The sequence below is a fragment of the Oreochromis aureus genome, linkage group 12, assembly GCF_013358895.1.
Source record: "Oreochromis aureus strain Israel breed Guangdong linkage group 12, ZZ_aureus, whole genome shotgun sequence".
NCBI classification, from domain to species: domain Eukaryota; kingdom Metazoa; phylum Chordata; class Actinopteri; order Cichliformes; family Cichlidae; genus Oreochromis; species Oreochromis aureus.
In genome coordinates this window covers 22,711,108-22,854,364 of record NC_052953.1, presented here as the reverse complement: position 1 = coordinate 22,854,364, position 143,257 = coordinate 22,711,108, and the positions used below count along the sequence as shown (strand labels likewise).

At 40.3% G+C, this 143,257-nt stretch overlaps 7 protein-coding genes and 1 long non-coding RNA gene across 18 annotated transcripts; 4 read left to right on the top strand and 4 right to left on the bottom strand.

Annotated features, from left to right (window-relative positions):
- Positions 1 to 8,624: 8,624 nt before the first annotated feature.
- LOC116317443 (aquaporin-3-like) lies at positions 8,625 to 14,208 on the bottom strand. 2 transcript variants are annotated; one of them, XM_039620374.1, is made up of 7 exons: positions 14,070 to 14,208; positions 13,357 to 13,489; positions 10,185 to 10,311; positions 9,909 to 10,046; positions 9,630 to 9,745; positions 9,320 to 9,537; positions 8,625 to 9,227 (listed from the first exon to the last, which is right to left on the bottom strand). In XM_039620374.1, the coding sequence occupies exons 2-7, from the start codon at positions 13,462 to 13,464 to the stop codon at positions 9,017 to 9,019; spliced, it is 918 nt and encodes a 305-aa protein (XP_039476308.1). In that variant the 5' UTR covers positions 13,465 to 13,489; positions 14,070 to 14,208; the 3' UTR covers positions 8,625 to 9,016. The 2 variants fall into 2 exon arrangements, with proteins under 2 accessions (XP_039476308.1, XP_031592074.2); XM_031736214.2 differs by lacking the exon at positions 14,070 to 14,208 and having other exon boundaries at positions 13,357 to 13,554.
- A 3,944-nt stretch (positions 14,209 to 18,152) lies between these two features.
- Positions 18,153 to 34,175, bottom strand: nol6 (nucleolar protein 6 (RNA-associated)). The gene is made up of 26 exons (XM_031736194.2): positions 34,035 to 34,175; positions 33,610 to 33,825; positions 33,361 to 33,477; positions 33,093 to 33,272; positions 32,836 to 33,004; positions 32,549 to 32,683; positions 31,986 to 32,149; positions 31,153 to 31,273; positions 30,986 to 31,044; positions 30,759 to 30,860; positions 30,551 to 30,666; positions 30,176 to 30,353; positions 29,946 to 30,068; positions 28,972 to 29,120; positions 25,012 to 25,087; positions 24,289 to 24,429; positions 24,009 to 24,126; positions 23,645 to 23,799; positions 22,070 to 22,233; positions 21,804 to 21,956; positions 21,610 to 21,707; positions 21,321 to 21,445; positions 19,567 to 19,656; positions 19,275 to 19,475; positions 18,667 to 18,768; positions 18,153 to 18,480 (listed from the first exon to the last, which is right to left on the bottom strand). Exons 1-26 carry the CDS (start codon positions 34,071 to 34,073, stop codon positions 18,331 to 18,333), a joined length of 3,441 nt encoding a protein of 1,146 aa, XP_031592054.2. The 5' UTR covers positions 34,074 to 34,175; the 3' UTR covers positions 18,153 to 18,330.
- Positions 25,096 to 27,677, top strand: LOC116317435 (zinc finger BED domain-containing protein 4-like). Its single transcript, XM_031736195.2, has 2 exons — positions 25,096 to 26,838; positions 26,940 to 27,677. Exons 1-2 carry the CDS (start codon positions 25,267 to 25,269, stop codon positions 27,486 to 27,488), a joined length of 2,121 nt encoding a protein of 706 aa, XP_031592055.2. The 5' UTR covers positions 25,096 to 25,266; the 3' UTR covers positions 27,489 to 27,677.
- Positions 34,176 to 35,888: 1,713 nt separating the features above from the next.
- On the bottom strand, positions 35,889 to 38,990 carry LOC116317425 (uncharacterized protein C2orf81 homolog). 3 transcript variants are annotated; one of them, XM_031736185.2, is made up of 4 exons: positions 38,887 to 38,990; positions 37,580 to 37,832; positions 37,215 to 37,415; positions 35,889 to 36,014 (listed from the first exon to the last, which is right to left on the bottom strand). In XM_031736185.2, exons 2-4 carry the CDS (start codon positions 37,817 to 37,819, stop codon positions 35,952 to 35,954), a joined length of 504 nt encoding a protein of 167 aa, XP_031592045.1. In that variant the 5' UTR covers positions 37,820 to 37,832; positions 38,887 to 38,990; the 3' UTR covers positions 35,889 to 35,951. The 3 variants fall into 3 exon arrangements, with proteins under 3 accessions (XP_031592045.1, XP_031592046.1, XP_039477221.1); XM_031736186.2 differs by having other exon boundaries at positions 35,897 to 37,108; XM_039621287.1 differs by having other exon boundaries at positions 35,897 to 37,105.
- On the top strand, positions 38,934 to 44,973 carry wdr54 (WD repeat domain 54). 4 transcript variants are annotated; one of them, XM_031736184.2, is made up of 10 exons: positions 38,934 to 38,992; positions 39,309 to 39,592; positions 40,102 to 40,164; positions 40,924 to 40,990; positions 41,422 to 41,478; positions 41,595 to 41,722; positions 41,893 to 41,993; positions 42,777 to 42,939; positions 43,142 to 43,216; positions 43,391 to 44,973. In XM_031736184.2, exons 2-10 carry the CDS (start codon positions 39,368 to 39,370, stop codon positions 43,520 to 43,522), a joined length of 1,011 nt encoding a protein of 336 aa, XP_031592044.1. In that variant the 5' UTR covers positions 38,934 to 38,992; positions 39,309 to 39,367; the 3' UTR covers positions 43,523 to 44,973. The 4 variants fall into 4 exon arrangements, with proteins under 4 accessions (XP_031592044.1, XP_039477218.1, XP_039477220.1 ...); XM_039621284.1 differs by lacking the exon at positions 38,934 to 38,992 and adding an exon at positions 38,993 to 39,078; XM_039621286.1 differs by lacking the exon at positions 38,934 to 38,992 and adding an exon at positions 39,085 to 39,228.
- Positions 44,974 to 61,064: 16,091 nt separating this feature from the next.
- rhobtb4 (Rho related BTB domain containing 4) lies at positions 61,065 to 99,969 on the top strand. Of its 5 annotated transcripts, none has more exons than XM_031736192.2 (12): positions 61,065 to 61,211; positions 61,856 to 62,000; positions 82,141 to 82,342; positions 82,603 to 82,706; positions 86,149 to 86,334; positions 86,720 to 87,539; positions 87,716 to 87,935; positions 88,922 to 89,040; positions 93,163 to 93,313; positions 93,602 to 93,690; positions 93,841 to 93,946; positions 94,461 to 94,639. In XM_031736192.2, exons 3-12 carry the CDS (start codon positions 82,151 to 82,153, stop codon positions 94,637 to 94,639), a joined length of 2,166 nt encoding a protein of 721 aa, XP_031592052.1. In that variant the 5' UTR covers positions 61,065 to 61,211; positions 61,856 to 62,000; positions 82,141 to 82,150. The 5 variants fall into 5 exon arrangements, with proteins under 5 accessions (XP_031592052.1, XP_039476689.1, XP_039476686.1 ...); XM_039620755.1 differs by having other exon boundaries at positions 61,094 to 61,237; XM_039620752.1 differs by lacking the exons at positions 61,065 to 61,211; positions 61,856 to 62,000 and adding an exon at positions 61,538 to 61,803.
- Positions 89,050 to 112,509, bottom strand: LOC120443062. The gene is made up of 3 exons (XR_005615110.1): positions 110,145 to 112,509; positions 103,731 to 103,796; positions 89,050 to 90,213 (listed from the first exon to the last, which is right to left on the bottom strand). It is a non-coding gene; the product is annotated as an uncharacterized LOC120443062 (long non-coding RNA).
- si:dkey-40c11.2 (drebrin-like protein A) lies at positions 109,407 to 143,037 on the top strand. The gene is made up of 16 exons (XM_031736193.2): positions 109,407 to 109,787; positions 127,530 to 127,585; positions 127,755 to 127,867; positions 128,979 to 129,053; positions 135,127 to 135,270; positions 136,637 to 136,714; positions 136,854 to 137,005; positions 137,184 to 137,238; positions 138,310 to 138,384; positions 138,563 to 138,671; positions 138,854 to 139,390; positions 139,770 to 140,192; positions 140,315 to 140,413; positions 140,515 to 140,648; positions 141,256 to 141,307; positions 141,423 to 143,037. Exons 1-16 carry the CDS (start codon positions 109,696 to 109,698, stop codon positions 141,557 to 141,559), a joined length of 2,331 nt encoding a protein of 776 aa, XP_031592053.1. The 5' UTR covers positions 109,407 to 109,695; the 3' UTR covers positions 141,560 to 143,037.
- The last annotated feature ends 220 nt before the right edge of the window (positions 143,038 to 143,257 follow it).

Genomic DNA, 143,257 nt, shown 5'->3' with positions numbered 1-143,257 from the left:
ATTTGAATCAGCTGTGTTGGCCAGCATTTTAATACCGTCCACACCAGTTCACCAGTTCAGCTTACACCTGTCTATGATTAGAAAATAGGAGACGATTAGAAGGAAGGAACAGAAACAGCTATAAAGAAATGTTCACATGTGGCTTCTTCTTTGAATGACAGACCTTTAACCTGAATTTGTGGATGGCAAACTGTGTGATTTCTGCAATTGATCCTAAACCCATGTAGTGATTATCGTGACAACACCATGCCTGTTTTTGAGGCAATACAATCTGAGGGATGGAAGATCATGTATTGATTTAGATTTCTCATATTTTTGGTAACTTTTGATATTATTTACAGTAGATAATAAACTTGTCAGAATCTAATATTTTCTAATTGAATAGTAAAATGTCTCATTTAATATAAATGTAAACATTTTAAACATAAATGATAGGTTTGTAGCATAAACCTATTCGCTGGAACGTTCAGGACAATTTGCTACACAGCAAAAACAAGACACAAGTAGGCAAAGTTCCTTGTAGTACTCATGCATGAGGGAGACCTGCCTGGAGCCAAGTGTCGTTCCACCCACTTGACCTCCGTCAGACTCTCAGCCAGGTTCCCCATAGCACTCCTTTTATTGTGGTTACATGAATATGCATAGGTTCATTAACATATGACCTCTTATATAGGTATACATGTGAACGAAGAATACCGTGTGTGTGTGTGTATCTGTGTATCCGTGTGTGGGGGTCAAACTGTGACCCCAGGAAGACTCCCCAGAGCCGTCCATCTAAACGAAAGGCACTTAGCCTAAAACAGATATAGATACGTTTATCCTACCATAAAACAATAAGACAAGGTACGACCTCTCTCATGCTCCCAGAGTGTGGGTGTGAAAACCAGAACACTCTGGAATGCACACAATGCCGTTGCAGACTATTAAGGATCAAACCTCCTATCACTACACAATCGATTATACACCTCTAAGCATATATGGTTAAATATTTCTTAATACAAATGACAATAATAAAATATAAACCCAACAATAAATTTGCTTTCTGTGTTTTATTGTGACTAATTCATGGTTGTATGATATTTGTGAATCCTTGCATTTTATTTTTATTTGCATTTTACACATCATCCCAACATTTTTTGCAGATTTAAAACTGGATATTCCAAACACATAGACAAACTACACACACACATTATTCACTTTGATACTAATTGTGATTTACAGGCAAAACACAAGGCTTCAAATATTTTAAGATTACACACTGAAATACTACTGAGTTTTAAATGTGCTTTGTGCTGCATTTTAGGTATCAGAGTTATTGCATTTTCCATAGCCTTTAAATGTTCTGTTGTTGATGATCGTGAGGAGAAATAAATCACTGAATCACAGGTTAGCCTTGGCCAAAGTATTGAAATACTGTAACCTCTGGAGGTTTAGGGTATATAGCATTTATCACACATGGCCTGCACATGGTACCAACATGTTCCATACTATGCATAGCAAAACAGACCATAAGTGTCTGTTCATGTGTGAAAACATTTTTATTGCTCAAACATATAGTGCAAGTTCTTTGAACTTACCAGGGCAATTCATATAGTGTTCTTTCTTTGTTTACTTCTTCTTTGCTTTAATCCATACTGACAAACATTATGATATTAGGTTAAAACATCTGTGCATTTGTCAATGTCTCTGATATCTGTATCTCATCTTTCCTGTGAAAAAATGTTGTCTAGCTGGTAAGTCTAGCCAGCTGCAAATGCTTTGATAAAACTCCGGCATGAGTAAGTAGTGTGGCCTAAAGGATATAATGGGGATTCAATAGGTACATTCGGTACCAAACCATGTAATAATGAATGAATATACTTGGTATGTGAAATGTTATATTGAAAGTATTATATTGTTTTAGCATGAAAACATTCTGTTTTGGGTAGAAGGGTTCCTTCTTTAACTCGAGCTTTCACTGGCTCTAGATGTAATACTAAAAGCTTATGTGTCTCACCTCTATGATTACTCCAAAATTTCTTGTAAGGTGGAGGAGCTGCTAGAACAAGCAGCATTTTTATGGCCAGTAAAAGCAGGGTTTTTATTCATGGACAAATAAACATGATCTTTTGCTTGGATTCATTTGGTGACGCTGAAGATGTATAAAACTTTTTATACTTGATTTTAATCCACTGCTAAGAATTGCGGCAACTAGAAAACCTCAAGAGCACCTATTCAAATCTAAGGGACAGTAACATTTAATGTTTAAATGTTTTCATTTTTAAGTTTCAGAGCTATGATGTCCAGCTATCATTTTAAGAAGAAAGGGCAGCATTGAGCGCGCACTCAGTGTTATAATAATAAAATTGCAATGTTTATTTTGCCAGTGTTTCCTAGATCACTAGATTAATGATTTTCTGCTGGATTAATCTCATCTTTTTGCCACAGTTTTAGACTTTACTTTTACTTTGTTTATGTTGTATATACACTACCAGTCAAAGGTTTTAGAACACCCCAATTTTTCCAGTTTTTTTGATTGAAAATTCTGCAGATTAATGTCTCTAATGAAAGCATACTACAAATAAGCAATTGGAGTTAAAAAAGAAATCGCTGAATCAATTTATAGACCAAAATGTATTCTAAACTTTTGACAGATCAAAGTAGTCACCTTTGGCAGATATAACAGCTGAACACACCCGTGGCTTTCGTTCTACAATAGAAATCAAATATTCTTCAGAAAGTTCTTCCGACATGTGTTGCAGAAGTTCCCATAAACGTGTGGGTTGCTTTGCTTTCACTCTTCTGTCCATTTCATCCTAAACCAGCTCGATGGGGTTTAAGTCTGGAGACTGTGCTAGACACTCCATCTTTTCAAACTTAGCATCTTGTTCTCTTTTCCTGAGGTAATTCTGGCTTAGCTTGGACTTTGGGTCATTATCTTGCTTTAGGATGAACCTCTGACTAAGTAGGCGCATACCAGAGAGTATTGCATGGCAATGCAGAATGCTGCAGTAGCCGTTTTGGTTCAGGGTGCCTCTGACTCTGTACAAGTCAACGACCCTGAATCCAGCAAAACAGCCCCAAACCATCACACTTCCTCCTCCATGTTTGACATTTGATGCCACACACAGTGGAATCATCCTTTCGCCTACTCAAAGATCCTGCGTGATGAACTGAAGATTTCAAATTTTGATTAATCATTCCATAATACCGTCTTCCAGTCTTCAGTATAGTGGTGTTTAATGGCCCAGGCAAGCCTATTTGTCTTATTCTGACGTCTTATCAATGGCTTTCTTGCTTCAACTCGTCCTGTCAAACCTGCAACTTAAAGTCTTCTCTTCACAGTTGAAACTGAGACTTGCTTACTATGACCACTGTTAAACTGTGCTTGAAGGTGTTGCCCTGTGAGCCACCTATCACGCAAGCTGTTAACTCTCAGAAACTTGTCCTCTGATTCAGTTGTGGCTTTTTATTATCAGTTGTGGCTTCCTGTCAGAGTTTGGACCAGTTTCTGAGTACCTTTGATGGTGAAGGAAATTGTACTGACACCTTGAATTTGGCAATTTCTCTTTAGGAAAGACCTACATTTTTAAGTGTTGATGGTGTGTCTCGCTTCCATTGTTACTTGCCTCTTTCCTGCAATACAATACTGTTCACCTGATGCTCACAGGGGTATGGTACCACAGTCTGTTCCAACACTGCTTTTGTGCAGACAAGAGGGGGTTGTAAGTAATCCAGAAAAGTTGGAACACCTGTAGGAATTAGTAGCGCCAGCTTTCAAGGCTCAATCAACCATTGCTGCAGAACAGCTTTAAATTGTTAACCCATTTTGTGTTCCCTGTAAAAGGTCTTTTGTATAGTTTGGACAATTTTTCACTTTTGGGTAACGTTACCTTTTTTTAGCCTCTGGAAGTTCACCACTTCCTTTTGTACCATTTCAAGCTATTCACTGGACTTAAACAAGTTGAATTGTAATAAATAACTGGAAAAGTTGGGGCCTGTAGTGTACATTTTTATCACCATTTTATCAAAGTCTCTGGTGTAGATTGCACTCATAGGGATTAGTTTGTGTTGAAGAAGAGTCATGTGATGCATGAAAGGCACCTTATGAGCACAAAGAGTGTCTGAAACGGAAAAAGCAACATAAGAAAGTTGATAACGGCTGTTGTCATAATAGTTATTTCCAACTGTGAAGCCAGCTAATGCAGAACCCCCCCCCCCCCAAAAAAAACAGGCCGACTCAAAAAAATTCAGATGTTAACATTTGTCATCAAGACAGAAAAAAGAAAAAGGTACAAACCTATCCATTTGAAAATATAGGCTGTTTTCAGGAAGGAAAAACTCCCTTTTAACAGGAAGAAACCTCCGGCAGAACCAGGCTCAGGGAGGGGCGGCCATCTGCCACGACTGGTTGGGGTGAGAGATTAATAACAAGTATCATTCAATGCAGAGAAGTCTGCTAAGACATAGTGAGTGAGAAAGGTGACTGAAAAAGAAAATTCAATGCACCACGGGCATCCCCCAGCAGCCTACACCTATTGCAGCATAACTAAGGGAGGATTCAGGGTCACCTGATCCAGCCCCAACTAAAGAGCGAAGTGCTCTAATGGGGTGATGTGGTACTATAAGGTCATTAAGATAAGATGGGGCATGATTATTTAAGACCTTGTACAGTGTTATTGCAAAAGTATGAGCACCCTTGATAATTTTCATGATTTTCCTTCATAAATCATTGGTTGTTTGGATCAGCAATTTCATTTAAATATATCATATAGCAGATGAACACAATGATATTTGAGAAGGGAAACGATTTGACAGGTTTGATGGTTTCCGAGCATGGACAGCCTGCTTTAAGTCACACCATAGATTTTCAATAATATTCAGGTCTGGGGACTGAGATGGCCATTCCAGAACATTGTACTTGTTCCTCTGCATGAATGCCTTAGTAGATTTTGAGCAGTGCTTAGGGTCATTGTCTCGTTGAAATATCCAGCCCTGGCACAACTTCAACTTTGTCACTGATTCTTGAACATTGTTCTCAAGAATCTGCTGATATTGACTGGAATCCATGCGACCCTCAACTTTAACAAGATTCCCAGTACCTGCACTGGCCACACAGCCCCACAGCATGATGGAACCGCCACCACATTTTACTGTGGGCAGCAAGTGTTTCTCTTGGAATGCTGTGTTCTGTTTCCACCATGCGTATGGCCTCGTGTTATGCCCAAATAACTCAGTTTTAGTTTCATCAGTCCACAGCACCTTATTCCAAAATGAAGCTGGCTTGTGCAAATGTGCTTAATCATACCTCAAGCGACTGTGTTTGTGGCATGTGTGCAGAAAAGGCTTCTTCTGCATTACTCTGCCATACAGCATCTCCTTGTGCAAAGCAATGGCCTGGTAAATGGCCTGTATTTGTATAGTGCTTTACTAGTCCCTAAGGATCCCAAAGCGCTTTACATATCCAGTCATCCACCCATTCACACACTGGTGATGGCAAGCTACATTGTAGCCACAGCCACCCTGGGGCGCACTGACAGAGGTGAGGCTGCCGGACACTGGCGCCACTGGGCCCTCTGACCACCACCAGTAGGCAACGGGTGAAGTGTCTTGCCCAAGGACACAACGACCGAGACTGTCCAAGCTGGGGCTCGAACCGGCAACCTTCTGATTACAAGGCGAGCTCCCAACTCTTGAGCCACGATCGCCCAAAAGTGCGCTGAATAGTTTAACAATGCACAGTGACACCATCTGCAGGAAGATGATATTGCAGGTCTTTGGAGCTAGTGTGTGGTTTGACTATGACTGTTCTCACCATCCTTCGCCTCTGCTTATCTAAGATTTTCCTTGACCTGTCACTTCCGGCCTTAGCTAGAACTGTCCCTGCGGTCTTCCATTTCCTCACTATTTTCCTCACAGTGGAAACTGACAGCTGAAATCTCCGAGATAGCTTTTTGTATACTTCCCCTAAACCATGATGTTGAATAATCTTTGTTTTCAGGTCATTTGAGAGTTGTTTTAAGGCTCCCATGTAGCCACTCTCGAGAGAAGATGCAAAGAGGAGAAAAACTTGCAATTGGCCACCCTAAATACCCTTTCTCATGACTGGATTTACCTGTGTATGTAGGTCAAGGGTCAATGAGCTTACCAAACAAATTTTATGTTTCAATAATCAGTGCTAAAGGTATTCAAAACAATAAAACAACAAGGCTGCCCAAATTTATGCACCTGCCTAATTTAGTTTAAGTAAATTTTGCACACTTTCTGTAAATCCTATAAACTTCATTTCACTTCTCAAATATCATTGTGTTTGTCTGCTATATGATATATTTAAATGCAATTGCCTATCCAAACAGTCAATGATTTATGAAGGAAAAACATGTAAATTATCAGGGGTGCCCAAACTTTTGCATATCACTGTATGTGGGGAGCAGGATTTTGAATTCAATTCTGGATTTAACAGGGAGCCAATGAAGGGAAGCCAATATCAGAGAAATATTCTCTCTCTTTCTAGTCAGTGTCAGTACTCTTGCTGCATTTTGAATTAAATGAAGGCTTTTCAGGGAGTTTTTAGGACATGCTGATAATAATGAATTACAGTAGTCCAACCTAGAAGTAATAAATGCATAAACCAGTTTTTCAGCATCACACTGAGACAGGATATTTCTAACTCTAGAGATATTGCATAAATAGAAGAAAGCTGTCCTACATATTTGTTTAATATGTGCATTGAAGGACATGTCTTGGTCAAAAATGACTCCAAGGTTCCTCACAGCATTACTGGAGGCCAAGGTAATGCCATCCAGAGTATGAATCTGGTTAGATACCATATTTTGTAAGATTTTCAGGGCCGAGTACAATAACCTCAGTTTTATCTGAATTAAAAAGCAGAAAATCAGAGTTCATCCAGGTCTCTATGTCTCTAAGACATTCCTGCAGTTCAACTAATTGGTGTGTGTTATCTGGCTTCATCGTAAGATAAAGTTGGGTGTAAACTGCATAGCAGTGAAAATGTATGCTATGCCTTCTAATGATATTGCCTAAGGGAAGCATGTATAATATAAACAGAACTGGTCCTAGCACTGAACCCTGTGGAACTCCATAATTAACCTTAGTGTTTGAAGAGAGAAAATACAATCCTAAAGGCAGAAAAAGCACAAACAAGCACAAATTCTGCTGCTTGAGCAGCAACTGAGTTCGATTCCCTAATCCGGGTCTTAAATATTTTAATGTATATGGGTTGTGTGTCTGAGGTGGGGTTCATTTTGAATTGTTTTTATTTTATCAAGCATTATTTAACTTTTGTAGTTTTTGTTAACGAACGGTTGTTAGGTAAATTGTGAAAGGATTTTGTTAAGTTTAATGTATAATTTATCCTTTTTTGTGTATAACCCTGCTGATTTCATCCCTTTTGCATCCAGGCTGAGAGCTGAAGGTGGTGGAGGGTTTCCCAGCTGACTGTTATTACGTGCTGTGTGTGTGGTTGGTGCCAGATTCTCTTCGCAATTGAGTGCATGCTCACAAGTGTCTGGGGTGACCTATTTATCTTTTTTATTTGTTGAAATCGTCTCTCCGTCAAGTTGACCATCCTCAGTCCTGAACACCAACCCCCATTCCCGTTATGGTTGAATGTGTAGAGTTTTAAAAAAGTTCTCTTTGAGTAACGAATTTTAACTTTGAATTGTGAAATCACATCTCCTGCCTCATGTTAGTGGAACAAACCTGTGTACCTTACTGGTGTTTGTACTTATTTCTTTGGGTGAAATTCCAAAGGTGGCGTTGTTGGCAACTTTTGGTAGCCCTAGCTATAGTGAAAACAGTGAGTTTGTAGGGCAGTGCACTGAATTACTCTTTTATACCTTGCTCCCACACTTGTTCATTATTGTAAGATATATATTTAGTTTGTCAGTAGGGGATAGGTGCAATCTAGCCTGTCTGAGAAGTGAACCTTTATGTGTCATTTAAAGAAGACTTCAGCTTATTTTTATGACAATGTTTTGTACTTTTTATCTCATGTAATCATAGTATAGTCACTTTCAGAAATGAGAAGCACTTCTGACAAACAGGAAAAAGGAATATCAGGAGAGTAACATGAACCACAAAAAGGAGAACTTTACTGCAATCATTCAAAAGCATTTCCCCTCAACCTACATACAAAATTTAAAGAGTTACTGTCCAGTCTGGCGCCTAGTAAAGGACCAAAAAGATATTAAAAAAAACCAAAACCCACCCATCAATAGACACTGATGAACGCAGGCAATATGTTTCTATAAAATAAGACTTTTTTCACACTAGTTTCAAGCATGGAAATGGAATTTAATATCTTTAAATAACATTTATTTAGAAAATTTGGTCAAAAATGAAACACGTGTGGATATAAGAAAAAAGCAGATTTAGCTGCTTCAAGATTGTCTTTGTAAAGGGTAGAAAAATTATAGCCCTATAACCCTCGCCACAATCTCTCTACCCAAGATAACAGAGTCAGCAGTTTGCACAGGTATGATAATGTCACTGAGTGGCGCCTACATTAAGTGAAATGTACTATTTTCATTATATAGACAAGATAGCTAGACAAATGTTTAAACATGCTTATGTTTGATTGTTTTAAAATCCCATTGAAATGGGCTGAGAAAAGCACAGAACAGGATTTTTAAAAATATTTTAATCTAACTAAGTATATACAGAATATAAAGTATGTAAAACTCAATAAAAAGATTATCTAAAATTAAACTGGTGTAAAGCATACAATACTGTTAAGTCTGGTGTTGTAGATACTAAAATCTGAAAGTTCATGTCATAAAAGAATTAATGTAATTCTTTGCTTCTGAAATCGTATTTCAATTCACACACAGTCAGTTCTCTAAACTGTGACACATAAACATGCGACTGTACAGAAGGTAACTTGATATCTATCTGGGGAGAAGTCCCAACAGACACAATTGTTTGAGAACAATAGTTGTCTCAGGAAGTAAGTGATGGTGGGATAGTATGTATTTACAAGTGCATGTGTTTTTTTAAGTGACATTTCTCTAACGGACTAACACTCATTTCTTTCTTTCACAGCCTCTCTGGAGTTGTCTTTGGAAGTCACATTGGTGAGTCGGACAGTCTCCTGCTCTGTGCTCTCTTTTCTGTCACGTACTTCCCCTTCCATGTGGAAACCAACCATCAGCTGGTAGATCATTACACCAATGAGGGTACCAAGGAATGGAGCAAAAACAGGGACCAGGAACCAGCCTGGGCTAGCCCTGAACAGAGACAGAATAAGAGTTAGTAAGTGTTAGTAGGGATCACTGTAAAGGTAATATGAAGGAAAAGTAGTTAAAATCTGTCCACTTACGTGAAAACCTCACTCCCCCAACCAGCTATAGCGGTGAAAAGACGTGGTCCGAGGTCTCTGGCAGGATTGACTGCATAGCCAGAATTAAAGCCCATAGACAATCCAATGACCAGAACCACAAATCCCACAGTGAAGGCCTCCAGCCCTTGAGGGATGGGGTTGTTGTAAGGATCCACAATGGCCAGAATGCAAACTATCAGTGCTGCTGTGCCAATAATCTGTGTAGGAAAGGGAAATGTAAAAGGGAATCCCATCTATATTCTGTTCTTAAAATTTGTATATAAAACCAGTTTGCATTTCAAAAGACTACCTGATCAAAGAAACCATTGACAAGGGTGAGATGGGTTCCAGGATAAGTAGCAAAGATGCCAGCTGTGGCGTCAGGTCCAGTCACATTAAAACTTCCAGGATGGTCCCACAGGGCATCTAATGGGATCCAAATGATAAGATGGTTCATGTGTTTTTTTTTTAATTACTACTGTTGTTGCTGCTTAAATAATAAGATACGATAATTATATATATATTATATATTTATCTAATAATTATATAATAAGATAATTCTGACTCATCACTAGAAGTCTTCACTTACCATAGTACATGCCAAAAATAATAGCAGCACCAAAAAAAGCACCAATTGTCTGAAAGAGGAAGTACATGGGAAACTTTCTCCAGCGCTCTCTTCCAAGCAGACACAAGGCAAAAGTTACTGCTGGGTTGAGATGGCCGCCTGCAAATGCAAATGTTGACATTATGTCAGTGTGTGCAGTCCATAATCACACAAAATCACAGCCTTGCCTAAAGTAAAACAAAAAAAGCTCTAAATACATGTTACATAACATAAACATCAATAAATCAGTTTGCTTACCTGATATTTGGCCACAGACCAAGATGCCTAACGTAGCAGCAAAGCCGAAGGCAAAGTTGACAGTAAGGAACATACCATGAGAACCACCGCTCAACACCAACTGGGCCACAGAACCACAGCCAAACATCTGGAGAGAGAGTAGATTCAAGTTCAATTGGGTCCCAATAAATGAATCCACTAGTTTTTGGTTGTTTCTCTTGTAGAACAGTTAATATAATGAAAAATTCAACGTGTGTTTTTGTTTAAATGGGTCTATTTAAATTTGACTAAATGTTTTCTGTTCGTTTGTTGCATTGACTTTTGTTTGAAAGGAAGAAATCCTTTCCAATTGCTCTGAGAAATGCATTCTGCATATCAAGACTTTACAAAGTTTTGTGTACCACATCAACCATACTCAGCATCTCACAATATAAATATTGTACATTAGAGGCCCTGTTAGTCAATCAAGGTCAGATTAAAGAATGTGATCATTATTTGTGAGACCTGTAAAACAAAAACCCACTGAATGAGACCTGTTCTGAATTAAATCCATTGTTTTAATAAGGGCAGGCACGAGTAGACTACACCACATGTACAGAAAGGTCAGTATGTTGACCTTGATCGGAGGGGAACTGTCATTATTCCCAAGTGATTTATCTAAGAAGGGGGAAAAACAAGTCCTAATCCACTTGAAAAGAGGAAAAAGATGGTTTGGGAACGTTTTTCTTTATCAACAGCACCAGGGTGAGGTGTTCCGGGTATGTCCCACCGGGAGGAGGCCCGGGGGCAGACCAAGGACACGCTGGAGAGATTATATCCCTTGGCTGGCCTGGGAACGCCTTGATGTTCCCCTGGATAAGTTGGACGAGGTGGCTGGGGAGAGGGAGGTCTTGCCCCTCTGCTTAGGCTGGTGCCCCTTGCGACCTGGCCCCAGATAAGCGGAAGAAGATGGATGGATGACTGGATGGATAGATGGATGGAACAGCACCAAACAGCATCTGTCAAACTGTGTGTTCAGAGTACCTCGTGATTATATTTGTGCATATATCCATGAGTGTTCTTTGGATGTGCTTGTAAGTGTAGTATGTAAGCATCCATGCTTAGGCTTCTGTGCTCTAAGCCCCCTGAAGAGGATTCTTTTCACTGAGATCAGATGACATAGATGTTGAGGTTAGTCTGAGGGAACCGCCTTTAGAGGGACTGGCGCCTGAGGAGTGCTCATTATCACTGTGCTCAGTGTAAACTCTCCTCCTACGATGAGACCAGCCGTGCTGGAAAAATAGGATATAGCTGGGTCTTATGCTAGAATTGTGCTTAGCTGTTTTATTTTTAGGAGTGTGAACAAAGTCTTTTTGATACTTCTTAATGTCATAGGCACTGGATTACAAATGATCAGCCATTAGCTTGTGAGTGCCCATTTCCTGATTTAGATCGCATTCCACCAGAAAGGTCTCATTTAAATCTGATACTAAATTTGGACACAGGGAGAGCTACTTCCAGCTTGCATAAGCACTTCTATAAGTGCTCATATTCAGTGATTCTGTGCTCTTTTCACAAATTACAGTTACTTCATATGTTTCTGTCATAATGCAGCTTAACTGCAACCCAGCAACAAACATTCAAGTTGCTGATTCAGCATTTCATACATCTATAGTGCCAAATTTTAACACAGTCAGGGAGCTTATAAAAGAACTGCAGAGCAGTCAGCCAACTGAAACAGACACTTAGGATTTGTTTGGGAGTAAGAGGCCTGAAACTGGTCTCTGTGGGATCTTTTTAAAATCAGGATGAAGAGCCTTAGAGGAATTCCAACAGCTACTCTCCAGATGAAAGCACACTGCTTTTGAAGTGGAAAATGGATTCCACCTTCACATGGGTTTAGCACACCAGTTGCAGTGGCAACCAAAGACACAATCTGCTGCTGATGCTGCTGCTGCTAAATGGCTTCCAAGGTCAAAGCCAGTTTAGACTCAGTGAAGAGGCATTTAAGCACACTAAGTTACTCAGTCAGTTCATGACATATTTTAAATGCCTTTGACTAGAACTAATTTTTTCCATATGCAATGGTCAAGTTGTGAGCAAATCTACCATGAATTTCAGACAATATTAAAACACGCACAGCTGCACACACCCGGTGAGCCTGAGTTCATCTGGAGACAGTGAATATCACAAACAAAAATTAAGAAGAAAGAGGACAGACTTTTTACGCAAGACATTATTGCGTAAGAAAAATGTGGCACCTATTATTCTGCCACTGAACGTGTCCTGATGAATAACTTCACCACACCTTTGTGTCCTATCAGCAGTCACACCAAGAGTTACACCATAACAGGTCAAATATTTCTATTCTCCCGTAATGATTTAACATAGATCAATCCAAAGTGCTCAAAAGAAATGTAGATCATATTTATGTACATACAAGGGATATTTTAATCAGGGGTAGCCTGCTTTTGTGAGTTTATTATCAGGTTATTATCTGGTTTACAGATCACATTATGCTGCAAGATTAAACATGTTTAGTCATTAAAAGAATACGCTGCCTGCTAGGCTTTATCTTTTACTAGAATTTAAATTATTAACTGTAAAATCAATTTTATTCTTGGCATCATTTCAAAATAAACAACTTTTAATGGTATAGTCTGGAGTCTATATTTCTACAGCATATCTATATATTTCAGTTAGCAAGCAAAAGTTGTCCACCTCACAGTTATTGTTTCGATGCCTATTTGAACCTTTATGTTTGAGACAATGAAAGATAAAATTCTATTTTGTCTTTGGTCAGCCTCTGTCCTTAATACTGATTCTGAAAACAAAAACAACAATAACAAATGTGCTGTGCCTCATACTGAATTATCATCATTACTTTGCATGTATTAACTTCCATGTTCATGTGCACATATATAACTCCTTTTTATGTGAAGAAAGGGTGAGGTTGTGCCTCTAGGATCCTACACACACACACACACACACACACACACACACACACACACACACACACACACACACACACACACACACACACACACATATATGTATATAACAGATGAGCAGGGGTCATTCATAATCAGAAAGCATTATTTAAAGGATGAATATTGTTTTAATGTTGTGTTGAGATTATACATGAATTCCATGCATACACGCACAGACACAGGTGCACACATTCTTGCGCTTCCACACACAAGCATGCACTTACCACAAGGATGAGAGTGCCAAGACACTCTGCCAGGGCTTGACGAAGCAGCAGGTTGCGGATCTGGAAGAAGCGGGACAGTTTATCCAGATAATGCTTTTGCCAGCCCATGTCTTCTTGTCACAGGTTGAAGAGACTGTGAGAAATGACACAAACACACACACAGAGTTGGTAGAATTTCCTGAGTGCCTGTGAAGCTGAGAGGACTGAGTTCCTCTTTTATAGCCAACGGCCTTGGATGGCCATTCTGAGCTTGGACCCACCCCTCTATAGCCCGCCTCTGTGCTAGCTTGGTTTTGTTACTGACCTGTTCACTCCCTCACCACCTGTCACGCACAAACACCCATACACACACACACACACTCTGTACACCTTTTTTTTTCTTCCTTAGGACATTTTTGCATTGTAAGGTAAATACTTTTATATGATACTTGTCAACACTTTACCCGCCTTTACAACCAAAAATAGTCTAACCAAATAAAATGTAGTTATATATTTAAACTTAAATGTATGTTTAAGTTTACTGATGATGTTTGTTCTCTGTCCCTCTGAATTGTGATTAGAAGTACTCACTGTATGAAAAATAAGATATAATCATATATTTACTAATACACAGGTATCTTGGGTTTTTCATTTGATTTAAAAAAGCAAATGTTGGAAAGAATTCCTATTTCCACTCATTGGGAAACAACAAGTGGAAGCAAATCCAAACTTACCTGGTTGCCACAAGAGCCATATAGCATATAGAATGCTATATACTGAAGCGAGATCGATCAACTGCAGATCAGACAACAAACGACGGAGGCTCCAGAAAAGTGCAATCAAACGATGAGTTTATTGACAACAGAGAACAATCATCAGCATATGGCTTATTTGCTCTGATAAAAATACACTGGGTTCTGGTTTTATAGCATAGAGGATCACGCCCCCACATACACGTCAATACAGGTCAAAAATACATTGTTTACAGACAAGGGTACATCTTGTACATCTCTAATAACTATAAACAGACATATAACTCCTCTTTTTGATAACACCTTCCTTTTAAGGTAATAACTTCAAGCTTCAGGGCCTCTAAGGGCTAATAATTGACCCTCGTCCTCAATCTTTAAGTAGACTGAATTGGCGCAGGTCTCAAATAAGAAGCAGAAGACACTTGGGCCTTCACTCAGGCCTGCTACTAGATTTATGTGTATTGTAAGCATGCATGCAATTAACCTGCTATGTTCTCATCTTCCCTCAACATGTATCACCTGGACACTCTCACCAGTGAAGCTTAAAACCCTCTTGGATAGAACATCAACTCTAAACAAGCACAGATATGCAATGTGTATAAAATGATCATAACTACACCTGTAAATAGAAAGGTCAATGTGATGACAAACATATTCAATGCAATATGAACCCTGTAAACAATATTACTGTTAAAATAATACTCTAAAACATGTTATTAATACATTCAACATAAGGCAGATTATATGATAGCAATAAAAGAATCTCTGAATCCCAACAATACATATATACATATATATATCTATCTATATATATATATGGATATATATATACATCTTGACAAATGAATCTCCATTATTTTCAAAGCAGTGTATTCTGAACCCTAGAGTTCCAGAGTTATCGGAGCACACACACAAATACACACACATGTGTAATTCATGCTGTTTGCCACCAGTACTGGATCATTCCCAGCTAATCACACACGTCTTCTCTTCTTCTCTTTCTGTCACCTTATTTTGTCTGACCTTTTCTTATGTTCCTCTTCTGAAACTTCATCACCATACATTATGTCTCCTTTGTCTGGCTAGAAATGTGAGAACATGTGCTCTGCAAGGCCTCACCTATGCTGGTGTCAACAGGAATCTGGATCCCATTCTAAAATACTCCTGTTTTTGTCTGTGTGTGTTGTTGATATTGCCAGTTTGTGCATGACAGTGGAGTCCATCAGCTGGAATTTACCAACTGGAATTTACCCAAGGACTGCTAAACAAATGTGCATATGTTTATAGACACATAAGACTGCTTATTTAAAATGTCAACTGCAGAAAACTTTTTCTCCATAATTTATATATTCATGGGGTGTTATTGTGTAAAAGGCAATCTGAGTCATTGCCAGCCAGACATGTCAACTCGAACATGGTTAAGTCACGTTGTGTAACATTCTACAAGGAACCTCTTTTTTGACTAGGAGCAGGCGTTCCCTGAGGAGATTACTGAGGAGAATGCTTCCTAAACCAACTTTGGGGAAAGCAGGATTCTAAAATGGTAGAATTTGATGTAAATTTATATGAAGGGAAATTGAAGATTAGTGTGAAATTTCTCATTACATTGATATTGACTGGTATTATTTCTTCTTGTTCTTGTATGTCCCCCTTTTCCACCTGCGTTTTCTATGCACATCCACATTGTTTTCTCAAAAACTGTTAATTTTGCTAAGAATGAAATGTTATTTGGAGGCTTAAAGAACATCATTTTTGTATGTATTCAGTTTTTCAGCTCAAACACAATTTTGAAAGACAGTGGAGCTGCATTTTTCAGCCATGTGGTTTTATCCAACTTTTCCTGGAAGAGTTTGGCTCAGAAACTGGACAGTTAGTGCGAAAGTGAAAAAAATGGGGATACCCACAAGAATTTAAGTCTATTTTTTGACGTCCTTACAATTAAAACTGTAGTATGATGAGCAGGAGAAAAGGCACAGAAGCTACCAAGAAATACATAGCCTTTGTCACTGTTTATAGGCCCACCAAAAAAAAATAAGTCGCAGACTTTGGCTGAAAAGGTAGCTCCATGTACCTTTGGACTCTATTGTATGCATTTTTTCATGCTGTTCATACTACTCAATTCATCTGACTTCAAAACACTTAAAATATTTTCAAAGTCTTCTGTCTTCACTTTTCTAAAGCCTGAAAACAAGTGCCCAGAGTGAGTGCAGGTGTGGCAAAAATATGTTGCCTACCCCAGCTTCACTATTTCAAACTTTTTAACAATTTACTAAAAAAACATCTACGCTGATATTATTGAAGTTTTTGATCTATGGCCCTGTGTTCAACATGTGTGCCAGATGTGTCTCGTGTAGGAGTGGCAATACTGTAGTTGTTTTAGAACCAGAATGCAGTAATATACAGGTTTCCTGTGTTAAAAATACAATGACAGCATCACTATACATTATTCACCTGCTTTGATCAAAACCCAATGGCAGATGTATGAATTTTTGAGAATACATAAAGCAAATAAATACATGGATTTTGTTCATAAAATCTTCATTTATACAGTACTGTGAGAACGTCTTCAGCCACTCGTTTCTTTATACTTTTCTGGGAAAATGGGAAATAGGTGTAGTGACTTACTGAAAAGCATGGGAATACAGCATATGAGGTATGAACAGATTTTCAACAATTCTAATATGTTTGAAAGCCAGTATTTTGTGTGGCCACCTTTATTCTTCAACATCTGAACTCTCTTTGGCAAGCTTTCTTGTCATTTCTTCAAGTAGTCTTCAGGCTTCTTGAAGGATAACCTTTTCTTCAGATGTTAACTGTCTTTATGCTATGTTCTCTGTCATGATCCCACAGTGCTTTAATAATCCAGTAATCTGAGCTCTGGGGAAGCCAGTTAATAGCTGATGGTGTTCCACTACATGTTCTTCTGTCTACGTTTGTTTTTACTGCACTGGCAGTGGTGTTTGGGATCATTGCCATGCCAAAAAAACAAAAAACAAAAGAAGCCATTGCCAGTAACAGACTTTTAGATGGCATTGTATGGTGGATCAAAACCTGAAAGCAATTTTCATGTTTACAACTCCACTGAAGTCATGAGATCAAAGCCAACTTTGTGGATAATTAGTTTATTAATGCTCATTGAACCAGTTCAACCTTTAAGATTAAGCGTCTCTCAAGAAAATCATGGATGTAAATGGGCAGCATTAAACGAGTAAGGAGAAACAAGCTGACAGAGGAAACTGGCACAAGCACGGGGAAGACATGCAAACTGCACCCAAAAGGAATTTTGAACCTTTTTTGCCACAGGGCAATTGTGTTAAACACTAAGCTTCTGTGCTTACAGTTGTTCTTTTGTTTTAGTAGGGAAATCAAGTTTGACCAAGATATATTACAAGAATTTAGCTTCTGCTGCCTTTTTGCTGTCCTGCTTGTACAAATGTTAAAAGTTGTGACTCCAAGCCATGTTTAGTTTTTCTTATAATGAGCAACAAAGGTGACAACTTAAAAAGAAATAGAAAAATTAAAAGCAAAACATTCACAAGTTCCATTGCTCTTCTTGGTAATCATAGCCTTTTTCTTTGTCTAAAATAAAACACAAACAGTATCTTTGCATCAGCAGCACTGATGAAATAGATCCCGTTTGCAGAGTTTTGAATGTCTACCAACAGTTTTAGGTTACTAAAATGGTTACTCATACAGTACTTACACATAATTGCTGCATATGGTTACATATGCTTTCAGTCATAGATAACTGCATTCTCTGTTCATCACTTAGTCAATTAAATAAGAGGAAAAAGTTTTAAAGTTCCATTAAAATGATTAAAATGTCCCCTCGTGTGGAAGGAAGGAAATCCTCATGAGAAACTTGAGTACATATAAATCTAATTATATCTAATAAAAAACTATGATAAATGACTCAAAAGTTTTATCATAAAGGTTTCTGAATAACTATTTTTTAAATAAATGACTTTAAAGCTAAATGTCATTGTTTTGCAGATGTGCAAGTGTTATATACCCATAGATGTATAAAAATCAAGACAATTAAATGAAATTAAGAGGCAAATAAACTGAAATACAAACAGCATGTATGCATTTATTGGACATGAAACAAACACAGATGGATGAGAGCCAGAAGTGTTAACGCATATGGTTAACAAGAAGCTCAAAATTCATTCATGTTTTCACCGTTTTATTATTTTGTAATGGAATTGAACTGGGGGGGGGAGTATGTTTATTTGTGCTGCGTCTAAAATGACCATTTTTCAGTCCTGGCTTCCACTGACTTGACCAAGCCCTTCCCCATAATTCGGAAGTCCTCCAGTATTGCTTCAACATTGGGAACAGTCTTAGTTTCATCTCCAGTGACCTCCACGCTGCGAGCAGACACCTGTGACGTCTGATGTTTTGTAAAAAACAGAATAACAAAGAAAAAGGAAACATGAGGAAAAGGTGATTAGTGTGAAGGTGTGAAAATGAACAGAATGAAGGAGAATGACTATTACAAAAGCAAGTTTTCCACACCCCAAAAAAGTTGGTTTTTTCCTACCTTCATGTTTTTAAATGGAAGTCACTTTGCAATTACCTTAAAGGGGGTTGGGATGAATGCCTTTGGCTTCCATAAAACTGTGATTACTGTTCCACCACATGGATCACAGAAGAAAAGGGCCAAGTCTCCAAATGCCTCCTGGAAATAAAAAAAAAATAAAACTATATTATGCAAGTCAACTGACACTTATTTGTGAAGCTCAAAGCAAAACCTATTAGAAAACTATCGGGTATATTCCCCCCAAAAACAAACAAACAAACAAAACAAAAACAAACCCAAAACCCACTTCAGTTTGACAAGCTTACTCTAGTAAGTCCAAATCAGCTTGGACTGACTGACTTGATGCTTTTGTTATAACTCACTCTGTCAAAACAGGACTGTGATAGACATGTAAATGATGGGATATAGAGGAAGAACAGGAATTAGTATGAATGTTGTGCAGTTTGGATTTCACTGCCTTATAGTATAAGAACAGCTGAGTTTCTCGGATTTTCTCTTGTCTGCGATTTAATTTTTTATTATCTGGAAGCGGCTCTGTTGCATCACATGTCAGCTTTCAAGCATAATATCTGCTTCACTCTTTTTTTGAAAAGTCTGTCAAAAACACATTTTCAGCATTTGAAATGTTGAAAGACATTGCTAACTCTTAGCTCTCCCAGGTAGAGGGACACAGGGTTATAGTCGATGACTGGAAGGGGCCCTCCAGGCTGAGCCGCACTGCCAGACATCACGCCCCTGCTGAAGGTGATGGCCGGAGGATCTACTGCCTGGTCCAGCAAGGGGACCTGCTTTGGGTTCAGGTGAATCACAACATCGTAAGCTTCCAGAGGAGGACGCAAAATCACCTACACAAATACAAAGAACGCATGAAAACACTTAAATAGCAAAAATCTGCATTTATATAGTGGATAAATCATGAAGGCAGTATTCACCCACCCTGACATCCTGCTTCTGGCTGCCATCTATCAGCTGATGTTCCAGCACTTTAAGACTCTCTGCAGCCACCATTATCACACGCTGCAGCATCTGAACACACATTCAAAAGTGGCTTTGAACATTTTGAACTATTAGCACCAAAAACACTGTCTCGGTTTTCAAACTAACAGTCAGCACTGGAATATATGTTACCCATATCTTGTAAAATAATTTTATCTGGGGACCTAATTTCATATGGTAACTGCATAACAACTGGAAAGCTGCAGTGAAAACACCATTTTCTGTATGGTTTCTAATTTTGCCAAACTGTTGAAAAACAAACAAACAACAAAAACAAACAAACAACAACTTTAAATTCACCCCTTAAATCTGCTTTGAACTTCCACCACATTTTTAATCAAAGTTAGTCGATTACAACAATAGGGCATCCAATTTCAAACCATGTTAATTGAGAACATCATTCAACCTGACAGCTCTTTCTAGCCCAGATATGAATTGTTTCAACCTCTATGACATTTTTGAAGTCATGGTCATGGAAGTCTTTATTGGAAAACACTGTCATTAGAAATAAACTTAATATTCAATCTGTTAATGGACTACTTTCATAGTGTGCTCCCTGGTGGTTATTCACAGGAACTGCAACAACTACAAACAAACAAAAAAAAAAGACTCATTACCAAACTCGTCTCTACAAAACTGTGCGTACTAATTCGACAATGACCCCCTCAGGCTTCACATCCCGAGGATCCACAGGAGGTAAACTGGAATCAATGTCAACATTTATGATTAATTCCACAGTGACGTCTCTATCAGGACGTCACAGCACAAATTTCCTGTTCTCCAAGAACTATAAAGGAGGATGCTGGGAGAGGCTGGTCCTTAAAGTTGTTGTTTCTAACAGGAGCAAGGTAGCCAAGCACAGGAAACCTATCTGGGTCAGCTGCACACTATGGGAGGCTCATGTGCGTGTCTTTTCTGTACGATACTGTGTGCCACAGGACTACTTTACGGCTGCGGTCATGTCCAAACAGAGGAATATAAAACTACATATTTTACCTATTTCACTACCAAAGAGGATGGCAACAAAAAGCAGCTGGTGAGCTACACCTGATGGTTTTAGGCTGATATAATTAATGATGTAAACATCGTTCTCAGATTTATTTACTTCAATAATCCTGTTTATCATTTGACCCTTTGAATTTTTTTATGTGCTGTTTCAGATCAATGATTTACACGAGGTTTTGGAAAGACTTCAGAACCATCCGTTTCCAGTTCTAAGAAAAAAGCATGGCTATCTCCCTGTGGTATGCAAGGCAAAAACTAACACCAGCTGGAATTTCTAAAACTGATCTAGTCAGTCTGTTTAGAGCAATTCATCATCTTTTATATAGGTACTGAATCACTCTCTCAATTTAATATGATTCCTGTCTTTTCAGTGTGATCCAGGAGAGCAGTGTGCACTAAGGAAAGGCTCCCGGATTGGAAAACTATGTGACTGTTCTTTGCCAAGAACATGCAACTCTTTTCTACACCGCTGTTTATGATTCTCTGCATCTGCAAGAAACTTTTTAAACACTGTAAAAGCAAAAGGAGGGGAAAAAAAACTTCTGATGTATTTTAAGCTATAGTACAGTCTTCAGTGTTGTTTTCTTACATGTTTACTGACCAAAGGTAATATTTAATCATTTAAAATTCAGCGCTGAGAGCTGATCTATTAAATGTTTTGTTATTTGTGTACTTGTGTGTCCACTGACCTGAATGCTAGGTGAGCGTTTGGTCCACATAGACAGTTTTTTGTCTTTAGGCGTAGCTATAAACATGACAGGCAGGGACTCCCGGGTGGCCATGAAGCCATTCTTGATCTCTGTGTAGTCCACAGCTACACGTGACAGAGAGGCGAACAACAAGTCAAGATTTGGCGTTGAAACAGCAAAGCATATGGGCGGATGTAGAAGTATGTTGGGTGAGTAAAAAGAAAGAGGTCAAGGGGGATTTGTTTGTGTCACACACACGGAAAAGGAGTGTGTGTGAGAGAGCACTTGCCCGTGAGCTGGTTGTTGAGGTTGACAATCAGCGGATTGTTCCTCCAGTCAAAGGAGGAGAGCAGATGAAGGAAGCGAAGGAAGGCCACCTGTGGGGAACTGAGGAAGGTGGAGAAATTCACTCACATGACCCATAACAAACAGAGGAAAACGTGTTTCCTACACAAAAAAAAAAAAAGCAAAAGTGGTGGCTACCTGGGAGCAGTAAAGGGAGCGGGCTGCAGGAAAAGCGACGCCACCAGCAGGTCTGCTGTGTCCTCTGTAATGTCGTCGCTGAACAGCTGAGCACTGAGCCAGCGTTTGAGCAGGCGACACGCTGCGCCAAAACATGGGTGTTGCTGCTGGAGCCTTCAAATAAAAAGACAAAATGTACCAGACTGAAGAAAATGAAAAGACACAACTAAAAACATAAGTCTGCGTTGTCACACAGGAACTACTTTGTATCACTTTTGAACTTTTACCCATGTAATGTGCTAGTAAGCAGAGGCTTGTGAATGGTCGCCATCTCCAGAGCCTGGGCCTCATCGTTGTCTCTTACAACCAGCAGCCCCTCTGCAGTCAAGCTCTCCCGGAGCACCTGAGGTTCACGGTGATATGCCACCTGGATTCGGAACACCAGGCCATCCTAGGGGCAAAGGGAAACACGTGCTGCTTTAGCCAAAGGTTTCTACCTGTAGAATGGGACTTTTTACCCCTTACTCCCACCAAGTGCGAGCTCTTTAATTAAACTGATGAACTTTTCTCCATTTCTTTAAAAGCGTCTTACAGAAGTGCACTGAGAGAACATGCTATGATTTGATACAATATAAATTATACCAAATTGAAAGGGCAGCTTAAGAAAAGGAGTATTGTTCCCTGCAATCAAACATTACCAAAAAAAAAAAAAAAAATATTCGAACAACTTATACACTACTAAGTGACCTACTGTCAAATGTACTTAAGGAACTTAAGGAAACACCAGCAAACAGAAAAAATGCTATAAAAGGCACACAAAACACAACTGAAGTGTTTTGGGGGAGACAATAACATGATGGAACAGCTGCGGAAGCTACAGTATCTATAGTATTATGTAAATAATGTGATTACCTACCTAACCATACTTACAGAGGTTCTCTGTCTTTTGTTAAAATAAGAGAATATAAACTTAATATTTTTTGGTCTGTTTTTTTTTTCCCCTAGTTGCTCTAAGAATAAACTGGTTGCACTAAAAGAGAGTGGCTCAGTAACCCTTCTTTCAGTTATAAACTAGAAAAATTTGCATTTCCTGCGAAAATGCTGTGTGGATGCCTTAACGCTGAAGCTGTCTGCTGAAAATAGCAAAAAAACATGAAAAGTTGCAAAAAATTGTATGGCGGTGAAGAAACTGAAAACTGACAATTCTGCTAAAATGAGCAGAAGCTGCTGAGCTTTGTGCTGAGAAGAGGTGAAAAAGCTGAAAAATTTGCAGAAAAGAGATGAATCAGCAGAATTTCTGCTGAAAGGAGTTTTTTTTCTGAAAACAGCAGAAAAAACTGAAAATTTTGCTGAAAGGGGGTGAAGCTGCTTAAATCTGTGTTGAAAAGAGTTAAAAAAGTTTAACTGTGAACTGAAAAAAAATTGTTGCCATAAGTGGGATTTGAACCCGGGCCTCCCAGTCTGAGAACGGCTGCTTATCTCACTGAGCTAAAACACAGCTCAAACCGGCAAGGGAAACTAGTGACCCCACTGACAATGTGGCAGAAATGGGCAAAAAATATTGCATAAAAAATTCAATATCTCAAAAAGTATAGAAGTTATGAGCACCAAAGTCGTAGTAGGAAAGAGCAGAAAGAGCAGAATTTTTTAAGATTTGAATGGAGAAAATAGCACAAAAACTGAGGGAGTAGTTAAGCGCCGAAAAACGTACGGAAGCAACCAGAATAATAAAGTATAATAAAGAATAAAGAGAAACAGGAACTCAATAGTGTGGATGCCTTTGAGGGCATCCACACAATTATATATATCAAGTTAAATTTCACAGAAAAGCCAGCTAAAGGTACACATAATCAAAAACATACCTTCCAGACATCCAGGTGGGTAGGACAGGGCCTGCATGTATAGTTATGGTGCTTTCTGAGTAACTCCCCGAGTTGGATGTGAAAGGCAGCTCGGATATGCTGGATCGCGAGGCGGTCATGAGGCCATTTCCCACTCCCTTCCATGTGACAGATTACTGCAAGAATAAGGCAACCAATGCATTGGTGTATGACTCTGCATTGCTACATGTCTGTAGTACCCAAGAAAATGAAGATTAAGGTTTTAGTTTGAGTGAAAGTTTATACATATACACCATGAACAGCAGCCAGAGTGGAAATTACTACACACCTAGGTGCAGTTTTTTCAAAGATCCTTTAGAAATGTTCTGATGAATGAGCCACTGACCTGTAATAGGAGTGATATAGACAGGACATGGTTTGCCTTCCTTCGGCACCAGTGATCTGGAAGTTTTCTCTCTGTCAAAAAAGGAATACTCCAGTTTCAGTGGCCGTGGGGGAAAGACCTGCAAGGCACAGTTGAAACGTTAGTACAAATTCACACTTTAATATAAAACACATCAATATTTGAACAAGAGCTCACAGGCTTGGAGTGGGATCAAGGTGCCATTTTAAAGTATGCATTTTTTAACAACTACCAGTTTTCTGGTAAGAGCAAGGGGTTTTACCTGTGTGTATCTGAGTGCAGGGTGCGCTCCTTGCACAGCAGTGATGGTGAGAGGCAGACCTTCCAGCCTCCATAGTTTTCTGCTCAGGTCATCATAGGACTGAACCACCACTAAGCTCTCCTCCTCTCCAGTGCCAGACACCTGAAGAGCATAATGTGTATTAATATTGAACAAAGACATTCAGAGGCAGATGTACTGATGAAAAACATCACTGATGCCCTCTCCTGGTGGTTTTCAGCATTAGACTTTATTTTTAACACAAAAAATTATTTAATTGTTAAGATAATTTAGCTACAAGTACAGAATTTGTTACTAAAGTATACAAAAGTTAAATAATAAAAGAAAGTTGAGCTTTGACAGATAAATAATTATCCGAAAAAAATGCCGGTGGGATGTGTTTTTACACGTGGTTGTAATGGTTATATGTATTTATATAATAAATCCGAACAGCTGCAGAATGGTCTTGCCATTTTAAGTTTATATAATTAATATATAATATATAAATAAATCATATTTAGACCATTACAGCTGTTTTTTTTTTTATATTTTAGGTATAACAAGACATAATACTATTATTATTGTCAAACAAACTACTCATACTTTCTAGATGGATCTGTATTGACCCAAACCATACTGTTAGGGGAAAAATATGAACGGTATGCCAGAGTTTGTCTTGAAATTTCCATCATACGTGGCTAAAATAATTCAATAATAACGGTTTACCTCACTTCCCGTTTTAATGACGTCATCCACCATCGCCCCGACATACCGCACACAGGATTCGGGGATGTCTGCGTGCCTACGGGATGACACACACGTTCTCTGTTTTTTTTTTTTTTTAACTTGAACCTTCAGTGAAATTGTACACACAATTGCCTCACCGCCATGTTTTTCTAGGGCACATGCCGAAGTGAAACAGGTCACAGACTGTTTACATTCCCCCAAACCCCGTCTTTTTAACCCCCCCGATAGCAGTCAATGCTAACATTTGCTAGCCTGCCAAGGCTTGGAACACCTGAAGTAAGCATGAAGCGCACAGGCAGGAGGCGCAGCTCCGTGTGGGACTGCTTTGAACAAACGGGGAACTTCGTCCGCTGCATGAAATGCAACGCGACGCTGAAATACTGCGGCGGAGCCACGACCTCCATGATGAACCACATGAGCAGGCACCATTCATCCGCGACGCCGATGGACGAAGACGAGAAACCCGTGATCTGCACCGTTCAGTGCATCGAGGAGGAGAACGCTCCCAACAACTCGGAAATCACGCAGGTTGCAGTCATGTCACCCAACATAAACATCACCCCTGCTGAGCGGGACTCCAGCGAGAGGAAACGCCTGAAGCGGAGCTCCGTTTGGGATATCTTCATCAAAGTGGACGACGAGGTTCACTGCACGATGTGCGGCACGAAGCTCAAATACAGGAGCAGCACCACCAGCATGATGTACCACATCAAAAACAAGCACCAGGACGCAGCACCCAACGACGGTGTGTCGCTGGCAACACATGCGGAGGTGACTGAGCTCATCTCCAGAATGATAGAGAAGGACATGCTCCCCATCAGCATGGTTAGTGGCGATGGTTTTCGCGAGCTGCTTGCATACACTGTGCACAGTTATAAAATGCCATCTGTTGGTGATGTTACACGCATTATTGAAGGCCATTTCCATGAGAAGGTTGAAGAGCTTATGGTGCAGCTGGGTAGAGTGGAGAAAGTGGCTCTCACTGCAGACTTCTGGACAGGTCTCACCTTTCAGAGGTACATGACCGTGTCCTGTTCATTTATAACAGAAGACTGGCAGGGGAGGTCAGCTGTGCTGCAGACGCACAAAGTTTCAGCAGGCAGCCAGACGCACAAAGTTTCAGCAGGCAGCCACTCCAGTGCAGACACTGTTACAGACAGCGTGCTCAGCACCGTGCAGGCATGGGCTATCGCCGGTAAAGTGACCTCATGTGTTCATAACGACACGCAGAACAGCTTATCAGTCCAAGCATGTACCCGTGCCACCTGGGACTACACGACTTGCTTTGCCACAACGCTGCAGCGAGCAGTCAGCGATGGACTGAGTGAAGATTTACTCCGCATCGTTGTTGCTGCCGGGAAACTAGTTAAGCACTTTAATTGCAACTTGCTCGCGAATGAGGCCTTGGAACAGAAGCAAGTTCAGATGTGCCTGCCGCAACACAAGCTCATCCAGTCGAGCAAAGACAGATGGGACACCATCTGCGACATGTTTGAACGTTTGCTTGAACAACGGTGGGCGATTAAAGCCGTCCTCTCCGACCGTACCGTCACCAGCAGGCAGGAAGCTCAGACCCTTGAGATTGAAGATGACTGCTGGCAGATCATTGAGAACTTCACGCCTGTGCTGGCGACGCTTAAATGGGCTACAACAGTCATATCTGCAGAGACGGAGGTGTCCATTTCTAATATCTACCCGATCACCTTCAGCCTGGTTCAGACTCATCTCGTGCCAAAAGAGAATGACGTCGAACAAGTCTCAGAGTTTAAGCTCAAAGTTCAGCAGTCACTTAGAAATCACATGGAGGTAGGCACCGGTTTTGACTGAAACGTATTAACACGGATAAAGATAAATAATCTGCATTCCCTTTACATATATTTATGCCATTTTATTTTTACTTATTGCAGGTTGACTCTAATGACCTGGCTTCAAAGCCGGCTCTTATCGCCTCCATGTTGGACCCCCGCCACAAACATCTGAGCTTCCTTACACCAACGGGGAGATTGGCTGCAAAGGTTAAGTTGCATGAACTAGTTTCAAAATTGGATGCAGTAACTGCTACTGCAGGTGCAAAGGATGAGCAGCAGGAGACTTTGGTCACCCCGGATATTAGCCAGGCGGCTGTGCCCTCGCAAATCAGAAGTGACACCAAAAACACTATGGTGCTGCTCCTTGGCGACAACTACAGTTCCTCCTATGCCACCGACTCTGAGGCTCAGGTTGATTACTACTTAAGAGACATTGCTCCCTCGTTAGACATTAACCCTCTCGACTGGTGGAGGGTAAATGGACCAAGATTCCCCAAACTGGCAACTCTGGCGAGACACTATTTGTGTGTACCAGGTGTATCGCTGCCGTCTTTATTGTCAGAAGCAGGACAGACGTTTGCGACAATGCGCAGAAGACTGAGCCCAGAGCATGTTGACATGATGATCTTTGTAAACAGAAATGCATAACCTGCATGACCTTAGATGTTGAAGATGCTGGTGCCCTATACCAACAAGAGAATAAGGCTAAGTTCACCCTGCAGGCGAAAGCGCATCAAATCCGATTTTTTTGACCCTATGCGACCCATATCCGATCATGGTATGGCAGTGTGAACGGCACAAATCCGATATTTTCAAATTCGATCTGGGTCACTTTCGTATGTGGTACTGAATCTGATACATATCCGATGTTTTAGAAAGCGACTGCTGTTTGAACGGTCATGTCGCATTAAATCCGTCTTTTACGTCACTGACACAAGACAGACGCCAATTATCAGCGCCGGAGAAGACATCGCGAACGCTTCCTGGCCATCCAGTGTAGATGTCAGTTAAACTGTGGGGAAGACAACGTTGGAGAAATGTGAACATTTTATTTGTACTGTATAATCTGCAGATTCTGACAGAAATCTGCAGCTATCCTTTGAAGCACCGCTCCTCTAAAACAGCAATAAGGATAATTATTAGGTTATTTACATTATTATGTAAATAACAAAATAACTTAAAGCAAAAATTGGGAAACGTAAAGTCCGAAGTCTTTATATTAAGGGCCATCAGTCAAACAATACTGTTTGCTCTGGGTCTAAACAGAGCGCTGTGTGTGTGATCTCTTTTTTATGCATGCAGGCCGCTTTTGAGCGTTCACACTAAAAGCACGTTTGCTGTCGCATTTTATTTGTAGTGTGAACAAGCAGACAAAAAAATCGGATTTGATCAAAAAATCGGAATTGAGCATTAAGACCTGCAGTGTGAACGTAGCCTAAGGTTACTGAAAGGTAACAGAAGAAGCAAGAAGTCAAGAAAATAGGAAGATGTTGGCGTGTTGTATGTGCTTGTGTTCAACAGTGGTATAAGTCAAAACTTGTTTCAGACACTAAAACTTGGAAGTCATTGCCTTTGAGTTTTTAACAAAGTTTGCCTGCAGCGAAGTAACGACAACTGTTACTTCGCTGCAGGCAAAAATTTTACGACATATTCCAAGTAGTTCTCAAAATTAAAATCAATCAGTTTGTTTTGTCACCTTGCTCGACTTCATACTGGCACTTCAGGCCTGAAACAGCTTGCAGTGAACCAGTAGTAGTAGTAGTAGTATAGTCATAACAAATTCTTGAAACTCAGCTTCAACTGTCAGAACAAGTATCTAGAGGAGAGTCCTCTACAATCATGCTGAAGTCTTTAATGTGCCATATTCACCTTAACATAGGCATTATGTTCTGTGAATGGCAACGGATAACTGTTTTTATTCAATATCGAATAGACTAACTTCACGATTAAGGACGGGAAGAAAAAACAGAAGGCCTCTTTCTTTCTTTCACCTTGGTGTTTGTAAGCATTACAGCTTACTGAATATTTCTATCATTGTTATAGTTGGAAAAGATCACCACACTACACTGTATTAACAGTATTGTCAGTTCGTTAGTCTCTCAACTAGGCTCTGCTGAGATAAAATACATACAGCTGCAGCAAGTGTGTGATGATCTGTTTGGGAACCAGACGCTTTTGGCAAATGCTCTCTCCGTGCCACAGCACAGCCTCGGTGATGTCACCATCCTGGAAGCGACGCAGCTCAGAGCGAGGACCCCACAGCTGACGAAATTCAGCCGCCTAGCACAGGAACATTATTGATTTTTAATTTTTTTTAAATCACAAGCATGATTAAAAACAAACCCACAAAAAACAGAAAATATAAGCACAATTTCCATACCAACAACAGGATCTCTTTTTATGTTAAAAAGAAAAGCTGGTTAAAAAGTGCAAAATCCAGCCATAGTTAGGCCCATGTGTCCACTTTAAGCTGCTTCCTTGTCACAAGGGGGTTGACACAATGGGTCACTCTACATGTTTTGAGTTGGTAGAGTTTTACAAGGATGCCCTTCCCATCTCCGGTGACCTTGCACTTGGTCAAGCGAGTGTGTGAACCACTACACTATGAAGCCACTAGTAATACAGAATCATGCCCTTAAGTGCTATATTTGTCTGCAGCAGTATAATATTCTTCAAGATGTTTACAAACACACTTTAAGTAAAAATACATTTCTTACACCTAGAAAACCATTCTCAAACTGAACTGTGGCTCTGGAGTTAAAGTGAATCATCCACTAACCAGTCGGTGGTTTGATTCTCTGGTTCTCCAGGTTGTAAGTTAAAGCCCCATTGGGCAACATACCCCAAATAACCCCATGTTTATCCATAACTCTGTATATATGCACAGTATACAGTGCTTTATGATTAGGTGAATCTGGTTTGTAGTGCAAGAAGTCTATATACAGTGGTCCCTCGTTTATTGCGGGAGTTACGCAATAAACGAGTTACATTCTAAAAATAACCCACGATAGGTGAAACCTTGTGTCACCTTGTGTCTTCAACTCCAATGGCTAAATCAAGAAATAAAACCCTATGCATGCAATAAATAAAGGCAGGTGAGGTTACCTTGGGGCTGTCTGCTGGTGGGCCTCGGTCTAGGACAGTGGATGACAGCTCTGCCCTTAAGAGCAAACCAAAAGATAGCGGAGGCTGAGCTTTGTGCTTTGGGGCTTCGCTCTCCACAGACCACTGAAATAAAACCAAAATAAAGTCAGTCAGAGACGATTCTTTCTGCACATTGGTAACTTAGATAATATGAAATAAAGCAGCAAATCCTGAATGCAAGTCTTTTTCACCTTAGGGTCAGGAGAGAGGGAGTGGGTAAGGAGGTGAATCCTTTGGGACAATCCTTGCTGGAGAAGAGACAGAATAAAAGGCAGTGCAGTGTGGATGTAATCCCCACTGTGGTCCATCAGCTCACTGAGAAGATTCAGTTTCTTACAGCTGGACTGAAGCTTCACCAGCTCACACAACCTAAGGGGAAAATGAAACAGAAGAGCTGAGAGGATGAAGAGCAAAATGATCTCTACTCTGAAAGTAAAAGTCCTCCATGTGTAGATTTTTTTTTTTAAATTTATTAACCATGTTTCCTAAATAAAAGGTGCAGAACCCAACTGTCTACCTAGTATGCAAGGTTAACTAAATATGTGCATTTGTTTATAGAAACATACTGGAACACATGGTCACTTGTCCTTATCATGGGTTTGGGTGTCATGAGGAGGCACTGGAACCCATCCACTGTAGGGTTGTCCCAGAACTGCATTGACAAAGACGCCTCATGCTGCAGCTGAGGAACCAAAGTGAAGAAAGTTCAGAAACAGTTGCTTAAAAATCACGAGTGGAAAAAAAAAATATTCAAACACACCACTGTTCAGTTACCTGTTTGTATGTACAAGCAGTGATGTCAGCACACATGTTAAGGTGTCCCGAAGGGTCAACAAAGACAACCTGGAAAGCATCGTGGAACTCTGAAATGGATGGCTACAGAGTAAAGATAAGGGAAGGGAGGGGCGGGGTGGGGTTGAATAATAGTTCTGGAGTAAATAAAAGTGTGAATAAAGTACATGCACACATTTAGTGTTTTAAATTTGAGTTTGATAACTCACAGCTGTAGAGTCAGGATCTTTGGCCAGGCTGATTCCATTCACTGTCAGATCTGTAGATGCTGAAGGAGAAGGTGCAAGGCATTCAAAACAGAGATAAGCAAGTTACCTTTCAATTACCAAAATTTAGAAAAAGGACACAGGAGGACATCCATTAAAAATAAAATTACCCAAGAAGTTCAAGGCGTTTCGAAGAAGCTGATATGCCGTCATGCTGTTACTGATTCTATGAGTGATCAGTAGATACGCCAGCAGCATTGAAGCTAGGAAGCCATTAAAACAACCAGTGCCCTATAAGACATTGAGAACAATAAAGATATAAGGTAAGAAAATAAATACACCTTAAAGTAGGAAGTTTTTTAGCTTTAGCTTTAAATCAGAGTTTTCAGTGTTGTGAAAATGGCTGTCTCTCTACCTGGCTAGATTTTAATGGTGACCTGTGCTAAAACCATGATGTGGATCAGGCAAGGATCAGAATTTCAGTTTAAAACTATCTGGAAAGTTACAGCACTTCCAACAATATGTGTTGAATTATTAGTGGAGCACATCTGCATTTAATCATTGAAGTTTTTAATCGATGATGCAGAATATGTATAAATGTTTTCATGTTTGACTCTAATCTGCTTCCAAAACTTACACTGCTGGAACCTCAGCTACTAGAATACAGATCAGAGAATTCATCAGCTGTATTTGTAGGCCATTTATCACAAAGAATAATTATTTAATCAATAAAATAAATTGATCTGGAGATAAACGAAATTGATTTCCAAATCTCCTTTATTAGGCTACGAGAACTTTTAATGTTTAAATAAATCAAAAGTTTCAGCATTTCAATTTGATCCATTCAAGAATAAAGTTGATTATAACCATTGTTATAACCATTATCTCTGACTGGGGTTTTCGGCTTTGTCAAGCCATATAATGCAAAGTGCTATGCTGAACTTTGCAGTACACTTCTCTGAACTCTATGCAACAAGTGTGAGAACCAACGAGAGCTTCCTACCTGATCAAGCTCTCTTTGACGAAGCCAGACTTTAAGTAAAGCCACACCATCAGTAAAAGCTGAGCACTGAGAGCTGACAGCAGAGAGGAACTGGAGGTGAGCCCTCGGCAATAAATCTCCCAGAACAGAGCTGTTGTAATGTGGAGTCGGAGGTTCAGAGCTCTCTGTGACAAAATAAGTAATACAAAAAAAAAGATTTTTAAATTAAGGAGTTGCTGACTAATAACATGGTTATAAATATACAATACAATGAAAACAATCTGTTGAAAATCCAGACACACTTTGTTCAAAGACTCAAGCTGCATCAGAAGGTCAAAAAAAATAACAACTTTGAGATCTCCTTTGCATGCTCTTGATGTTCCTGCTTTGCTTCTAATTCCATCAGAAATATCCAGGTCTTTTTTAAGCCTGTTTAATGTTTTTCTAGTTCATGACAGGCTACTTCTACTTCTGTAGTTGGAGGGTTAGTATTTAACTAAATTTAACATACAACTGTAAAATCATTGTCTGAGACAGTTTACTGGAGGGGATTTAAACACTGGGACGAACAATAACAATCTTACCAGACTGGGACGTCTGCAGACCAGTGTACCACTCTGTCCTGATGTTATTCCTCTGGGGATGGAAACGGCTAGGCTTGAAGAACCCGGGAGCCGGACAGGCATGAACACGGAGGGTGAAGCTGGAAGAGTCTTTACCTGGAATACAAAATGCTTTTTATCTCAAAGTCACAACCAGAAAAAAAAAAAATCCTTTTAAAACAGATGATAGAATCCATACAATGTAAACGTAATGTCATAGAATAATGTTTAAAATGTATACAATAAGAATTTAATTAAAACTTGAATACCTGGAGGGGTCAGCAGCAGAACGGGTCGAAGTCGATTCCCATGGAGACAGGAATACTGCATGGTCCCGATGTCAGAAGAGGAAGCGAGATGCTGGGCCAGGCCTGCCAGGTAGAGAGCCCTTTTCCTCGGATACCTCTGGTTCAGGACATCTTTTGGATGGAGGACATCCTAACAACAGATGAGCAGAGTAAAGGCTATGGAAACACTGCATACCATTGATGTTTTGTAGAATACAAAAGCAGTTACGATGACTTACATTTGGAATTGTGACAGCCAGGTCCACCATGACATTTGGTTTGGTGCAGGTACCCAAGGGGTAGCTCCCAATCAGATCAATGGAAGAAGGAGGTGCCATGTGGAACTTCCCCTTTGTTGTTTTTGGCACCAAGAGAAATGGGACCTTTACTGCACCAGACAGCCAGGACAGGTCACTTACCTGAGACAAAAATCATGTTTGAATTTGTGTGGAGTTGACCATCCATTGCCAATCACAAAGCTTTGGTTACAACTAAAGCACAACATACCTCAACTTCTGGTGAGTCTGGCACAGTCTGGATTAACTTGGTGACTGTCTGAATGAATGAATCTATTTGGCGTTTCCTGCGTTCACTCAGTGCAACTTCTTTCAACAGCTCCTCCATCTATTATTGATAACAGATCACTATCAGTTTGTGTGGTCAGTGGTTACATACGACAACAGGGTTAAGAGATATGATCACACTCCTTTTTTATCATTATCTTTTATGGTTATGTCACTAAGTCTGGCGTCTCACCTGCATTTTGAGCAGACTGCAGTGAAACAGGCTTTCTGCCTCTTTCAGTTGGTTGAGCTCCTCTGCTGTAGGAGGTCGGTACAGATCATTTCGAGATAGCTTCACCGGGTGATAGACAACCTCCTCCCCTGCGTGATCAGCTTTGCTTCTTTTTGCTTTAACTGGAGCCTCATTTTCCTCGTCCTCCTCTTGTCGAGAGGAATCTGAGGGAATCATCTGTAAACAACAAATTATACATGTTGCACTGTAATACGAGTTACCAATATTCCCCCCGCACAAAATGTATGAAACAGATAAGTTCGCTAAGCGATTCCAGTGCGACGTAAATAGCAAACTGTAGGCATGCGAGCAGCACTCGTGCATCAGTGTTCTGCTCTTTTCTGAGCGATCGGGAAGCCAAACTTTACTACATTTTCAAGTCTTACCTCTGCTGGTTCCTCTGGAACGGACTGCTTCTTCTTCATTTCTAAACTGTTTTCGACGAGATAATATTTCAGTTATTTAGGAACGTTTCATCAACAACGCTTTCCCTTCATTCCGCTTTCACATGTGCCAAGGGTTAGTGAAACATGCTACCCAACAAAATATTTCCCTGATTGGGTTAGAAAAGGTGAGGGAGCTCGATGATTGGCTCGCTTCTCTCTCTGGGCGGGGCCAATCGTCTTTACCAAGATAGGTTGCACAAACAATCTTCTGATTGGTGCTCCGGAGCCGCTCATGCGCAGACACATGCCTATAATAATTTCGACACAGGTTAAATAAATAAATGAATAAATAAATAACCCACTTTTGATATGGTAATATTTATCTGCTTTAAATTTCTGTTAATATTTTTTTGTCAAATTAATACAAATGTACAGAAAACGCAGATCCGCTTTTTATAAGCAATTAATTGCTAAATATAGTAGATACAATTCTGTTATTTTGCCTCCAGGGAAGAACACAGTTATACAAACACCTATCAGCATAATGTGCAATACATTCAACAGCCCCACAAACTACAGCCTCTAAAGGATCATGGAGCTATTACATCTTCCAAATGGTGAAAAACGGAACATTATAACATTTATAAATGTATGTGAGAGTTTAATAAACAGCTTTTCACTCATTTTAAGTCCAGTCTTTGTACCTGAACATTTTCATAGGAACATTTCTTTGCTTGGTAAACTGCTTAACAATGGCCTCACATTCAAGCATAAAAATGCACCTAACTCACAGAAGGAACCAGAGTCTTATCTACACAAATACAACATAGGAAATAACTAATGTTGTTACAAGTGCTCTGTCACAAAAACACATACACTGTTCTCATTTCTTTAGCAGAATTAATGAAAAATGCTATAAATCAGACAATTTGAATGGCATAAAATAGTATTTTTGCCCCAGCGAAGGGACTCCCAAAGAGTTATTAAACTTGGTACATCTCAATATGGTGTGCATGTAAGCTTAAAAATTTGAGGGAAAAAGGACAAATGGTGGACAAAAGAAGAAGAGGCTTAAAAATCCATCTACAGCATATGAACAGTGTCTAAAAGTCTTGACTTTAGGAAATGAGAAAAAATCCAGCAAAGAACTGATACAGGAACAGAAAAATCCCCCTGGCTCTTCAACTGATCCTTCTACTGTTTACTGCAGCCCCATCAGAAATGGTTTCAATTAGGGATGGCTGTCAAGAAGTCACGCTACTATCCACTACCATCCACCACCATCCACCATACAGTACCATCTGGAAGGCGGATGGTTGGCATCGGCTTCATTTTTCAGCTTGGCAATGATCCTAAACACACTGCCAATGCAGTAAAGGCATACTTCTGCCTCCCCAGAGCCCAGACCTTAACATTATTGAATGTGTCGGATCATCTTGAAAAAACAAAAGGCAGCCAGCATTCAAAGAAGAGCTCTGAATGTCTTGCAATAAGCCTGGTGAAGTATTGCTGAAGACTACTTAAAGAAATTACAAGAGTCTAACATTTGAGAGAGATCAGGTGATATGTAAAGTATATTTTACGAGATACATAAATAATAAGGTCTCAGTGTTTATTTTTGCACACAGTATAAAAAGACTCCAATGCATATAATGTATTACGAATAAAACTTTCAGGTGCAATGTCGTTCCTGGGACAACTCACCTTTATCATGTGTTATTTTATATAGCAACATTTTTTTAGATTATAAATACTGTATTTAATTTCTGTATATTAAATGCAGAGTAGCTCAAATCACATGGTGGGAAACTGGAATGAGTTAAAAAAAAAAAAGACAGACTTGTACAATTATCATAGTTTTTTCAAATTTATTGTGTTAATGTATGGCTCAACCACAGACATTGCTACGTCTTCTAATCAGCTGTCACAGCTCTTGGGCTGAAGCAGTGGGGTGACCCGAGGTGATGGACCTCCTGCAACCTGATCAACAGAAAACAGCAGCACAGGCGCATCTGTCATGGTTTGAGGCAAACCACATGGAGATAGAAGAGTGGACCCAAACGCAGACAATGGAGATGAATGTGGATGGTAACAGAAGACGAGCCTTAATTTAGGGCTGAACAGATGTTAAAAATAAACGGCAAGGACAACTAGAAAAGAACAAACAAAACCTATACTGGCAAAGCTAACCTGAAACATAACTAGAAAACCTGAGACGGAAGCAATGACACACAGGAGAGGACGCAGGAGTAACACAGACGATCCAACAAGGAGCAAAAGAGAACACACAGGGAAACAAGGAAACAAACGGGGGGAGACACAGCTGAACCTAATTAAACATGCCGAGGCAAGGGGAGCCAAACTAGACACACCGACATAGCACACGAGAATATCAGCGTAAAACAGGAAATATGGCACGTACGTACAGTTATAGACTCAGAGACACGAGCTTAACGTTACAACATAACTGACACCTTACAGCGGGAACATAGAGACAGGGAGACTAGACATGAGATGTGGGACTGGGACAGGCACAGAGAAAACATGAGGACAGAGACTGAACACAGAACAGTGACTGTCAAAATAAAACAGGAAGCACAGGACAGGTACAGAGACATGGACTTGATACTGAACAGAGGGAACACGAAGTACAGGGACAAGAGTGACATGAGACACGACTGACTAGGGAACAAGAGAATAAACACGAGGACAGAACAAAACCTACACTAAACATGAGGGGCACAGGAACCAAAACCTAAGAACTCGAAATCACAAACCAAGAACAACTGGAGAGCCAGAAATACAAAACATAAACCAAAACATTGGTCATCATAAACCATGATGTAATCAAAGATCAATAATTATAATACAAAAATCAAAACACCGAGTCTCCGATCCAGGACCGTGATAGCATCGCTCTCTATCGGCTTTAAACTGGTAGACTGGGAAGGCTGGTTAATCTGGACTTGTTTCTTTTTTAACTCGCTTTGAGAAGCTTTTTATTTGGACCTCAGCATTCATTGCTGGCTGACTCGTGCCTCTCTCTGTGCTGGAACCTGGTCAATGTCAGCCTTCTGTTACAAAGGAATAGAGCGATATAGATGTAGTGTAGATGTGAATACAAATAACTTAATGGTGGCATTTGAATAGAAGACAAATGGAAGAGACTGATAAGAGTACCTCCTGTGCAGCAAGATGTTGTTGATGGATAAGAACAGGCACACATCCTTGAGCCCAGGCATCGGAAATTGGTGGCACAGGCTCAGAATCTTCTGTTCTTGATCTTTCGCCTGGTCCTTCTGCCTCATCTAGGCACAAGATTTGGTGCTCTACAATCTGTGTGAGGTACCTCTTGGCCCAAGATGCGGAGAAAGTTGGTAGCTTATTGCCAAAGACAGACAATATCACAGATGTGAAATGCAATATATATTATTTATGGATAAAAGCAAGAGAAAGTATTTGGTTAATGACTGTAGGTATTATAACGGTAATATTGAACTGACTGTAAAAGAAAAAAGCAACAAAAAGCTGATAAGCAGTTTTACCTGGCTCTCAGTATACACATCAAGACATCCTTTCATGACCTTCCTCAGCAGCTCATCTAAGATTTCCCCCACTGCCTCATCTGCATCCTCCTGAAGCAACATATCTGTCCACTGGGTCCGGGTCAAGCGACCTGGGATTATATCTTCCCCTTTCTGCTCTTGTGCTGCAGGTGAGATCACCTGTACAGATGACCTACATCTGCGCTTGTCAGTTTGAAGCTTGGTTGCAGAGCGTGGCATTTTTGCTCAGAGGCTGGTGTGAAATATAAACTACAAAAAGTTAAATCATGGAAAACTAAAAAAAAAAACTGGCATTATCACAAACCAAAATTCTATGTAATGATGAAGATCTTGGTGTGCTCAGTTGGTTAAAGAAATAATCAAGAAACAGTACTGAAGCCTTTTGATTGACCTTTTGACCTTGTGATTTGGTGACAATGTAGACATTTAAAGGTTGCAATAAGGGAAAGTCATACTTTTAGGGTTTTAGGAGGAGCAGAGGAGGTAGTAAATGTATGGGCATTATTTTGTGTTTTTATCCATACAGTACAAAGCATTTTAGATAATGTCATGCCAGATAGCTGTCATTTTTCAAGCTATTTATTTTATTCTTTGGTCAATAAAAAAGTTTATTTTATTTTTATCTATTTTATGGTCGTGTAAAGGTCAGTATGCTGGCAGTTGCAGTCAGGGCATTCAAAAGCTCGGTTAGTGCATCAATCAGCAAGTTTGTGGCTTTAATTCCGTTAGATGATCAAATCGCAAAATAACGGGCCCAAAAGTCACAATTCTACGTTAACAGACACCACTTTACGTGATCCCCACACAGGAGGCAAGAATACAAACAATGACCTGTATATTTAAAAAACAAACAAAACAAAAACATTTTAATATGGTTTTGTCCTGCTGCGAATGTCATTTTTACACAGGCAGCCAACTGGCTACTATTGCTAGTTAAATTCGGTGCGCAGAACAGTTATCTTTTTTATTTTTACTCCTGTTATTATCTTAATAATAATGAGTAGTTTGCACATAGAGTATGCGTTTTTAAGCACTCTACACAGTTTCAAATATTAACCCTAAAATCACTGTTATCAAAACAAATGCTTCGTTATCCGGATACACGTTACAGCCATACACGAAGCACACAAACAGAGGAGATAGGGACATAGACCTTTACTTTAAGGTAGCTAATTACACTGCAAGTAAAAGCGCTACATTTATATATATCGTTATATCCCAACACAATCGGTGTTAGGCTTCTTTTTAATAAACAATGTTCTCATGCCAAAACTTGGAAACTTTACCTTTATCCTCAGATTAGTACTATTCACAGTTGCCCCGCAACCAAGCACGCATAGCTGACGTAGTACGTAGAGTTACGTCGTCTCTATGGCTGCAGAGGACGCATAGGTAATCCTGTTGCTAGCAAAAGCCAGAGAAGCCCGTCGTTTACATTAACTTAATTTGGAATAATCGATTGAGGCAACAGCTATGAGGGAGGGAAAACATTTTTAAAACTTTGTGTTACTTATGTCCAATATATAAGGCTGTCCGGTTGTATTTATTATCGCGCTAAGATACTTAGCTTGCTGCTAATGTTAAGTGGTTAGCGTTGCATTTGCTATGAATTAACGGCAGGCTAGTGGGTAGGGAATGTTTTTGAAGAGATTACTTGTTATTTAATTATGGTATCTTTATTTTCTGTCTTTCTTCTTTTTTTTTTTAGTCCGCCATCAGATTAGATTACACATTGTTCGGTCAATTGTGCCCTACAAAGAAGACCAAATGTATCACAAAGAAAAGAGTATCCAGATAAAAAACAGCGCATCAGCGTTGTACAACAACCTCAGCGTGCTGCGCATCGCACCGAGGCGCCTCACCCACTTCACCGTGGTCCATGCTAACATGGTCAACATGGTCAGCGCGTCCTGGGACGGTCTAAACTACACCCACCGTCAGCTGCAGTCCAAGGAGCCCAATGTTGCTACAAGCACTTCGCTTATCATGCAGGTTAGGTCACGGTGCAACTTCTTTTGCTCCCCATTTTACCTTATTATACTCACTGAGAACAGCTAAAAGATCAGTGATGACTTCAGTAAAACGTACAGTAGTATTCTTTCTAAATGTACACGAAATGAATGCACTTGGTATACGGTGGCGAGTCCAAGGCAAAATAATCTCCCTTCAACAAAATTGCATTTATTTCCAGTATATTATTTGACACAACAAACTTAAAAGTCCTACAAAACGAATGTTAAAGCATTACTTTAGAAATGTTGGAAGCATCCTTAATTTGGTATATATATAACAACTTCTTTTCAGACATCTACTTTTTCCCTCAATGTGTAAAAATGGCTTAACACTTTTCTTCAGTTACATTACATCACATATATTACAATGTGGAATGCATATATAAATAATACAGTACATATATAGTCCTGTGACGTGGAATGCAGAGCTACAAAAATAACACTCAAAAAACAATTAAGCTTAAAAATAATACATTTTTTTTGTAACAGGCTGCATTTTGTGTGCTCCCCTCTCGTGATCTGCTTGTGGTGACGTCTCAAAAGGGCATCCAGGTAGGTGTTGTTATTTTCTCAGTTTTGATGTCAATAGCAGGACTTGTATGAGGATAGTAACACAGTGGTGAGGTGTGCAGCAGGACTGACAGATGGGTTCAAGGTGTGGGTGGGATCGTCACAGAGCCCTTTCTTGTTTGCAATGGTGATGGACAGGTTGACAGAGGAGATGAGGGTGCACGAGTGTGTGAAGGCGTGTGTCAGAGGTGATTTGTAACAGAATAGCAAGGGTTAAAGGGAAACTTTACAAGATGGTACTGAGACCTGCTAAGATGCATGATTTGAAAGACAGGAGGCAGAGCTGGCAGCTATAGAATTGAAGGTGATTGAATTTTTGCTGGGCATGATAAGACGGAACAGTATTAGAAATGAGTACATCAGAGGGACAGCTCAGGTCAAGCAGTTTGGAGATGAAGTTAGAGAGACGAGGCTGATATGGTTTGGACATGTGGAAAAGGATGTTAAACATGGAGCTGCCAGTGAAGAAAGACATGCATGTCCCTACTGATAACCCTCTACATGTAGGGAGAAAGTAAGATGGAGGCAGATGATCTGCTGTGGTGACCACTAACAGAAAGGGAGGCACTGTTATGTCTTTTAATTTTATACTTATAGTGGCTATAATTACACATTATGAGACAGTAGTATTACATTAATTTAAATTTAATCTGTCATAGATTACCACAAGCAATAAATACTGTTTTGTAGCTTTTTACTTATCTTATAATTCGTTTTTACTGTGTGTATGTATTCCTTTAGATGTATGAATCTGATGGCTCCATCATGGTGTACTGGCATGCACTGGATACTCCAGAAACACCTACAGGTAAGTATGCAACATTTAGTTGTAACTATTCTACTACACATGTAGGGACTCACTAATAGAGTGTGAAACCATTGAAATAGTGTGCAGTATGTTGAGATATAATGAGTTACAGTGAATCACTTGTTCCTGAAGATGATTAAGTTCAATTCATCCATCCCCATAATATCAACATCAGTGGGATGTCTTCATTATTTAGTGATTTTTTTTTTTAAGATTTACACCAGTATTATGACATCACTATGGCAATAAAAACATTTTCAGATTTTCTTATGCTTGCTGATAAATACTGTTATTTGTGTTTGATCACTGCAAATTTGTATTCAACTTCATAAATTTCATACTTATCACATATTTGCGTGTGACACAGAAAATTATTAACCCTGAGTTATTTATTAGATTTGGTGCACTCACAGACCTAATTTCTGTCCCAGCACAGGCAGTGTTTGCCCGAGGGATAGCAGCAGTCTACGAGAATTATATATGTGTGGGTAAGTGCTGGGTGGAATTTTTGTCTTTTCAGTTTTTGTGTAGTCCAAAGACCACAGGTCTACAGTCTGCTTGTCCCAATCTCATTCAGTCTACTTGTCCCTTTCTCATTCTATAGGAGTTTCATCTGGTGCAATTTTAGTATTTGATGTCCCCAGTAAAGGAAGTAATATTACCTTGTCTGAAGTCCTGGAGGAGCACAAAGAATCCATCACTGACATGGCCTCAGAGTGTTCTGGCAGCCAGGTAAGGCGCATATGTGTGTTTTGCAGTCTGTTTGTCACAGTCTTTGTTCGTACATGACAGTGTACGCTTTTTGCATGAATCATAGATTAAATGAATAAATACCTTATGTAATAATTTTAACAACTATGATCGTTCTAAGAATTACAATATCCTTTTCTCTGTTCCTTTAGGAGTGCATAGCTAATCTTGTCACTGCAGATGATGGGGGAAACCTATGTGTGTGGAAGTCTGGGGAGGAGTTTCAGCTGCTCAACAAGATCCCTGGTTTTGAGTAAGTTCACAAAGTAATTTTCTACAGTGTTGTGCAAAAGTCTTGAGCCACCCCTTTCTTCATATCTTGCTTCGAAGGACCCATGGGTCTTGAACAGTAGTTCTCTGGGTTTTCTGAAGGTATTTTGTTTGGACACTGGCTGCTTTTCAGTCATTTTCAGTTCAGTCCTTGTACCCGACCATTTTCAGAAGAATATTTTTTGTTTACTAAGCCACTGAACACTGACCTATTAATTATTCAAGCATGAAATTCTACCTAACCATTGTTGTGTTTAATAATAGACAACTGAGCTTAGAAGAATTTTTTAAATGGTATCTTTAGCCTCTACTAGGAGCCTGTTGCAAAAATATGTAGTTCGTTCCCATTTCTTTAGTTGATTCAATGAAAAATGCTAAAGATAACACAGTTTGACAGAAATAAAATTATATTTATCAACAAGATGCTTCTCAAAGAGCTGTTACTGGAAAACCTGGGATATTTTGGCATGGTTTGCAGTGGTTCCTTAAAAACACAGAGGATACAGGACAAGTGGAAGAGAAAATAAGAAGTGGCATAAAAATCAATTTTACAGCAGATTAATGCTATCTTAAAGTCATATCATTAAGAAATAGGGAAAAAAATCCAGCAGAGACTTGACTCAGGACTTGAAAAATGCTGTCTGTTCTGACCGAAGGCATTTTTTACACTGACTTATTTATGTGTTTTATTTCCTGTCATTCTCTAATCTAATCTAAATATGGTTTCTGTTGGTTCCCTGATGGCATTGGTCCTCAATGTTCTCAGTATGAGCTGCTCATCTGTCAAGCTGTGGAAGGGCACAGTGGTGGCAGGTTACGGCACAGGCCAGATTCGACTCTACGAGGCAGTTACAGGAATTTTGCATGCTGAGATCAACGCTCATGCTCGCTGGATATACTCAGTAGACATTGCTCCTTTTTCTGGATTGGTGAGTTGTATCAAACAGGTGTATAATAATGCCTTTTTTAATTTAGCTTTTTCACAGCTGGAAGTAACAGATTCATCTTTGTCAGTTAGACATTAATAAGTGAAAATTTGAAGTATATTTACATTTAAACATATTTTTAGTAGTAATATTAATAGTTTACCTCAAATCACCTGAAGGATGACCATCTCCTTCTCTACGCTAGCTTTTATCTGCTGCTGAGGACTCTCTTGTCAGAGTATGGCACATGACTATCACCCCAGAGACCAACAGTGTGGAGGTAAGTGGTCTCAAGACAGACTACAGAGCACATTTCCTGAATACATTTAAAAAAGAGGGACAGTCCATTGCAGTCTCCCCCAGTCATCCTACACACCAGGATGACTGACACAAGATCACTTATGTCTTACTCTCACACAGAACCTGACTGTGTGTTTTTCTCATTTCCTCTTAGGTTGTGCATTTGCATAACGAGTGTGTGACAGATACACAAATCTGTGGCGCCAAGTTCTGCGATGGCGATGGCTATGCCTTTGCAGTGACAGGCTATGATCTGAGTGAGATTATCCGCTACATCCAGTCATAGGACTCTAACTTCATTGAGGCTAAGTGTATTAATTGTTTTTTTTGGTATATTGAACAGTTTTTTTGGAGGTATTTTGGTATTTGTTTGTGCGTCTGCAGGCCTGTATCCACAAAAAGCTGGTAAACTGTGTAAAATGTAATTTTTTTGTAATTGTTTCAGTAAGTAGTAGTTATTTGAAAAATAGCACAAAGACACAATATCAACTGTTGAAACTTTAAAAAATGATATACATTTTTTAAAAGCATATATGCTGATTTTAAATCTGGTGTAAGCAGAAAATTTCAGAAATGTTGTAACAGGGCAAATAAACGATTGCAAAAGCTTTGTAAAGACGAAAGTCATATTTAAAATAAATCCCAGAAATGCCCGGGACCTTCTCTGAGTTTCAACTAATTTAAGATTAACTGAGGTGAAGCGTAAATCTTTTATTTTGAGTCAAAACACTATATCCGCCTAGCTAAGGAGGAAAAGAACCGTCCTGCCTGTTATCAGCACAGACTTCAAAAATCAGCATCTGTAATAGTGTCAGAGTGCAGTAGTGCACACAGCATTGCTCTTTACATTTTTTTTCTTTGGGCTACATTTTCACTTATTTTCAGTGCGGTCCTTGTTGCTGACAATTTCCAGGGGAATGTTTTTTCTGTTAAGCCGCTTAACACTGACCTGTAAATCATTCAAGCATGAAAAAGCCCTTAACTGGTGTTGTGTCAACAACACAACAAGCTATTTTAAACAGTATTTTTAGCCCTGTAGCATGGTGGAGTGGTGGTTAGCACTGTTGCCTCACAGCAAGGTTGAATTCCGCCATCTGCCTCGGGCCTTTTTGTGTGGAGTTTACTCTCTCTGTGTCAGTGTGGGTTCTCTGCAGGTGCTGTGGCTTCCTTCCACAATCCAAAGACATGCATCCAAATATTGACTTTCAAGCTCTTCAGAACTGTACAGACTTTGTGTTTGTCTTACATACTGTATTCGTACTTATATTTGTAGATGTTTCAGTGTATCACTCAACCTATTTCCTATTTTCTCAACATAATATAAATAAATAATCAATAGTTAATTACTTACAATGCAGTAAGGTAAGTGCTGAATTGTTGAACAGTTCCCCTGTTACACAAGAGAAGGAAAATAATTTGATTGAATGCTGTGAAAAAAAAGGGATTCGTAACAGTGGTAAACTCCTCTCCCAGTGTTTTATAATTAGCTTTGGGTTTTTGTTTTTCAATTCAGTGTTTGGTTTAAATCATTAGTAAATAATACAATTCAGGTTTTAAGTATTTAACAAATATTTATAACTTTTAGAAAGGTTTGGTACAATGGTTTTAAAATAGTTGTACAGGAAACTATTGTGAATGTGTTTGAAGAAGAAATTTACGTGACTGTATCTTTAAAACATTATTCTTTTCAGGCATAATGTGTAAAATAACTACGCCAGTAAATACTTTGTAAAGAAAGTTGTGCTTGACTTTTTATTTTGTAATTCCAAAATGCAACAGGAGATGGGGCTGTGGGCTAATATTTTTAGGAAGAGGCTGCAGGGCATAGTTAATTAGAGAGCAGTATGGAGTTGGGTTGGGTTTTATTTTAGTTTCTTCAGGGTTATTGACAGTCAGTCCCTTACAAAAAGGCCAAATTATGATTGGATACTGTGTGCAGACTGCTGGACGCAGGCATTTTATATTACTAAGTATACATGCACATATTACAGATGGAGGTCAGCCTTTTTATTAAAGTGGCTAATTGCTGAGATGGGTTCATATGGAGCTTATCTTTATCCCATGTCTAGTCTAACATCTGTCAGATTTCAGAATGTTAGTTGATCAAAGTTTTTTTTTTTACAGTCTGTTTTGCTAACAGTTTAGAGGACGTATACAATGGATTTTTTACCTTTTTTATTATTATTATTTTTCCTCCACCATTGCGGGACCTGAAGCTGAAGCTGTAGTAGTTTTCAGTCTAGCTGTTTGCTTGTCAGTTGGCAATATTGTGAAAAAAGCACCAGGGCTAATTTCATGGAACCTGGAAAGCTGCAAGTTACCTGGTTAAAATTAGCAAAATCTTACCAGTTGTCCTTGTTAGAGGAGTTAACACACGTTTATATAGGATAAAAGAATCTCTCAGTTTAGTTACGGTTTCATAAAAAAATGCATGAACTTTAATGAAAGCACATACACTCTGTTCTTTATTTTACCCAATGCTGCAGATTTACTCTGCAAATAATGCAAGAAAACCATTACAAAGTACAACAGAGATAAGTTTTCTAGGATTTTCTTTTTTATTGAAATGACCTTAACCGAAAACAAAACTTGCCATTGTCTTGTCCTATACTATTCGTCTTTATGACAGGTCATATGAGCCTCTGTTTTTTCTTTTATTAAGGTTATGTCGGGCAAACAGGTATCATAATTCCACCTTATCATGACAAGATAAGAAGAATCAGGTCAGCGAGGAATCGTGTGCTGTTTGTCAGGCTAGAGCTAAGCATGTATTAAATCCCAGGCTTCTAGGGTGGTGGAGTCTGCTTCTACATTAATGAAGGTTGGTTTACTGATGTCACAGTGTTACAGAAACACTGCAGCCCACACTTGGAAAGTTTTTTCATCAATTGTAAACCGTTTTATTCACCGCGGAAGTTTTCTTCCTTCATGCTGGTCGGAGTTTACATCCCTCCTCAGGCCAACGCGAACAACGCACTGTGCGAGCTGGCTGACCAGATCACCACCCTGGAAAGGAAATTCCCGGATTCCTTTACAATTATCCTTGGGGATTTTAACAGAGCAAACCTCAACCACGAACTCCCTAAATACAGACAGCACATAGACTGCCCCACCAGGGACAACATCATACTGGATCACTGTTACACCACTGTAAAAGATGCCAATCGCTCTGTGCCCCGGGCAGCTTTGGGACATTCTGATCACTGCATGGTCCATCTTATTCCAGTTTATAGGCAAAAACTCAAACGTGCCAAGCCTGTAGTCAAAACTGTGAAGAAGTGGACTAACGCAGCAAAGCAGGAACTGCAGGACTGTTTTGACTGCACTGATTGGACTGTTTTTGAAGCTGCATCTGATAACCTGGATGAGCTCACGGACACTGTGACATCATACATCAGTTTTTGTGAAGACGTGTGTGTGCCAACAAAGACCTTTTGCACATACAACAACAATAAACCATGGTTCACTCCTAAACTCCAACATCTTCGTAAGGCCAAGGAGGACGCCTACAGAAGTGGTGACAGGGCCCTGTACAAGCAGGCCAGGAACACACTGACCAAAGAGATCAAAGCAGCTAAAAGGATCTACTCCCAGAAGCTGGAAGAACGGCTCTCAGCCAACGACCCTGCGTCAGTGTGGAGGGGCCTGCAGGAAATCACCAGCTACAGACGCCCCCCACCCACTGTTGAAGCAAACAAGGACCTGGCCAACGAGCTAAATACATTCTATTGCAGGTTTGAGACGGACAGGCTCCCACGCCTCACCCTCCCCTCCCCAGAGACACTTCTTCAGACAATGACCCCCAACACACCTTCCACTTCTCCCCCCTTCACCCTCCCTCCCCAATCCAGTCTCAACGACCACCCCACCCTCCCAATCCAGACCCAACGACCACCACCACCCTCCCATTTCAGACTCAACGACGACCATCACCCTCTCCAATCCAGACTCAACGACCTCCATCACACCTCTCACCCCCTTCCTCCTACCTGAAACTCAGAATACACACTGAGGATGTGAGCCGACTATTTCAGAAACAGAAGCCCAGGAAAGCCCCCGGACCAGACGGTGTCTCACCCTCCTGCCTCAAGACCTGTGCTGAACAGCTGGCTCCCATCTTTACTCACATCTTCAACAGATCCCTGGAACTGTGTGAAGTTCCCTCCTGCTTCAAACGCTCCACCATCATCCCTGTTCCCAAGAAACCCACCATCACAGGACTGAATGACTACAGACCTGTTGCCTTGACGTCTGTGGTCATGAAATCCTTCAACGACTGGTGTTAGCCCATCTGAAGGACATTACAGGCCACCAGCTGGACCCTCTGCAGTTTGCCTACCGGGCAAACAGGTCGGTGGATGATGCAGTGAATATGGGGCTGCATTACATCCTGCAACACCTCGACCGCCCGGGAACCTATGCCAGGATCCTGTTTGTGGACTTTAGTTCAGCTTTTAACACCATCGTGCCTGAACTTCTCTCTTCCAAACTCTCCCAGCTCAGCGTGTCTCCAGCTACCTGTCAGTGGATCACCAGCTTCCTGACAGACAGAAAGCAACAAGTGAGGCTGGGGGAGATCACCTCTGAAACTCGGTCCCTCAGTATTGGTGCCCCTCAAGGATGTGTCCTCTCACCACTACTGTTCTCCCTCTACACTAATGACTGCACCTCCAAGAACTCAGCTGTAAAACTCCTAAAGTTTGCAGATGACACCACCGTCATTGGCCTCATTCAGGATGGTGATGAGTCTGCATACCGGCAGGAAGTTGAGCGGCTGGTACTCTGGTGCAGTCAGCACAATCTGGAGCTGAACACTCTTAAAACTGTAGAGATGACAGTGGACTTCAGGAGACATCCTCAACTCTGCCCCCCTCACCATATCAGCCAGCCCTGTGTCGACTGTGGAGATCTTCAAGTTCCTGGGTACCACCATCTCCCAGGATCTGAAGTGGGAGACCAACATCAACTCCATCCTCAAAAAGACCCAGCAGAGGATGTACTTCCTGAGACAACTGGGGAAGTACAGTCTTCCACAGGAGCTGCTGATCCAGTTCTACACTGCAGTCATTGAGTCTGTCCTGTGCTCCTCCATCACAGTCTGGTATGGTGCAGCCACTAAACAGGACAGGTGCAGACTGCAGCGGACTGTACGGGCAGCAGAAAGGATCATCGGCGCCCCCCTGCCCTCCATCCAGGATCTGTACCTCTCAAGAACCAGGAAACGGGCAGGGAAAATCATCACAGACCCCTCACACCCTGGACACAGACTTTTTGATCTGCTGCCCTCTGGCAGACGGTACAGAAGCCTGCAGACCAGGACCACCCGACACAGGAACAGTTTCTTTCCCCTCGCCATCTCCCTTCTAAACAGTTGAACTGTCACACTGCTCCCACTGCCAGACTGCAACTGCACCTTATGTACATTCTGTAGTATTCATTCCACCTCATTTCATTTCTGTATTTTATGTATATACGTTTAGATTAGTTATTTATAGTTGGTTTACACAGCTTTGTGTATGTATGTGTATGCATGTGTAATATATATATAGATACGTGTGTGTGTGTGTGTGTGTGTGTGTGTGTGTGTGTGTGTGTGTGTGTGTGTGATTTACATTGCTGTACTCGAGAGCCACCATCTACCGGAACCAAATTCCTTGTATTTGTCTGCACATATACTTGGCCAATAAACACGATTCTGATTCTGATTCTGATTCTGATTCTAATCTTTTCTGGTTTGCAGTCAACACCAGTCACATAACATCAGCTGACAAGACTGTTTTGAACTCACACACATGGCAACTTATGTAACTTAAATTTGGTTGGTGCCAACTTACAGCCATGTCAGTGATCTGGTCGCATCAAAATATGAATCATAAATGTGTGCGACAGTGTCATGAACATGCAGTCTTTATGGGATCAATAACTTCGGGTGTGTAATATTGTGTCATGCTCCCCAGCTGCCTGGAGTGAAGTGGATAACTAAACTGGCAGGAGAGGGATGGTGATGGACTAAACTGTCAATATGAGGTCCCAAATGACATAGATACTGAGATTACATAACTAACTGGAACAGTACACAGAGAGAGACGCCAAGGTTGGTCAGAAGTGACACATGAAAGAAGCAAACAAAAAGGAGAACTGAAGGCCTGTAGGTAGAAAATGAGAATAAGACGTGAAACACGTGAAGACAAACAGCTGCAGTGATATATTCCTTGTTAACTGAGCCAATACTGCTGCTCGGTTCTCCAGCCCTGTACACAGCCGCAGGGCCACTCATGCTGTGTACTGCCACAATACTTGTCAATAGTTGGCTTTTAGGTGTAACACACAGCTGAGCACACAATGTTGGGGAGATAAGACCTCAGCATGAACTATTCTATGATATAAATGTGGATGTATGTTAGTGCATGTGTGTCAAGTAATAACAGTATTGAAGCAATGTTCTCCTACTCATATTCCCTGGTAGACTGTCTGAAATCTTTTATTAATGAGAGTGACAAGACAAAAATAGATTCACCCAGACCTTCAATGAAAGGCCCTGATGTGTCACTTCAATAAAGTCACAGAGGAAATGCTGACGACAATATGAGTATGACTTTTCCCCTCTGAAAAGTAATTGTGGAACAATCACAGCACTGGCCTTTTGTTTCGTTATCTCAGCGTTTAAGCTACGTTTGAGTCTCACATTCCTCTTTCTGTAGCTGAAAAAACGAATAACCAACAAAACAAGTTCGTTCGGTGCTCTGCCCAAACTGTTGACGGTTTCAACCAAACCCAAATGGTATAAAAACCATGCCGCAATACAAGTTCATCCATCAAGGCCGGTTGAGGCGTTACGGATTAGCAGGTGTGGAATCTGTTTGCTTTTTCTTCTTTATTATTGTTGTGGAGAAAAGCTATTTATTCCTTACCAATCCAACCTTGTGGCAGCTGCCTAGGACTGTGTCCCTAAGCCTGCTGGGATAGAGGCTCACCAGGGGGGATGAAGAGCCTAAAGCCCCTCCAGCTTGCTGCCACAGACAGACCAGCTCTCTGACGAAGCAATCAGAAAACCAGCTCCCACAGACAGGCTGCATAAATAGATCTTCCATTTTAAACACACTGAAATAGGAAGGAGGGGCACACCACAAACTGACGGAGCTGTAAAAAAACCCCTGCCAGTGCTGACTGACAGACGTGCAGATAGAGTGTGGCCTTAAGACAGACAAAGCAGAACTAGGTCAAAATATACTTGTAAGTGATTAACAAATAGAATGTGTTGGTTTTTGTACAGTTTTTATATTGTCCATAGATGTCTTGAGGATGCTTAGGTTCTTATCCAAGGAATTGGATCAGTTTTCAAAGCCATAGTAATAAAGCCCTATGTTCAGCTAGAAAAAGACCAAGGAGACACATACCAGATGACCCCTATAAAGCCTTGATCTTAACATTTAGCCAGTTTGGGCAGTAACACTGAGACAAGCCTAAATCCACAAAAGAATTCATCCAAAATGGTGTATTGGGATAGTGATAGTGGTATGGTGGACCTATAGACTTAGATATGAGTGAATATTGTCTGTAAATCATTGTTACACTGATAATGTAGTTTATATGCTTTTTTATTCTGTATGAGATATTTTTCCATTTAAACATTTGTGGCAGGGCATGGCCTGCGGTGCCGTGCTGGGAAGGCGGTCGCACCTGCACAGCATCCGCATGCCATGCGGTCTTAAGTATTGCACTGGGTGCTGTGACTGGGGGTTGTTGTTGATATGTGTGGCTGGCAGCGGCAGAGCTGCAGCCCGTTGTGAGTGTACACCAACCGTGTGTGTAAATAAAGGATGCAAAACATGTTCATGCCGTCGGGTCTGCTGTGGTTATTCACAACATTCAAAAATGGATTGAAGCCAATTGGGAGGAGTATAAACTAGTTACGAACACACATCATCACCTTTCAAATTGATATGGAAAGCTGTCAGCAAACAGCTCCTTATTACCAGCAATTATGGGGCAACATTAATAATAATTTAGAGTCTTGTTTCCATCTTTCTTTTTCCATGCAAATCAACAGTACAAGACATTGCTAGCTGCAACATCAGTTTGTTCTTTTTGCTTAAACAAACTGTCTGCAGTCACTAAAAACACAACTCTGGTCATAATGAGCCGTAAAAGTGAAGATGCTATTCAGGTGTAAATAGTATGTAGCTTTTTGACTTGGAGCCATTCATTTCCACTCTCAGACTCACAAACATAATTCATGCAGGTGTATGTACTGATAAATGTATTAAGCATCATCTAAAACAGTCAAACCTCTCCAGAACTCCAAAGTGTTAAAAAATTACTTACACTCTGACCTATGAATGCTGAAATAAGATTTATTGCAGTCATCTTGTCATTTGGAGCAATTATGGTTGTTTATATTAGGTCATTTATTTCAAATGGACTTTACGTGCTTGATGTGATCGAATGGTTTGCCTAAACATAAATACTTCAAGTACTTCAAAACAGGTGAAACAGACTGAGTAGGAGAAAGGTAGTAGAAAGTAGGGTGTGTAAACTGTAGTAGATGATTATGATAATTGGAATGCAGTCTGACTGGAGACTCCATCCAGTCTGCAAACAAAAATATACCACTGACACAAATGGGTGGATAAAAATTGCAGTAGGATAGATCTGTTCTATTGCTACAAACTAGATTATAGATAAGCCGGGATAACCCATTCACCTCTGTAGCCACAGCTTCTGTGCATCACCAGACTGAGACATCGAAAACTACACCCACACATGTCCAAACCAAGACAAGCCACCTTTCCTGTCTGTGTGGGCCTCTAATTTGGGGAAAATGACTAAACATCCAGTAAAAACTGACTCACTATATCCCAAATGTTCTCTAAAAATCATGAGAAGTTGAGGTTCCATGCATAAAATAAGGACACGGGTACATTAAACTTTGTCATTTTACTCTGTCATTACTTTTGATTTTAGGTTTCCAAACAGTTTTGGTATGTTAATAATATTCTTTGATCCAGTTTCTCTGAACCTACCACACACATACATGGTCAAATCCAAGTAAAACAATTCTCTTATGTTCCTATCTTTTATAATTTACTGCTTGTTGCCCTGTAAATTAAAAGTCATAGAACATTTTAACAAGCGTAGCTCTGTAAAGAAACTTCTTTTGCCACTCACAAGTGACTATGTCCCCGACTGTTTGGTTAACCATTAAACACTAAAATAGACTTTTAAATCTTATGTATGACACAACTGGCCCTGCCTTTCCACAACTTGCAAACTTGCCCGAATGATCTTCCCTCATCTCACTATTTAGCTTATTGAAAAATAGAAATTGAACACATAGTCATGCAAACACTAACCATTTAAGTATAGTCTATTATATAATCACGATTAGTAGGACTGTCCTGACCTCAACACGCAGACACTTTCTCTTTCAAACACGCACACACAAACACACCACTTGCATATCCCCAGTAACGTCAGTTAGATTGCATGGGTAGGCAATGGGACTTAAAAGCATTAGATTAAAGTAAAATAAACATGATCAGACCCTGCCATCTGCACTGGGATGGCATGGTTGCCTAGCAGTGGGCATTGTTTGGCTTGTCTGACGCTGATGTGCTGACGCTGGCGTGTGAGTGCGCGTGTTTATGTGTATGTGTCCATATGTGCAGATAGCACCTTTCAAATGATGATGGATTCCTTTTCCAAACAGTCTCTCAAATAAAGTTAGTCTTGGCTCAGATTTGGCATGCGACCGTTGAGCATACTTTTAATGTGCCTCATACAAGGTTTCGTTATGGCAAATAGTTTGTTGTAAGAATAGCATCAGTGACAGCTGAATTTTTTTTTTCATTTTCTTATCTCTTTTCAATCACACACTTCAAAACAGATTTTATCATAAAGATAAATCATTTGATTGTGAGGTTAAGCTACAATGGTACTGTGATATGCCACACCTTCAAAGCTGGTGAGTTTTAGACCTTTGCTTTATGAAATAAATCAAAATTTGGTCATTTGTAATTCCTAAACACCTCTCACCCTCCTCTCATTACCAGCGTGTGGGTGAGAGAGTTATTGAGTCTCAAAATAGAGTCGCAGCAATAATAACAGCGATATCCTGGCAACCCTTATCATTGTGCTCTGTCAGTGAGGCTGCTAATAGGGTTAATATGAGAGAGATGAATGGACATCTTCAGGGCACAAACTAAATTCAAAACACATACACATTTCCATCAGCTGTCATCATATGTTTGTTCATTATCTCTCTGGATGTATTAGAGCCATGTGTATATTTTATTTGCATTGCTCGTGTTGCAGGGACGCAAATTTGCTTACACAGTCACATTTTTGGGACCCACCTCTTTTATGTAAAACAAAACACAAGTTGGGTTTAGGTTAGGTTTAAGATGAAGGAAGCAATGGTTATACATAAGGAAATGAAAATAGATTGGTATCATGTCATCTGAAGTGGTGGAAAGATGAAACTGTTGGGTGGTGTGTGGGTACTTGGAAGCTAAGGAGGAAGCCCAAAAGTGAAAATGCATCATTCAGTGGTTATGTAGTATGCTAACTGAAAACCTAATAATAAACCAAATCAAAGTAGTTCACCAAAGGGTTCAAAAAGGAGCATTATAGCAGGCCCTTCCTCTCAGCAGCTGTTAGACTTTATAACCATGTGTAAATAATTCATGTGTAAACTAAAAAGATTTAAGTGGTAAAATTCAGATGTTGCTCTTGTGTATGCAAGTGCCAATCAGGCTCTCCTGTTTCGCAGCCCAAACCAGTCAAGGATCATCTGTTTCACTCTTGTGTGAATTTTCTGTGTGAAATGAGTGTCAAATATATTTGGGCAATTCTTTCCTGACAAGTTAAACAAAGCTCAGTCTATCAAAACAGGGTGAGGACATTTAGCGAAACCAATATTGCAACTTTCAAAAGTTCTTTAGACACTGTATCAGCTTCTTCCCCATGGTGAGCTACTTTCTACATCAGGGTTATAGTAAAGTTTCCAGCAATTTGCTGCCATTGGGGTCATATTTTACTGTTGGATACTGTTGGACTATCTAGACCTTTTTCTTTCTTTCTGTCTTGGGGTGTATTGGCTATATGACATACTGACTATATTTACCAAACATATTCCCTTCCTGTTCTCTATGTCAACATAAATGCTGCTGAGCAACAGGTGCATACACATTAAAATCTTACTAGATACAATACAGTACATATCCACATCTTCAATAATTTAAATTCCAACTGTCTGGTTTTATCATGTAACGTGATGTCAGCCTTCATTTTGGTAAACTCATTAGAAACTTGAGCCTCTGTGACTCTAATGTAAAAGACTACTCACTTAAGTGAGTCCCACAATATCATATATCAATCTGCTCACAGTATGTGGGAGAGACCAAGTCTGAGAAACAGACAAATCTTTGGTTTAGAGAGAAATGCTGAGTTCTTGTGCTCTTCTTTACCTGCAGCAATGCCTAAGAAAAAGAAGAAGAAATATCATGACAAAAAAACAGCTGTCATTGTTTATATATGAACTGACCCAAAGTCTGAAAGCTGCCACCGGTTTCATAGATATTCTCTGGAGACTTTAAAAAAGCACTTACAGCAGAGGATATAACTTCTCAGTAACTCGTGTCTTCAGTAATAACCCAGTACCTGTCCCTACTACCAAGCCAGCTTTTTGCCTTCAGGCCAGTACACAGTAAATGATATGTGATTAAACACAAAGTGGCAAATGAAGCGGAAGTACAAACACTGCAATCTGCTCATTTCTCCTGAGAAAACAGTTGTCCCTCAGTGAAAAATGCAGTGACCCACACACCCTTCCATTAAGGTGGTCACCTTCACAGCGCATGCTAAAGAGGAAACAACAGAGAGGACTGTCATGACACCATACTTTCCTGTAATCATACTTTTAATTTAGAGCCATAAGGATAAAACTCACCAAGGTTTTAAAACTTGGTGACTATAAAGCCCTCTGGTAGATTCTCAAACCTCCAGTTCCCTGTTGAGCGTCATAAGTAAACAAATAAATGGAGAGGGAATTAAAGGTTTTTTGTTTTTTTGTTTTTTTTTAAGAAAGAGGTGATAAAACAAAGACAGGAAGAGAAAGAGAAAGAATAAGAGATTGCAGTTTGTCTGTAAAATGCAGCCAATGAATGTCAGGGCAGGGGTAGCTGTGCTCATCCCTGTTTCCATGGTGACCTGAATGTGCTGTCGGTGCAGTGACGCCAGTCTGGAGCATTGCGTTGCATGAGCCACACGTGCCAATGCCCAGCTGACAGCAGCGAGCATACGCCTGTATCTATTCATAGCACCTAAGGGATGCTCTGAAGGGACACAGGGAGCCTGGAGTTCTGGCCAAAGAGGCCAGGTGTCCAAACCTGGATGAATACGGACCCAGACCAAATGCTACCCTTCATCCTTGATGGAGGTGGAGGGATGCTTGGAGAGAATGTGGGAAGAATGCACAGCAGGAGTTATGTCATTGCCTCTTTGATCTTTGTCCTCACTAGCAAAGTGACCTCTGGCCCTTTGGCCATCATAAAGAATTACACAAATCCCAGCTTTTTATTGAGGTTGACATAGGCACAGCATGCATATGCGCATGTCCAAACACAAAATCAAAAAGAGGAAAAGCAAAATATTTACAAACTCGATGGGGTTTGAACCTTATTCAATGTTCAAAGTCACCTTTATTTTCTTTTAAACTGTCTGTTCACATACTGGTCATATACAATCATACTGTGATTACCCACCATATAACAATATGGTGAAACCAAACAAACACACAAACAAACAAACAAACCCTCATCCCCGAAAAATGCGCAACAAGTCCAGTTGTGGATTTCCCTCACTGCCAAATATTCCACAGTCAACTGTTAGGGGTATTATAACAAAGTGGAAGTGATTGGGAACAAAAGTAACTCAGCCATTGGATGCTGCAGTGCATAGTGCACAGAGTTCGCCAACTTTCTCAGTTGCTACAGACGTCCAAACTTCATGTGGCCAAAAGGTTGAATTATATATTTTTTGTAAAAATAGAAAAATATCGAAAATATTGCATATATGCAACTCTGCACCCTCTCCACTGATGTTAAAGCAGACCACTGCTGTCCATGTAAAATATTTGAGAAGCCTTCTACTGAGAAGATATTAAAAATAATCCTATAATCATTTAGAATTTAAGCAGTAAGTCTCCTCTGAAATCCCCTGGATTTAAATATTTTACAAGTAGAAAACAATAATTGCGGCACATAGTCAAACAGTTGTAATTTGCCATCACAACACGTGGTCTAGAATGTGGTATCTTCAGCAAGAGTGCTTGAAACACCAAGTCAGTGCCTCTTTTGTGAGCGATTGTTCAAGCTCAATTGGTATTTCTCTAACACCGCTTTGTCGAGAGATCAAGCAGAAAAAAGCAGAGGCTCTGTGGGAACGAGAAGCCCATTGTGGTCCGTCAGCCTAAAGTTAGCTTTAGGTGTGATGTCTGGTGTCAAAGGCCATTGTGGTTCCTGACATACTACAGTGAAGGCACAGAGCTGCTGAGTGCAAATGATCTGCGTAGGACTTTTTTGTGAGTGTGTAGCTAGTTGTGTATTGGATTGTTTATGCATGTTTTTATGTATTGGAGGTACAACACATAGGCAAAATGTTTTTGTTTGTTGTATATAGCTGACATCGGACTTTCAGACCTCTGGGATCAGCAGTTTCCCCCCTTTAGGAAAGAGACAGAGTGAGAGATGAACCATGCGTATCCCCTATTATGCCCCTATTGTGCCCATGTGGCTGCATAAATAGTGCTATTGCAGAGGCCTCTGGCAATTCAAAAGTGCTGTACAAGACACTTTGAGATAAAGGTTTGGTAGACCCGTCTGCACCATTAGGAAGAGAGGAGAAATTTTGCCAAATCAAAGCAGAGAAGTTGACAGATTCAATACGCATTCATTCAGTACACTTACAGACCTTCAGTGTGGCATGTATTTGTATCTATGGCCATCTTTATTTCCATCTTCAGTCTAGTAGAAAAAGAAAGTGCACCCACTTTCAACCATAAGGGTTTTTGTATCAGGGCATTAACATAAAACTATCTGGACTTTACCAGGTTTTAAAGGTAGGTAAACACAACTGCACACGACAAATTACACTGTGTCTTTATTTATTTAATAAAAACGAAGCCAAAAACTAAATATACAGTACTGCTTAAGAGTGTACACCAATCAGCCATAACATTATGACCACTGATAGATGAGGTGAATAACATTATCTCATTGTACCTCTCTCCTGACCTCCTCTGTACATATTAACAATGATTTTAAACCAGATATTTCAAATTTGGATTCATCTCTTCATAAAACCTGTTGCCATTGATTTTCAGTCCAGTTCTTGTGTAATTGGGCCTATTCCCCTTTTCCCTTTCTTAAGTATGGCTTCTTGGTAGCAAACCTTCCACTGACACTATTTCTGGTGAGGTTTCAGTGAACGCTAGATGGGTCAACTGAAGTGTGTCATGTCTTTGCTGGATTTTTTCCCTGTTTCTTAAGGACATGACTTTCCAACACCGTTCATTTGCTGTAGTTGCTCAAGCCTGTCACTCTTTATGTTGTTCTTCACCAGTCCAGCTTCTGCAAATTTCCCACCATGCCAAAATGTGTCTAGTCTTTGACTAATAGCTCTTTGGGAATCACCTTGTTGGTAAAAAATATTATTTTCTGCCTTTAAAACTGTGTAACATTGGCAAACTATTGAAATGGGTACAAAGTCTGCGTTTTTGTGAAGGGCTGCTAGTAACAAAGAGCTAAAGATACAATTTAAAATAGATTCCCTGTTAAGTTGTCTGTTATGAGTAGACACAACACTGATTCATCCCTTGGGTTAGATGTCTTTTTCTGCTTGAATGATTCATAGGTCAAACATTTCTTTGAAAATGGTCAGCTACAGGGGCTAAAGTGAAAATAAGTGACTGTGTGTATGCGTATTATAGTTCAGAGAAGTTGTAGCGTGTGTGTTTACAGATGTGTGTTGTATGTGTGTGTGCGTGTTGCGTGTGTTATAATTCACAGTAGTGGTTCTTCCCCAGAGTTCTAAGAGTACGGCTACAGCATGATGTGACAACACCCATCTGCACATATGTGAGCATCTGCTGGCCATAGCTTGAGGACGGTTGCTTAGGACTTGCATGCATGCTGAGGTAGGAGCAAGCCTGGGCAAGTTCCTTTCCCTTCACAAGACAATAGCAGCTCAGATGCCTGGCTGAGCAGGAGTTTTAGGGAATCTCTGAGAGACAGGGGCCTCTCACACTCCCTTCGTTGACATTTATGCTTTTGCCAAGAAGAGAATATACAGAGAAAAGACCTCTTTATAGAAATGCTGATGAAAAGTGGTGGTGGAATACTTCTCTGACAGCTCAAATAAACATGTTTATGGTGAAGAATAAAATAAAGTGATCATTTTTTCCTATTGTGTCATATTGTACATTACCTTCCACACAAAAGTATCTTTTTATAAACACGTGTAATATTTTCTAATTTGATTTGATTTGATTTGATGAAAGTGCAAGTAAGAGTTATAAGCTAGAATTGATAGTATTTTATTTTATTTTATTTTATTTTATTTTATTTTATTTTATTTTATTTTACTTTTTGCAGCTGTTCATACTATTATCATTACAACTGTGTGTCCTTTTGACTTTTATTTTTATCCTTTTATGCAGATTGTAATAAAAGCTCCCAATTTTAAGCATTTCACACAACTGTGTTTTAGTGACAGTAAAAATACTGAATCTTAAATCCTGAAGGTTACACAAACTGACTCAAATGACGTGTTGTTTAGCTTATTTAGCCTCATATCTTCATGGTTGTTCAGAGAAGGTGGATTGTTCCTAGAAGACTGTTGGCTCACCTTGTTGCTAAAATAAAAGAAATACAACTAGGTGTGAAAAAAATAAATGAGTTGACTAATGTTGGGAAAAAAATGTGGACCACCTCACACAATACTGCATACTTAGACACTTAACTAAGCTAATTAAAGATACATGTATACATATATATATATATATATATATATATATATATATATATATATATATATATATATATATATATATATATATATATATATATATATATATATATATATATATATATATATATATATATATAGTCTTTAATTTTTGCTTGTGCTAATGATACGATTTATCAATACAAGAAGAATGAAGAGATATTTGGTGCATATGTTTACTGAGGCTTGGGTATTCATTGAGATTATGAGTCTGCTGCCTTTACAACATGTTTGCTTTTAATTGTCATACTTGTCCTTAACTTTTTAACTCTTGCCCCTAATAAATACCCCATACAGTGACAATAATACTAACTCTGTATAACTCTATACAAAACACTAGTAATAAATCAAAAACTACTGAACCTTGTGCTAAAATTAATTCTTCAAATAAAATGTGTATTTGACAGAACCAAGTGCTAAATGGGCAACTGTGTCTGAATAACAAAGTGCACTAATGGCAGCTCATTGACTAGTGATTAATTGTTTCTACTCAGAAAAAACTTCACCCTGTATTTGTGGAACAATGGCTCTGTAGCCAACGTCCTCTTCAAAGAGTGACTACACAAAACCTCACAATAGTGTTTTGCTACACCACAACTTCCACCCAAACTTGGGTGGGTAGTTGAAAGAATAAAAACAAAGGTGTAAACAGTTTCAGCTGAATCCATATTATGAACTGTATGAACTTCCACACACAGACTGGTTTGGGTGGATATGCTGAAGTCAGCTGTCTATCTATCTATCTATCTATCTATCTATCTATCTATCTATCTATCTATCTATCTATCTATCTATCTATCTATCTATCTATCTATCTATCTATCTATCTATCTATCTATCTATCTATCTATCTATCTATCTATCTATCTATCTATCTATCTATTAAAAATATCTATGAAGAAATAAATGAACCAAGTAAATAATCACAATCTGTGATCTATAAATACACAGGTTCAAAATGACAAAAAATGTCAATAAGTGACAAGAGACCATGGGATAAATCCAACCGCAACGCCCATAATGGAAAATATTTTTATAAAGCTGTCAAGGATAATCTATGAGGAGTTAGAAATACATTAAAACTTTGCAAAACTGTGTGTTGTGGTATAAAGTTGAAAGCAACCTTGAACCGTTTAGTGCCCTTCGCTCTATGTTCATGAATCAAACAAAACACCTAACTTTGAACTTGACCTTCATTTTGATCCTGACTACACTCTTGTTAAATTTTGTAACTCTGCATCTTGCACTAATGCAGTGATGTAATTATTGTACACTTGTGTACAATACTCGCGTATTTGTGTCAGATTATAAGTGTTTAAAATGATTTTTTAAATTTATTTTGGTGTTACAATTTTAATTATACTAAAATACAAAAACAGCACTAAGCAAAAGACGTAAACTCACACATCCTATAGTCATTATAAAGACATGAATCAAAGAACCACGATGCTTGTGTTGTGCTGACGTTTTTTCCCCAACCATCACGGTTTACTATGGTAAAACACAAGGTGAGATCTATTTTTCTTTTTAAAATGGCTACAAATTCATTATTCAGCACCTCAGACACAGAGATATAAAAGAATATCATAGCCATTTTTCCATTAAAGAGCACTGTGGTTGTTTTACTACCTCCTCACCCAGCGAGCAGTCTGGTCTGGAGGCTGGCACTCGCTCTGCTTTATGAATGGATGGGTGTGGCGCTTGTGACAAGCAGTGATGCAGTCATCACTGTGCTCGTTGATAAGCGCTGGCGTGCTGTCCATGCAGGATGGTTTGGAGTGAAGCACAACTGGGTTCTGCCACCAACTGGGAGAGACAACGCGGGAAGGAAAGGGGAGGAGAAGAGAGAGAGAGAGACAGCGGCGACAGTCTACTCCCCAGCGAGGACCAAACTTCTGGCGAGGGATTCGGTGAGACGGGGCACTAAAAGATAAAAGTACGGATGCGATAGAACAAAGGCCAAATGCACTTTTATTTAGGGATATGCTGTTTACTTGTAAGCGGATTAAAAATAAATAAAAATGGAACAAATATAAATCAACACAGAAAAGATTAAACGAAACGGGGCTGATACCATGTGGATGAAATGTAAAGTCAATTATTTAAGAAACAAAAAAACAGAGTCGTTCAGCCATGATTCTGCTGTGTAAAAACAGTCAGACAAAAGAAAGTAGGGGCAAGGTTCCCCTCCTCCGTGTGTTCCCTCCTTGTAGGTGTGACAGAAACAACAAAGGGACGTGGAAAAACTCGCATCAGGACCACAGGCTCACAACTACCCAGACAGATCCCAGAGCACAATAGCAGGGGTCTGCAAACAAGAGCATGTCTGCAGCTTTTGCAATATGCAGCAGTCTCCGTGTAATTGCATTCCTCCTGGCGTCTCTCGGCTACAACAGTCGGGAGTATTTTTCTTCTGTCAGCTCTGGCAGATCTTTACAAGAAACGAAACCGATGATTTGAGGAATTTCAAGTGCTGAACCGGAGGAGCAAGTGTTAAAGCATGTGAGTTATGATTAGATGCTCTGAAGTGATCGCATTTGTTTGTGCCTTGCAGTTTAATGGGGAGAAGCGAGAGACGAGCGCTGCCCAGAATAAAACGAATGGAGTAGAGCAGCGGAGAGGTGTGAACTTAAAGTGGACGTCGAAGGGGGGAAATAAAAGAGCCCTGAACTGATTGCAGAAGCGAATGTGTTTCAAAGGTAGGAGATTGCGGGGATTGTTGCACATGCTACGTGTATTGCCATGCCATTTAATCTGTATGCTCGCTACAGAGCAGTTCACAGTGCAAGACCACATGTGGACAGTCAGCAAAGGGTTGCATAACGGTTCAGTTAGTTTGGGCTGTTCAGTGTATTGCGCTTATCGACATATCGCAGGCTGAACTAGAATAGCCTCCGTTTTGAACTTCTCCGAAAGCTTTTTTGGAGGTTACATAAGTTATCTTAGAGGGGTGTACTGGATAAACACTTGCAAACTAATTGAAGTTTTACTTTATGTTTTTATTTGTAGATCTTCCTATAGAAAAAAAACACACATACACATAAAAACATTGATTTGCACAGCACTGATAAAACTTAAAACCTAAAAGGGCAGTTTGGGTTTTTGTTTTTGGCAAGTTCTACCTCACACTCTTCCCACTTTTCTTTTTGTGGTACAAAAGGGAGAAAAAAACTGCACAGATCATCTTGTTTAGCTGTGCTCTACTGTAAATCCCAGTTTCTTCTGCCATACGGTGACGTTCCCTGCAACTGCTAGTTTGCCTAGCTTGGTTAAATACCGAATCAGATGTGCTCACCACCTGCAGAAGTCTGGATACATGAGTCAAGCTTAAAGGAATAGCTGCAGAATGGAGTCACTTAGTGTCTACAGAGCCAAACAGTGGTCGCTACAGTTACTGGCCAAAGCATGGAAAGAAAACTGGTTTCTCTGACAACAGTTGAAACACCCCCCCTTCATCAACCACAATAGAAGCATGGTGAAAATGTGGTGGGTGTGGGGATGGTGTGACAAAAGTTGACATCAGTTCCTCCACTTTTCCCTCGCTGCTCTGTGTTTTTTCTATCAGCTGTGGAATTTGAACCGTTCTTCCTTTTGGGGTGAGGCCCTTCCCTGTGTCTGCCCCTGCTCAGAGGAGTAGGATGTCTCTGTAGATGCTGTGCGTATGTGTATGTGTGTGTGTGTGTGTGTTTAAAGTAAGTGTGTGTGGGTAACTGGGGCTTTCCAGTAGAGTTGCACACCAAACATTCTTGGCTGTCGAATGACCGACTAGCGCGCCAAGTCCACACAGCTGGGAATCGTATAAGAAGAAGTGTCTTTGTGTGAGCTGGGCAATACGACACACATGCACGGTCACATGCGCGCACATGCTCATACACAGAAACAAAACACACAATTAGTCTGCTTTAAGCCTGCACCTTGGCTCAAGAAGAATTTGAATGGTTGTGGTCTGTGAGGTGCATGTGTGTGTGCGGTAGGTGTATTACATGTAACTAGTAATAAAGTGATGCTCATACACACACTGGTGGAATTCAACATAACCCTTCACACACACAGAAGGGAGAAAATATAACAGACTTACAGTCATCCTGCAACAGTGTCTTCTTTTTCCAGCACCACATGATGTTTGTCCTCTTTAGTAAGTTTTGGACAGAGAAAACATGGTGGTGGTGGTGGTGGGATGAAGAGGGAGGGTGGGAGGGCAAAAGAGAATAAGAGAAGGGATTGTGCTGGTGATGCCAATTGTACAGTTTGTTTCTTATTGGCTGCTTCTCTGGTTGTTGTTGTTGTTGTTGTTTTTAAACGGGGTGTCAGTGAGCAAAAAATGTGTATGCAAGAGCAGAACGCAGAGTGAGAACGCTTGGAGAAAGAACATAGGCCTTGTGTGCTGGGAGAAGAGAAGAGAAGCAGATTGTGTCACATTAATATAAGAGAAATTGAGCTGTAGAGGGAAGAAAAAGGAAAGAAGATCGAAGAAGAGGGACACGAAGGGGTTTCGGCTGTGGGGGAAAGAGACAAAGCAGGCTGAGGGAGTGAGAATGAGAGATTATGACAGAGTCCTATTACATATTATTGTAAACATGATAAATCCTGTTCCCCATTTTCTGTTTGAACCAAGAAGCTGGTAAAGAAAGGATTTCATTAGAAGAAATGAAAAGAAAAAATAAAGAAAACACAGATAAGTTAACAACTGGCTCTTCTTCCATCAAGACAATCTGTCCAAAAAACAAACAAAGCACTCCTTTAGAAATGATCTCTTTCCACATGTTGAACATTTGCCTTATGATAATCAGCTGCACCGTGTCCCTAGCACTCGCTGTTTTCTCTGTACTTGCGAGTGTGGCTTGGTGTGATTACTTTACTGATTTAAACTGCTCGTCTTTTGTATGAAAAAAACATCAGTGTCTACGTTATATGATGCATACGGGAAGCAAAACACACCTTTACAAGGCCAGAGAGTCAGTGTGTGAGGGAATATGTTTTAGTGGTGAGAGACTTGGATAAGAAGGCGTTGTATCATCAACAAGGACAGACCAGGGTGGGAGAGGACCACACGATCAAGCGAGAGGAGATAAGAGAGCCAGTTGAATTCAGAGAGGTTGTCTTTGTCCATTTGTGGCTGCTCAGATAGCTCCAGGCTGGAATGAGGCCAGGGGCTGACAGGGGTTGTGTCCAGAGATCTGAGATCGCTGCACTGATAGGGAGGCATATTACACAACATCACTGCTGAAAGAATACGATGAAGGTTTTTGGTTTCAAAGGTTTTATGCTCCAAAGTCGTTTCTTTGTGGTATTTTAACTTTTAGATTTTGGCTTTTCCTGATGTTATATGTGCCTTGGATTTAGCGCCTGTCATGCAGGAAACGCTGCCTGCCACTGCATTGTGTGGCTGCAAAATGACAGATTACCAGAGAGCTGAGGTAGGTTAGGGTCACCTAAAATTATAACTGAAAAGAAACTTCCAACTTCCAACTTCAAAAAAAAATTAAAAAAAATAGTGGACTGATATTTGAAACGGTCTTGAGCTGACAGTGGATCTGACAGTCTGGCATGCAGAGCCACATATAGATTGTTCTGCTTTTACACTCCTTAACCCATGCTATAGTTTCTCCATTTCTCTATTTAATCACATCTCTTGCTTTTTGTAACCTGTTGTCCTGTTTCTATTTTGCTTTGTGGAAACTTGGGTGCGTGTGCGTCTGCATGTGCATCCAGGAAAGGATGGCACGTTATTCTCCAGAGACCAAGTGGCACCATTTGGTGACTTGGCTGTGCTGCGTCTCTATTTATGTTCATGCTTGTGTTGTGATTTTATGTGTCCTGGTCATACGGCTGTATCGCTGCGACAACTACATCCTCTTGTGCAACTCTGCATGAATATGCATGCATATTTTTGTATGTGTGGAAGGCTGTATGCAATTTGACCCCTGGAAATCTTTCTTTAGCATCTGCTCCTCTCATTTGTGGCAGAAAGCCGATCCCTTCTGGTGAACTGGCTCCAGCATCATATGACTGACCAAATGCCGATGATGTTTTGGAGCGCGCGTGTTCTGCAGTACAAGATTACATCGCATATCATAAGAGGTTGCCTTTTGGCTATTGATGTATATGTGTGGAGTTGTGTGGGTGTGGCTGTCTCCTTGCATCGCCTACAGGACACTCTAAGCACCTCCCAGGCCCGAATGGGCCCGCGCAGCTCCATAAATCTGGCTCGTGTTGCTCGCACAGCAGTAATCTCTAGCGTCTTTCATTTTCGTTGCCTGCAAGCCTTGGAACTCTGTCTCCTTATCTTCCTGTTTGTTTTCAGATCTTTCTTTTCCTGCCTGTCTATCCATTCATAACAGCAATTTGGCTTTCATTAATCAAGAATGGGGGAAAAAACCCCAATTAGCACCTACATTGCCAGAAGCTCTCCTTGGGTTACAGAAAGTGACGTAAAAAAGATAGTTTCTCTGAAGTTTCACACACATTTTGCCCATTTTAGCATTGTCCTCAACTCTTTTTTTGTCCCCCCTTGTCTTAAAGGGGACACTTGCAGTGTAAACGTGATTTTTCAGTTATTTCTTTAGTCACTCTAGCAGCTTTCCCATCACAGGGATGCATCCAAAAAATCTTTTAACGCAGTCAAACACAAGACCCACAAATATAGAAACAATGACTCACACAGTGAAGCTTTTAAACTCCAAAACCAACATCTCCAAACCACACTGTATAGACATAAACAGACTGACACATACATACAGTATCCGTCTCATCTAGTAATAGCCGAAGGCAGATTTTCAGAGAGCGGAACACCCAAGGGTGCCGTTCCTGCTAATCCAGGTCAGACCAGCTTCAGTCTTTGGCTGAACCACCCATGAAACCGCAGGATTTTTAATCTGTAATTTTGCCTGTGCAAGCATGCTTGTGCGGTTGGCTCTATTTAAGGTGTTTCCTTGCACGTCTGCTTTGACACGTACGCATTGTTGTACCGCGATCGCCCACCACGTGTCATTTATTCGAGGGCTGCCCAATTTTTTGCTGTTTCAGAATGATGCAGCATGACTGATTGACGCTCTCTTGGCTCTCTGTCTGTCTCTCTTTCTCACACAGTCGAGCACACACACACACACACACACTCCAGAATAAATTAATCAGATATGATAACTGATGGTAGCAAACTCGATGTATGCAGGACTGCAGTGTCTGTGGTTTGTTTCCTCATGAAAATTGGAAATTGACTCATCACATATTATGTGGTGTGGCTAGACATATTAAGCCATGTGCTATTTTTAGTTATCGCAATACAGGGATCTTTTCCTTAATTTAAATCTACTCAGGGGAAAGAACAATAAAACACTGAGTCATGTAGGTTGAGGTCAGACACAGCGGATCACAAAATACAATTTAAGGGTTAGCCAGTAAAATGTGGTTTATCACCTGTGGTCTTCTTAAAGTTTGGAAAATGTTGCACTGACTGGCAATGAAATATTCTCTGTCTTTGTTTCTCTCTCTCTCTGTCCCACTGGAATACATCACCAGAGTTAGCATAAATATTTAATCATTTTATTATCTTCATTCCTGTTTAATGGCCCGTCATACTTAATAGCAATGCACTCAACAACAACAAAGGCCAGGTTATACAAAAACATTGACTTCTTGAGCCTTGTTAAGCTCCATTATGGTTTTCTGGTCAGCTGTCTCTCCGTGCTTCATCTTAACATATATTTGCTTGAAATTACCTGTGCCCACAAGTGGCTGGGATTAGCTGGTGTCATCGATAGTGCAGGATTCAAAAGAGCCTAACCCCATGCCCTCAATCAAATGATTAAAACTTGTGTGGCCGTGCTACAGCTTAGCAAATTAATGACATGTGGTCACAGTGCGTGGTGATAATTGCATGCTGGTTTTATCGTCAGGCCATGGCACAGCGGTGTGGAAATAAATAAAAAGGAACCGCTAGTATAGATTTTTCCATCACTATTTTGGGATGCCCCTGTACACGGTGTATCAGCTTTGTTTGTGCGCGCACATTTGCTGTCTTGTTTAATGACATTCCTGCATTTGGAGATTGCATGATGACCTCCTTTGCGATACAGCCGAGCAGTGTGTGTAGGATACTCCAATTTAGTGCTTTTAGGTGAAAATCATATCTCTTCAGTTGATGATTTTTTATTTTTTGGGAGATTTCAGGCCAGCTGATGGATTACATGTCTCCTGCACTGCCTGAGAAAATGCTTTGACCACTCGGGATTATAAAACCCACTCAAAGGGCTGAACTGAATAACATTAAAAATGCATTGCTATTGAGATAAATGCTTTATCTGTGAGATGCAAGGATTTTACCTAACAACCCGTTTGTTTTTATTTTGTTTTCTCAATTCTAATACAATGCTAGGAACTCTACAGAGCAACTAGATAAAGGATATGCAGGTTATTTGAAGTAAACACAACAAAGGGCCTTCCTGTTATGCCATGGTGCTCTGTAATGTGGCTATCTGACTATTTCTGAGTCTCTCTTAGATTTTTTTTTTTGCTGTTTACACTTATGTTCTTCCCCACCCCTCTGTCTTCTTATCTGTTTCTTTATGTAAGCAAGCGTCTTTTAAATAGAAGCAGATGGATACCGCATTAGCCTGATAGCAATATGGATATTGCAGGAAAAATGGAAGCGAAGATGAAAATGTACATTATATCAAACATCAAAATATTACATTAACACACTCTCTTACAATATTTGACAGGGATCTTTCAGTTTTCAAAAGAGAACACACATAGTTTTATGTTTTTAAAATGTAACAAATTAAATATCACACATAGCAGTTGCCATATTTTCGGTTATAAAAAGAAAACAATGAAAACTCATAATCCAGCCGACACATTCGACCTGTTGTATGGGCTTTCATAGGTAGAATTTCCTTAGCTGTGGTGTTTGCAAGCCAAATAGATTAGGAATCTCTGATACACAGTATTTTGCAGAGTGAGCAGGGTTGATGTACTGACTTTGTGGAGTGTGATCTCGGCGGGGCTACAGTTCTGCTTTTCTGTGCCAGACTGAAGTCCAGAGGTGTTTGTCTTGGCTTCGTTCTCTGTTTGATCAGGCTGTTTTGAGAATACTGACTGACCTGTACTGAGGCCAAATACATCTCTTTCCTCACAACTTTAGCATTTCCTTTGCCTCTGCCCCTTCTCTGTCCTATTGTCTCACAAGTTTAGAACTTTGAAACATTAAATTTAATGTTCATTTTTAAAATATTCTTAAACGTAGCAGTTTGAACAAACAACTTCTTTTTTTTAAAAAAATTTTGTACAACATAAAAAAACAAAACAAAATTTTTTTTTTTCTTTTCATTCATGCAGTTTTCAGGAAGGCTCAGTTTCCCTCTTCTTCCCCTTTTCCTGTTAGCTGTCTGATCTTAATCCCAGTCCAAAGTTTTGTCTTATATATGGTTCAGAGAGGTCACTAATACTTCTAACCTCACCACAGGTAGCAGGGAAAATGTCAAGACCCACTTATAGATTGCATGTATTGCGAAAGAGACTCCATCCTTTGATCTGCTGTAAAGTGCTGGTCAATAACACTCTTAAAAGCCCGGTGCAGTGCACAGCACTCTGCGCAACATAAATATCTGCACTCACACAGCATTTTAGCTGGACGGGTTAAGGCTGAGATAGACTAAATATTTCCCATAAAACTATTACAAAGCACTAAATACTTTCACATCAGATTCCCTTTTGCAATGCATCATTAATTTCTGGTGTTTGGTGGCATTTTCTCTCATTCCTGACAATAGATGTCGCAAATAATGTTGTTACTACAGTGACTATCAATAAGGCAACCATGGTGAAACACTGTTACCTACTCAGTAAACACCAATATTTAGTGCCGCTCCCTTTGATACATGATAAAGAAAGGTTTATCTTGGACTTGTAATTTCACACTAATGTTCAGCAGTTGTTCAGAAAGAAAAAAAAGAATCTCTTTAAGCAAATATGCCAACAGATCACTGAGAAGTGCTACGCCTGCAGCACCATGCCTGTTTAATTGGTGGCGTTTCCTCTTTTATATAGGATATAAAAATGTAATTCTAACAGCCGATCTGCTTACTCTTTCTCTGCCATCACAATATTATTAAAATTAAGTAACAAAGTATCCTATATACAACACTTTCCAAGTAAGCTCATCACTGATCCCTGCTGATGGATTTACTAAAGGGCATACTAAGAGAGTATATCAAAAGGATTATATCAATTTCAAGCTGACAATGAACATTTTCCATGAATTACACGCTAAACTTGTTCAAGGCAGGATGCAGAAAAAAATCAGTCATATCAACCATGGCGTACTAAACGTGGGCCTGTTCTCTATTCTTAAGTGTAGTTTTTAATTTGATAATTATATGAAATGCTAAATGTGTTGCTTTGCTTAAAGCAGAACCAGTCAATCTCCTTCAAGGCTAAAACCTCCTAACACTGGTTTCCTGTGCTAACCTAAATTCTGCCCTCTGCTTCTGAACTTACTCCAGCTCTGGTCCTACTTCCTTCCCAGTCTCCATCCCCATTTCCATATCTGTCTCTGTGTCGTTCCTTAACCTTATTCTCACACCCCATCTTGACATAATTTCCTGCTGTCCTCCTGACCTAAGTACCTAACTCATCTCCACTAGTGTAATACCCTGATACCTGCACAGCCAATGAATCCTTAGAGTCCCAACTGGCTTAGCCATCACTTGTCATGGTAACTGAAGTAACTTTTTTTTTTTTTACTGGAGCATAATATATGCTCCATTTATCATAAATTAGTAAACAGGTCTCTTTATGCATCAACCTGTGCTCAGGTTTTCTGAGAGAGGCCTTAAATAAAAAGCCGCCTGCCCCAGTAAAATTAAAAAACACCCAGGTTGTAGAGATATGTTTAGGTTAGAAATAGGGCTAATTTTTCACCAAACTGAACTATCACTTTAAGAATTCGGACCAACGGCTGAAGAGAGCCTTAATAAGATTAGCCCTGGCACTTGACAGCTACAGCTTAAGAGGCACCTCCGTTGACCTGTGTGTCTCTGTCCAGCAGAGAGTGTGCATGTGTATTTCTTTGAATTCATATATGATCTTAAGATTGCCTTTTCAGAGAATCCGGGAGCACGTTTATCTGTCCGTGCACATACTCCTGTAAAACCTGAATTGATTTTTTGTAAATCTTTATCTATTACTGCATGCACTGGAGCGCAGCAAGGCATGCCTGTGCAACCTCAATCCCCAAAAGTCAGAATGCAGGAAGTACATAACTTCTAGGGCAGACGCACAGTCTGTCTTTATCGCAGAAGATTTGTGCCACTCAAGAATGTACTTTTTAACTCTTCTGCATGTCAAAACTCCATATCCACTTAGGCTATCACTCACTGCTGTTTTGTCTCAGGCTGTGATTTTGGATAAAACAGGCTTACATGCAAGGAATTTAAAACAAGAAAACAATCCAGCAAACACAAAGCCGATGGAATCGCTGGAATTTGCCACTAAAGTGTTTTTTACTTAGAACTGAGTACTGGGTACTTGAGGCTGTGCCAAAGACACTATACCCACAGGGAGACTTGGGTAACTTGACAGGAATATGAGCTGCTGGTGGTTGAGATGGGCTATGGGGTTGTGGTTGGGTGCGCTAGATGCCGCATAGCTCTAACTGGGTCGTTTTGGCACTCCAGGGCTGCTAGTTGAGGACAGTGAGGAATATGCAGCACCGTGTTCTTATTCACTCCAGGCACTTCATTGCGAAAGCCAGGCACCACACTGTGAAACATTTAAGTTGGCATTAATATCATAATCAGAGGTCTGTTTATTCTCAGGCAGACAGCAGGCAGTTAAACAAAGAGACCTTCCCCTCTCTCCCCACAATAAACCCTCAGTGGTGCCGCCCTCCTCCTCTTTCCTTTTCCCAGCCTCTCGCCCTGTCCTAAAGACACTTCACATTCCCAACATATTCCACCATCATGGCCCACCAGCATCAACAGCACAAACTCGACCTGGAAATATATCTGTATTAAAGTCATTGAACATTTATCTGCAGCCAAGCAGTCAGACTCAACAAGCTGACGGCCCACATGTTATGACACTCGGGGAATAATAGCTGCAGACAAGTATGTCAACAGAAAGTTTTACCTCTTATATTGGGTCTGCTGCAGGACTTGAACTTTAGCAATTTAGCAGCTCAAACTCATTAGTCTATATTTATTCCTTCCAGAGACTAAGAGGGGTGGTCTAGTGTGCATGTAAAAGAAAAAAAAAAAACGGTGTCAAAAATGCTAACATGTCTGAATCAAGCAAAACGTTGTGTGTTTGTGTTTTTTAATATAGCTGTTATTTTTTAGTTTTTGTTTTACAAGGCATAAAAGATAAGTAAGTATGTCTCCCTAACACAAAACACCATTTAAGCATTTAATGGTCCATAATATATTCTGACCAATCAATTGTCGCTTTCTTTTAAGGTTTCACTTGTTCAGTCACAAGCAGTGCAGTGACTTGTCTTCATTAGGGTGTAATAAAGCAATGACCACTGGTCCCACACATGTAGTTTTCCAGCTGGCTCATGATAAGGCATATTATTGATAACTTAGCAAGTAAACAGTCCCCTCAGCCTCTCTCCCTCACTTCCTCTTTTGCGCCCTTGCCTGTCTGCCTCATTTTATACTTTGTCTCAGGCCTTATCTAGCGTTAAATGTTTTTCACGTAAACTCACACTGTGCCATTGCCCATCGCCAAATAGGCCGGCTGTTACAAAACACACTCTATTTCATGCCAGGGTGCCGGCTCTGGCAACACTCAGCCACTTCTTCATGCCACTCTGTGTATGTGTGTGTATGTGTGAGAGAGAGAGAGAAAAATGAGACAGAGCTTAACAGTGGGAATAAAAAAAAACTCACATATTTGAATTTATGAGCTTTTTTTTTCAATATTTTCCCACCATCAATCATGTACTGTAGAAACGCCCAGTTTCCCACAAGCTCATTTCACTAACATTCACTTACTCTAGTTTCACCTTTGACCTTTCATTTCTGAATTTTCTTCCCAGAGAAACAAATGCCACATTTTTTTTCCTGTCCCTCACCTCTAAAACAAAATCGTATGACAAAATCATCCCGTCAGACACACAAGCTAATGCTCTCATCCTGTAGATCCACATCATATGGAGCGTAATGTTTGCTGGTGTTTGAGCGTTGATATGTGTGTGTAAGTCAGGGCTGAAGGTAGAATTTAATCTTTGATATCGTTATCAGTTCCAGGGTGATGGTGGACTGTTTGCAAGACCCACTGGAGCTCTGACCTACTTGTGCCAGTGAATAGGCTGCATAGGCTGTTTTTTTGTTAAGAGTGTGTGTGTGTGCACTTAAAGCGAACTCTGTGTGGACACGGGGAGTGTGAGAAGCTGGGTGTTTTGACAGCTTTAGAACAGTTCCAGCACAGTGTTGGGGCAGGGGGTGAGCCGGCCTGTTGGATATATGAGTGTGCGGCGAGGGTGAGAATAGGGTCAGCAAAGGAGTGGACAGGACGGGATGAGATGAGCGCAAGAAAACACTACCAAAAAAACACTCGTTTTGAATTTCTTTATAATGAGTAAATATCTGAAATGAACTGATTTGAAAATGTATCGTTTGTTATCCGTTAGCAGTACATCTGAAGACAAACCTTACCCTTACTTGCAGTTAAAATAAAACAGATATTAGTCTTGAACTTTACAAAGCTTAAACAACATGAATTATATCTAAATAAATGCATGTAAACATGCCAGTCCTTCCTTTGTTAAAACCAGAGGAGCACTAAATATACTGCGGACAAAACTGAGCATTTGTCTAAGCAGCAAGACGCCTCTTTGCCGAAGCAGTCGTGCCAAAAAAGTGATCTCAACCCATTCTCCCAACTTTAATCTCACCAAAGTGAAAAAGCTATGGGAGTAAACTTCCCACACAGTTAATAAAAGAGCCATAAAGCTTGTTTAACAAAACACAGTCCTTTTCATTTTACTGTAGCTGAATGGGGCCAGACATCACCTCAGAGTTGTGCTGTTTAACAGTTCTCTCACAAGTACACCTCTCCAAAATAAAAAAAGGGGAGGGCTCTGCCTCTCCACATTTTCTAAGCCCTCTCTGTGCCAGTGGTGTTGAACCCCTGCTTTCTCCAATGGCATTCCAGCCCATCTTTCATGCTGTTTCATTGTGGCCATGCCAGCCAGGTCAGGGGGCAGTATTTTCTCAGGGCTTCAAGACAGCATTGGAAAAATAGATATAAGACGTACAGTCTGACTATTTGTGCACTGAATTCCTGTTTGATTCCTGTTTGGTGTCTTTGTGTCTGCATGTGTGCACAATGTGCAAAAATTTACATTAATACAAACATTTTAAGTGTGATTGCTGCACTTAGGTCAAATAATACACTGACCTTCTCTTTAAAATGCTTAATTTAACTCAGTATGTTGCGACACCCATGACTACCCTGCGATATGGAATCTGTCTCAAAGATGTAAGCTGCTGCTTCTGAGGTGGCTCTGAGTGACAGCACTGACTTGATGTAGCCATAAGAGCCTGTGCCGCCTTTGTTTTAGAGATTACAGTACCAAACTCTGCCAGTAGATGGCAGACTGGCTTTCAAGGATACTCACATGATCAAATCGGTGACTGTATCCGTATCCTAAGTGTGTGAAATAAGTGAAAGATAAAATGATGCTGAATGTTATAGAAATCCCACATTCACCTTTTATCTTGAGCTATACCCCTGACTACAATGAGTGGCAGATGGACTCATAAAAGCTCCTGCCTTGAAGGCACACCTTCTAAAGGTTAAATTAAATATAAGTTTTGCTTGAAGACAACTGGAGGTATTTTGCCTCTCGGTGACATGGCAGCATTTTACATCTCTGGCAAAGCTCAGCATTCCAGCAATTAATTCTTAGACAGTGAGATCTTGGAAAATATGATAGCAAACGCCATGTATTCTCCTTGGTCCAGTCTGTGAGCTCCTCTTTCATTGGCTTTAGTAGCAGTAGGCTACAGTTGCTACGTGGTAGTTGCTATGCCTGAAAACCCAGAGTAACCTTAGGAGAAAATTTCTCTCCATTGCCCATGAGTAATAACAACACTCTTGCATTATTTACCTGGATAGAGCGTGTTTGCAAGGGTTAAAGGGGAAACATAGTTAAATCACACTGGCATCCAGACAGTTGCGTGGATAACATTAAAAAAATATACCCCGGTCTTCTTTATGATTGATAATTAGATAGTGATTACAGGCAGTGCAGAGGTGGATGCAAGCGCTCTATCAATTAAAGGCAGCACGCTTTGTGGGGCGTTCTGAGTTAATAGGATGAAAAGAGCATAGTTTCTGGGCGGGGATACGATCATATATGCAGGACATGATTGGCCCGCGTGTTCTAATCGCTGAGGAGACCTTAAGTGTTCCTCTTAAGCCTCGAGATTTAGGCTATTATAGTATTACAGTAATTAAGTTAGTGCGTTTAAATAGTGTTTTAAATTGCTCAGCCACTATTGCATGGTGATGTTTATCCAGGAGCTGTTTGACAGTTGTTCTTATTCATAGAAATCACACAGCGCAGTAAAGAGAAAACGCTAATTGCAGAATTTCATATTTTAATCAATAGACAGCTCAAAAGTTCCACTTTTAGTCATCATTGAGGTCTTCCGTATTCTCAAGTCTTCTTCCAAAAATGTCAATAAAAATGGGATATCGAGCTGTGTGTATAAATCCTCAGAACGATGGCGTACAAACGTCTAATTTCCTACGGAACTTGAATGCAGCACAGGAGAAGTTGGAAGACTTGTGTCATGACGCGCAGTCGTGGAGGCGTGCCTCTGATGAAATCAGCCGGGGAAACAACAACAGAAAGGGGGTGGCTCAGATCAGAAGACTCTTTCAGCCAGTTATGATTGCATTTCATCCTCCAAAGTGTCAGTTTGAAGATAACACAGCATTATATTAAGTCTGCAGCAGCGAGCTGGTTCTTGTTGAGTTCTGTGAGGCGCTGGATTAAGGAGGCAGCGACGGGAAGTAGACTAAAGAGGAGGATGTGATAGGGCAGAGGTCCTGTCTGCAGTTATTTGTGTTCATTGGCAAACAACGGGATCGCAGCGATCGCATCTTCGTTCTCCGTGCGTCTTTGTCCGGTTTCAGTGACCGGCTAAACCACCAGCAGAGTGGCATGTGGGTCAATTCCGGAACCGTCGGAAGGTAGGGACCCCTCCTGCAGGAATACTCGGTCACATGCTCTTCTTGCGATTCTGGCTGTGCACAAAGCAATCCGCACAAAGCCCCCAACATCTTTTTTTCCTCCTTCTTTTTTACACTCCAGAGATTCATTAACAGCTGTTTTCTGTTCATAGTGTTTTAATCACCTCTTTCATCTGTGTAACATCATAGTAATTATAACGGAGCCTGTTTTATTTCAAACGTGTTATATTATTATTTCAGAAAGAGATGTTACAATATCACAAGGTGGGGTTATTAAAAAAAGCACCTGCAGACTTCTGTTACTTTTTCTTTTTCCTTTATTGTTTGTTCCTTTGACATTATGATTCTGTGTTGTAGTGAAGCGCTTGGGCTTGGCACATTACACCAGACTTATCAGTGCATCATTTGGCATGTAGGATTGTACCTGCCCCCTTTTTTTATAACATCGTTATGTGAGAGACAGCAGCACGGTGAATATTGACTCATGCCTTTTATCTTTATAGACTCTGATGACAAAACACAAGACTGACTGATTTGTTGAATCGGTCTCTATGAGAAACTATGAATGAGCCAGGTGGTTATGAATGGCTGCGGGGAGATGGAGCACACGAGGTTCTTTCATTGATGACTGTAGTGATCCTACACCGCAGTATTTACAGGGAGAGCGTGCAGATCGAAGCGGGGACAAAAGAAAACGTGCAGCCTGAGAAGATAAATGTGGCCTTGTAGAACCGTAGACCCACATGCACACACACTTATATATTCTTATACATATATATATATATATATATATATATATATATATATATGTACACATATATGTATAGTAATGCTGAGCGTGTGGCCATGACGTCATCTGAGGGACCGTGCTTTGCAGGTAGCTACGTGTTTGATTAAGAACCCTCTCACTCCTACCTGGAAATAAATAAATAATATTCTAGGAGTTTCTTTTTTAACTGACCTCGTTTTCATTTCCAGTCATTAGCAATTAATCATATCTAGTTGCATAAACACTTTGGCATGCACACGATATTGTGCAATCCTTGTCTTTTGGCCAGTATCATTTTTTTTCCTCCTCAAGTGATGTCTAATAATGGTCACTGTGTGACTGTGGCTCAGCCATTTGTGGAAACACCAACTGTATCCGATCTTCTGTTCTGTGCGTGTCTCTACCAGTGTCCTACCAGTCATCCACCCTTAACACACTGAAGATGTGATGTGTTTTTGTTGGCCATTAAGAATTTTGTTCTTAAATCTTATGGCAGTAATGTGGGTAATGAATCAAAGATCAAGGCTGTCGTTATGTATACTCAAATGACTTAACCTATTGTCCTGATTAGGCACTGTGCCCAAACATTTGACTGTGTCAACAGCTTTCAGATAACATTCTGCAGCGCTGATAAACCCACATGGAAGAATAAGCCAGCATTATATGGCAGGCTTGAATGTCCTGATCCCTGTAACAAGCTGTAGTGGGAGATATACAGAGATAAATAGTGCTTGGAATTACGTAGATGCTTTATGGTTTCCTTTTACATGTAACATAGTGCTTTGGTGCGGAAAATATAAAGTATGTTGCATTTTTAAACAAGATTAGTACTGCTGAAGTACTTTCCTCCCACCCTAATTATCTTTGGGTCAATAGAAACTCTTAATATGATTGTGACACGTAAAATGACATGCATTGTAAGTATTTAGTTGAAATGTTTTAGAATTCGAAGATGGCAAAGAGTCCTAAGCATATGACTCATGAGAGCTGGGCTTGGGTCAGTAGCCACAAAAAAGTTTGAGAGCCCCTGCTTTACATCATGTTTTAAACCACAGTTGCATTCCCACAGGAATGGCCTGGACTATTTTCTCCCAGATAAACCTAATCCATCTCTACATCAGTAAAGTTGTAGTAATATCTAGGTCACCAAGTCCTTTGTATCAAAGTCACAGTACTTGCTTTGTCTCACTTACATTGAAAAATCACAATCACATTGTGAGTTTTCTTCCAGAAAAACAAACCAGGTACAAAAAAGACAACGTGTCATGCTTCAGTTTATTTGAAACATAAATGTCAAATGAGCCTGTTAAAGATCAAACAGAAGTATGCAATGATAAGGTAATAGATTTATGCTAATAAGAAGTGTATTTTATCTGTCGTGTTTCGATTCTTAATGCAATTAAAAGTCAAAGCCATCAGATGGCCTTTTAAAGATCAGTGGAAAATGACAATTAAATCACCAGCTCACCCATGTGTTTAATCAGAATAGTCTTAAAAAGAAAATAGTGAGAATGGTCGATGAAGCGTGAGAGACGAGAGAGACGTGAATGACAGACATGCTTGGTGAGACTGTATGTAAAAGTGTCCTGTGTACGGAGTGGATACTCAAAGGTACAAGGTTGTTAACTAGAAATTGGAGGAAAACGAGCAAGGACAGCAAGATAGATGAGAGAGGAAAGAAGTGGTGGGAAGTATAGATGGAGAAGAGTAGAAGGAAGACTGGCAGGGATGAATAGGAGAACTCAGAGACACAAGGGTTGGCCTGTCTGTATTTAAAAAGCTTTACTGCAGCAGAGAGAGAGAGGAGGGAGGCTTTTTCAACTAAGCTGGCGTGCGGCTGGCTCCCAAACACCCTTTAAATCATTAGGCTAGATGCATACATAGCATCGCCTGCCGTGGGTCGTGCATTAATACCAGTATCATCTGCAAAGGGTAAGACAGTACGTGCAGGCATGCATGTGTGTATGCATGACTCTGCTAGTGTGTGAGTGAGTCTAAGGTCTACTGTCAGCCATCCTGGGAGCCTAGCAGAGGCTACAGACCAGGTTATGTAACCAGTCTATGGCAGCTGTGCCTGTGGCTGTCAGTGTCTCAAACACCCACAAAACACACAATTTTAACTCACACACACAAATGCACAAGTGCACACACCTAAAATGCATACACAAGAATGAATGAGTAAGCGTTTTTTTCTTGCAAGAGGGCAAACTTTTGACAAAAAACACTGTTTAAAAAAGGAAGCTTACATGGTTGCGCATGTTTGAATAGTTTCTGCAGACAATTACACACGAGCACTTTGTGTATGCAGCCAAGCCCGTGATAGTGTAAGCCCCATAGCTCTGTGTGAGTGCCCAAGTGTTGACCCATGCATTAAATGGGTGGTTATTGGGGTCACTCTTTTTTCACTTCCTTTTTTTTTTGCATGAGTGGTTGAAGAGAGCAAAGTGACAGCCAGCTTCAACGCTGGCATCGGGGTGAACTCTAGCCCAAAGGAAGAAGAGCCAGATGGGGGGTGGGGTGTAAAGGTTTTGGGATAACCGGTTGCTGCCAGTGAATCACTATAGGTGTTACATAACAGAGAAACTGGGGAGGGGTGCGGGGGGTATATTTGATTAATACTGCTCCTTGACTTACAGCCAAAAAGGTCATAGACTAATAGATCACTGCTAAAAAAAAAAAAAGGAAAGAAAAAAGGGTGGAGGAAAGTGTGACGTTGGGAGAAAAAGTGGGAGGAGACAAGGGATATGGAGAGGACCGGAGAAAGGTTACTAGAAGACAATGAGTGAACTGAAGGATGGAAAAACTGTGAACTGGAGCATTATATTTAGGGAATAAATGCAGAGTGGAAATAAAGTGAGGGAGACTGTCAGCTGGTCCCAAAGTATGCTAGAGAGGGTACAGCTGGAATAAAACAAAAAACCCACACAGACAGAAGGATAAATAGAAGGATTTGGAAATGAGCCAGTGAGTTTGTGTACAGATAAACTAAACAGGACGATGACAAGATGTGTTTATCTTCTTTCATTTCTCCTTTAAGGGCTGTGTGGCCCTAAAGAGAAGCCATACAAAGACACATATACTTTATGCATGAGTTTCCTTGTCTCTTTGGGCATGCATGCAGGCTTGCACACACGCACGCGTGCACGCCCTGACTAAATCCATGACATTCCAGAATTAACTAGAAGGGTCATGTTTGTGTGTTGAGTGGGCATTTGAGTCCCTGTCACAGTGTTTCTATCAATGTGCTGATGCCTACGCAATATCAATATGTCCTTAAAAGTGTCAGAAAAACATGCACACGTTGCGAAAAAATAAAACAGTGACTCATTGTCTCATTGTTTTACATTGCAAACTATCTTTGTCCTTTTAGACACCTTTGCTAGCTAGCATGGAAAAATCACACTGGCCAGCAGATGAAGTCTAGACATCTGTGTACAGTTCACTATAGGTCACTGGCTAAAAATGAAACCTGAGCTCTCCAGCTACACTTTCCGCTCATCTGAGCTGCACAAGTCTCCTGCTTCCATAGTCTCTGGCTTCTGTTCATCCTCCAGTCATGCAATTAAAAATAATTGTTGGAGTCTACGAACGCTTAGGTGGTTTAAATATAAACCTGTGAGCAGGTGTGTATCTGCCAAGCGCAGTGGTGTATGAGTAGACAGTTGTATTATGCTTGTTAACCAACACATGACCGAACTCGCTTGGGGCCTCAGCGAAGATCCTCAGATGGAGGATGATATCTGGGAGTCAGGTACTGTTGATCCCCCTGAGAAACTGTCCACGCCACCACCAACGCTGCCTTCTGGTTATATCAGTGCTTGCGTGCACATGCACACACTCTCTCATGCACACACACACTGACTTAGATAGTCCTGCAGGCCAGTAGCAAAGGATTTAACACCATACTCTGATATCACCCTTGTATTTAATTTTCTTTACTTTTTTAGGGAATCACACATATTTACACATATCAAAGCATCAGCAGGAAAATCTGTGATTTGTTCTCCTGAGAAGCCTTGGTTTTTGCCGGTCCCATCCTTTTGATCCCTGTAGCATGAATTTCTGGTTTTAATGCTGGGCTGACAGTGCCTCTCATTCTCTCTAATACTAATAATCCCTTCCCTGGCTTTTTCTATCTTGCCATCTTTTCTGGCTATCCACTGTTTCACTGGAAACAGAGAGGATTTAACAGTACTGTACATCACGTCTGGCTCCCCCGTTTGTCACTGCCATTTTTGGTACACTCAATTCAAATGTCCTTTGGCACACAACGCTGACAACCACTTGTAGTAAGTCAGGATTCACAGTTGGCCCTTTATCCTTGTTTAGTTTTCTAAAAACAGCACTAAGAAGCCTGCTGCCATCACCATTAGCCAAAAAGCTGTTAGGTAACTACCAGGTTGCGCTATCTTTTTATTGCTTCCTCTATCTCTCTCCTCTACCTGTTGTACGTGCGTCTGAAGGTGTGACAGCTAAGGTGGCAAGGGAAAAGGATATTTTTAACTCTGAAAGTCATAAATCCACATGGAGCGTTCAGGAAGCTGCTTCTTTGACAGGCACATTTCTTCAGCTCAGTTAGACAAAGAAGGAATCTCTGTTCTGTACTTCCTGTGTGACGTAAACGGGACCCCCTTCTGACAGGAAATTGGAAAACGTGAAGGCTTTTTTGTTGTTGTTGACAAAGAAAATCGATGTCTTAGGTGTTGAGGGAAATAAAGCAACGGTGATATAGATGAAGTGAAGGTGTATGGCTACACTGAGAGCCGTTCATGGCTGAATAGCAGGGCGCACACGTGGCTCATGTGTCTGATGAATAGATGCCATTTTTAGCTGCTGGTGTCTGTCACTGCTGGACTGAAGTGTTGCACTGGCATCCACGTCATTGGAATAACAAGCCAGAGCCTTTATAAATGTTTCAGATGCTCTATTTATGGGGGCCTTGGTTTGGGTTTTGAATAAGCCACAACCCCGAATGGACTGATTAGCTGGCTACAGACTTGGCAGTGGTGTCGGTTTTGTAATAGCACAGATTTCTCCAGGAATGTTTTAAAATGGGTATTAACATGTGTATTGACATGTCAGAAATGTTTGTAAGCAGTTTATGGAAAGGGGATTTTGGTAAGCTTTTCAGAGTGATGTTTGGTTTTAAAAGAGGAAGTCAGCTGACCTGTGCAGTACTTCCGTTTTGCACCAAGGTTAAGTACAGAGGTGACAGGTGGTCATACATGGCTGCCAAACTGTTGTTTTTTTTCTTTAATCCTTTTATCCTAATTTATACTGAGTATCTTAGACGCCAAGAGAAGACGAATGATGATGCATGAAAGACCAAAAATGCTAATTAGAAAGGTTTTGGGGTTTATACTTCCCTTTTTTTTTTGCACAGCCAACTTAGATGTTTCATCATCTCGCATTACATTTTCTCTAAAATGAAAATGCTTTGAGTGATTCAAAAGAGGAGCAGAAAGGGGGAGAAAAGAACAGTAAACTCCAGGGAAGTCTTGTTCTTCTTCCTCTGTCCATCCACCTCCTCCCCCTTCTGTTTCTCTCTCTGTGCTGTTACAGAAATAGCTCTGTGGTCCTTCTTTTGCTCAGCCTGTGAACCATGTGTTCTGTTGAGGGGTTTGGCAGAAGCCTGAATACACTGGGCAGCAAAGCTATGGGGGTTTAGATCCTTAACAAAGCTCCCCTAGGCTGGGCTGGGCGACAGTTAGCGGCTACTGTGCCTGACTGCTGTTGTTGTCAGTGTCAAAATGCAGTGTCATTCTTCCTGTGGTTCCTTATCAAATGATGTTTTATTTTTGTTTTTAATGACTGTCAAATTAACCACTTCTCATTTTGTTTCTCTCTTCTCTCGTGCTTTCCAGGGCCCTCTCCATGGATATAGACACAGACTATGAGCGGCCCAATGTGGAAACCATTAAATGTGTGGTGGTAGGGGATAATGCAGTAGGCAAGACCAGGCTAATCTGTGCCCGGGCCTGCAATGCCACCCTCACACAGTATCAGCTGCTTGCCACCCACGTGCCAACCGTCTGGGCCATCGACCAGTACCGTGTATGCCAGGAGGTGGGTACATGCACACAGAGTCAAACACAGTGCGGAAAGAGTTGCATAGACAAACTTGGGTACACTTCTGGGCATGGTACAGAGACTGAAACACAGGCTGTAGTAGTTACACATATGGATAAAAAGCAAATAATGCATTATCAACACTGAAAATGTTGTGCAGGCCACTTGACATTGTTGTGCTTAGTTTTAAATTAGCTGAGTGCTTAAATAATCCTTGACCTTTGACCTGATTACAGAAATATTTGTCTGTGTTGCAGGTGTTAGAGAGATCTCGTGATGTAGTGGATGAAGTCAGTGTGTCCCTGAGGCTATGGGACACATTCGGGGATCATCACAAAGACAGACGTTTTGCCTATGGCAGGTGAGCAGATACACTCAGTGAAAAAAAACCACACACACATACACACAAACACATTATGAAGCTTTCCGCTTGCCCCAACTTTGATACTGACCCAGTAACACCATTTGTTGGCTGACCCCAAGGTTGACTATCTTAAAGCGTGTTCTACTTTCACATTTTAATTGGCGCTGCCAAGAAAATGCTTTGTGTTGGCTGTGCAGTTTGTAAGGCATTAACACAATTTACGTGGGCTAACATATCACCAAACTCATTGTTGGCTTCTTCAGCAGAATGCAACCAAACTATTACACCCACAGAAACATGTCCGTGTAACTTTCCCTCACCCAAAAGTTGCTTTTTGCATAATCCAGCTGCCATGCTTTTTTAGTTGAACTCTGCTCTCAAGCTGTTACATCCCTCCTCCCTCAGATGTGATTGGATCATCGCTATATCCTCTTATTTCCCGTGCCTTTATCAAAGCTGCTTCATTGGCGTGAAATGCAAAAGTACTTATTGCCAAAGCAAAATTCAGCAGATAGAAATTTGATTCACACCGAGCAAAAGTTGGCCAGCGACATCAAACTGAACAATAAAAAAAGAAAGGATACATTTTAACCATGATTAAAAAGGCTACTGTACACTATATTGTACTCTGCTGTATGTTTTACCAACAATGGGTGGAGCCTTAAAAAAGATCCTTAAGAAAAGCAAACAAACCCAAATCCCTCCCTCAGTCATATGTAAGGTAAGTTAAACAGAAGTGCCGAGTCATTGCGATCATTAGCCTTTCTTTTGTTAAAATAAAGTTTCCTTGTTTCCTTGTTTTAGATTTGTTGTGCAATTTAGTGTAATTTAATAAAAAAAACACTGGGGTCACACTGATTAGGCTCGTATATGATTGTGTATCGGGTCACCTTGTCCCTGTGTCAGGTGTGTTTGAGTGAGAGGTTACGTGTGTGTTCATTGTCAAGTAGCATGTAGTTCATTTGTTCATTTTGTTCTTGTTTTGCTGCTATGATACAAATTAGGTTGAAGCATCTGTACATGTGCGCATTGATATGCCTGTATTAGTATATGTTTTGGTGTGTGCGTGCGTGTGTGCATGTGTCCGTCTGCATGCCCTGTATGCTTTGTCAGCCTGCAGTCAGCTGATAAAAACACAACGCCAGCTCAGCTGTTTTTTCCATGCCCGCTGTCACCGGCTCCCCTCCCACTCATCCTCCTTCTCACCCATTTCATTCATCTGGGCCGCGCTTTATCTCCATCCTGCCCTCAGGCTCCTCTGATTCACCTCACCTCCCCCTCCTCTCTCATTACCTTAACCGAACTTACATCATAAGGGTCCGTTGTGCCCTTGACACTTTGCTACCCCCTAACCCAGCCTTTTGTTGATATCACAACTCAAAACATCACATTGTCAAATGATACCCAGATTGTCACATGGCTTGTTAGAAGAGGAACACTCGGTTTGGGAAAATAAACACAGAGTGAAAATAGGTCAAGTTAAAAAGTTTTTCATTCAGCAGAGATTCAGAAATTTTAAAAAACAAAAAGTCAGAGATTGAAGCACTTCCAGCATGATTTGCCAGTGTGATACAAATCCAGTTTATGTGTACATTTAGAGGCAGACTGAGGCAGGTCTTCACAAAATGCAGATAGGAGAAAAAATATACTCCATATATATCTGTACGTATTTATCTGTCATTTTATGACAAAGGATGACCTGATATAGCACGTGTCCAAAAAGAAAACACATTTTTTATACATTTATATTCGAATGTATATTAACATAATGCATTATGTACTGACAATTTTCATATTCTAATTCCAATGAGTAGCATTCAGTACTTTTGTTACATAATCTACATTATGTTTGCAGTGTTAATAGGATTGCCTGTAAGTCCAGAAACAGCATTAACGAAGACACCACAACTTGTTATGAACGAATCAAAAAGACTGTACAGTTTGCATTTATATGGTGCCACTTGCCTTAGTAAAGTTAGAGTGGGTCGTTGACCACTCAGCAAGACCTAGATCTTAAATGGAAAAACATACAAACAAACCACGAGCTCCGATGCATGTACACATAACATGACCTCAAATAGCCTAAGCCGTGGCAATGATCCTTTTACAAAGTGCAAATGGGAGTTCCTGTGTGTGTGTATGAGAGAGAGAGGGAGAGAGCATGAGCAGTGATGTAATACTTCAGTATTGTATATTACATCCTTGCCAGTAGAAGCTTTTCAGAGATTATGTAGTGAAAGTAAAGAGGACTATGGAACCCGTGTCTGCACTGCAAAAAATGTCACAGTTGATTTAGTGTAGTTCGGTTTCATTTCCGTTAGCTGCCTTTATGTGTTACTTGCAAATTAAGCTGTTTGTCCCTCTTCTTCAAGGATGCTTCCTGTTAAAAGATTTTCACGTTTTAGTCAAGTAGTCAGGGTATATTTTGATTTCTTACAGTGCTGCCTTTGTGTGCTCATTAAAGTGGATCAAATTTTCTGGAGCAAAGGTATTTTGCCAAAGGAAACCAGACAAGTTTAAGTGGCATTTAATGATCCTCTCAGGTTCATTAATGGGCTTTTCTCCCACTGTCTCATGAACAATGTGTGCCTGACCAAAACTGGAACATATGTATATTTAATTATCTTCAAGTTATCAGCGATGCTTAATCTAGCGCACAAATTACATAAGTCTTTAGTAGTCTTGTGCTGCTGGGATCACAAGTCCTGTGTTGTTGCGCTGTTGTGAGGAGCAAATCATTTAGCGATTGAGCATTTTTGCCTCGTCAGCATTGCACAGGCACTAAATGATCCATCCCGCTGGCACGAAGCTCAGTCAAACATTACCTAGAAAGAGAAATGCCTGCACCAACATGTCACAGAAATTTCAACTCTGGAGAACAGCTGTAAGTGCTGCTGTCTGCCTGCTCAAACACATCAGAAAATGAGGAAATGAAATTCCATGTATGTATGTGTGTGTGTGTTTCTGATCTATTCTTAGCTTTCTCTTTGTGGTCCATGTAGCCTTGAAGGGCTTATGGAAATTTACGTAAGAGAGAGTGAGCGGGAGAGAGCGAGAGAGAGAGAGGCAGGCCAGACAAATCAGCAGCCCAGAGGCCCAGAGTCACAGACACACAGACCCACCCGTGCACACACGTCTTCTGACCCCAGCTTTCTCACTGGCACCGTCCATGCTCCTGCAGTGCCCTGCAGCAGCTCAAAAAAGCTTCATCCACACATGTATGTTTTAAGCATAAACTTGACAAGACGTCCGTTGAATCAGCACCGATCCTTTTCATTTCCCTTTTTTGAATCTCTGTCTCCTTGATGCCATCAAAGACCACATGTCTTCTGATGACTGGCATCTTCTGCTCATGACATAACAAATCAGCTCTCCTCTCTTCCTGCCTTTTGAGAGATCGCTGATATTCTTTTCACCCCTGCTCTCTCCGCCCTTTTAGGTCTGATGTAGTGGTGCTTTGCTTCTCTCTGGCTAATCCCAATTCCCTGCGCCACGTCCGCACCATGTGGTTCCCGGAGATCAAGCACTTCTGCCCCCGGACGCCCATCATCCTGGTTGGTTGCCAGCTGGATCTGCGCTACGCCGACCTGGATGCTGTTAACCGTGCGCGTCGACCGCTAGCCAAGTGAGTTGCATTTTTCATTAGGCATTAACAGACGGGTTTAGAGGGAACCTTGACCCTGTGGCTTCAGTGAGATGTGCATGTGATGTGCATGCCTGGTTAATCAGCAGCAGGAACTAAATCGCCATAAATGAGGCAATTTTAATGCGTTTTTGCTTTGTGTTGTGAAGAAAAGTTAAAACGATTAAAACAGTCAATTTTCTGCTCTTTTGAAAAAGATTGGCTTGCACTGATGTCATCAGTGACATCATGTTAGCTGTTCTTAAAACTAGCGCTGAGATTAATACAGCTTTCTTATAGCATTGTTTTGTGCACTTAATTATATTGCTTGCAGTTCTTTATCTGACTGCTGTCATCATTATGATTGTTATGTCTTTCTCACTCACAGACCCATCAAACCTACAGATATCCTTCCTCCAGAGAGAGGCCACGAGGTGGCAAAAGAACTTGGTATACCCTACTATGAGACCAGCATCGTTGCCCAGTTCGGTGTCAAAGATGTTTTTGACAATGCAATCCGTGCTGCCCTTATCTCCCGTCGACATCTGCAGTTCTGGAAGTCGCACTTGAAGAAGGTCCAGAGGCCCCTCCTCCAGGCACCATTCCTGCCTCCTCGGCCACCACGCCCCATAGTGGGCATCCCAGACCCGCCTCTAACAGACGGCGAGGGCCCCGACTCTCTTTTCTGTCAGCCTCTGTGTGCGGATGTTGTTTTCCTTCTGCAAGGTGGCACTACTCGAGTTTTTGCACACAAAGTCTATCTGGCTACATCCTGCTCCAAGTTCTATGACCTCTTCACCCTTGATCTCGGTGGATCGTGTACCGGGCCGTGGGGGGAGGAACAGGAGAGCAAGGAAAAATCGGAGAGCGGGGAGGAAGACGAGCAGAGCCGGAGAGGAGCCAAGGAGCAAGCTGGACGCACTAAGAGCCTAGATATTGATAAAGATGGGGTTGACGGAGGAGTGAGAGGCCTGAATCAACCCCAGCTGCGCCAGCAGGGCTCTTTGAGGACTTCCCAGAGTGATAATGCACTTCCTTCTCGAGCCCAGTACTCCCTGGGAGCACTAGGGACCGGGCGAGCACTTTCAGGATGGGGAAGGGGGTTCTTGAGTGTTTGTTTGGAGCACGTGAATGATCCCGTGACTGGACACCCACGACTCATGACTGTGGTAGCCATGGATGCACTTATACAGGAGGAGCCATTCAAGGTGATGAAGTTAAAACACTGTTACTGAGAAAATCATTTTATTGATTAGAATATGTGAGATGTTCTGCACCATTATTTTAGTCTAAAGCCTTAGCTTGTCAAAAGAAGCAAACAAACAAAGATTTCATCTTTCCAAAGCTCTGTATATTTGACCTCTCTGTTTGGTTTTTGTTCTAGGCCGTGCTTCAGTACCTATACACCGGCAGTTTGGATGAGGGTCGAGGAGATCTGATGCAGGTCGCCACCATTGCAGAGCTACTTGAGGTGTTTGACCTGCGAATGATGGTGGCCAATGTTTTGAACAGAGAAAGCTTCATGAACCAGGAGATCACCAAGGCCTTCCACGTCCGCAGAGCCAACCGCATCAAGGAGTGTCTCAATAAGGGGACATTTGCTGGTAAACCACAATGCCATCCGCTCACTGGCTTGATGCTTTCAGTAACACTGGTCTTTTTGTGCTGTATACACGTTCCATGTATGCATCAGTATGTGTTTTTGTGTCTGTCTGTGTTTGGGTATACGTGTGTCTGTGCGGGGGAGAGAAGTGAATGAGGGTTACGAGAGGTTGTTGAGGAGACCATGTGACGAAGACAGGAAACAGCACTCTCTTTCACTCTCTGAAAATGTACACCCTGTGTTACATTTGGTCATTCCCTTTCCATTTACTACTTGCTATGTAAAATGCATTCATATGTTTTTTTAAAGTCACAGTCAAAAGGTTTTAATGACTGACTGTTGCTTCACATTCTTTTGTGTTCGGTGTTATGTGTATCCTGTATTTGTGTTGTGTTGTTGTCATCCCCCCTTCCTGAACTGTTGTGTATGCATGTTGTCACAGTGTTTCCAGCTAATGGTGGACATCTGACATCTCCGACAAAAAAAAAAACCTTGCTCAATCTCATTACTTTCTATACTGTCTGTGTCGTGTTCATTATTAACATTAGTGGATCTGAGTTTTTGCCAAGTTTTCAATAATCTAAAAATTGCAGAAATGGTCCCATGACTTATTAAATGTTCAATTAAAGACAGATGTAGTTTGACATGTGGCACGTTAAGAACCCCAGTGGAGAAGCTACTGTATTTTCATGTGACTTAAACATTTCCTCTATCAAAGGTCTTGTTTGCACAGGATTTTTCTCTGTGATCCTTGCATCTACTCTCCTTCCCTTACTCTATGTCAAAAGCTGTTCTGTCCCCCTGTCAATTTATCTCTCTGTCTGTCTACCTGTGTCTTTGTGTGTGTCTGTCTGGCCTCCTGTCTGTCTGCGTGTGTGTTTGTGTGTGTGTGTGTCTGGGCGTCTGCCTTGTCCGTCTTTCCCCCTCTGTAGCTTGGGCCTCTGTGGCATACCACGAGATGAACGCTCTTTTCCGCCCCGGTTTTAGATGTGGTGTTCCGACTGGATGATGGTTGTCTCCCAGGCCACAAGCCCCTGCTTATCTCCAGCTGCGACTGGATGGCGGCCATGTTCCGTGGCTCTTTCATGGAAAGTTACATTGAGGAGGTGAGCTCAGACAAAGTGGGGAAAAGTCGAGGATGGAGTTACCTTTAAGTTTTGAGAAGGGATCGAGTGTCCGTGTCCTAAATCCTGCTAAATTCCCAGTAGTAACTCACAACTGGCAAGATGCTTTTTTTAAGGCTGATTTCAAATGTTCAAAAAAGGTCTTGATGAAATTGATTAGAAATGTTGTAAATGCCAGTTTATAGCTAATAGCATGACTAATATTAAATAATTTATGTTTATAATAAGAAGGTATTTACGTGTCTACCAAAGCCTATTTGTAGCAACCGTCAACAACCTTTAATTGGATAAGCTCTTTAGAAAAGAGATGCAAAGAACACTTGAGCTATATTAGATATTTGTTTTTATTTTATTTTTTAGAAACTTTTGAGAAACATTGTATCTTGATATGGTTATTTGATAAAGGGAAACTGGAATGACACTGTGCAGAAATTTGCATTGCTGTTTGAGTGCTTCATTATGCTATCTTAGCCATGCTATCAGATTAACCTACAAACCTTCTACTTACTTGTAGATGTGGTTGAAACTCTGTAAGGTTCATGAGAATTGACCTACATAATAATTCACACGTCCGCACCTCCGTATATACAAATTTCCTGCACATGAGTACTGCTTGGTTTATCCTAACTCATATACAAGCATTATTATTTGCCTTAAAATGTAATGATTTACACTGATTATCATAGAGAGAGCTATTTATGTCTATAGCCCGTATACATGAAAACAAACATGCAGTCATACAAAGACACACAGACGTGAACTTTTTGAGTCTGACTTCCTGTTTTTTGTGGTTTGACGCAAACCACAGCGTATCGGTGTTGTGTCAGTAGGTTGAAGGCTCAAATTTGTCATAACAGAATGAAGATTCTGCACTAACTCTTCTCATCTTCTAGTGAGCCCCAAGAAAATTCTTATAAAATTTTTCTGGGTAGTAAAATTTAGTCAGACTTCTTATGCAATCACCTGAGGTTTAGCTTCAGGAGGTTACTGGGTGCAGGATGTGTCTGACATAACCAGAGAGGAAGTTAAAGGCTGTCATTGAGTTGATACTCCTCGGACAGTGTTGCTGAACCAGATCCCACTGGGTATGGTTACCGTCAAGGTCAGCAGGTTTAGGTTGCCCAGTTCCCTGGAAGTTCTGGAAGTTTTCTGGAACTGAAGCAAATGGTAAAAATAAAGCTGTGGTCAAGAAAAGCATTGCTTTTTTTGTTGTTTGCACATGCAGATGGAGGGGATTTCTTTCTGGAAAACACCACATGAGTCTGTGTGCAAAAACAACCATTGCAGCTATTGTTGACACTAGTGAAAACAGGACATCGGGATCAGTGAGGGGACGCAATGTTTGCTGCTGGTGGTGGGCTGCTGGTGTCTATGGTTACACTAAACAGTTCATGTTAATGGCGTGAGGTTGGCAGCATGTAGAGGACAGGTGGTCTGGACACAAAGATTCAAAGACTGACTGGACAATGATGCTGTCAGCAGTTTTGTTTATGAACAGCTGTTTTGTTTTGTTTTATTTTATTTGCTTGCTAATTTGCTTTATCTTAAATACATGTTTTTTGGGGGTTTTTTTACTCCTAATTTGTGAGCTGCTGTTTATCTCACCAGAATGCTGCACTTCCTGCTTTGCTTGCTAACTTTTAAAGTTGCTTCTTTCACATTTGCTACATGACCATAAGTTACCATGCTCTAATGTATCTTACTTCCTGTGAGCTGCAAATATGAAGTGAATGCTAAACCACACAAACACTGGTCTTTAAATAGAAGCAGAACTTTCAGAGCATGACACAACAATACAACTGCTCAACCCTGAAGCAGCAGATGATCTAGCTTTAGTCACATCGTCCTGAACAGTGTGAACATTTGACATACGTATTAACATGATGTGATATTTTTATAAAAATTATTTTAAAAATCAGAGTATGACAAGACAGAATCTGATTAATCTGGTGATATTACATTATCGTTATCTACAAGCTACTTTTGATTTCAAATTTAAGTAATGCACAATGTACATTTATTAGCATCTACAAGATAGATTTTATACAGGCAATGCATTGCTAATAAACAGCATTATCATGTTACCATCACATTAGTTTGAAGAAAGTATTTTATATATTTGTGAAATATATATAAATTAATAATCCCTAACTCTAAGTGGGAGAGCATCATGTGATTAGAGATGTGTTTCTCTATTTTTATGCCCATGGCACACTTCCCTCTCTGTATTCTTGTGCTCACACATTTCGGTGTTCATGCTGCAGTGCGATTGCACGGCTATTCTTGACTTGTGCAGAGCAGCATTAAGTTGAGTCTCACAAAAATGTGCTTATAATCTGCATCACTTTTTGTGGCTCTGGTTTTAGTATAACATTGGTACAATGATTTCATACATTAAGGATTTTCTTTTCTTCTTGAATTCAAAGGTGATCTGGGGGTAATTTTCTCTATTGTGTACTGTTCAAAAGGCACAAGTCAAAAGACACCTCTTGTGGTTTGCTGTCTCTGTGGATAGACCGCTGATTGTGTCATGGTACACCCATGGATTACTTACTAGGTGTGTGTCTGTGGTTTTGTGTTCACCCTGGGAGTGTGTATCCTGGTGGAGTATTACATGTTGAGAAAAGACTAGTCTATCAAGTGTGAGAGCCTCTGCAGCTCTGTCATACTCATTTAAAAAGAGAAAATGCCAGCATCGACTCTTTTTTTTTTTTGAAGTGTGAGAAAAAAGTTTTCCCTTTTAACCGTTTTGTTTCACATTTATAGTGATGGTTATGCCACACTGTTTTTTCCTGACTACCTTTTTGTATATAACAGGAAGAATAGGGTTGAAATTTTGTCTGGACGTCTCATTTGCACTTTTATTTTTAGTCATTGCAGCTTTGCAAATTTCAGTAAACTTACAAATGAACAGTTATGATGGCAAACTGAAAACAGAAGAGTATAGCCGATAGATCTTAGTGGTACATTTTCGGCACCAGTGACTTTGTCCATCTATTAATTCTTCCTGGTCCCAGCTGTGAGGCCACCCATAGCTCTACGTTGTGTCTTTTTTATCATAACGAGAGGTCACACTAAGCTGACATTCTCCTAATTGGCTATAGGAGTGAAGGGTGGTGAGTGCCTCAGTGGGTACACTGAGGCAGAGTGCTCCTGGAGAGGTCAGGTTATCACTCTCATAATCATTCACCTTCCTCCTGTCCTTCCCAGGCTTAGACGGTCATCTACTTCGTGGATTTGGTTATAGCCTAGCAGTAATTAAGATGTTAAAAAAAGGTCTGTTTTGCTTTTATGTTTTTGTTTACCACCCAAAAGTGGTGGAGAAGGAGCATGGTCAGGTCTAAGTGATGTTATGGCAGCGTCAAGGTCAATACGGCTGAACATTTTACTTAAGAATTAGCTTAAGAAAAAGACTCCATATCCCAACTATAAACATTAGCCTAAAGTATCTTTTTTTTTTTTCAGGCTACGTTTTAAATGTGAGAATCTGGTGTGCTTCTTTTTCCTCATTATTAGCTTAACTTGTTGATAACAGTTAGTAGATAAAATGTCATAGATTATTTTATCATTAGAACAGCGTGTGGCTAAATGAGATGAACTACATAGTATATCTCTTTGACGAACGCTGCCACAGTCTATCTCATCTGTGTCAGTGTCTTAGTCTGCACATTGAGGCTAGGTTTGTGTTGTCCCTGTGCACCACATAGCAGGGTTGTATGTATGTGGGGCTTATTTGGCTTTAGCCCTATTGCTTACATCACGAGCCAGACAGAGCACTCATCTGAGCCAAGATCAAAGGGAATGTGAACAGTATGTCCTCTGCCCTTTACCTCCAGATACCTACAGCGCTGCTTTCATTGGTATTGCTGAAACCTTACCCATTACTAAACATTACAATCCACATGTCAGAATTTGCAAACACGTTTTTTTGTCGTAACACAAAAGTGTGAGTGCAGAAGACACATACAAATATGCAGTGTTTTTGGACATAAGGCTCACTCATGTGAGCATATATCTAATGAAAATGAATGTCTACAATGCATTTTTTTTTATATCTCATGTCTTGTTTTTGATCTGTTTACCCTTGATATGATAAATTTCCAGGTCTCCATCCCTAACACCAGTACAGCCTGTATGCGAGGGGTGCTGGAGTTCCTGTACTGTGGCCTCCTGACGCCTTGTCCTGGTCTGGAGCCCATGGAACTAATCGTTCTGGCCAACCGTCTCTGTTTGCCACGTCTCGTCGCCCTCACCGGTAGGGATGCTTTCTGTCGTATTGAGAGCACAGGACGGAACGTCCTCTCATTTAAATATCATGTTCTTACTTCATGTGGCAGAACGTGCGTTTGATAGTGTTTTATCTCTTGTACTATCCTCCTTTTATCAGTGACTCTGTAAAAATTTTACATATAGCCTTCTGTTTGCATCTAGTGCACATTTCAAGACTATGAATTTAGGCCTGGGAGAAACGATATCCATGTGCAAGTGCTGCATGCAAATGGGAAATACTGACATGATTGTTTCCATTTTTATGCATTTTCAGAGCAGCACGCTGTGGATGACCTTCTCCACCTGGCAGTGAAAGGAGTTGACATCGATGGGCAGGTGTTGGCTTACCTTGAACTTGCACAGGTCTGTCCTTTAAAAGACAAATTATTCATAATTCATTAATGATGCTGAATTACTTTCATTTTCGCTAAAGGAGGAATCCATATTTTTATAGTGATGCTATTTCTTTCAGCTCTGTAACTCATCATTTCTTCTCTGCTTCTCTTTTTGCAGTTCCACAACGCAAAGCAGCTATCAGCTTGGTGTCTCCATCACATCTGTACTAATTATAACAGCATCTGCCGCAAGTTTCCCAAAGATATGAAGGCCATGTCTCCAGGTAAAGAATAAACCGCCTCCCTCAAATCCCTTTTAGACACGTAGCTTTTCTCTCAGTTAAAAAGGTAGGGGCCTTATTTTGCCTTGCAGTGCTACAAGAATGTACATTTTCTGGGTTAAACACACTGCTAATGGACTGCAGCACAGTGTGACTTGATCATCGTAAACATTTGGTTGGAGTGGGAGGGCTGAAATATTTTTTTGTCTGGATAAGCACTGAAGCAGCATACCTACTGTTTTTGAAGTCAGTTATATCACAATTAACATAATTTCTTCTTAAAATTATTTAACTTGAATGCAGGAAAACAAAACGTTGTGTTATTTCCGTATTGAATAAATCAAACCAATTAAATGAAATAATCTCACTTTATTCAGAAAATGTGATCTCGTCCACTCTTTAATTCCATCAGCGCACAGCTTGAAATGACACAGAGAGTTTTCACGTTCAAATGTTGCTTTTTTTCTGCAACTTTTCTTTTCATGCCATTTTTTTAACTCTACTCTACTCTCTGCAGAAAACCAGAGGCACTTTGAGAAGCAGCGCTGGCCACCCGTGTGGTTCCTGAAGGAAGAGGATCGGTACCTGCGCTCCCAGAAGGAACGCGAACGTGAAGAAGAGATCTTGCGCAAGCAACACACCAAAAGGGGCTGGTGTTTCTGGAGGCATCCGTCCTCCTCTCCGCATGTCTCTTAAAGCGCCCCGACCTGGAAAGTTACACCTCCCCATCCCCCTCCACGCATATAGAGGAGAATTACCCCGAACCCCTCTATTAGTGGATAAATGACCCTCAGAGCTAATATGCCTGGATGTCAGCATGTTTGGGGGAATGTATGTGCCTCTTTATAAGTGTGGGTGACCACACAAATGCATTTTGCTATCCTGTGTGACACGTGTGGATTCAACTCATGGGTATGTGCATGGATGTGTGATTGTATGTGTGCGGTATATTGTGATTGAGTGATGCTTCCAAGTTGAGTGCTTCCCAAACGCCCTCTTTGATAATGGCCTGAGGTTGCAGTGCAGCCCCTTTTGTCCCTCCACAAGAGCTCGGTCCCTCCACCAGCACTCACAGTGTCTAAGCCGCATGAGTGATTGGACTGGGAGCAAGGGCTCTCTATTTCTCTCAGTCTCCATCCTTCACATTGACCTTAATGACTATTACACATTGACCACTGCGGCTTCTCTTGGGGGAGCTTACCTCTGCCTTCACTTCTATACAGACTGTTAGCGTGCACACACAGACCTATGCCCATTTTCCACCCCCTTATAAAAAAACCAGCACTGTATTCCCAGGAACTGACACTGACAATGTAATTATTATTTCAACATTGCTTTAGTGGGTTTTTAAAAAAATGTTTGGCGCCTTCTAGGAAACTTTTATCAGTTGAAATGGCGCATACTACTTCCAGGAAACTGATGATTGCCGTCACAACCACACGAGATATGACTGTAAATCTAGAGCCGAGGTTTGCTGGCAAGGAGGAACTTTAAAACAATTAGTACGTTAAAATGCTCCTGTCAAGAGGATTGATCATAGCCTTCGGTGATCCCGAAGTGGTGGTTCTTGGTGTTCATCGCCCACCTGTACACTTCCCAATCCTTTTCTGTGCACACCGAGCCACAAAAAAACAAACAAACAAAAAAAAAACAAAAAGCTCGAAAACCTCAAATGACCACTCTTAAGGGGGTAAAGACGGCCAGCCTTACTTGACACCTCCGCTACGGAGGAATGATGGATTCAGTATTAAACAACTGCGCTTGTAACGTCCACCACCACAATGTTACACTGAAGCACCTCAGCCAGCCTGCCTTTACACCCCTACACCACTAGGGGCAGCACTGCTCAGGGCCCTGACACTATCCTTCATACTAATGGATTTTAGGCCTGTGTCTTCTTCACTATACTTTCATTTGGTAGTATAGCAGTATAACTTCAATCCTTGCAGTGTTAAAAAAACACTTCAGCACCTGCAGTGTTATTAGTGCATTTATAACAAAACAACAACTATATATCGCCTGATTTATTAATACCAAAGCTGTGATTCTTCTTCCTCAATTTATTTCTGCCTCCTTCCTGCCTTTCTTTCTTTTTTATTTTTCAGGAAGAAGGGATGTAAGAGAGAAGTCAAAGTGATTTGTAGGAGAAGAAGAAGGCAGAAAAATATTTGAATCCTTTGGATGGGTGGTGTTTCTAATCTGTGGTGTCAGGAGAAAAACCGTCACTTCTGAACATTACCTTCTGTTTCTCTTGCTCAATTTGAAAATGGTGCTGAAGACACAGTGAGGCAGTGTTCGGATGAACACATATGCTCAAGCATCTGTGTAGTTTTTAGTGTTTACCTGCAAAGAGAATGGAGAAATTTAAGGAGGGGTTTTAAATTTTGACATAGGAGCATTTTAACCCTTATTGTTCCTTCTTCCTTTACTAACAGTCTGTAAGAGGTCATAATAGGTCATTGATATTTAGATTGTGTGGTTTTGTCTGTCCGATTTAACCCACAGCAGTTACAAACCTTTTTTTTGCTGCTTTCTGATTCAAAAACAATGTGATATACTTTGCTTCTTTGTTAATCAGGAAACTATCATTAATTAAGATTGAATTCGGAAGGGTGATTGTTGTCTCAAGAAACCTTTCAGTATATTGCTGCGTATGAGAGCAAATCTGATTTTCCTGTTGAGGGTGCTAATTTTGTCAGGCTTTCATACTGATTGTGGAGAGAAAAAAAAAGATGTGTTGATGAATTTCTATTAGCACGTTGTTCTATTTGTGGGTTTGCGCCCCTCAGCTTTACCCAGGCACTAGATAGATAGATTGTGTGAGACATCTGGTCTGTTCTACCGTGTAAAGTCATTGTCAGCTCCTGAAGTAGAAGTTGGATAGGGCCTCATAAGACTCAAGTGCAAATTGAGCTGTTTCATCTCCAAAAAGAGTAAAAGTAAGCATATTTCAGTCAGGATTACACATATCCTGAATAAATTCATAGATAGTTAAAAATATCCCAATGCATGGCTTTGAGAATTTAGAAAAGAGACCTGAAGAAGGAAAGACTGTTTTTGATTAACTTACAGGGTCTCTTTTAAGTTTCTCATAGAATCTTTTTGTCTTAATGGTATTAATGGTTAGTATGTCCCCATTAAGCCTGTCTTGGTCCAGGTGCCTTATAGATGGACAAAACTGGAAACTAAAGTGGGATTTTAGCAGCTTCTTAGTTTAAAGCTGCAGACTGGTTCTGCAGTCAGCAACATGAAGGACACTGTAGACAATGGCCATGATCATAACTATAAAATTTTCTGTGGTGATCCTTCATGCACCTTCAGCCATAATTCTTATTGAAGGATTTTTAAGACAATTGTCTGAGCAAAATCCTTTGGCCTACTGTTTACTTCATGCAGACAAATGGCCTTTTAAATTTTTTATTTAGTATAGTAAAATATGCTGGCCTTAGAGTAAGGTGTTTTCTCTGAATCGGGACTCACGTCATGGTTAAGTTTTTTCCACTGACCAGATGACTGAGTGGTAGCAACAACACCAATTGCATTATAACTTCCAAACCACTGTTTTTGAGAAAGCAAAGTTTTTTATTATTAAGCGCTGGCTGGCCTGTGCGCTGGGAGGGTGCAACCACTTTTGGAGTGAAGTTAATTTCTGGCCTACCTTTGTCATTACAATGACATTTGCGTTGGAATGCACTTTTTCGTGTGTCTATGACTATACCTCTTTTTTCTGCACTTAGCATGGATCGATCCTTGTGTAAGATTGTTTGTAAACCTGAAGATTGTAGCATGACTTTTCCACTCAAGTCTTTCAAATTTCCCACATCTCAGTGAAGAGATGGATGACACGACTTCTTCAGCTTTTTTAAGGTCTTGTACGCATTGAACTCCACAGTAGCTCTTTTCCTCGCTATGTGGCTTTATGCACATGCCCGTTTGGCTAAATTCGCTCTGCACAGCTGAAGGTAGCATCGGCAAACATCCAGCTCTAAATGATACACTACACAGGTTAGCGTGATAAAAATAATGCAGAGGATCTGTTCCTGTGGTGCAGTGTTACAGCTCTCCCTTGTGTGCTGTTACTGTAGTTACTAAACTTAATGAAGCTTGTTTCTGTCATTTGTTTTCTGTAAGCTTAAAAAAATAGAAAGAGAGCAGTTGAAATCAAGGATTTATAATCCAAAGTGTAAGAATATGATGCTTAACGGCTGAAAGCCAAGAATAATGTTTGGATTTAGTTTGCATGTAATGACAGAGGAATTGTATAAGGCATGATGCATGTTTCAGTAGTTAGATATATGTTACATATACAGCAGTTTCTTAATTTTTGTTGTTGTGACTCTGTTTGGGGATCACAATGCTGAAGGTTGATAGGGTTGTGGGAAATTTATAAAATAGAAATCATAAAAAAACACTAATACTGATAACAGTAATTATATTTGAAAGCTAATTTGGGGTGACAGGGCATCGAGAAAGGGAGTATCAGGCCAGAGGCAATTGAGAAACTCTGATTTACAGAGAGGGAGCGATGGAGAGTCAAAACTCTAAGCTTCGTTCATTTTATTTAGCTCAACATTTGCCCAACACTGACTCCTACAGGCAAAAGTTAGGTGTTGTCACACTGGTGGTAGAGTTCCTTTGTATTGTCTTGATCTATCTATCTATCTTGATCACAGTGTATTTACTGTCACATTTTCCTCTGTTTGAGATGGAGCAGTTCTTCCCTCCTTGCAGACCTGATCTCCCTATTATAATGTGACACCTGGTGATGGAGAGAACACTTTTTTGGGGGGATAGTTTGTTTTGTTGTTGTTGTTGTTTTTGGTGTCTGGTGTCTCTCTCCTCCTGTGCCTTTAGTGAACTTTCACTCTTTTAGCTCTGTTCAGGCTGATGGCACAGCACTTACAGCCTCCCGGGCACAAATTAAAGTCAGTTAAGCCAAGAAGTAACACACATGTGAACGCAGAAGTAAATGTAGGTTGATATACAGCATCTTAGAGCTTATGTGGAGTGGCCTATGTTTCTTTAATGTTATTATTCAGGCAAAAAGTAGTTACTGTCTATCGGATTCAATTCTTCCAGTGATTACATACAGAGCTTTGCAAGTTCTCTGTGTGACGTCATCAAAAGCTACACAGCGGATGACATAAATAAACCAAGAAACCCAGCAAACCAGCAATTTTAGAGTAACGTTTCCTTTTGAGGTGCCTGCACTTTGTATTATGTAGCCGACTATTACATGTCTGATAAGTATGCTGTCGATAAATATATATATACACCAGTTGTTATTGATCCAAATCAAAATGTCATTTAATTTTCCATTTCTCTACTTAATTTTTGTCTTTAAGACAAATTCTGTAGTGCACTCTATTGCTTCCACTGTTTCAGTATCCTTTTATTTGGGGAACTGCATCTGTGAATGATTGATTGGATTGAAGGCAGATATTAGCTGTGACAACTATATTATTCTGCATTATGCTTTAATGAAGGTAGGTACTCTCCAAAGTACAGTAAAGTGTTGTAAATTTAATACACGTCCCAGCTGGACATAACCTGTCATCTTCTAACTACTCATCATACTGTATCTCTTCATTAGATTAATGTATAAGAAAAGAGAGGTGTTCATATAGAGAGACATGGTGTGATTAACCCCCTGGTCTATACTGTAACTTTTTAAGTGGATCATATATACTGTATAGTATTGTTATGCACTTTTGTTTCCATCAACGCAAACGACTTATTAACATGTACTGCGTACGTTATTGTGTTTATTACAATAAAAGGCAAAAGAAAGAGCACACCACACTCACAAACTATTAAGGGCTTTCGAAATTTTTTTACAACAATCAGAATGTTTTGCTGCTTTTGCAAAAAATGTTTTGAAATGAAAATTTTGTAATATTTTTGAACCACTGTGATTTGTATAAAAAATAAATTCAAAAAAGAAATGTAGAGAAAAGGTTTTTTTCTTTTTTGCCATTTCAGTATTTTAATGTTTGACATGAATTTTATTAAAACTATTAATCTTTTGCTGTTTCCTGGAATGGACGTCATTGTGGGTCTTTCTTTTTTTTGTTTGTTTGTTCTCATGATAAAGCTCCTCGGTGGATTTCCAATATAAAAAGGATTTTTTTTCTATTTAGAGTCAGTAATAACAAGACTGACGCAGAGAGATAGACAGTGTATTGGGATTTTCCCAAAAACCATATCTTCAGAGAATTGTCCCGGAAAGAGAAAATATCCAGTTAGTGGCAGTTCTCTGGGTAAAAACAAATTTGTCACCCATAACTCTTTATGTCAGAGGACAATGGACAGACTGCTTTGAATCGATAGGAAGGAAAGTGTAATTTTTGAAATTACTACTAATTATAACCAAGTTACGCAGAAGAGCATCTCTGAACACAAAACATATGAACCCTGAGTCGGATGGGCTATGTCAGCAGAAGCCCACACCCAGTGCCAATCCTTTCAGCTAGGAGCTGCTACAGTTTGCACATGCTCACTAAAACTGGACAATAGCAGTTTATAAAAATGTTGCCTGGTGTGAGTTTCAATTTCTGCTACGACATTCAGATGCAGCAGCTGGACCTTCAGCTAGCAGATACACAGTGCGACAAACTGCACAGAAACAGTTTGTGTGTTTGCTGATGTTTGTTGAGCTGATGGAAATGTTGCATTTGAAATTATTTGAATTGAATGTGCAGAATGTTTCCAGCACTTTTCGAATCTATAGAGGTTAAACTCAGAACTAATAAGTAATAATAAACTGGTACCAGTATAACTGAAACCTGGAGGATGAGCCTTTATTTAAACAGTGAGGGATGTCTTCAAATGAGCCTGAGCAATACAAAAAACATATCATTTGAAAATGAAATGATGACCATTTTAAATATTTTTTTATTATTGAATTATGTCATAGTGCTCCAAAGTATTAACTAATCTGATGCCCAGTGTATTATTAAATACATAAATAGTGCTGGGGCTGGAGTAACATGGTTATCCACTTTTCTTTTCTTTAAATGTGATGTTCCCATTGTAAAGACTTCACGCAGTGATAGCTTTATTTTGAGGAAGCAGAGTTCCAGTATTGTGTTTCCAAGTGTTCAGACCTTTCCTGCATGTACAGTGGCTTGCAAAAGTATTCGGCCCCCTTGAACTTTTCCACATTTTGTCACATTACAGCCACAAACATGAATCAGTTTTATTGGAATTCCACGTGAAAGACCAATACAAAGTGGTGTACACGTGAGAAGTGGAACGAAAATCATACATGATTCCAAACATTTTTTACAAATAAATGACTGAAAAGTGGGGTGTGCGTAATTATTCAGCCCCCTGAGTCAATACTTTGTAGAACCACCTTTTGCTGCAATTACAGCTGCCAGTCTTTTAGGGTATGTCTCTACCAGCTTTGCACATCTACAGACTGAAATCCTTGCCCATTCTTCTTTGCAAAACAGCTCCAGCTCAGTCAGATTAGATGGACAGCGTTTGTGAACAGCAGTTGTCAGATCTTGCCACAGATTCTCGATTGGATTTAGATCTGGACTTTGACTGGGCCATTCTAACACATGGATATGTTTTGTTTTAAACCGTTCCTTTTTTTTTCTTTTTTTTTTTCTTTTTCTTTTTTTGCGCCTGTCCCGTTTGGCTCTTTTGCCATCAGAATTATTGTCTAAAGGCGAAGAAAGATGCCCGACGGATTTACTTTACCAAATGGACCATCCCAGCCTTGCCGTAATGGTCTATTTGATTCACCTTGTTTATTTTATTTTATTTTCACTTGTTAAATATGGGACAGACTTGATTGGGGAAAAGAAAGGGGAGAAAGAAAGGGAAAGAAAAACAGCGGGGAAGAGGGACGGGGATAAAGGGCAAAAAACAAAAAACAACAAAATAAGCAGACAAAAAATACATATATCAATCACCTGGATCACCTGTTGAGAAAGAAAAAAGAGAAAACAAGCAGAAAAAAAAGAGCAACATAATAAACAACATCACGATGATCTATGGGAATGTAACAGTAAAAACGAAATATTAAACATTATTGTGCAGCACGTAAGATCGACAGCGCACAGTGTGCTTTGAGGTAGGAGCCAAAAAGGGTGTAGTTTGTGTGTGTGAGTCCCCGTGTGTACACCTGCGAGCATGAGCGCGCTTGTATTTAAAAGGTTCCTTCATGTGATGATCTGCTAGAGGGTGTGGGGGGCCACAGCCCAGTCCTCCAGGGCATGAAGCAGGTATGGAGGAGATCAAGACTCCAGACATCCAGAGGCCCTCAGAACGCAAGAGACCAAGGAAGACCAACAGAGGGGCAGCTGCGCCACCATCCCAGAAAGAGCTGAGGAGAGTCCCAGGTGAGGGGTCACTCAGTAGCCGCAGAGCAGAAGCCAGGGGGGGTTGCAGTGACGTGCCTGGACGCCCATCCCCAGACACAAAGAACCACCAACGCACCGATGTCTGAGGGCGTCTGCCACTGGCAGGGGAAGTGGTGTTTTAAACCGTTCCATTGTTGCCCTGGCTTTATGTTTAGGGTCGTTGTCCTGCTGGAAGGTGAACCTCCACCCCAGTCTCAAGTCTTTTGCAGACTCCAAGAGGTTTTCTTCCAAGATTGCCCTGTATTTGGCTCCATCCATCTTCCCATCAACTCTGACCAGCTTCCCTGTCCCTGCTGAAGAGAAGCACCCCCAGAGCATGATGCTGCCACCACCATATTTGACAGTGGGGATGGTGTGTTCAGAGTGATGTGCAGTGTTAGTTTTCCGCCACACATAGCGTTTTGCATTTTGGCCAAAAAGTTCCATTTTGGTCTCATCTGACCAGAGCACCTTCTTCCACATGTTTGCTGTGTCCCCCACATGGCTTGTGGCAAACTGCAAACGGGACTTCTTATGGTTTTCTGTTAACAATGGCTTTCTTCTTGCCACTCTTCCATAAAGGCCAGCTTTGTGCAGTGCACGACTAATAGTTGTCCTATGGACAGATTCCCCCACCTGAGCTGTAGATCTCTGCAGCTCGTCCAGAGTCACCTTGGGCCTCTTGGCTGCATTTCTGATCAGCGCTCTCCTTATTCGGCCTGTGAGTTTAGGTGGACGGCCTTGTCTTGGTAGGTTTACAGTTGTGCCATACTCCTTCCATTTCTGAATGGTCGCTTGAACAGTGCTCCGTGGGATGTTCAAGGCTTGGGAAATCTTTTTGTAGCCTAAGCCTGCTTTAAATTTCTCAATAACTTTATCCCTGACCTGTCTGGTGTCTAAATCCAATCGAGAATCTCTGACAAGATCTGACAACTGCTGTTCACAAACGCCATCTAATCTGACTGAGCTGGAGCTGTTTTGCAAAGAAGAATGGGCAAGGATTTCAGCCTCTAGATGTGCAAAGCTGGTAGAGACATACCCCAAAAGACTGGCAGCTGTAATTGCAGCAAAAGGTGGTTCTACAAAGGGGGCTGAATAATTACGCACACCCCACTTTTCAGTTATTTATTTGTAAAAAATGTTTGGAATCATGTATGATTTTCGTTCCACTTCTCACGTGTACACCACTTTGTGTTGGTCTTTCACGTGGAATTCCAATAAAATTGATTCATGTTTGTGGCTGTAATGTGACAAAATGTGGAAAAGTTCAAGGGGGCCGAATACTTTTGCAAGCCACTGTATTTTAAAACCAATACGCTATGATATGGATAAATGGCCACTAGAGTAAATTCTAGAAATTTGCCATAAAAAAGTAAAAATATTGCATTATTAAATTTGAAAACAGCAAAACAAACCTTAAGACGTTCTCTCACCTTTTCTATATTATCTTCACTCCTCTTTGGCTTTGTTTGAATGTCAGTTTGGTGCACATGTGCCACCTAGTGGAAAGAAACAAATGCACAGGTTTAATAGAAGAAGACACTATACATAAAAAAGAGGCATGTGTTAAAGAAAGAAGTCAACCTAAAAGCAATAAAATTGTTTTGTGTCTTGGATAAGCCAGAAACTTTCATAATCAAGATATGTCTGGAGTTTCCTGCACAATCTTCCATTGAACGCTGAAACATGTATTGGCTGATCCCAGGTCTTTCTGAAGCAAGGCCTTTATGTTGTAACAGCTATATTTAGTCCAAAAAATACCTGAAATTCTGTCCAACATCCATTTATTATCTTAAGTCTTTTTGTGTCTTTAAAACGTTCTATGAAAGAAAGACTGAATCAACAGCTGTCATTAAGGGGACCCCTGAACAAGCATCATCAAGATCAAGATGATGCGAGCTGAGGCTTTTAATAAAGTCTGGTTAGGGATCACAGTAAGCCACAGAAACTCGAGGCTGCCACAGAAACGTGTTTAGCGATTTGGCTGATGATTTTTAACTTTCGTGACGAGAGGACGCGGTGATTGCAGGGAGCGAAATTTCCACGTCCATTTGCAATCCTGATCTGTGCCTGTGTGAGTGCGTGTAAGTCACAATCACAGCCTTTTAAAACTCACCAGTCAAGCAGTCTACCAACAAATTTTAACAGCCAATGACGTGCATCAGTTCTCCTTTCATCTTCTTATAAAACGAAGGAACTTATGAGCTTTTTGTAGCAGCAACCTCAACCTCCACGGTCACCAGCATCAATCTGAACACTGATTACAGACCTTTTTGCTGCGTCAGCTGTGGGCTGTGTTCATATTTCCCACAAACTTTGCCCCTGCTTTTGCACCACAGCATCACTGAGCACTACTTTAGAGTCATAGACGTGTGCTGACATCACCACATCTGGCTCTCATTTCCTTGGCTTCTCTTACAGCAGATAAGATGAGATGTATTTAAAGCACAATGCATTGTTGTGCAGTGGAGAAGAGCACAAACTGATTGAATTGGGTCTTCACCTCAACTGCTTGTGGACCAAAGGTTAAAATCTCCACTTTTATAAACTGATCATATGCATATGCAAAGTGTGTCTAAAGTTTTCAGACAAGTGACTTCACTTTTTCAGTCTTTTGTTGACCCCTTGTCCACTTCTTTCAGACATGTTGCTGCTAATATGTTTCACGAAAAAGTAAAATGCCTCAGTTGAAACATTTGATATGTTTTTATGTTCTATTGTGAATCAAATGTGGGTGTTGGGGCTTTTAAGCTTTTAAATATTCAATGACACACTTACATTATTATCTCACTTACATTATATTAAGATTTTTTTTAATGTAGAAAATGTTTATTACCAAATGTACCTAATTTACTTACAATGATTGAGTGATGGCACATTCCTTATTTTGCCCTCCTCAGAGTATGTTTCATTTATATGATGTTTGTCTAGCTCTCCCCAAGGTCTGCTTCTTAGACAAAACTCCCACCCCCTCCCAAATTCCTAAACACATCTTCAAATCAGGGCCTCTTAAAGCAAATTTCATGAAACCTATATCATTCTCACACTGTCAATGAACTTAAGAGCTATTTTATTTGGGCAAGCAGTCAAGGAAAATCAATTTTAAACACAAATGCATGGTCTCTATATATTCCTGCAAAGCCCTGTCATTTGTTTAGGCTTGACATACAGTACTGTCCAAAAGTCATAAGCCACTGTTGATTCTTTAGATTTTGGTCCCAAAATGTTTTTTTGATGATCTATGCATCATCCAAAAAGAGAAAAGACACCTGACTCAAGGGATGAACCAGTTCTGTGTGCACAGATAGCAGACAACTTAGCAAAGAACCATTGTGAAATTGTATATCTGGGCATGTTGTTAGTAGCAACTTGACACAAAGACACCTCAGTCTCACAGAAATAAAATTTTTTGCACTAACAAGGTGATTCACAGAGACATATTAGCCAGAAATTTGGCCTATCTTGGCAAATGAGGACAACAGAAGAAGTAGCAGCCCTAATAAATAAATATATGTATGTACAGCAGATGGACGTGTGTTAAGAAGCCATTCTTGGGGATTTTTGAGGACGCCATCCTTCATCAACATCAGCCTGGAGAACTATTCCCAAACACTTCTCAAAGAAACTACAAGAGAGCTCAGAGTTCAGGTTGCATTGAAGAATAAAAGTGGTCATATCAAACATTGACTTTCAAGCTTGTTAGAATTGTATCAATTCTGTTTTTCTCCATATATACCATATTTTCATGTATGCATAGACACATTTTATTAAATTGCTGCATTGCAAAATTAAAAGAAATAAGCTGTGATGCATGACTTTTGCACAGTGCCGTATTTCAGTTAAGTAAGGTAATCTTGAACCGATGATGAAGTCTGAATCTTTTTCCTAGTGAGACAAAGTAAAGAGAAAACAGCAGGTCAATATGGAAAATCGCTTGTTTTTAGCCTTTGCAAAAGTGAGAATGTGATTTAGAACTGAACAAAACACGTGCATGGACATCTAGATTCACGCACACATTTGTGTTCACACTGAAGCCCAGGGGAAAGATATCTCAAGGTTGTTGTGAAGGCGCATAGTTGAGTAGTGACCTCACCTTAAAGCCCGAAGAGAAGACATCCAGATTCACAGAACATGTGCCGAGCTCTGGCTCTACTATTCTCGCTTTTTCTCAGACAAACAACAAGTAAATTTGCTGAAAACACTCTATCTTTTCTTTTGTTTTCAACTTCTACACGTCTCAGTCATTTACTTAGCTCATAAAACTCGCCAGGCACCTGAATCAACCTCACTTATCTTTTCATGTTACGCCATGCTACTCATATGTTGGAGTTCAGCTTTTAGATAAATGCATGTGCCTCACTGACATATCACTTAGTATGACTTGTGTAACTTTTACTCAGTTCCACTCATCAGTGATATTAGTTTGCCTCACCTATGTTCACCTCAATATCAAAAATGAGCAAAACTAAAATGCAATACTGAAATGATCATTGCTATTGCAAGAAGAGGTGAGATTCTAAACTGTCGTGGAGCCGCTGTAATAATAAAAATAATAAGCAGAATCGGAATAAGCATAAGAATACGAAAACACAGTTCAAATGATAACCTATTAATGCGGTAATTCAAGCACATTCGAGTACCTGACAAACACTTATCAGACAACCTTTGAAGATGTGAAACATTCGTCAGAGAAGAAGACAAACTTTTTGAAAGACTTTGCATGAAGAAGCTTAATGCACTTAATGATTTGCATAGAAAATAGGATCGTATTCAGCAAGGTCTGACTTGTATGAAATATAGTGCAAAGGGAAGTTAAAAGGTTGGAGACATGCCTGCAGCTCTTATTGTATAAAAGTAAATTTACAACACAAGGCTGTATTTATGACATGAACAGGAGATTTAAAATCATTGCAAGTGTACAGACACTCATAAACCGGCAGCACGCTATCGCACATGAGTGGGCATGCAGGTCCTTACCTCTAAAAGTCTACAGTCACCGCTAATGCGAAACATGTTACTCCTGAAGTGTAGAAAAAACGGGTGGAAAAAAGCTCAAGCTGTGACCCCTTAACTCCAAATGCATCTCTGACCTTTTCACACCGTCCATCGGGTCGAAGGACACATAAACCTGCCACGCAAGCCATGATACACTCCAGGAGAGATTTCGAGCTATCCGTGACTACTATGTAATGAACTCTGCTTTTTAGTGGCAGAAATTTGTTTTGCTTTCTGTGTTATGTTATTATAAGCTAGTGGAAGAGTCACTGATTTTGCAAAAGAAAGAGCCACTCTATGAGTGGATTCTGAATTAAAGACTAATGTAAGAAACTCTTAGAGGATGTTTTTGTGACTGGGCCACTCAGCACTTTGTCACTCACACTTAAACTATTAGTTTAAGGAGACCAGTGGGTTTAAACTTTGTCAGGAAAGCAGGAAACTGAACAAAAGGTCTGTCACAACTGGATAAGAAGTTTCAGTAAAAGAAGAGAAAATCCCCATTAGCTGTTAGGCACACACACACACACACATGCGAATCCCCACTGGACATACAATCATCTCCAACAACAGCTGCCTCCGCACCCAAGCAGAGGAAATGCCAAGGTTTTCTGAACTGGAGCATAACAGCATTGCAGTTCACATCCACACTGAAGAGTTGAAAGGCAGGAGAGCCTCTAATAGCAGGAAGTTGTAACAATAATAGTGGTATGGGGATGTCATGCCCCCTGTCCTTGTGTCATGCAAATTCTAGCCAAAAAAGCTGAGTTAGAGTGTGCTGCTCGCTGAAACTAAGGGTTCACCAGACAGGATTTGTACGGAGATCATTTTTCATCAAAAGTGGTATTTTACAGTTAAAAAGTATCATATCTAATGTGTATCAGTACTTTACCCTTCATTCAAATGATGGCAACATCACAAAGCTATCCTCTATCAAACACGTGTGCAGTCCTCTCTCATCTATATGTTTAGTTATAGACCTATTAACTGCTTCTCTGACTGTAAAGTAGAGAAATACCCCAAGAGGAGATGAAAATGGAAACATTTTGCCTTACAAGGAAGTTTTTTCATCAGTGATTGCAGTGACTGTGTCAGTTCATAGTCTCAAAAGGATTACTCAGCCATTCCAGGTCTAACCTTAGCAGTGAATAACACTACAACACATATTAAATGTTAGGGGGGAAAAAAATGACACAAAGTTGAAATTTATGTGGTCATACCGAACCTGAGCCTGACACATCAGAACATAAAAACCTGTGACTTTTATCCTCTGCATCTGTCCTGGATTACCTAAGAATGGCTGCTAAGTAAATTAAAGAGCTCAGGAACATTCCCATAATCCGAGATCTTAAACTCCTGTGCCACTGACCCAAAGGCAAATACCACTGTGTGAGTGCGTGTGTGTGCACATCCATTGGTGTGTTTGCACGTCTAGAGGGAGTGCCTTAGAGTTCACAGCTTGTGTAAGTGTGCATGTGGGAGCCTGTGCATGAATGCATGGCAGTGTGTGTATTTACGAGCTTGTGGACAGTTTATGTGTGTATGTGAGTTTGCGCGGCCCTGGTTGGGTAGCAGCTGAACAGGCCCCCAGCAGCTAAATACTAAAACACTCTCCTCTGCTTTTTTTGTCTGTGTAAGGCACAGCCTGCTTCATACTCGGTTCCCATGAAATTGCTCCTTCTTTGGCTTATTGAGAGATTGCCTTCACTGTAAAATGCTTCTGCGGAGTTTGCCAAGGACCAGAGGTGTCCGATTCACAAGACTCAGAGACAAAGAGAGATTGACAGATCCAAGGCTGCTGCATTCCCCCATAGCCCCTCTAAACATCAGAAATTCCCATTGTGTTTCGTTTTTGTTCCAATTTTTGCCAACAAAAACATTATAGTGAGTCGGAAAAGACAATTAGAACAAAATAATTATATTTATTGAATCGCCTCAAGCTGTGGTCCATCAGTTAAGTAATACGTTTCGTCAAGTTGCCCAGTTATTGAATTGGGAAATGAAAACGTCTCTTTGTTTCGCGAACAGTGCAGCTCAGTGGCCGTGTTCCTCTGCTGCACACTTTTTCTTCCAAGTGACCAGCTAGTGAAGTCATTAGGCTTTCCACTCTCTTAACAGGAGGTGGGGCGCTCCCCATAAAAACGTATTCTTAACTGGCTGCACAAAGACCGTGTGCAGTCCCAGTCTCCTCCACGCTGTGAGTGCGCAGCGGCTGCACGGATCGCTCCGTTCGGACCTAAAAGGGCCACATTGAATGCACCTGGACACATTTGCTGCAGTTTTGTCTCGGCCGAACCCCAGTTTTCTGCTGTGACTGTTCTCCAGAAAATACTCAAACCCCCACCCCGCATCGGGACCCGTGAACAGAGAAGCTGCGGGAGTGGTCTGGAAACTTTTGCCACAATGAGCAAGCGAACGGTCAACCTTGATACCTACAGCCTGTCGCTGCTCACTGCCAAAGAGGACATCCTCAACCCCCGTTCTTCCACGAACTGGTAACGCATATTGCTTTTACACAAATCTGCATCTGCCAGCCACACCTGAGTTTATCCTTTTTCATAAGAGCAGACCGAGCTCCGACTTCGTTGTTCTGTTACCGTTTATATATATTTTTTTATATCGCGGTCAGGAATTCAAGGAGAGTTCGCAACTTTAATCAAACTTTCATGCTCTCCATCTTGTTTTCCATCGCGCGTAAGATGGAAAACAGCCTCTTGCGTAAGAAGAGGCTAGATTTAAGCTAATCCAATGACGGATATGGAGGTGACCAGCACAGAGATAGCTCACAACCTGCTCTGTATTTGCAAGTCCTGTGAACCCAGGGTGGTTTATTGCCAAAGGGATGCACTCACTTTTAATTGCCCTTCATTACGCACGCCAGGCCGCTGGTGTGGCTCGGTGCGCAGCACCTGGATCTCCATGACTTTGCTATTCTCCCCCAGGAGTTGTGAGGCTTTACCGGATCGTGTTTCTGCAGATGTGCTGATCCCTGACATGGGTTGTCTTTCAGGGAGAGGCCTCTTAATTTGAAAGGCAGCACTGCATGCATGAGTAACTCCATATGAGCAACGAGACTTATTAATGTAGAGCAATAGCGAAGATGACTAACAAAGTTTTAGGAGAAATCTTACAGGCCTGGGGGTGTAGCTAGATGAAGAACCCATATTCAAACTAAATTCACAGTTCAGAAAAATTTAAGTTAATCAGTTGTTTTTAATGTCAGATCTAGAACAGAATAATGAACAAACAAAGAAATATATTTATTAAGTTCTAAGAATTCTTTACTGAGATCATGCTCATGTAACCTGAGCATCTGACACTTGACTCATTCCGTGTTTTTGTCATAGGGTTTGGCTGATCTGTCACTATGGTGATCTGCCAGTCTACACAATAAGTGCCAGTCTTATTGTGTAGTCGCCTTCCTCTTTTTTTTTTCTTTTTTTTTTAATTTCATACACATTGTGTGTGTGCTTGTGTATTTTGTAATCCTCTGATATGAGCATGTTGTTGCTTGCTATATAAAAGTTAAAATTAAGTACATGCAAATATACTCCTCTCTCGCTTTACATCCACTCACTTTGATGAAGAAAAAAAATCCAAGGCCCCAGCTCAAGCATGTGCCCAAGTGGAAGTAGAGGACAGACTTGGTCCATCCCTGTTTCATCTCCCTCTGCCTCAAACCTCTCTCCCCCGCCCACTTTCTTTCTACATTCTTCCTGGCTTCAATTTGGAACTAACGACGCCACTCAGGAAATGAGTTTCAGAGCGCTGTGAGTTAACCATGACAAGCTGAAATCTGACAGCTTCACGAATGGAGTGGAAACACTTTTCCCCATCCAGAGCATAACTTGCTCAGTTTCCACTCTTTCTTAATTTTGGCAAACCTCTCAGAGTTTCCATGTTCAGAATAACTTTTTGTCCCATGGTAACTGCTACATGCTGACACTTCACTGAACCAGCAGTTCCTCATTTGAGAGCATTTCCCCCACAGTTTCGCTGAATAACAAAATCTTGATTGGGTCTCTGCCAACCAGGTGCCTAAAACAATTCTACAAACATGTATGGATGCATATGCCTGTGATTACATCAGAGGAAAAATAGAAAAGAAAGAAAGAAAAAGGACATTCCTAAGCATTCATTTAACCCACTTTCAAAGGATAAATAATTCTGCTGTGACTGAATAGAGAGGTTGGAGGGGAACATGATGATGTCATGATTCCCACTGACAAACTATTGAGCCCATCCGTGTGCGTGTGTGACCGTCTGTGAAATTTCAATGTGCATGTGAGCTTTCATGTCAGTATATTTGTTTCTGGATGTGCATATGCTTCCTGCAGAGACTACTGAGTTAAGGCATCGAGGAGTTTTCGCGGAGGCTTGTTGTGCTGAATGATCCTGCCCCCACTGTGTGGCCTTGAGATCTTCGTGTGTATTATCTAATGACCTTGTGTCCTGAATGGGAAACAGACCCTTTGTGGGCGAGACTCTGAAGAAAAGAGGGGCAATTTCAATGCATCCATCATTCAGACTTCTCTGCTCAACAGACAGCCTTGGAGGTCTGTGCTTAGTCTCCTGGACCGCTCAAGACTACCAATTGTGTTACTTAGAAGCTGTGTTTGCATGTGTTTTAAAAGGAAGAAATAAAAGAAAATAGTTCAGATCTATTTTTACAATACAACAGTGCAATCCTATGAATTGTAAGAAGTCGTAATTTACATTACTAACCTGTAATTTCATGTTGTACAACAGAAAGTTGTTGTTCTAGCACCTCGGAATACAAGCAGGAGGTAGAATAATGTTTATGGTGTTGTTTCAGCCACGCAAATCATATCAGATAGGAATTCATATGAATTTGTGGAGTGTTTTCATCAGAAAAGGTGTGGGCTATATCTAGGCATCTGTGGCCCTGGGCAAGATTAACACATTGTTTTTTTTTATCAACATTATTGTTGCAGATCACACTTTTTTCTCTTGCATGGGATGACTGCAGCTAGTGAAACATGAAGTAAACATCTGAGTTCATTGTAATAGTTGTTTTTTATGTTTTTATCTGTTATGGAAAATACATTTTAATGTAATTAAATATGCTGCATAAATAACATTGAGAGTGACATAGTAACTAAGTCATTGTGCTCAGAGCATTCAGCAGTCAATCTGGGCTGATTCTTGATTGTTTTTCTAGTTATAGACTAATCCAATATTTACATTCATTAAAGAGATATTTGTCATTAAGGTGGTATGGAATTGTTCCTAAGTTGCTAAAAAAAAATCTTTGGTTTGAAATGACTTATCATTGAGTGATGTAATACCTTCATTTGTGATCTGTTTTTTCGCAGAAGTGTAACAGCCAGGCGATCTGTCATCAAATGTTAATGGTCACAGAATTACAGGTGTTAGGTTTCAGCATTGTTGCTTTGAAATAGAAATTCGCCACAAGTGACGTTTATTGTTTAAAGGCATCCAGTTTCGTTAGGAAAACTTCCCAAATTGTAATCAGCATGTTATTTTTGCTGTTTGTAAATAGTTAAATGAATATTACTTATCGTTACATTAGTCATTTTCTTTATATTGCTGCTTTCGGGCAGTATGTAGTAGTAGGTAGCAGGATAGTACTCTGATAATGCCTAGCTCCTCTAGCCTGTGATTACATGTTAAACTATCCTCAGGCAAGATACTGAACCCTGAGTTGCCCCTGATGTATCATCTGGAGTATGATTATGTGCATGTCAGGTTAAAAGCTCATAAGCATAGAAAAAGTGTGAATAAGTGAATGAGCATTGTAGCAAGAAAGCGCTTTGAGCGTTCAAATGGAATAGAAAAAAAAGTGCTGTATAAGTAGCAGTCCATTTACCATTTCTTTAATAAGATTACAAAAGTCAGTGGGAAATGTAGGAAATCAGCATCAGCCATTTACATTTAGCAACACATTATCCCTCCTCTCCAGGCCTCTAATCTCCTGTGAAGGGATTCTCCTATTGATGATAACTTGGACTGCCTTTATTACAACATAGGCTTTTTGTGTTGCTTCAAAAGTTCCACAGGCTCATGCATGATTAACTGACACCTAAACAGTCCCTGAGTCTAAAGTTACTTTCTAGATGAAGTACACTTGTGTTGCAGGGCTGCATGTGTGTGAACGTGCACACTTCAGCTCTTCTGCCTGTAAATAGTAATAAAGTACAGTTAACACTGTTATCAGGAAGCTAATTCCTGCTTAAACTTCCTTGTACACGTTCTGCTTTTTGTTCAGTTCCTGAATTATCCACAGTGACCCACCTGTCAAAACCCCCCTAAAACAGAGCAGTTCAAGCTTTTCATACACACATGCCATTGTGCAACGTTACCTCACGCCCTTCTATGTTGAAACAATACCTGCTGGTCACCTTACTGTAAAATCCCACAGAAGGAACCCAAGCAGTCTGATTGGTTCCCTTTCCTTTCACTGTTCAGGATGAGGCTTCAAAGGTTGCACAGTCGCTTCCAGGCTCACTGACACAGGCCACATTGATCTAAAATATAAACAGCAGCGTACTGTAAATAGGACATCAGAGGTTTAGTACAGTGGACCGTGACCAGTATAATCTTTGTCGCAGCGACCTGTACCGTACCTTGGAGTAGCTTTATTTGTGACATAGAGGCATGAATCTTATCAAAAGAAACCCACATCCTGTCACTTATTTTTCCTTTAACACTAAGACTACAACTTGGCCCAATCCAGTGGGTTCCATGGGGGCGACACTTGAACACTAACGTAAGCTGATCAGAGCACAACTGGAGCCGGTGAAGTGCTTTTTGTGTGACATGAGGACAAAGATCATACACACAAGTGATCTGTTGGGGCACTTATCAGCTTTTTGTTTAACGTTATTCCAACAGAATTTCCTGTCTTGTTAGAAAAACAAACAATTCCACTGCACTGTGTAGGCTGAAGCTTCTGCAGAACAGTACCCTCAGCTTGTGTCGCTTGCTTGTGTGAGCAAGTTTGTGGGTGGCATGTTTGAAGATGATGACAATGATAGCTATAATGGCTGTTGTATGTATCCCTGTTTAGATGAACTTAGGGGATGATTTGAGCAGTTATCACTAAACAACTGCTTTCTTCTCCCTTAAATGTTGTTTAGATTCATCTAGGGTCTGAGACAAAGCTGCAGGGTAATGGTAGGGTTTATCCATGGTGAGACATGACTACACACCGTGACACTGGATGTGTGTATTCTGCCTGTTGGGCTTCACATGTTTGGGTCTCTGAGTGTGCAAACTGTTGTTTGTTTGGAAGTGTGACTCGTAGCTGCCCCACAGAAAATGGAAAATGTTGGTAATTAATGTTTCACAACTTCAAGGTACTGTCGTGCCATTCATTTTGGTTTCAGGTGTCAGTTGTGAACAATGTAAAGAGCTCTCACCTTAATAAAAGACATTGTATCCCACAGATTTTTTTTCCATTGCAGCAAAAGTTTGGTATTAAGATCATTGTAAACAAAGCTCTCAAAGTATTTTGTCAGTCCTACTTTACAACTGACCTTTCTGTCCAATTCTCCTTTTGTTCATTCAAGTGTCTCACATTATTTTCCCATTGTTTCCAGTGGAGCTCTGTCCTTTTCTGTGCCTACAGCAGTGGGGGCAACAAATGAGTTATTGTTTTATATAAGTCTTCAGGACTCTGCTGGAAAACTTTGTGGAAGTATGATTTTTTTTCATGCAGATGTTATGAAAAATGGAAGCAACATTAAGGAGGGCTGCCTGTTCAGCTAATGGGCCTCGCACATAGCCAGCGTATTATTTTCAAGGGCGTGTCAGATAGCTGTCTAAAGACATCTGTATTTTAGTGTTTCTTCAAACATTGGGAGGAGAATGAATACAGAGTGTGGTGTGTGTGTCCTAAGCCAACCGATGGACTTTTAGGGGCATGTGTAAGCAATGATGTGATATACCACAACTCACAAGTATAATCACAGTCATATAGTAGAATTAAAGATATGTGAGTAACCTGACTATTATAATGTTGCAATGCTTATATTGAGAAGTGCTGAAAGAACTGATGGGCTTCCACATGGTTTTCCTCAACTACTAAGGATGGTCTAAGCAGAAAGGCAAAGAGAAATTCTCCCCTACAGAGCCTTATTGGAGAAATAAAAAACAAAAAGAAAATTATCCTGTTTGTATGATCCAAAGAAATATCTAAAAAGAACTGTACTTTTTTTAAAAAGTAAGAATGTGTTTTAAAGTACATTGCTTTGGTCTAGGATCTTGCAAAAAAAGTGCACAGAGAGACATTTTGTCATGTTCCTGTGGCTTATTGACTTGAGTGTGCCAAGCACAACACGACAAGCAGTGTCAGACGGTTACAAAGTGCCTATTGTAATTTTTCCTCTTAAAGGAAATGGAACTATTTAAAACAATAACCCTGGTGCCTCTCTTCCCATAATTTTGGGTCTAAATTATTGCAAAAACAATTGTAGAAGGGCAACCGTCCACATGGTTTTGTTACTGACAGGCTCTTATTATCTGTGATTGTTTTTGATGTTATCCTGCCTTGCTTTTAAGTATGCCATCCATCCATCCATCCATTTTCAATTCAGGCTTGCAGAGTGGCTGTCCCAGAAAGTAACTACCAAGTAAACACACACACACACAAACCAGAATTTCGAAATAGACAGCCCTCCACTGGCAGCGTTCCTCTTCGTCCTTTCTGTTCTAAGCACCACCTACCAAATAAGCACAGGTATATGCATGTTCTTCGTACAAGCTAAAAATGAGTCAGTATTGACTTTTGGCTTTACACAGTATGCAGATGCCCTCTTCTTAACCCATTCCACCCCTGAGTCTTAACTTCTTACAAGGAATATCCTCTCTGCGCTTAAGTTACTCACCTCACGAGGTCTGAAGAGAACTGTGAAGTTTCCCAGTGTGGCCTAGACTTTCTAAAGCCATAAAGTCTAGGTCCATCTTGATTCTAATGAGTTACATATTATTACTTATCATACCTTGTAATTTTTTAAATGAAACTATGCCTGCTATAATACATGATTTTGCATTCAAATATTCTTTATTAAGGAAGAGAAAGCAAATAATAGCGATTAATTGTGCAGGTTATTAGTTAAAGGTTGGTTACCACACAAATCTTTATTCGGTTAGAAACAGACCAGTGAAGATCTAATCCGGAAAAGGTGTTCATTAGTACCTTGATTCAGGACTTTATAGTAGATGGTTAAAATAACCACATAGGAGATACTATATTATCGAGTAATTAGTGATTAGTTCATGATTATCTCTAAATTGAACTTCTTTATGAGCTGTTTTCTAACTTTACACACAACACTGAGAGGCACAGAACTGTAACTATTCATTCATTAGTAGTAACTCCAACAGTAGCTAGCCTTTTTATGCCACATCAAGGAGTAAAGCATCATTCGTTTCCTTCAGGATTACTTCTCTGACACATGCAAATGCATATACACACAGAACAACATTAAACAGGTTTAATGAAGACACACTGGGCTCTCATTCCTACAGTTACACTGTCAGGTTTCATGAGCTGTGCTTGCCGACTTGGTTAAGCAACTGCTCCTACTTTACCACAGTTACAAAAGCGCTCCCCGTTTATAGTGATGGCATTCTTTGGGTTAAATGTTAGCATTTCGCAGCAACACAGAATGCAAGACTTTGACTGGGAACTCTATTTTTCTTCCTCCTGCCCTGTTTGTTCACTTGCTGGCGGCGAGATTGAGCTGTGCATCCTTGTGGAAAGTTGGGGGGGGGGGGCTCTGTTGTCCTGACGACCCTGGTGGGAAAGCTAGGTTGTTTGCTGAGAGTGAATGAATTGAGGGAGGTGAGTGAAGAGGGACTAAGCAGGATGGGAAGGGACTGCAAATGAATGAGGTAAAATTAAAAAAAATAAAGGACAGTATGTGAGAGGAAGGAGCAAGAGTTGCAGCAGATGGAAGATCAGCCCTGAAGGGTGGTCCGGATGAGAGTTTTTTGAAAAGCAGAGCCATCAAATTATAAAACTTAAAGAGGCAATAGAGTGGAGAAAAGATAAGAGGACAGGTGGAGGGGTGAAGAGCAATGAGAATAAGATCAAAGCATTAAGAGAAGATACAGAGAGGACGGGCTAAATGAGCTCCAAGTGGGTATTTAATACTTGAGAGTTTGCTTTGTTTAACTGAAGGAAATGCTTGAAGATGAGATGCCATCATGTTTTCAATGGGGCTGTAATAACTGTAATGTAGAGAAGGGAGGATGCTTACGTGTGTTTGCGTTGTGTACGTGTGTTCCTGTGTGGTGCTGTTGGACAGTATGGGCAGGAAATGCCAGAGTGATCCCAGTGGACCGTGATTTTAGAAGATTTTTCCCTCTCCTCTCTTCTCCTCTCTGAATAAACTATATACCTTCCAGAGTCATAACGATTTACCCCATATAGACTCGCAACAACTCGCAGTATTACTTTCATCAAAACTCTTCCCTCCATTAACCACATACTCCAACTGCCCCCTTGGAAACCTCCAATACACTTTGACTGCTTCCCATTGTGCGCCATTGTTGAAGGCGCCCTTCTTAACCTACCCATTTACACTTTTGTGTATCCCCTAGTGCTTTTCATCGTTTTCCCCAGTGTGAACCCATCTCTGAGTGTCTCTTCTCCAACCAGAATATAACTCTCCACCGTGTGGCCCCGTCCCTCTTTAAGCTCCCACCGTCACGACACTGAGCTTCTTGTATCCATCTTCTATTGTTTTTAGCTTAGGTACTGCTATGTTGTTGAGTAAAAATAAAAGTATAGAGGGGGTTATATTAAGTTTTATTCAAACAGTAATATAACTTAAAATAGTTTTTGTTTGTTTCCACTCTAGACTGTTTCCTCCCTGCTGAATCAATGCATGCTATTTGGCTTTGGGAAAAGCTACCATGTTTCTGTGAATCTCTTTCAAACCTGAGCCGCTCCAGGTTGCGTTCTTTGTTAGCGCGACGTGCACTATCGTGTGATAGTAGTAAATTTTGTTCTCATTTTCTACTGGAACAGTCGCACGTAGGGCTGTGCGATATGACCAAAATCTCATATCCCGATATTAAGACATCTATCGTCGATATAACGATATAAATTACAAAAATGTAACATTTCCTGTAAATTCTGTGAATCTCGGGCATCTCGACTTGGGTGAAGTGTTTCCAGCTGGGCGTCGTGTACCTGGAGTCGAGTGTTTTAACTGATGCATGGAACTATACATTTTTAGACGTAAGTTGTAACGACCGCCATTTTCTTTGTGAGTATTTATCACACAGCGTGCTGCGGAGAAAAGTCTGTTCTAACGTTTGAGTCTAAGGTTTATTTTTTAGCACCTGGCGGCTCTTTTTTGCTTCTCATCCGTAAATACTCTGCATCTTTCACGTGACTCGTTTTATTTTGAAAAGTCTCAACAGGATCTTGAGCTTTATTGTGAAAGGTTTATGTGGAAAATAAACAAGCGGACATGCCGTGGTTTTACCGTCGTTGTTGCTAACGACAACGCATAAAAAACAAGCGCTTGTCCGTCTGTAGTGTGGTTATATTAAATATAAGAGAAAGAGAGAACTTTAAGAAATTAATATAGCCACTACAGTGACCATCAAAATGATGAAAAAATATTGCCGTAAACAGTTTATTTTGCGACACCACGAAACAAACGATAGCGTAAAATGAAACGATAGACGTTTTTCTATCGTCATCCGATATATATCGTTATATCGAACAGCCCTAGTCGCACGCACAACTAAGCTACCTTTTCTTTAAAGCTTGGGTTGTATTACACATCACAGTTAATTGCAATGTCTGCAGCCTCTGCTTGCAACATAACTGCCTAATGCTATCTGTAGATTAACTGAAGGCTGTAACTTGAAACCAGGTGTTGATCACTTGATCTTATAGTGCACGCTGCTGGCCACCTGTGTCATTTTGTAGTGTTAGCGTTAATCTTGTGTTTTGTCTGCATTTGTTGCAAGATTGCTGTTTCAGGACCTTGATTGACATTTACTACACGGCAGCATAATATTTGTCTATCTTGGTCTCTTTGTCCCCCGATATTTTCCATTTGTGACAGGGAGGGCTGCTCTTTTGTTTTTATCTCACTGGTCCTTTGCAGTGATTTAATTACTTATTTGTTTAGTTTGTCGTTTTCTAAACTTCTCTGGCTCCGTGTTTTGCTGAGAACAGATTTTTTTAAACCCCCCCCCTCCTCCTTGCAGCATTCCATTCAGTCTCTCCCTCACCCCTTCTGCCTGATATTGTATGCAATCTGTTGTTTGTTCGCCAAAGATTTTACATGTTTAGCTACACTTGCAGTCCTTTCTTATAATTTTGCCATCCATCGCCTCTGTCATTTCTCTCGGGATTTACCATATTCTCTAGGCCAAATAGCTTTAGTGGTCTGTAATAGTCTCTCCAGGGGAGTCTGATTTGTTCTCCACCCTGTCAAGTATTATACAGATCAGTCAGCGTTACTCACAGGGTGGATCTGAGAAACTCTTATGGGTCATACAGGCGAGTGTTTATGGTTCAAAATTGCACAGCTGTCCTTGAAAAGGGAGGAAACACGAGGCATCTTTAGTGTGAGCGTTACCCTACCAGAAATGCAAAACAATGTAAGTGATATTTGCTTAAGGTGGGAAAACTGCAGGCTTCTTTGTGCCGCCTAAGCAATGCCTGCATGAAGAAATCACAATATTTAAGAAAAGAAGATGCAAGCATGAAAATGTGACCTTGTCCTCTCCGTAGCCAAACTGATAAGGTTTTTTGAAGCATTTCAACCACTTTAAGTGAACAGTGGTCTTTGCAGCAATTAGCTCTGGAGTCGTGCAGGTTTATTGGTAGCTTTCAGTGAGACCTTTAAAATATTTGTAAAGGTCAAGCAGAAAATAAAAAAAAACATTGGCAGTTAATGATCATCAAACATTTAGTGACTCTTTGTCTCATTTTAATTTGGGGCGCTGCATATCCCAGAAGAGAGCAATCCTTACAGGATAAAGATTCGTAATCACTGAGAAAGAAAACTTTGCATTGATTTGCAGTCACCCATTCCATGCTAATAAAATGCACCACATGACAAAACAAAACCACTGGATGTGCTCATTGCAGAGGTCAAGATTTTCCATTTATTTTTCATATGCCATTTGCTTTGTTTAATTTCATAAATTCAGCATTAATGATGGTTTATGATACAGTATATTTCACAGCTTCACATTAAACGGAATTGGTAGAGCAAAAGGCAACACTTGCTTCTATTTACTGTCAATATGGAAGGATTATTGCAGGCAGCTGAATTCATTTTTTTTGCTGTTTATCACTAAGTAGTTCATTATCACTAATGTTTTGCATTGTTTCAGTAGGTTGTATAGTTTTCATCGTTAAACTGGAAAATGCTTTGGGTTTTATGCTAAAACATTAAAGACTTTTTGCTTCACAGGACATCGTAGAAAGTTTTTTGTTTTTTTTTAACTGTATGTGAAGTGTTGTCTGACTCAAAGTGTATATCCACCATGACATCTACTCTGCTTGACTAGGATACAAAAATGCTGCTGATTGGGACTTGGGCATGGTTTTATTATTAGGTCAAAAGTCTTGGCAAGACATCACCATCACGTCATAGCCTAATTTCTGCCAGAAATTTAGACTGGGCCTCTTCAGAGCCAACTTTATGTCTGACACAGCAGTATACTGGTAATAGACCAGACATTATATGCTGGTCTAAAGTCTGACAACATAGGTTTTATGATGACAGTATGGTTTCAGTTACTCTCACACATAGCTATACACTTCTCTTTGTATTTGGCAGTACTTCAGTCTGATCTCATTTGGAAAGGTATAGTTAAGTATTAACTTCATCAGAAATGACAGCAGCAGGATATTACACCCTACTTAATAAACCACAGAACTGCTAGAGGGTACCTGGCTTGTTGAAATAAGATTTCACCCCCATCACTGCACAAACCTTTTTTTGTGGTTATTGTCAGCTTTTTTGCCTCTTGGCTTCATCAACGTATCAACGTATTTCTTTGTATTTCTCTTCCAAGGAACCAGACTTCCTTGTAATTTTTAAAGTGGCCTTGAGCAATAGTTCTCCAGGTTTTCTGAAGGTCTTTCAGAGTTTTTCTTTGGACATTTGGTTTGGCTGCTTTTCCACTCATTTTCAGCGAAGCATTGTACCTGACAGTTTTCACAAGAGTGTTTTGTTTGTTAAATCACTGACCTACGGGGAAAAAGAGGCAGTGGTTTGTCTCTTCTCTTAGCTGAATCTATGAAAATGCCAAAGATAACACAGTTTGACAAACATAAAATAATAATTTTTCACCACTAAGGTGATTTCCAAAGAGCTATTAGCTGAAAACATCATCTGGTATGATGTGCATGGTCTCCTTAAAAAAAAATTGGAAACTTTGACAAATGGAGGACCCCCAAAAAAAGAGAGAGAAAAGTTTACCTACAGGAGATGAACAGTATCTGAAAATCATATCCTTTAAAAACATGAAAAAAATTCAGTAAATACCTGATACAGGAACCGAGAAATACATCCGGTGTTTCAGTTGATCCGTATACTGTTCACTGAAGCCTCATCAGAAATGGTTGAGGTGTGCCAAATTACACAAGAGAAGATGGAAAATTAGTAGCAGCAGATCTTATAGAGTGATGAAATTTGAAGTTTTTGGTTTTAAAGCTGTCACTGTTTAACAGGTTCAACAGTGAGTGTCTGCAGCCATCTTTAAAACACACACAGTGACACAGTGGAAGCTCTGTCGTAGCTTCGGGCTTCATTTCAGTCAGTAGTGTTGGGCATCTTGTTAAAATTGATGAAATTATGAATGTAGAAAAGTACCATCAGATTTGGATCCACCATAAAATATCATCTGGAAAACAACAGGCTGGCAACAGCCTGTTGTTTTTCAGAATGACAACGAAGCAGTTAAAGCATACCTGGGCAGAAAAAAACAGAATAGCTCACAACAACACTATTAGACATGAACTGGCCTCTCCAGAGCCCGGACCACAACATCGTTGAAGCAGTGCGGGATGAGTTTGACAGAGAACAGAACAAAAAAGCAGCCAACAGCCAAAGAGCTTTGAATGTCCTTCAAGAGGCCTGGAGGTCTATTCCTGAAGACTACTTAAAGCTCATTAGACTTGTACAAATGTTTTGATTTATAAACCTTATTTCCAAGTATGTTTGAACATGACAATAAATTGCGCCTATTTCCTTTTTTTTTTCTTTCTAGCAAACTATAAAAAGAAGTGTGACTCAAGACTTCTACAAAGTACTGCACATTCAAATGTCTGTATTAAATTCATGCTATCATGATTATTACTACAGTTTAATTGTAACTTTTTTTTTTACAGAGTAGGTAAGGAGGGCAGGACGTTAGGCGGGAACAGCAAAGAGAATCCGGTCAACATTCAAAATAAAAGACCTCATCCAGACTGCACACTTTTATCTGAAATGCTCATTTAAACTGTATGAAGGACAAAATAGCATTGGAGGCATCAGATTACACAGACACAAAGTAGGTGTATTTTAGAGGGTTAGTCTTTAGTGACATGTTTCAGTCCTCTACTGTTAAACAGCTCCAATTAAAGGACCTTGCTGCTGGTTTGAAAGGATTACAGTAATTCTCTGTAGGCTGCCTGAATCCATAAGTATGAGGACCAAGAGTTTTCCCGTCTCATTGCCTTTGCAACATTTATTTTTAATCTTACCTCTTTTTGAAAATACACTAAATTTTCATCTCGGTCGCCTTCATTCTTTCTGATACTTTTTCTCTGAATGAATCTGGGTCATGTCGAGATTTAAGTGCTTAGAAGAGTTCATATAAACACCATGACTCAGCAACATTGTTTTATGCATGTTATTAGCAAGGGACTATTGCAAAACTAGGCACTCGAGACTGTGCGTAAAGTAGTGGAGCTTCTGATGAAGCCTTTTTCATTGACATATGAACACACTTGTACAACTTAATTGAAAGTATGTGTGCTCTCTGTGTCTCTTTGGGTTAGCATGCAACATTTTTCACCCAGGATACATTGCCTCAGATCACACCATACCAGTCTGTAGGCCTCTTACAAGCCAGACAAATACTTGGCTTTATTCCGTTACTTCCTCTCTCTTAGTCAGATTTCCTGAAACCCTTCCCATAAACCTCCATGTGTCTGCAGTGCAGACGGAAGAATGCGTGCACCCCTGGGGTCGCTGTGTGGTCACTATATGAGTATCAAGTCTGACTAGACTTATTATGCCCATGTTTGGAGAGAGGAAATGAGTGCTGTGTGCTGTGGGGACGTCTCCAAGCTCCCCACTCTAGTGCAGACGTAGTGGTAGACTGGGAGACGAGCTAAAAATAGAACTGGAAGGCCAGGTCATCTTTGAGCCAAAAGTAAGGAATTGTGAAGCTGAGAGGAGCGGAAGGAGAAGTATATGTGATGTGAAATGAAAAGACATTATCCATAAAGAGGCATTTAAATCATAGGTACAGTAGACAGACAATTACAAGACTTGACTTAAGTAGTTATAAATTTGTCGATAAGCTTTACCTGGGAGTTGCTGGTGTATGTGTGCGATACATTGGGGAGAGAAAGGGGCACAAAGTAATGATTGATGGAGAGCTTAATCCTTGTGAATCCTCCCAGCATTTCATCTGTTTTTTTTTATATCTTATTCTTCATACCCAGTTTATCAGCAGTGTGCAAAATAAAAAAAAAAAACCCTCTGATATCTCAGCGACTGGCAAAGATGGAAGGAATAAATGACCTATGAGCTCACAAGAACCCGCTGTCAGAGAGACACAGAGGGAGAAAAATGAGGATGAGATATTGCTTCAGTTTGTGAACGAGGTGTGTTTTACTACAAGATTTAAAATAGGAGGAATAATACAGAGTTGCTAGAGGTGAAGGTCAGAATAATGAATTTAAAGTGGTAAAGATTGTTACACACCAACTGCATATATAAAGTGAGGACGGATGGCAAAGTTAAATAAAAAATATGAAAAAGGGTCGTTGATTCTGGGCCCATAAATACATTCTCATAGGTTTACTTTTGTACTTCTTTATTTTATAATAAAGGACTAGCACAATGATATGCATTCCCTTAAAATATTTTTAAAAAATGAATAGAAGCAAAAACAATCAAAGAATATCTCTTCAGAATCTACAGCACAGGAGAAACGTGTATGCTGTGTTCAAGTGTTTCCTGTGTAATACAGCGCTCTGCTGTTGCAGAGTTTAGCCTGGTGAGGGGAGAGCATGGATACGCAATCATCTGCTTCTGTGATGTTGATCTTGAAATGGTAGAGCTTAGCATGTTTGGAGGTATTACAGGGGCGCTGGCAGGCCAAAACAAACCTTCTCTATTGTTACTGGCTCAGGCTTACAGTACATTGTGTGCATGTGCCTGTGTTTCCAGACTGCCATTTCTTTAAATACTTTGAAAACAGATGTTTATTTGTTGAGTTACTGGCTGTGGCCGCGATGCTGAGATTTCATTTCCCACTGTTAATTACTTTAAAGAGTTGATGTTTCAGATTATGACATCATTGCTCTAGGCTTTTCTTTTCTTGTTCTCACTCTCTCCCACTTTGCGCCCCATCGCCCTTCATGATGGCCCCTTTCCCACCCTTTCACGTGTCTCTTCTCTTCTCTTCTCTTCTCTTCTCTTCTCTTCCTCTGAGGTCATAGCTGGCTTGGTTTGGAAGTGGGCTGGAGTACAGACATAAGAGCGTCTGTTTTTCTCATCAGTCAGTCAGTCAGTCAGTCGGTGTGTGTGTGTGTGTGTGTGTGTGTGTGTGTGTGTGTGTGTGTGTGTGTGTGTGTGTGTGCCGAGTTGGTGAGGGGGTAGGGGTGTGCTTTATTAATTAGGGGAACAACTTTACCGCTTTTGAAACTTCTATTACTACATTAAAATACCCAATCAAGTGATGCAGACAAAAATGGGCATATAGAGGGTATCTTAATTTCATATGATGTAATATTGCACAGCTTGGCTCAGCTAGTGAAGCGAGACTCCAAAGCGACTTTGGAGTTATTGTCAATGACACCTTTCCAGGATAGACAGGATAAAAGACTTCACCTTGTGTTTGGGAAAAAGCATGCTCACTACATAAAACTACTGGATATGTCCATGCAATCATTTAGTGGTTTAATGTGTAAGGTTTCGACATGACAGCTATATGTAGGCCTCACCGAGGTTTTCCTTTGATACTAAACCATTTGTTTTGAGTCAGTAGAACATTTGCTGTCTCCTTGCTCAAAGAAAACCCTATGTGATCAGTTTCTGACTGTAATTTGTGCCTTTCTCAAAAACTGTATCAATAGATGGATAGATACAAAAGATGGTCTTTATTTATTGTGTTTGATTTTGTAATACTGCTTCACTAAATTAAGATTAGGTAAAGATTTGGGGAGAAAGCTGCTGAAAAATAGGATCTTTGCAAAGTCCATCTTAGTGAAAGCTGTGGCAGAACAAAGAGTGTCCCTCAGCTCAGCGTACCTCGTGAGCAAGCTTGTTCCCTGTGGGTGGAAAATTTGCACATGCAATTAAGACTCCTTCACAGTCACATTGACTTTTGACCTTGACAGCTTGGGAATGGCAACCTTTAGGAATGTTAGAAGACCACGGATGTGGTTTGGTGACTTGTTAAAACTAATAAGAGAGAGCAGCATTGTTGTTGCTGTAGTTTTTGTGGTTAATCTAATCCCGAAACACCTAAGTAAGCGCTCGAGGTGATGCAGAGCTTGTGCCAGGGAGCTGGGGGAGAATGTTCCCACAAGTTGCATTATATTCTTATGCAATCTGATTTCAAATACTTGCAGAGTGATATCATAGATATTAAACAAACATTTGCCAACATTACAAAAACAATAAAAAAAAAGCAAAAATGAAAGCGCAGCAGCAACATGTCTCCTCACACGCTCGGCCAGCTTGCAGCTTGCTCAGTAGGTTGCACAGTATGGTTATTGTGTCCTCAGCGCACACACATACTGACTGACTTTTGACTGAAGCTTTTTGTTCTTCTGGGAGAAAGAACAAAGGCAGACTTATTGTATCAGGAAAAATAACAGTGAATGAGAAATGCTAACTGAGTTATTTGGCAACCCATATACCAAACAGCTGTTTTTGTACACTTTTGTGCAGTCGACTGAAATATTTTAAACTGATACTGATGCTGCTTTTCTGACTCCTGTCTCACACACACACACACACACACACACACACACACACACACACACACACACACACACACACACACACACACACACACACAGGCCATTCACCTTCTGTCCTTTGTAATTGTTGCTTGTGCCCTTTTGCGATCCAGCTCCAGATGTTATTCTCTGGACTCCAGGAGTCCTACAGTGAAACCTTTACACAGGCCCACAGTCAGACACATACTTGTGCACACAGACGGGCACATGCGGCCCTTTAAAGATTTGACAGTCTCTCTCTCTGCAGGCCACCTTGTTAAGCAACTGCCTCTAACGTACACATTTACACAGATGTGCTTCAAACATGCAAAAGCATCGAGATTATTTAGGAAACTCATCTTCTCAAATAGCATAATGGTGTCATTTGGGGTTCAGATCCAGTACAGACAAAATGAACTTGCCTTAAGGTTTATTTCTTTGTTTTGGTTCTCATGAAGTCACACATTTTCCTCTTGCAGCAAACCACATATAAGCACTTTTATTGTATGTATTCATCTTAAATCAGTCACCAAGCTCTTAATTGAGCCGTTGTTTTTCAGTGGTCTCATGAAAACACATCATCAGTTGTTGAGTTGCCACAGCAACAGTCGACTCACTGAAGGGTGCGGTGGGGCAGGTTTTCACCTGCAAAACGCTTAACACACACACAAAAAAAGCCCATAGGTGTGCACACCGTTCAGTGCATTTATTTCACAATCAGGAGTTGTCCATCGATGAGGAAAATGCTGTGAATGCAGCTTATTGTGTTACAATGTGCCGCCCTGTTTTATCTCTGTGCTGTTAGGGTCTTTGGTGAACAAGAGCAGGAAGGGAGACAGAACAAAGTGAGCGAGCACGTGTGTCACAGTTGAAAAGAATTTATTTTTGTCGGTGTAATAGTGCTTCTGCGCAGCAAGGAAGCTTGTTGTTTTTCAGACAAAGCACTGGTATGTGCAGGAAAACATTTGGCTTTGGGCTTGCATACACAGAAATCATGCTATTGTTTTTGCATCTTGACCTGTGTGTGTTTGTATGTTCACAGGGCATTATTTGCATATGATGGAGTCACAAACAACCTCAAACTGGCTGACTCAGGAGGTAAAGTGGACTCTTATTTTTATCATTTACCTTCATAAGACCACAAAAAAGCTTGTTTGCTCCCCTTGCTTGGGCTTGAAAGAAGTTGATATATAAAAAGAAAGTGCAGCGTATTTGCACATCAATATCCCTTTGTTCCCTCACCCTGCATCCGTCTCTTTCCTAACAGCGGGTGGTGTGACAGAGCTGGCAGCGAAGTTTCACATCTCAAAGCCTCAATATGGACTGTGCAAAGTCGGAAGTGTAGAGACAGGAGCCCCCCGGATCGTGCTGATCAGCTGGGTGAGTAGCAGACGGGCTCATGGGGCTTAGCTTGTGTAAGCATTCGCCTATCATAACACAAATACCAGCTCGAATTACTCAAACACACATGCATTCTTTGCCATGAAAACGGCAGGTATGCTTCAAACACAAGCACTCACAGACTTAAATTAATTTGGAGGCAGCTGGGTCATTTTGCAGCTCTGAGATAAGGGGTTTCACATGTTGTTGTGGTCAGATACTGAAGTGTACGCCCTTATTAACTTATAAAGTATTCTGGAGAAACCCGAAATATTCCTGGCTTATTCACATTCAGTGCTCTGTTTTCAGAGGCTTACATGAAATTTGGAAGAAAAGCTTTGAAAATGTCTCAGTGCAGTGGAAAAATGAGCGAATTACAAGGCGGGCAGAGGACCTAAGTGTCAAAGACGCAACCTGAAACCATAATATTTTCACCACCGTTGTATCTGGTGCTTGAAGTGGTATGGTGGTGTATAGCTCTTCCCTAAAGGAACGCTGCCTTTGCTCTGCTCCAAACATGTCCACTGTTATTCTGTCTTTGATTTGTCTTTCCAGCTGTCAGGAGCACTTCACTCCAAAAGGCCTGCTCTTTGATTGTATGTTCATCTGCAAACTTTTGTTTATTCCGGTGCACTTCCCATGCGGATCAAATTCGTGCAATTTCTTTCTGACTGTAAACACATGCAGCTCAGGCTACCTGGAGATCCTGGGTTCAAATTTGGGTTTTTTTTAAGAGACCGTTGTTTTAAATTTAGACTGACTTTGCTTAGGTTTCTAGTTCTAGACAAATAGTCAGTAAATAGAGAAATATACACAATTATTGATAGTTTTCCTGACAATGGAATAATTCAATTCAAATAATTTGGAGAAATCCTGTTCTTTCAGACACACACTTATTGACAAGTTGTTGTTTTTTCATCCCTTTGAGAACTTATTAGATATTGGCATGACGACACTATACACTTCTCAAGATGATCAGTCTTCAGATGCTAGCCTCATGACATTGTTTGAATCCTGTTGTTTCCCAGCCTGTTTCCCTCATGTCTTTTTTTAGGCTTCTAAGAGAGATCTGTGATATCAGTCTAAGTGTCTACATCCTGTTTGTATGCAGGTTGGCCAAAATGTTGATGACTACAGGAGAACAGAATGTGCCACCCACATTCCAGCCCTCAAGAACTTCTTCAAGGTGCAGTACATAAGAATGTGAACTTGTCAATGGCCTTCGGGTTTACTAAAGTAAATCCAGTGATTTGTATTTCTGTTTGGCTTCATTTAAGAGGAAATAATTCCATCTGTGCAAGGACCGTTTAGACTCGGAGGTGGTGCCGTGCAAAAAACAGTTGCAGTTTCTGTTACTCTTTCTGTTCATTTAGATTCTGTTTAATTTCTTGTGAAATTCCAAAATGATAGTGAAAAATATGTTTTATACTTTCCTATTATCTTTGTCCCTGAATTCTAGACCGTGTACCCTCAAACTCTATATTTACACTTTGTAGTTTGCTTAGTATTGTTTTGAGAGTTTCCTGTCCTCAGACCCCTTCCTGCCCTACTGGTTTGTTGGTTCAGGGTGAGATTGCTAAGTTTTGTTTAAAATTCTGTTGTTGGTGGTACAAGCCACAAGTCCCATGCCAAAGTCAAGTAGCGGTAAGATAGACAGGAAGCAGATGGACCAGAGAAAAGAGAACTGTATATTTCGATGATTCAGCTGCATGTGCGTATTTTTAGGATTCAGGTGTGTTTACAGCATATGACAAAAACTGTCCATCATTGCTGACGATTCCCCTGTATGTGCCCCTCAAACAGTATTTATTTTGTGTGTCATTGCGTAGAAAGAATTGAACTGACCCCTAGGTTTACCAATTTCCATATAAAGGCATTACCCAGTCGACTGTAGGAGCATCTGTGGAATGTTTGTTGTCTTTTTGTCTCTTTTTTTTTAAACAATGAATGTGGGGTCTGGGATTTTATGGGAAACCATATGAAAATCCACTAGCCCCTCTCCGAGTCTTGTGTGAGGCTTCTTTGATCAGAATTTCTTGTGGGATTTCATAATCATAGAAAAATGATTTCATGGTGGAAGTTAAGGGGAATGAAGAAAATCACTTCTCCTTATGTGAGCTGTGGGACAAATGAGGCTTCTAAACTCAGCCAACACACACAAACACGCTCATTAATAAGCAGGACTGTGTAAGTACCCTGTGGTCACTACTGCTAATGTAAAATGCAAAAAGGAAGAGAAACAGTTTATTCTAATTTGACCTTATACAATAGACATATGGATGTCATTTGCAGAAGTACGCGGTGATCATACATGACTGTGCAAAACTGTCTTTTGTTCATGCAAACATCTTTAATCAGTTTTCCCACAAATACTAAAATGCTCACTTGTGGCATAATTTACAGTACAGGCAATGAATTGCCTACATTAAAAATAGCTACTACAATCTTACTAGTATCAAGACAGCTTATGAAAAACCATCAAACACACTGGTATGTTTCCGGCTTGTGTTGTATTGGAGTTGGTTTGTAGTAAACCTTAAATATTACTTGTCAAAGTATTTATATTCAGACTTAAGCTGCCTTTATTTGTAGGATTGTATAGCCAATGTACAGTACATTTAATATTATTAACAGCTCATATGTTTGTGGAGGCAAATCTTTTAAGGATCACAAATTACCCCAGTATCTATCACAGGCGCTGTGCCAATAAAACTGATTCGATGCGTAATTATGATTATGCAATATATTGGAGACTCAAAGGCTACCTGATATTGGTCTTTGAGAATTGTTTTATTTTAACACATCAGTAGCTGAAATATTGATACACAAAAAGATGCTCCCTATGTCAGTCGCTCCCTCACCTGCTAAATGCCTACATTAACCAGATGCTATAGTCTAAACCAGCGGTCCCCAACCCCCGGGCCTCGGACCGGTACCGGTCCGTGAGTCGTTTGGTACCGGGCCGCGAGAGTTGAGGCTCAGGTGTGAAATGTGTGGTTTTCAGGGTTTTTATCGGTTTTCAGCGTTATTTTGTTATCGTTTTTATCGTTAACTCGGTTTTCCTGGGTCTTTTCACGTGTGTTATGAATAAATCTTCTTTTTTCGGTACCGGTACTAGTTTTATTTTGTTGTATTTATCTGCGACACCTTAAAGGCCGGTCTGTGAAAATATTGTCGGGCATAAACCGGTCGGTGAGGCAAAAAAGGTTGGGGACCGCTGGTCTAAACAGCTCTCTTTTTTTTCTTCTCAGTACTTGACCTTGCAGTGACCTGGAAAACAAAACCATGGAAATGATCTATAAATATATACAGATTGGATGAATGATAATATCTGGCGATGCAGTAGCTTGTTCTTTTTTTAAATCATGGCTGCTTTTGCCCTAAGTACGGTAGTAATTACCGTCAGCACTTTAGTTGTTGTCATAATTTTTTACTTATCTTTCTTTTTTTTTCTCTTTTCCCTCCACTTTGTTTCTGTTTTTTCTGGCTCGCTATGCTGCATGTCCCAGCTGGCAGTGAGGGGGTTTTGTCGAGGCGAGTCTGATTTGGGTGTGTTATAAACTGAAGTTAATGTGGCATTAAGTTATGAAAACTAAATTATGAATAGGGTGCAGGTGTTTCCATTGTTCATTTCTACCAAAAAACAAATAACTGAATTAAGTTTTGACAGAAGAGCTTTGTGTTTGTGTGTATGTGTTAGTCCATTTGCATAAGATTAGAAACAGTAGTGTCAAATTCTAAACAAAGAAGTTAGTTAGACTTAAGACATTTGAATTAGGACAGGAAATTGGAGCATTATAGAGAGTAGAGAACCTGGATGCTCTGATGCATGCTCAACTGAGTGGGGACACCTCACAAAGGCACATCTTTTCCAATCCTGATATTTATAAAATGTGCATTTGGTTCATCAAACATACAATAAGTGTCTGCTGGTTAAATGATAATGTATCAGTCCTGTTCCTGGGTCTCCTTTCTACTGTGGGTCTACTGTGACGAGTGACGCTGTCACCTTTTTAACACGTTGTAATGCTTTTGTCATATTTAATAGAAACAAGCCCCCCAAAAGTCATCAGTGGTCGTGCTCGGCTAGCTTCGGCTATACATATCTTTAAAAAAAAATTGCTGTGTACACTACAGTCCATAAAAGAATCTCTCTAGCTGACTAAGATTTCAGTGTGGACATTTTAGCAATTAGTCCAACCAGGCACCAGTATATTATGACTAACCTTGTGTTGTGAATGGGCCCATTTTTCCCTCTTTTTTTCGGACCGTTTTCAGAATCTTCTTCTTCCTGTAAGCTAGCTATCAGGCAATACATTATGATATGTCAGCTAGCCCAGCTTCACTGACCCTCCATTGCTATTTAGTCTTCTTCCGAAGGTACAGCAGAGCACTGTGTTTTAGTTTTGTAGAAATACTTCAGTCAAAGATGGTATCTGATCTTTAGGCGAAAACTAGATTGCTAACTTCCCGCCAACTTGTAACTCTGCTAAACCTTGTGAACCTCTTTTTCATTGATATCCGAATGTTAAACCTTATTGTAACACTTGGGAAAGCAGAAAGAGTTTGTCCTGTTTTTTTTTTTCTCTGTGATACTGAGTCAGATTTTTAGACTGTGTATCTGGGAATAGCTAATGACATCATACTTAACAATTATGGTCACATTGTGCCATTATTATTATTTAACGCCAAATGTTTTTTAAGGTGGAAAAGGAGATTAGGTCTCAAAAAACCATTAGGGTTGTAAATAAGGAATAATTGAAGATGTTTGGGTCAAGGTAGCTTGAAGCACTTTGAATCACACATGTTGTCTGTCATTATAACTGACAACCCAAATATTATAGCAATCTTGTCAACTCACAATTTTATTGGTGTTATTCTTCGTGAAGAACTTGCATTTTTTTTAAGAAGAATAAATGTTTGCAAAACTAATAATTCGGCCAACAGCGCTGGCCAACAATAACTTCTATTATAAGTAACCCATCAGTCAACTGGGACAAACTTTAACTGGGGAAACTTGAGTAGCCCCACATCCACCTACTGCCTATTACTCTGAGCAACTCCTTAGTTGGAAAGAGACTATGAAGCACTCTGGTTCCAGAGCAGAGAGACAGTTTGTGTGGAGTTTGAGCCCAATTACAGCTAAAAAGTCTCTCAACCTGTCACATCACCTTGGGCTACTTTCCCTCCCTGGCAGGTTATATCATTATACCTATAGTAAGTTTTCAATGCCAAGGTCATCAGTGTCACAAGTCCCAAAAAGACTGTTTCAACATCCCACTTTATGAAATTTTCCCATGGAAATAACTAGGCCAAGACACGTTATTCTGAATAGAGAGGTTGACTATTAAGGCAGTACTATGAGCTCATATAGAAAGTTTTGGAGTTTTAGAAGCTTTGCATTTATATTGTTTTGCTAGAGTATGTTATTATCTGAATCTGGGTACAAATTTAAAGCTTTCTGATAACCAATGAAATTCATTGCATTGTTACGCAAGTCAAATGCCATGTGGCTGAAACACTGTGGGATGGATGTTAGATTGGAACGTAACACAGTATGGGCTTCAAGAGTTTACAATTACAAAGATTAAAAAGGAAGGTTTTGTCCTAACATATGACCATTATAATACCTGAATGATGTAAAATGACATGAACATGCTCACATATGAGTTATAGAAATGGCCTGAAAAGAATTAGAGGTGATTTCTATACATTTTAATAAGATACAGATAGCTTTATTTTTCCTAAAACTGTTCTGTTATTTCAGTTTAATTGAATTCAATCTTATTTATATAGCACAACAGTCACCTCAAGACCCTGCAATAATAGAGAGACAACCAAAACAACCACAGGGCATCCTATTAGCAAGCACTTGGCAATACTGGGAAGGAAAAACCCACTTTTAACACTTTTAAGTCTTTTAAAATTCCAAGCTTGGTAATGCCTATCCTGTTTTATATTATTCAGTACTACAAGGCCATTTGCATTGAGTGTGAGTTGTTTTGATGAACACTTTCGTCCAGTACTTGATTAAATGCAGACTTATGTCTGTAATGTTTTGCACTTGCACATTCATAAGAGAATACTGGGCTGTGCTACTGAGAAGTGTTCCCGTAGACCTTGAGTTGTTTCCATGATTTTCCCAGTGCGGCTGGCAGCACTGTGGACTACTTCTCTGGTCTCTGTGCCAACTCTGTGTGTAGTTGGCAGTGACAGCCAGAGTGATATGGATTATGGACTGTACTGACATGTATTACAGGGCGCACTGAATTCTCTGCTCAGTGTCAGTGTCAGTGTTGTCACTTGGATAAATCTGTGGTTTCCTGTTGGAGGCTGACAGACCTAGCCCTCCATCAACAAGCCTAGATTTACTCTCCACGGAAATTATACCAAGGTCCTGGCCACATACAAATGCTTGTATGCACATACAGACATGAGTTAAGTCCATGTTTAACAAAGTAAAATATGGGCTTATGTTTTTTGTTTTTTTTTGTTTTTTTTGGCCATTCTCCAGAAAACATGAAATGCAAGCACGTTTTTTTCTTTGTCTTAAAACTAAAGGCTTTAATTCATTTTGCTGTTTCGAAGTTATTGTGAAGACAATGCACAACACAGAGTGATTCAGTGTATGTCTTGTAAGTTTTGCTGTCAATATACAACTGTTGCAGAATCACGAACTAGTGTTACTGTGGAAATTAATATGTCAAAAGATTTACAACAGCTGAATCTTTAGACTGATTCATTCAGGATATACTCTCAGTGAATGTTAGTTGAGGGTCTTGCTTTTTTTCTGCCTTTTTGTAACACATGCAGTCACACACTTTGGTCACCTTAGCTATACTCCTTACTTCCCATTTCTCCCGTCCTCCCATAACCCTCCCATGTAAATTGGTTTGCCTCACAGTAAAGTCTTTGCTGTTTTTGTTCCCTCTCAATCCTTACAACAGAAGCAGTTTCACAACTGTTTGGCTCCAAGTTTGCATAATTCCAAGTGAGACCAAGAGAAACCACCAGAGGAATTGTATGCACTTGTGTATGGATTTCTTTCTCCCTCTCTCTCTTTCTCTGTGTGTGTGTGTGTGTGTGTGTGTGTGTGTGTGTGTGTGTGTGTGTGTGTGTGTGTGTGTGTGTGTGTGTGTGTGAGAGGGAGAGTAAGAGAGGCTAAAGGACAGCATGCCGTGGACTGGATTAAACTCTCATCTATCTTACTCGATACCATCGCACCATGCCTTTTTCATTCCCTGTCCTCCATGTTTCAGGAAGCGCATGCTTTCATTAGTGCAGAGAAGGTGGAGGATGTGACAGAAGAAAAGATAAGAGCTGAGCTCAGCAAGGCCCCAGCTCATACTCCCACACATTTTGTGCGAAGGAGCTCTAAGTCTGCAGAAAAGGAGGAATTAGTGGTAAGTCTCCTGTAATGCTTCTGCTATCCATCAGAGGGAGACAAAGTCTATAATATATATATATATATAATGACCCTCGAATACAGAACCCCAGTGACTTCTGTGTTTTAGGAGTTATTTTAGCCTTCTTTATGTTTTGTAATCAATAATATGAAAAGAATAAAACATACAGTGTTTTTTAATATAACAACTGAGTAGGACTTAACCATGCAAAAAAATAAATAAATATATATATATATATATGTATATGTGTGTATATATATATATATATATATACCTCAGGCAGCAGAAACCCAAGAAAGAGGAGGAAGGCGAGGAACCATCATGGAAGGACAGGCCCCTGCACGGTATGTACCACCGGCAGATAGAGGAGGTGGCTGATATCCAGAAATCCTACCAGTGGCTGGACAAAGCTGGACTGAAAGACAGCACAGAGGCACTAATCATGGCAGCACAAGAACAAGCTCTGAGTACAAGATCCATAGAGGCTGGGGTCTATCACACCAGGCAAGACCCCAGGTGCAGGCTGTGTAAAGATGCCCCAGAGACAATCCAGCACATAACAGCAGGGTGCAAGATGCTAGCAGGCAAGGCATACATGGAACGCCATAACCAAGTGGCCGGCATAGTGTACAGGAACATCTGTGCCGAGTATAACCTGGAAGTCCCGAGGTCAAAATGGGAGATGCCCCCAAGGGTGATGGAGAATGACCGAGCTAAGATCCTGTGGGACTTCCAGATGCAGACGGACAAAATGGTGGTGGCTAACCAACCGGACATAGTGGTGGTAGACAAACAGAAGAAGACGGCTGTAGTGATCGATGTAGCGGTTCCGAATGACAGCAATATCAGGAAGAAGGAACACGAGAAGCTGGAGAAATACCAAGGGCTCAGAGAAGAGCTCGAGAGGATGTGGAGGGTGAAGGTAACGGTGGTCCCGTGGTAATCGGAGCACTAGGTGCGGTGACTCCCAAGCTAGGCGCGTGGCTCCAGCAGATCCCGGGAACAACATCGGAGATCTCTGTCCAGAAGAGCGCAGTCCTGGGAACAGCCAAGATACTGCGCAGGGACCCTCAAGCTCCCAGGCCTCTGGTAGAGGACCCGAGCTTGAAGGATAAACCGCCCGTGAGGCGTGCTGGGTGTTTTTATATATATCTATATCTATATATATATATATATACGTGTATATATATATATATATACGTGTATATATATATATATATATATATATATATATATATATATACGTGTGTATATATATATATATATATATATATACATACATACATACATACATATACATATAGTGGAAAATTCATTGAATTGTATTTACTCAAAACCTTTTATTTTATTTTTTTTTTATTAGGGTACCAACTACAGAAAAACTAATGCTGCAATGGAGATGAGGCTGATAAATAGAGACTCCTTCTGGGCACGAGCAGAGGTACCCTTTATACTTTTTTGTGTGGCTAAATGTATTTCAGGAGTTCTTTTAAAGAGAGTTACAGCTTGAGTTAAAACTGAAGTGAAAATACAGAATCGTTTTTGTACTGTGACCTTTACTCTTTTGGTGTGTATATCAGCGTGAAGAAGAACAAAGGAAAGAAGAGGAGAGGAGAAGAGGAGCCGAGGAGAGACGGCGCCTCGAAAGGGAAAGGATTCTGAAAGAACGAAGGGATGAAGAGGAGAGAGACAGAAAAATGAACGAGAAACTACAAATGATTGAGGAGCAGAGGTTGAAATAATGTAGTTTTCCTGTCAGTAGTGCCTTTTAGTTCATGTTTTGCATAGATTTAAAAAAAAAAACCCAATGTGGTAAAGTAGATTAGATGATAATTGTATTATATTTGATAATCTTTACTTGATGATATTAATTGGTGCTGATTTCCTTTTGTTTTTTTAATGTCTTGCAGAAGGAAACAGGCAGAGCAAGAAGAAGAGCTGCGCAGACAGGAGAAATTAAAATGGGTGCGTGAAAAAGTCTTGCTAGAAGTTGTTTGAAACAGCGAGACAAGATAGACTTTTTGTTGTGGCTCCTCTGAATATGAGTGCATCTTAGCACCAAATGCTACTGTAAATGAAAATGGCCCTGTGTAATACTGAAAGAGATTACAGAGTCTCCCTTTGGTCTTTACTTGAGGATGTGCGAGTGTAGGCTGCTTACAAAATTTTTAAGATTAGGCTTAAAAGTTTCTCTTTTGACAAAAAGCACATAATTAGGGCTGGATCAGGAACTGGACCCTGAACCCTTCCTTAGTTGCACTGCAATAGGCCAAGGCTGCTGGGGGCTTCCCATGACAGGCTATTCGTTGCTTCTTCACTTACTCTGTTTATACACCGCTCTGCATTTAATCATGAGTTATTATTCATCTCTGGCTCTCTTGCACTGTGTTGATTTTAAACTATCTAGCTCCCCTCATGCCCAGCTATTCGGAGAAGATGGCTGCTCCTCTTTGAGGCTGGTTCTGCAGGAAGCTTCTTCCTGTTAAAAGGGAGTTTTTCCTTTCCACTCTAACTCGATTTTTGGGGTCGTCTCTCTATTATTGTATGGTCGTTATCTCACAATATAAAGCACAATATAAAGAGGAGAGAGTAGTGATGATTTCTGGCTGGGCGTTAATCATAGCTCACAAACACATCTGAAACACACCAGTGTGTCTGACACAACAACAGTGTTCTGCCTTCCTGTTATTAATATATTTTTTATTAGTCATACCTTCATAATGAGATAAAAGATTTGAAATGCTTGTTTGATGTTTTGTCTCTCTGCAACCCCTACTGGCCTTGAAGTGGAAGTGCTGGATTGTCTTTCAGTTGTACGCAACTGAGAAGGTGTGGATAAAAGGCATGTCTGCAGAGGCTTGCACGCCTTCCTCTCTTTTGCTGTTGGAGCTCATACTCACTGTCACTTAGTTATTTACATGAAATTCTCACTTTTGCAAACTCAAGCGCCTCCAGCCTCTATTTTATGCTGCAGCCCATAAGCTGGCCCTTACAGCGAGCATGTAAACATGATTGCATGTGTTTTTGCACTGACAGGAGCAGCAGCAGAGGGAGCACCAGGAAGACATGAGGGCTCGTCTCAGACGGAGTGAATCTATAGAGAAAGCAGCAGTAAGTGATTCTTGTACTAATATAAAGATGGAGCTCTACTAAATGTTGCACTGAAGTAGCACTAACCCAGCTAAGTGCACACATGTGTACATGTTGCCACTACACCACAGGATTGGAAAAAGTCAAAGGAAATGGTTAAAATATTGAAAATGCTTACTGTATTTTACTTGAATTGCAGGAGGCAGCAGCGCTAGTATCCCAACGCTCCATGAACCCCAGGGAGTTCTTTCGGCAGCTGTCATCATCATCGTCACAAAGTCCCACCAGCCCTGGATCCTCCCGCACTGGTAAGAGCTTCAAAAGAAAGCGATTCTATCACGTATTCGCCCGAAGTAGCAGACATGGTTTTACAAACACAAGAATAAGCCCTGGATTTCAGTGCATCCACTTTCAAGTTTTGTTTGTTATAAAATGTGTCTTTCATGTTTTACCTTCTAACACCAGGTTTTTTTTTTTTCTTTCTACCCAGGCAGACCGTTCAGACGATACCAGCGGAGCCTGACAGACACAGCCTTCATCTTCTCTAAAGCAGAAGAGAGTGCAGCATCCTCCCCTCGCAGTTCTCCCCTGGTCTCCCCCTTTTACCGGGCTCCTCCTTCTCCCATTTACCGTGCCGTCTCCCCCCCAATAAGCCCTAATTTCTGCCTCGCTGCAGCTCCGCAGAAGCCCAGAGCGCCCACGTCACCCCCCTTGTCTCCTCTTCGTCCTGTCCCTCCAGTTTCACCTCTTCGTCCTGTCCCTCCAGTTTCACCTCTTCCTAGCATTCCACAAACTAATAACCAGGATCAGGCTGCAGATGAACCCAAAACTACATCTCCAACAGAACCTTCTGCACCTCCAGCATCACCTACTCTCTTAACTTCTTTGTCCCCCACTTTAGCAAATGTCAGCCCCTGTGAGGCACAGCCAGACACCCAGCCTGACGAATCAGCTTTGCACTCCAAGCCTCTCCTGCCTTCAGAGGCTCCAGGAGCTGCTCTTGCTGAGATTCCACAGCCAAACAGTGGTAGGGTGAAACATGATGCAGTCAGTTATACTTCACTTTATTTGTACCATACCTTTTCTGGAGAAAAATACTGAGAAGCAAGAAGAATATTTAGAAAGATGCAAAATTAAGAAGAAACATATTCATCTGTTTAAAACATGTTCTTCTAAGTCATTAATGGTTTGGTGTGCAGGAAACTTCCAGTGGTACTTATTGCAAAAGCTACTCCACATACTGCTGTAAATCAGCCCACGGACTGTTAACCGATGGCTTGTGAAACAGAAATGATGATTACACATACCCTCAATGTGCACTTTAAAAACATGCATGCTTATTAATACACTGATGTTGTTTTGTTTTTTTGTGTGCATTTATAGCTTTATAATTTTCTAATCCACAGACCTCAACACAGCCAGTCGTGTGCACACTGAGCTGGTCTCAGACACTGGCTACAAAGTACAGGCTGTGCTGGTGGAGGAGGATGAGGAAGAGGATATGGAGGAGCAGGAGGAAGATAATCCTGAAACAAAACCAGAGCCTTTTGCTGTCACCACAGAACCAGCCCTGATAGAAATAGAGGAGGAAGAAGAAGAAGGAGAAGAAAAAGAAGAGGAAGAACAGGAGGACCATGAGAAGGAGGACAAGGAAGAGGAGGTGATGGAAGAATTAAAAGAGGAAACTGAGCCAGCATCAATCAAGGAACCAGCTGAGATAGAAATGGATGAAGAGGAGACAAAGGAAAATGGAGAGAAGAATAATCAGTCAGAAGACAGTCAGCCCACTGCTGAGCTTTCAGAGAAACTGGCAGACTCAGCAGTTGCAGGTAGCCCTCAGCTTCTCGTAGAAACTTTTTTTAATGTGGATTGTTACAGTGTCATTATTTCTAAATACCATGCTGCAGTTTTCTGAAAATGATACTTTAACATTAACAAACCAATCTTTCAGATGCTGAAGCAGTTTGTCAAGGACTTGAACATGAGACCGTAACACTGTCGAGCAACGGGATCGAACTGGGAGATGACACAGCGGAGCATAATGGCATAGGTCTGGCAACCAGTGACGGTTCAATCGATGCTTTTGTTTTGTGATATCACATGAGCGCACCAGCTGAACTAACGAGTGATTTTCACACTGGTCTTCCTCAGTGCAATGTGTGAATCCATCTGAAACTGAATTCAGCACTTCAGAGGTGACTACGTGCTACAGTCTCCACGGCACTGCAGAGGAGGATGACATCAATGAAGATGAGAAGCAAGAGATCTCGGAAAATGGAAAAGAGGTGTTTTAGCCACAGACACGCAGACAATAATATTGCCCACAAAACCTGTTTATTAATGTAATTAAATAAAAAAAAAAAGTCAAGCTATATTGTATGAGGTCATCTCTACCAAGTGATGAGGACTGTTTTAATTGTGTCACTGAATGCCACAAAAGAACAAGTCTGTTGTGTAAACTGTATGGAAAGTCATATGGGTGGTACAGTTTATAACAGGCGTTACTTCAACAGGAGTACGTTTGTGCATTTTTTGGGAAATAATAATAATAACGATAATAAAAATAATAAAGGGAAAATCATAGTAAAAGAACATGGAAGCTGTTCAGTGATGTTTTTTTATAGTTTTTGAAGTTGAGGTATGTTATTTATCATCCAATACTTGCTAGTAGCGCAGACCCACAGATGACTTTGACCTTTTCATTTGAATTGTTAAAAACAAGTAAAAAAGAAAAAAAAAACATATAAAATGGAAGTTCATATGAGAAAGTTTTCATGAAAGTTCATGATTTTCTTTTTTTTTTGCTTTATTCAATCTTCTGAATTGTAGTTAAACATGAAATATATTTTCTGATTATAGTCTTTCTCTGCTCCGTTTTCCTTTCCACTTCAGGTTTTAGCCGAGCGACAGATATGCGTCCGAGCTCTTTACGACTACCAGGCAGGTAAGCTGCCTTTCAGAGGATAATCGGCATGCATGGGAACATAAAGTGCCTCCATTCACAATAATTACACTGTGATTATCGGATCTTCACCATGTTATTTTGTTGTTCTTCACAGAGGACGAATCTGAGATCTCCTTTGAACCGGGTGACATCATCACGGACGTGGAGACGGTGGACAAAGCCTGGTGGAGGGGATGGAGCAAAGACGGACGTCAGGGCTTATTTCCTGCCAATTATGTGGAGACCATATAGTCAGGCAGACACACGCTAGGACAAAGATACAGACACACATAGACACACACTCAGGGACGCCGTCTTCCCTCACGTTAATGCGTGTTTTTTTAACTTAATCCTCCCACTGAAACTTTGTACTCTCTATTTCGTTGGAAGAATAAAGAAACACGAGGATCCCTGTTTTGTAGGGAGCAAAAAAGAAAAGTGTAACTCACGATTTTGATGTTTTTGAGGAAAACAAAAAATTCTCACAAGTGTGCAGAAATTACCCAGCCTCATTTTCTCGGATAAAATAGAGAAGACCTTCTCTTACACCAAAATAACTTATTTCCTTTTGAGATGCAGTAGAAATGTTGGTGGGAGAGATCAGATCACAATGACAAATGATCACAAACTTTTTTTTTTTTGTCAAAGAAACACAAACAGATTTTTATAGTGTATAGTCTCCTTTTTGATCCACGCATATAACAAGCATTTCACACTGCTCGCCATTTGTATACATGTATCAGACATCATCTTATAATCATCCTCCTGTATTCCCTGACTTATTTTGTAGCACGGCGTTTGTTTCTGAAAGTCTCAGCGCACAGTTAAATTACCCAAACCAGAAGTGAGGTATAGCAAACGATAAAAAAATAATAACTGTATTTTAAATTGGGCTATATTTTGTTCATATGGTGATCTCCTCCCATGCTTTTTGTGATTATAGCTTATCTTTTATTTGCCTAGATATTAACAAATTATTGCGTTATACCAACACAAAGATGATCTGAAACATCTTCCAGTTTTAATCCTCTTTAATATCATTATACTCTACACTGTATATAATAATGTAAAAAAAAAAAGTCAAAGTCCTTTTTCTATTCTTGTTTATATGTTTGTATGTTGTATGCTTGTTTAATGCTCTTTTATTTTGTATTTACTCCAAACTTACATAGCATCTACAAACAAAACTATCTTTAAAAGTTTGTCTCCTGCTTATTTCTTCACTTTTACTGTTTCAAACAATCAAAATACAGTGGTTACTCTCTTTATTGTTAACTGTCCCTTTCTTTAAATGATATTAATATGCAGCATTGATAATATTTTACAGCTAAAGCCTTAGCCATGTGCTTTTTTAAGTATCAGGAAAATGTAGTTATTCTTTTTTTGTGTGAAAAAACAGTTTCAGAATTCAAGGACTCTTTTTAAAAATGGATTTTTAAAAAATGACTCGACATTGTATAAACACAGTGCTGGCCATCATACGGTATACTTGCAGCCAAAACAACTCGACACCAACAATAGTCTTGCAAAAATCACATTCATTCTCATGTAAGAACACATTAATATCTAAATAGCAAATTGTAACAGCAGAACTTCATGAAAATTGCATTTTTGCTTTTATTTTTTAAGTTTTTATTTCATTAAGCATTTAGTGTTGGGGATATTTTAATATGCAAGTATTTCCATCACACATACTGTGCCCTGATTATTAAAGAACAACAAAAAAAAAATGGTTGTAGCAGTGCTATATTTGCACCTATAGGTGGAGACATTGCCTTTTCCAATTTGTCAGTGACAGCATTTTTGAAAGAGAGCTCAGTGAAATGAACAGATTCCTCAGGACAAAAGGCAAAATATTTTGACAGGCAGAGAGGGGGCTCATTGTTACACACAGTTTAGAAGTGGGATATCCTGATGTTTCCAAAGCTAAAAATTGCTAATGCTTCTACA

Coding starts and splice junctions, on each gene's coding strand:
- nol6 (XM_031736194.2), bottom strand. CDS start 34,073: ATGAAGAAGAAGCAGTCCGTTCCAGAGGAACCAGCAGAG. Junction 30,861..30,985: donor AAGATCCTGACTCTACAGCT/GTGAGTTATCAA, acceptor TTTACTCTGTAG/CCATCCATTTCAGAGTTCCA. Junction 21,708..21,803: donor GCTCCCTTTACTGCTCCCAG/GTAGCCACCACT, acceptor CACCTTCCTCAG/TTCCCCACAGGTGGCCTTCC.
- si:dkey-40c11.2 (XM_031736193.2), top strand. CDS start 109,696: ATGAGCAAGCGAACGGTCAACCTTGATACCTACAGCCTGTCGCTGCTC. Junction 140,649..141,255: donor TCTCGGAAAATGGAAAAGAG/GTGTTTTAGCCA, acceptor TTTCCACTTCAG/GTTTTAGCCGAGCGACAGAT. Junction 141,308..141,422: donor TCTTTACGACTACCAGGCAG/GTAAGCTGCCTT, acceptor TGTTCTTCACAG/AGGACGAATCTGAGATCTCC.
- LOC116317443 (XM_039620374.1), bottom strand. CDS start 13,464: ATGGGCTGGCAAAAGCATTATCTGGATAAACTGTCCCGCTTCTTCCAG. Junction 10,312..13,356: donor TTGGCACTCTCATCCTTGTG/GTAAGTGCATGC, acceptor CTCTCTCTCCAG/ATGTTTGGCTGTGGTTCTGT. Junction 9,228..9,319: donor TGGGGGAGTGAGGTTTTCAC/GTAAGTGGACAG, acceptor GTCTCTGTTCAG/GGCTAGCCCAGGCTGGTTCC.
- wdr54 (XM_031736184.2), top strand. CDS start 39,368: ATGTATCACAAAGAAAAGAGTATCCAGATAAAAAACAGCGCATCAGCG. Junction 39,593..40,101: donor GCACTTCGCTTATCATGCAG/GTTAGGTCACGG, acceptor TTTTTGTAACAG/GCTGCATTTTGTGTGCTCCC. Junction 41,994..42,776: donor AACAAGATCCCTGGTTTTGA/GTAAGTTCACAA, acceptor CAATGTTCTCAG/TATGAGCTGCTCATCTGTCA.
- rhobtb4 (XM_031736191.2), top strand. CDS start 75,479: ATGTGGGTCAATTCCGGAACCGTCGGAAG. Junction 82,343..82,602: donor AGTACCGTGTATGCCAGGAG/GTGGGTACATGC, acceptor TCTGTGTTGCAG/GTGTTAGAGAGATCTCGTGA. Junction 93,947..94,460: donor TATGAAGGCCATGTCTCCAG/GTAAAGAATAAA, acceptor TACTCTCTGCAG/AAAACCAGAGGCACTTTGAG.
- LOC116317435 (XM_031736195.2), top strand. CDS start 25,267: ATGCTAACATTTGCTAGCCTGCCAAGGCTTGGAACACCTGAAGTAAGC. Junction 26,839..26,939: donor CACTTAGAAATCACATGGAG/GTAGGCACCGGT, acceptor TACTTATTGCAG/GTTGACTCTAATGACCTGGC.
- LOC116317425 (XM_031736185.2), bottom strand. CDS start 37,819: ATGCCACGCTCTGCAACCAAGCTTCAAACTGACAAGCGCAGATGTAGG. Junction 37,416..37,579: donor ATGTGTATACTGAGAGCCAG/GTAAAACTGCTT, acceptor TTTGGCAATAAG/CTACCAACTTTCTCCGCATC. Junction 36,015..37,214: donor AACATCTTGCTGCACAGGAG/GTACTCTTATCA, acceptor TCTGTTGATCAG/GTTGCAGGAGGTCCATCACC.